General features: G+C 37.8%; 1 protein-coding gene across 1 annotated transcript; it reads left to right on the plus strand.

The window, feature by feature from the left end:
• Nucleotides 1-3,147: 3,147 nt before the first annotated feature.
• On the plus strand, nucleotides 3,148-111,801 carry COL5A2 (collagen type V alpha 2 chain). The gene is made up of 54 exons (XM_086465985.1): nucleotides 3,148-3,247; nucleotides 59,073-59,291; nucleotides 60,824-60,837; nucleotides 62,144-62,176; nucleotides 62,792-62,824; nucleotides 64,472-64,525; nucleotides 68,292-68,402; nucleotides 70,035-70,112; nucleotides 72,118-72,162; nucleotides 72,675-72,728; nucleotides 73,306-73,359; nucleotides 74,849-74,902; nucleotides 77,164-77,217; nucleotides 77,952-78,005; nucleotides 79,033-79,077; nucleotides 80,179-80,232; nucleotides 81,101-81,145; nucleotides 84,254-84,307; nucleotides 85,960-86,058; nucleotides 86,538-86,582; nucleotides 86,689-86,787; nucleotides 87,238-87,291; nucleotides 87,899-88,006; nucleotides 88,496-88,549; nucleotides 89,288-89,386; nucleotides 90,065-90,118; nucleotides 90,587-90,685; nucleotides 90,795-90,848; nucleotides 90,947-91,000; nucleotides 91,543-91,596; nucleotides 92,166-92,219; nucleotides 92,554-92,598; nucleotides 93,050-93,148; nucleotides 94,004-94,111; nucleotides 94,236-94,289; nucleotides 96,074-96,127; nucleotides 96,246-96,299; nucleotides 97,311-97,364; nucleotides 98,190-98,297; nucleotides 98,399-98,452; nucleotides 98,627-98,680; nucleotides 99,750-99,911; nucleotides 100,032-100,139; nucleotides 101,142-101,249; nucleotides 101,438-101,491; nucleotides 101,814-101,921; nucleotides 102,024-102,077; nucleotides 103,394-103,501; nucleotides 104,395-104,448; nucleotides 105,162-105,269; nucleotides 107,248-107,539; nucleotides 108,486-108,673; nucleotides 110,565-110,789; nucleotides 111,655-111,801. The coding sequence occupies exons 1-54, from the start codon at nucleotides 3,148-3,150 to the stop codon at nucleotides 111,799-111,801; spliced, it is 4,482 nt and encodes a 1,493-aa protein (XP_086322111.1).
• Nucleotides 111,802-121,611: the final 9,810 nt, after the last annotated feature.

The raw sequence follows: 121,611 nt of genomic DNA on the forward strand, positions 1-121,611 counted from the left end.
GGAATTATTTATCTGCCCACTCTTAATTGCTTAGTCTGACTCTGTTTACAGTGGTGCTACCCAAAGAACTTCTCTCACTTGTGTCCAATGGGATGCTATCAAATAGCTTAGGCCTAGAAGTTAATTTGTTTAAATGAAAAGTGATAGACTTCATGAGTAGTTACGATGCTTGTAATAAAATTGAAAACCTCTTTAAGTGCATGTCCATAGTGAAAAGCAGTGTTTATAAGGAGGCTTAAGGGGATTGATTTGCTTAGCAGTTTACTTCCTTTTCTATTCTCTGTTTGTATGTTTTGGTTATGTAGCATAATTTTTTGGTGAGACAAAGGCAGAAATAAATTTGAAGGACAACTTTTAGATATTGTTGTAGAAATCTCTCCAAAGGAGAGACTAGGCTTGAAATGGCAGAAGATATCTTTGGAAATCTCTCTGACTCCTCAGAAAAAAGTTCTGCTGGAAATGGTAAAAGAGGTCTTACTGATTTTTTTTTGTTTTGTTTTGTTTTAAATTTTTTGATGAGCTATTGGGGGAAAAAATGTCACCATGATTCAATACTGTTCTTGTTCTGTTGTTTTTCTCAAAGGCTATAAGAGATAATGATGGTAAGACATAATCTTGCTGTGAATACACTAGGAGTTTACCACTTGTTTGAGGAGTTTACAACTTGTAGAAGTAAGCGTGAGGACTTGCCTAATTGTAAGGACGAAGTTAGCAACTATAAAGGCAAGTTTTACCAATGTGTGCCCACTTCTGTGATTGTGTGGTAGTGTTTAAATTCCCTGTGGTTTCATTGTAGCTTTCCCCAGGCTGCATGGAGGAATTTCAGCTGTGAGTTCTCTGAGCAGCTGTCAGCTTTATTATAAGAAATTTCCCATAAATCCCCTCCAGTTAGTAGCATCTAGTTCAGAAACACCTATGTATCTGTCATAATGTTTTTTCATCAGTGAACACAGGAGACTTTTCACAACACTGTCCATATTCTCAGCCTTTCTCCTCTTAAATTTTTAATATTTCTGTACTTAATACTGTGACAGGCTGACAGGCTACCTCCAACTGTGGAAAGCCTTGTGTAGTGTGGTTTTTTTTGAGGTGTTATTTTCCTTTTCTAATGTATGTAGTGATTTTGCATCGTGTAATTTCGTGTGATAATTTACCAATGGCAGTGTGCTGGGTTATGTCTGTAAACTTTCTTGTTTGCTGCTTTCTCATAATTAATGTGCACATACAACAATGCAAATGGCAAAGGTCAGATCTGGTTCTAAACTAGGTATATATTCTAAAGCACCTGATGTTTCAAGTCAGCATCATAGCTTTCCAAGGGAGATTTCCTGGGATTCTGCTGAAGTATGACAGCTCAGACACATGACTTTTGAGACTAGCAAACCAGTGCAAGTACTCACGAACCTGTCAAAACAGAATTTCGCTTCTGACTGGGTAGGTTAACAAATGTTGACTTCTTTTTTTTTTTTTTTTTTCCCCAGTTCTGAGTTTCTCAGCTAATACCAATGATTATGATTGCTTTTCAAAATAAAATTGCAGTGGCTTGCGCAGCTTCAATATTTCCATTCTTTCTCATAGTTAACACTCTTGAGCAGCAGGGACTGTGGGATACTATGCTCCTGCAATGAAACCTTGTACGAGTTCAAGACTGCTTGGTGTAAGAGAGCAGGGAATTTTGATTTTGTTCTCTTTCAGCATATTTTTACATTGATCTCTGGTTTTGCTATTAGAGTAGGTTTGATGTAACATTGCAGTGCTATATCATTTTCTCGGTTACCTTTCTTCTTTTGAGCATGCTGCTGTTTTGAAGAGACAGAAGAAAATTTCACAGGCTTTAGGATTCTGCATCACTGAAGTGCTAAATTGTGCTGTGATGACCAGAGATTTTCCAGTCTTCACAAATCCAGGCCAAGAGGTTTACTTCTCACCGTATCCACTTTGAATGGGATTGTTCTCAAGCTGAAAATAGCTGAAGAAAGAAAACCTTCCAACAGATGAATCTGCATTTCCCTGCAGCAGGTATAGGTGACCCCCATTCTTAGCAAATGAGGGGATTAGTGATGGAGCTTCCTTTCTACAGACCATAAATACTGTAGAAAGAAAAAAACCTGCATCTGACTCCCAGTTCCAAGTGATCCACAAAAGAGAGATTTGCTTAGTGCCCATGCTAGAATGCTAATTAAAGCACATTGTAAAGTGCTAAATGCTAGGCTGGGGCTTTAGGTAGGTTTCCAGTTGTCAAGGAACAGGGGCAGAGAGCCTTGGAAAAAAGCAGGTAATTGGATAGTTTGGATTGTCATTCTGGTGTTAAAGTGTAGAGCACCTTCCAGAGATTTGTAATAGTCTTCCCAACTGGGTAGGACAGTAAATATAGAGCACACTAAGCATTTGAGGAAAGATTATTCAAAAAGAATTAATTTGAGAAAGATTATTCCCCTTTGAGGGGAAAGACAGTTATTTACAGTTTCCTGAAGCAAGCTGCATTGGTAGCTCTGTGGCCCCTCTCAAGAGGCTGGAGTCACGTTTGATAATGCTGCTACAGCAAGGCAGGGGACAGTTATCACAGGAGAGGAGGAAATCCTCCTCTCGGCAAGCTGGAAGGGATCAAGTTCCTAATAAGGGAACCGACTCCAAGTGGGGCTATACCCTCCATTCCCAGGAAGCGTGGGCTGGTGTGTTAAAAGCAGACTTTCTCTTCCTGACAGCTTCTTACAGAACTATGCTTTTGCATGCTTAATAAATGGTCCTGACACAGCACATGCACTGTACAGCAGCAGGAAAATATCTTGCAAGCGTAGTCGTAAAGAGAAAAGTTCAAGGAAGAGTGAAGCTAGCTCTGATTCGGTTATTTACCATCAATCAGACTGTTGCTTGGCGGGGAGTGGATGATTAGGAGCCTGAACGAGCTGAAAAGGGGCAGGAAGAGAAGTGGAGGCAGCATTCTTCCTATTTAAAGCTGCATCCCCTGAAAGGAGTGTTTGCAGACTGTGCTGGAGCTGGTGCTGAAAAAAAGGGCTCGGAGACTTTGTCCTGGAAGTGATGCTGAAAGGCAGAAAGACTCCCCAGCTGGCTTCATGGTGCTAAAATAACCTTATGTTTCTGCCCTTTTTGCTGCCCAGGAGGATACATGCCTAATATCTAGGCATGATGGCTATCTGGTTGCAAATGAGAACTTTTTTCATCCTTGCTGCTTTATTAGGGAGATTTGTAACCTTAAAAGCGCAAGAAGAGGACGAATATGATGGTGGTGAGTTTTTTCTGTCTAAAAAATTATAACAATCCCCCCTCTTTTGTATGCAGCGTGCTTATTGTGTGATGTGAGTAATAAGTGGAATGGAAAAACTCTTGGGTACAAGAGTAACAAGACTTTTGCTTTTATATTCTGAGAAGGGGGCAGCAAGATTTGTGCTTTGGTCTGATGACTGGGAGGCAGAGGGAGGCTTTGGCAGGGAGCTGTGGGCCAGCTGGGCAAAGGAGCGAGCTGGGGCTGGGGTGGGCTGCGGGGCTGGGGAGCTGCCGGGCGAGCTGAGCTGCGAGAGGGAACCACAGAAGCCTTGCAGGGCGGAGTCGTTTGGCTGAACAACATCTGCTTTCTCACACTCTTTGTTTTAGAGAAATACAGAAACGTGGATTTTGCCTTTTCCTTCTTTTCTTTCTTCCTCCCACCCTGCTTTTCTTTTCCTCTTTATTTCGTCCCCTCTCCGCCTCCTTCGCTCCCAGCTCTTGCCAAGGGGCTGCCGGAGCCAAATAATGCCCAACAAAGGCGCTAGTACGTTACCCTACAATACATCTTGCAATTATTTTATTGCATATTTTCAAGAGTTTAATTTTTCTTTTAACTGGACTTCTCTGGTAATATGCTGCATTGCACAAGTGACGAGGAGTCAAAGCGGGATGAATAATTCTGAAACTTTTGTTCTGCAAAGCAAAATGAGACTGTCCTGACTGTGCACAGCTGTGTAAGGAGTCCCGTAGAGGGGGCACTTTATATAATCTCAGCAGCACAATTCGTATACTCACCATAAAGGGAGGCACATGCTATGCATTTTTCAATTGTGTATAATACCAAAGAAAACACATGTGAAAAGATTGACTTCATTTTTTGGTGTCCACTTAGTAAAAATGATAGCTTTTTTGCTATTAAAAAAAAAGGGTAATTTTTATGTGAGATTTCTGTGGGGTTATTACATGTCATTTACTAGTTTGTTGCTGTTATGGGATGAGCCAGTACTGCAGCAACACCTTCTGGGATGTACTTCCCATATGCTGATGGCTGAGAAAACCAAGAGCTATGTGGTAAGTCAGAGAGCAAAATACATTGTAATAAATTAATGACATCTGTTTGCACTTACTTCAGTTATTCATCTTCCTGTTTCAGAATGTAATAGCTTTTGCCTTTCAAGCTACTTCTCCAATGTTTGTTATATTAAAAATAAAAACATGCCGCCACCCACCCCCCCACCCCCACCCCACCCCCACCTCACCCCCACCCCACCCCCACCCCACCCCCAGCTATTTGAGTGTGTTGTGAGTGATGGTGCACAGTGAGGAAGGGTGGTGCGTCTTGCACCTTTGTCTAGTTTAATTGCATAAACAAGAGGGTTTCATTTTTATTTTAGTTCCTGACTAAAGCCCAAAAATGCTGCAGAATGGGGAGATTTTTACCAGTAGTTTGTCTTGGATTTAGTACTTAGTTGTGCAGAGGTCTAAGATCAGTGTATATTCTATTGTACTGCAGGTGATTTTGTCTATACAGCTGCTTCTCTTCTCCACATTCAGTTGCTCAAATGTGTCACCTGAATATAGGTGCTATGGTGAACAAATATTGGAGGTATCCAGGGAAGCAAGGAAGGCACTTCATGAAACTTAGATTAGAAAAAACTATCAGATTTTCAGAAAGTATGTAAAATGGTTTGTTTTACCAGCCATTTTTACTATTCATGAAAATGCCAGTCCCAGAAAAAATGAGAAGGATTAAGTACTGGTTGTCAACCTCAGCCACAGTGGAAGAAAGAAATAGCTTTTGCAGTAGTATATTACAGAATTTATCATGATGAGTGTGAGTGATATTGATAGGTAAGTTGAACATAATGAAGCAGGTAAAATAGTTTAAAAAAATTTAGTAAAAGAACTGGAATAATTCTTTAAACTGAACATGCTTCTTAACAATTTTTTATTTTAGCACTTGCCATGTCTGTGCTTCTAAGAAATGCCAGTCTCTATATTATTTTTTTTTCTTGTGGAACCATTGCAGACTGATCTGTATTGCTCAAGAACACTTGGCTGGTCATGCTATTTAGTACACATGCTTAAAACACACATAAAAACATGAAAAATGGACACTTTCAAACCCAGTGCAGCAGAATTGGTCATTTTGAGACTGTCCCCTTTAAAGAAAAATGTGCCCATTTAAAAGTTATTTAGGAATAAAGTCAGCACTGTAGAATCCTTGAAAGACAGAAATCCTGGTTTTAATTCCTGCATAGAGGCCCAGACTAGTTCAGAAGTGCAGTAGGGCCAAAAAGGGCCCAGAAGGTGACTGAAATTATGTGCTGTTTAAGCGCTGAATACTTGGAAGCCCTGAACCTTTGGTGTAGGGATTTCCACACACTGTATAATTTTTCTTCTTTCCTTAGGACTCAGGAGCAAGGAAGTTACTAACAGAAGCAGTGCATGCTTCTGGGATCCTTTCCCATCCGATTGTGAGCATAAACATGATTGCTTTCTTCTAAAAAGTTATTTAAGAAAACTAGAAACACACCTTCAGTGGTAAATCTCTCAAGAAACTTGAATCGGAGCTGAAATTGTGGGAGTGACCTCCTTCAAGAGGATTTGTCTGTGCAGATTCCATGTAGGCATTCCAGTGAGGGTCTATTGCCACTATCTCTATTTCTTGCTGCAATCCTGTACTTGCCTTTAGGTGCTCATGAGTTTCTGCAACACACCCTTGTCTGTGAATTTTGTGGTGATATATCCTTCCCTGTCCCAGTCTTGTGGTGTCAGCCCTACTTCGGCTGAGATCAATGTGAGCCCTGATATTGATTTAAAAGTATCTAATTTGCCTTGTTCCACAGTGTGAGCAAGCAAAAACGAGCAATGGTTGTGCAGTTTGAATCCACAATTCTCTTTGCCTTCTTTGAATTCTTGACGTCTTTCACTATGTCTGGAAACCATGCAAAGGAGATAGGAGAATGGACTGGCCCTAATGGAGACAGAAACAGCTGAGCTGGGTGAACGGGGGCTATTAAATATGTCCATTATCTCCTCACTGACATGAGAGACATTATCTTTAGCGACAAAGAAGGTTACTGCGTTGCACAGTCTCCTCGCTGGGACAGGTGCTGGGAATGTGGTGGCAAGGGAAGGTCTGCTGTAGCTATGAAGAGGTAAGAGAATTATTGAGCATTTCTGCCAGGTGCTTCTTTGGTTTTTATGAGTCTTTTATCTTTGTAAATAGCCCTCAAAGCTCCTAAGGAGAATAATAGGAAAGGGAGGGGGGGAATGGTAAAGCCCCCCCCTGAATTGCTGGTTCTCACAATTTTAGCGAGGATCTTGCAATACTTGATTCTTTTTTTTCCCCCAAAGTACCAGATCCCAAGATCATTCCCTTATATGTGTACCTCTACTTTGTAAATGAGAAAGTGCTCACGTGTGTGTTGTACACGTAGGTATTTATGTTTGTGGGTCTAATCATAGCAAATAACTTGAAAATAGAAGTGATTATAGCTCTAAACAAGCAGAAAATTAGAATCCATTATTTATATATAAAAAAAAAAAAAAAGTCACAGGTCTTTTGGGACTGACTAATGACTTCTAAATATTTGTGGTTGGCTCCCCTGCCTGAAGAAGTGTGGGAAGGAAACTCTACACAGAAATTTCCACAAGAGTCCTCAAGAAGATTCCTCCTGCTTAGACTGAGTAAACTTTTGCTCAAAATTAGGGAATACATAAAACTGAGAGTCATGTTAAGTTATCCACATTAGCTTGCGGTTTTTTTTTTTTTTTTTAGAAAATACTTTGTGGTTGAAGAATAATTGTGTGCTGTGATTGTTAGTGCAGGCATTTTTTTGCCACAATGTTTACAAATATAGATTATTGCCATAGAAACCAAATGGTCATTTCATGCTCTCATTCACATTTTGGCATGCTCACCCTTAATTTCTTGGCGAAATCCTTTCATCTTTTCAATTTGTTTCAATATGATAACATGCTATCAGGTTGATTTGTTCATGTAAAACATTGCAGGATTGGTCCTGTTTTAACGATGATGTACATTAACATAAAAATAAGCCTTTTTCAATTTGTTCACTATTTAGAAGTTTTCAGAAAAAATAAATGCCCACAAAACCCCTCAATTTGTTATAAATGTACCTAGGAAAGAGCTGCTTAGGAACTGCGCTTGGTGTTTAAGTAGTATTTACTATTTCTAACTGGGTTAACTGGAAGTTATATGATTTTTCTGTGGTTAGAATTAGAAGTGGTCAACTCACCACATTACTTGGTTTTTGGTGTTTTGTGGGAAAAGAAATGCAGGGATTCTTGTGTGTGCTTGTAGGGAAGCAGAAACTGAAGTCAGACCTTCATGCAACACTATGATCCTTTTTAAAAAAAAATGAGCAGATGTTTATGACCTGTGTGCAAGTATTTTTCCATATACAGAGAAAGGCAATGGACCCAATGCCAAAAAAACCCCCCGTAATAGTAAAAAAGTCGAAACTCCAACAGGAGGCATGCGATCTATCCTTAGACGTACACTGATTGTTTCACCCATGTTTGTCTTTGTGACCCTGAACATTTTTGTGTGTGAGGTCCTGATGATACAATTTTTTTCCCTCAAAAATTATTCTTCAAAAGAGTGAGTCAAAATGCCAATCCAAAGGGTTCTCAGTTGGGTCAGTTAAAAGAGATTGAGCTTGCTCTTTGACTTATTTTATAGACAAAAGAATCTATTCTTAATCTAATGCACAGGGCAAACCCAAGTATCCTTTAGTGTAAAAAGAATAAATTAATCAGATTAACATGGAATTTTAGTTTTTGACAAAGGCTTCTTGGAGTCTGAACTTTCAGAGCACAAGGAAAGATTCTTGCACTCGCCGCCTGAAATCTCAAACTGCAACAGGCCCACCTTGTTAAACTGCCCTTCGAAAGCCCTGGTGAGACTGTCACGTGCAGAAAGTCAGGTATAATTTGAACTGGAATGTCTGATGCATTAATTCAAAGCATAATGAGAAGGAATTAGGAAAATGTGTTTCTTTCAGTAGTATAAAGTAAGTATTCTTTAGTTATTTAAGAAGTTGAGTACTTTCAAGCTTGAGAAAAATGGCTTGTAAGTCATGTAACACTGAGGATGAGAGGCACCTCAGAGGTGACATGATGTGCTGTTTACATCTTTAATGTAATAAACACATTATGTGTGTACAAATTCTACCTTTTTGCAACAGGTTTTTTGTCACAGATTTATGGTTTTCCTGACTTAAATTTTGAGAAATTGGAAGAGTTAGTGCTGGTGCTGAACTTCCAGAAAAGAAAAAACAGTGATACTGTCTATAGCAAGTGACACAACGATTTGTTTATATAAATTCTTGTTTTATAGGTTGATTTATGCTTATGAAAACAATTGCATTCAGGAAGCTTTGGATGCTGATAAGCCCTCGGTGCTGTGGTAATTAAAATATCCAAACCATTACTTACAATTATCTTTTCTGAGTAAGCAACGTACATTTTTCATAGCCTGCTGTGCTGTCTTTTATTCTTGTAGTGAGAAACAATTCCATTATTCCACTATCCCACCCGCATTTGCTGTGGAAAGGTCATGTGTTATATAAGCAAGAAGACTAAGAATGATTGTCAGAGGGCCAGCGGTGGGATGCTCTCTGTACAGGGAACCTCTATTCTTGCAGACCCTTGGGATTCTGTTTTTATTAGCTGCTGAAGATAGGTCTTGTCTTTGGAGAGCTGGTCTAAGGTTGTTCCATGGCCATGCTACTGCCAGCTGAAACTTGATTGGAGTTTTGGAGAATTTGTATTTTTCTGCAGCTTTGTGTAAATAGTACAGTTGGGAGAGTGATATAATAAGGTTGTTTTTATACTGAAAAATTTCTACAGTGTTTTGTGTCTTCACTAGTTTTCATTTATAGCCTTTGGACTATGTAACAGTAGCATGGGAGGACTAGAGAATTAATTTGAATCTCTGTGCCCCTGTTCTTTGGATAATGTGGCTGAATAGAAACACAAGCAGCGACTCTGATACTGCTGGCAGGAATTCAGAGTTTTGGACATGAACTCATTTAGAGTAGGAACAGCAGAGTAAACTGTCTCACTGAGGGCTGTTCCCTGCTGTGCAGTAGATGGCTGGCTGAGAAGGTCCGTATGATATAGTCTCCAAATACTCTTCAGTCATGAAGTGCTTGCCAGCATCCTTCAGAAGTGAAGGTTTAAATGACAGCGTAGTGCAGGAAGAGATTAAGGGAGATATCATCATGAGTCTGTCCTTGGACAGTTGCTCCAAGATTAATACTGCATCTCAAAATTGTCATGAAAATACAGGCTAAAATCCAGGAAGAAACTGTTCCTCATTTCAGAAGAACTGTCATCTGTCCCTGGATAGCTGTATTACTACAGGTAACCTCAGAGGTTATGCTGAGGATTTCGTTTAAAGCAGTCCTCTATCCTCCAAGAAATCATAGAAGACTTTGACATTTAATCACTTTCTAGTCTGAAGTCTCATGTCTCCTGTCCCGTTAAATATCCCAGTAGGTCAAGAAAAAATACTGAAGGACAAAATTAAAGTAGAAGCAGCGAACAGAAGCTGTGCTTGCTTGATTGCCTGTTTTCCACTCAGCTTTTTGCAAATATTTTCCTTACAGGGTTCTACAAAATCTTTTGGTCTAATGAAAATGTGATGTAATGCCATAGTGATTACTGTCCTGGGATAATTTTTTTTGTCTCATTTTCCGTCTATCTTAAAGTGGGATTTTTCCCTCAGCTGCAGTGCCTTAAGTTTTCCAAGTACTGAACCTCATATGTTCAGTGGTTGGATAACAGCATTTCATGTCACGATGTTGAGATAAATAATTGAAATCTTACTGGCAGAGTAACTCCTTTAGACTAGGATATATGATGAGGTTTATTAGGCATAATGACAATTTAGCTATATTTAAGCCATCAGTGCTATGTTAGAAATATCAAGTTACCCTGAATTATGAACATTCAGTTGACCCAAATTATGAATTATAATTATAATTAACAAGTAATATAATCAATAAACATGTATACTTTTTTTTTTTTTTAATAAGGTGTGATCTATCTTTGGCTTTCTCACATTAATGATGAGCCTCCTGGCAGGAAAGACACTATTGAGTATCTGATCCTCTCACTCCTTCTCTAAGACTCCTGGAGGTTTCCTGAAATTTGTCTTCCCATCAGAAAATGAGAATATAGTTTAATGTCACTTATCTTCACATGTGTCCCAGTCCTAATGGTAGTGATGTTTTGCACAAGAAGTTAAGGTCAAGAACGGAGACCATTATCTGTGGTAGCTGTGACCAGGCCCATAGAAACTTGCCAACTAAATCAACTAAAATAGAGATTAACCACTGAGGGTGCTGGCTAGCGAAGTATGTTGTGGTTCTGGGGCTGACCTGGCTGAACATGGCCTAACAGTATGGCTATTGATACTAACCTGGCTGAAGGTGTCTTTAGCTGTCAGGTATTATTTCTACAAGGAAAACTTATTTATTACCATTCTGGAAAATTCATGATTTATTCATCAGTAAGTTTGAAGATCTATTAGACTTCAGGTCTTTGGTGATATGAACAGATTTTCAAAAATATTTTAGGGGTCAGACTTGCAGATGGTACTGTAGCATCTCTGTGTCCCCTAAGGGAGAACTTTAGAGTCATTCATTGTGTGTACTGTTGAAATATAATTTATGTGGCTGTTGGTACAGGCAAAAGACATTGCAGAGGTCCATCACCAGTAATTTTAAAAGACTATTGCTTGATGGCTTTATGTTTTGTTGATGTAAAAGCATTTGACTGCTAGTAAAGTATCTGGTTCACTGTCTTATGAAATCTTAAAGGTAGTGTTGTCTTGAATGTTGCTGTTGTGAGTGGTGGAAAAATTAAATAAATCTATGTGATTAAAAGTAATGTATCTTTATTGCAGATGAAATCTCATGTTTTCAGACAGCCTTCTGTAATCTAGATCAGGAAAGAAACAGGATGTTAATAAAATTTACATATAACAATGAGGAATGAAATACTTGCCATCAGTGCAAAAATATGGGCAAGAAATACAAAGAAGCGAATTACCTTAGGAAAGTGTAGGCTGGAGTGATGATGATAACAGAGTTTGTGTTGTGCTCTGTGATCGGAGGGGACTAAGACTAAGGATGCTATTTGTCGCATAGTAGGACTTGACAATGAAAAATGTAGTTCTCATGATCCATTTGGCAGAAAAGCATGAGGAAAAGGACGAGAGGCTTTTGTTCATCCTTTAGTAATCAAGTCCAATGTTGGCTTAAGTGATAATTTTTGGAAAAAAAAAACATGGCAAAATGTAAATTTAGGGGACCCAGACTTGAACAGGACATATATTCTGAGGACTGAATCTCTTTTATTCAAGTTTTTCGCTGTGTGCACACCTGACAGACTGAATAATCCACAGTGTGTCCAAAGCTCTGAGAAAGGAAGATGAAGGGAAGCAATAGAGGCAGGAACTTCTGGAGAGGTATTGGGTGTGAGCTGGGGCTCATACCTTTTGAGGAGCCCTTGCCTCTGTGTGACTGAGGCATTATTGCCCTACCATGACTTCAGGCTGTGGAAAAGGGGTGGAAATAGTTTGCATTTTCCACTCCTTCAGAGGCACAGACAGAAAGTAATTTCTCTTTTCCTCTGTATTAATTTTCCATTAAAGGAGAGGCTTCTTTTATTAAAAAAACCCAAACCAAACACATCCTAATGCGTGCTTTGAAAACGCTGTTGTTTCTAAAATAAAAGGTAATCAGCTTCTTAGCTTCATAGTGCAGTTAAAGGACCTCCAGTGTTGAAGGTGTATTTTCTTTAATTTATGCAGAACATGGAAGAGCTTTTCACATGCTATGTATCAGCCCTGACAGTGTTTCTTTAGGCCTGTGAGGCATTAAAACAATGTTTTTGACAAAGGGCTTACAAGACAGAATTGTTGCATTGTGCATAATTTGTATGTTACAACACACAGCATCTGATTTGTTAGCCGTCCTATATTTCGTAAAACTGAACCTTTAGAAACCACTTGACTTGTCTGATTAATGAAGGAGACTGCATATGGCAACAACTTCTGAAGACATGGTTAAGAATTTGTAGACCTAATATTCAGATCATAACACTTTGATGTCATCATTACAGGCAGATCATACAAAAGATGTCCCATTTTACATCTGAAATTTCATTTTGTATATTAAAGGCTTTTTTTTTTTCCTCAGGAAATCTTAGTGGAAAAAATAATATATTTCAATTTCAAATTTCATGCACTAGAAAAATAAGACAATTTTGAATGTAATGTATTGCTCCATATTTATTTTAAATATCTGTAATTCAGAACTCTCAAATCAGGAATGTTTTGGGCTGTAAACCTACCAGTATACATGCTTAAATTTTTAAAAGAAATCCATGTGTGTTTGTAACTTACTGCATGTTAAATTTTAAAGTAGTGAAATGTATAGTGTGTTAGATGCACTGCATTTTATGTGTGTGTGTGTATATATATATATACATATATATAAAAAATGTGTGATGTCTTAAGACATCAGATATTCCCACTGTATGGGAACTACCTTGCAAGGCAGATGCCTCTTGCTGGTGAAAGTAATGGAGGATGATTTACAGATGTTTAAATGCTTGCTTTGGCAAGTGCCAGAAAACACTGGCGCATGCATTGGCAACAAAAGGAGGGAAGAACCTGATGTAAGAGACATCAAGCCTGGTGACAAGGAAAGCAGAACATGGAAAACGGAGCCATATGGGGAAAGAAGAGCCAACACGACAGTATGGCTGCTGTGTCAGCGCTGAACATCGGAATTATGCTAATGACTGGCAGAGTGCCAGAAGCCCACTTCAAAAATTAGGACTGAGGTTACACAAATTGTCCTTTACTTGGATTTTTTTTGGGGTTTTTTTTGGTTTGTTTTTTTTTTTTTCTGGTTGAAATGTTTGCTGTAGTGACAGAAAATTTTATCTAAACCTGGATACTGAGATTCAGTAGCTTGGGCATACTTTGATTTTATATTGTTACTGTAACGTGTAGGACCTTCCTATGAATTTGTGTAGTGCTGAGCACAAATCATCCTTGATCTTAAATGAAGCCTTAGGGTACTTCTGTAATATGCATCCTGAGTCATCGTGCTAATAATATATTTCTTGAATTGCTGGGATTTTCGTGTTGAATAGCTGACACTTTTCGGAAGTAGAATCTGGCTCCTCAGCAAAGAAATCTCTAGACAGTGAATCACATAAACTACTGCTTTCTGTAAGGTTTCAGTAAACACGCCTCTTTGTGGAGTTGGCCATCCTTTTACTGTACAGACCAAAGCTTTTCAGCTTTACCACATTGTATCAACATGTTCACGCTTCTTGGGGCTTTTTTTTTATTTTTTTGTGGGGCCGGTGCGATGATGGGGGTGAGGAGAGTTAAATCTTGATCTCTTCAGGCTGTGCATGTTTGCCCTTATAAAGAATGCTGGGGCCAATCAGTGTGAATTGCACTGCTCTAATTTTTATTAGTGATATCTTTCTAATGTTTTTAAAATCGAGGATACAGAGCGTTTAGTTCCTTGGGGTTTTTTGGTTTGTGTTTTTTGTTTTTTTTTTTTCCCTTCTTTTTCCAGTTGTTTTCTGTTGTTTGAGCCTTCCCTGGTTTCCTAGGAAACCTCTGCAGGACGGAATTTGTCTATTTTACAGGCACTGTGAAAGATAGGCAGTTTGTTTTGTTTGTGTTTGAATGTAGTGAACACAGAAAGTAAATATTTGGTGATTTAAATCTCCCATTCAGGGGAGTACTTTAGAACCTAACTTGAAGCACATGAATAGTCTTATTTCTTGTAATGAGATGACTTCTACCTAGTTTGTTTGCCTGTAAATGAATAAAAACTTTAGTTATTTCAGTTTTTAATTTAAAAGAGGGCAACAAACATCAGGATCTATTCATCTGAAGAAAGAATTAATTAGGAAAAATGATGTTGCAGTGAGTTGGTTGTAATAAAAGTTATCTTAGAAATCTTTTCTCAATTATGCTGAAAAATATTAAACACACATAGAAATTATATTCATAAAAGCAGTGTTTTTAAAATCCATTATCACTGGAGTATTAGTGCAACACAAACTTTTTGTAATCATGCCCTAGATTAAGCCATGCTGAGTTTTGCTATCGTTTTGCACAAATTCACGTGATTTTGACTGAAGATTGCTTCCAGTTGTGAATAAACGTCAGCACACAAATACGACCCAGGTCTGGTTTCAGGGGAAACTAAAGAAATCTCAATTGCTTTGGTTTGAGTTTGCTCTGTGCTCAGATCTGACACAGAAAAGGTCCTTGCATCATCTCAGTACAGAAGAACAAATAAGGCTTTCAGGATTCTAAAGATGATCCATGTGCTTAGTGTGACAGACTAACTCCTGGTAAATTTGATGTGAAGCTACAAAATGTTTGGTAAAGACTTAATTCTGTCCCAGAATTAAGCATGCCTAATCTGGATAGCGACTTGATGTTTGGTGTGTGTAACATCCTAATCTGTATCTCTGCCTGGAAGAAAGCTTCAGGAGCCTTAGGCTGGAGCGATGGTAGTAGGAGGGAATGTGACTGTGCCTGGAAAGGGGAGGCTCCGGTGGTCCTGTTTTCTAATAGGACACAGCTGTGGCTTAGTCCAAGTCCTATAAATGTCAGTGAGTGTTGACTCAATGTCATGAGAGGAAGGTTTCTGGTGCCATAGTTCCCTGCCTTTCTCTTACTGGGACAAGAATCACAACTAACCACTTTGGCTTGCATGAAATTCCAAAATGCCACATGAGAGAGCAGGATCCTTCTGCCTTCTTCATGTCTGCATCAAAAGTCCTTGCTTTCAAAGCCCCAATTACTTCATTGATAGCACTTGGCAAGTAGACTTCTCTTAAGAAAAGGAGTAAGACATTCTGCTTGTGCTGCCTTTTTTTTTTTTTTTTTTTTTTAAAGCGACTTATCCCATAGCTTAAATGTTTAAACTTCTGAAAAAATGAGTCTGAAATTATAGCTAAAATGCATCGCTGCTTTTGAGATAAAGCTGGTCTGTGGGCTGAAAGAGGACAAGCTGAAGTGAAAGCATGTGCTGTTGGATAGTATTTTTATCCAGACTTACTAGCCACTGATGCTCAGATTAGTTGGGACAGTCTTAGGATCCAGGAGTGCATAACTTCATCAAATAATTACTTAAGGGCTTTGTTCTTGGAGAGAGCTGTGAGACACTGTGCAGCAGTTATTGTAATGAATTGCAGTATAAGTATAGGCTGTCTTGAGCCCATGTGTAAAGGCCGTTCTCCAGTTTGTCCTTTCAGTAAAAAAGTATGGTTTTAACAGATCCCTATTATCTCTCAGTATAATCGTACAAAACTGAATCAGGTTAGGATTAATGGAGTGGTTCGTCTTCACACTTTATGTTGTTTACTTTGAAGCCATAGGTTTGGGGCTGGTTTAGCAAAAGAGTTCACTTTTACTAAAACTAGTTTCCAGTGATTGTTTGTTAGAACTACTAGCTTATGCTTCTGGTCACAAAAACAAAGCAATCAGAACGATTTTTTTTTTTCCTCCGAATTGGATTTTATTGCTTTAAGATGGCTAAAGTAGCTCTCCATATTGTTCTTGTGTGTGTGCATGCACACTTTCTTTTTTTTCTTTTTCTGAATCTTCTCCCTTGTGGAGGCTGAAAGACTGAAATTCTTCCATGAAGTCTGCAAGACTTAGAATTCTAAGTCATTTGTTTATACAATGTAATGCAGTTCACAATGAAACGTAGATACCAGGACTCTGATGCCCCTGCTTTTGCAGATAGCATTGACTTACAGCTGTTTATTAAAATGGCAGAGTGAGCTCTAGGACATTTTGTCATAGTCAGGAAAGACAAATAGCTAACTATTACAAGTTAGTGTATGAACGAACTGTGAAGTTTGAGGCTAGATCTTGCTTATGCCTTGTTCTCTTAATACTTGTCTCTGTAGGTAGAAGGTGAGTTTTCTTCCAGAGGTGGTGGTGGTGTAGGTTTTGTTGTGATTTTAGAGGTTGGGTTTTTTTTTTTGCAGTGGTGGTTTTTTTCTTTCCTTCCCTCTGGAGTTATCTAGTATAATTAAGATGAGGATTTGTCAAATTATTTCAGAGCTAGTGCAGGAGAAGGTTCTTGTGCCCCTTCGTGTGTCCCATAAAAGCCATGCTTCTAGTACTGCTAGCCTTGCTCAGAGAAGACAACAAATGGTATCACACAACTCTGGTTAAGACAAATTTAATAAAATAAATTGTATATGGTTTTGGCTGATGATAGCCTCTGTCACACTGAAAAACTTAGCTACTATCTTCATTTTGATTAGGAATAGCGAAGTCAATTTTTTGGGAATACAGATATTAAAAAGAAAAAGCAAGTGCTCTGTAATCTGTAGGTCATTACGGATGCTGTACAATTGTAGCAATTATATTAATGTTTTTTGTGCAATGTAGCACAATCACTTCAGGCATTTGAAATGTTTCTTTCAAGTCTTAATGAACTAAACATATCCCCTGTTCCTAAGGGTAATGTAGACGTGTGCCATTCTTCATGTATAGCTCTGCTATATACATTTTTGTAGTCCGGTAGTAGATTTGGGACTGGGAGACATTGCAGATCTAGCCATTACCCCTACCGATAGATGTACCTTTCCTCAAAAAGCCTTTTTCCTCTGTTCTAGCTTATGCTAGTGTTCTTGAGTTTTTTCTTTTCCTTTTTCTTTCCATCTTGTGGGTAACATGTGGGAGCCTGCTATCAGACAGCTCTGTTTTTGGAACTGGAGTTGTCTTCACGCAAAGTGCCTGAAGGGCAATGTTTTTCTTTCAGTCCAACTAAATGTATAATGAGTTTTCCAGCACCTGTGCTAATACACTCACTGCTGTATTATGAAAAGTCTGACATGGTTGCAAAATTCGGGTTTCTGTAGCCTGTGAAATTTCTGGTGTGCCATATGTGATTAAAGCTGAAGTTGTATGTTGCATCAGCACTTTAGATGGTGCATACTCAGAGAATTTTTCTGCAGAAAGAAATGTGACTAGTGTGTATGCTAGTGTGTACTGTTTGGTCTGGGCGTGAATATCAGTTATCTAGTAAAAAGGAAAGATTTGCTGAAGCTTTGAACAGGCTGATATATATGTTACTCAGGCTGTGTAAGAATATTAAGAAGAAAAGAACAGAGAGTAGAAAAGAACTTAAACATATTACAACTGCCTTTGATCCAAACTGACTTTGTGTTTTTGATATAAGGAGTATTCTCTCCGAGTTGTCATGTGTTTGAATTATCTATTTTTATAGCATGTGAATAGTCCAACAATTACCTGGAATTGATCAGTTGTTGGTTGTGTAGGAAAGTTTTTCATTCAGTTTAAGGTGTTACCTGTGTTCATAAGAAATTAATATTAAAAAAGCTAATATCAGGACTTTTAGGTACTTGAGGTTTCAAAGGTTCCTCTGATTCAAAGGGAATGTTTCTAAAGCAAGTTCTGGAGCCTCTGTGAAGCACAGTCTAGCTCCTGTGCAGTGCACCTCTGTGTCAGTGTTACAAGCTCTTCTGTTCTGTTCAACTTGGCACCAAAATTTCAAGGCAGCCATAATGCTTTTGTTCTTCAAGCACTGACAGAGATTTAAAACAGGAAATAGAAAGTTGAAGAGAAAATTTTTTCAAGATTTAGTGAAGTGCCCCACTAATTATATTTTAATATTCCTGTATTATGTGGATTTTGAAATGGATTTTATTTCTCAATTATTTTGAAAGTATCATATTGCTACATCGTAGTAAAATGGCATCCCCTTCCAAAATATTCTACATACTAATGCATTATGCTTAAATTCTTTGTGTGTTAGGGTTGTTACACTGCTCATGGGTAGCATATGGAAACACAGAGTGATGAGACATCTATTTCCAGCTGTCTGCTGATTCTGAATATTCCCTTCAGATACTGATGGGGAGCTGTCAGTATGGAGGGCCCTCCCTACAGATTCATTCACACAGTGACCACCTTCTGGATAAGAGTATCTCACAGTGCACTCTAGACACTTGTTTTACATCATGAATGTTTAATTGTGTAGTTCAGTTGCAGGAGGATGTCTTGCAAAGGACTGTTACACATTTTCATATGCTGTCCTGTTTGGAAGAAGATACTTCTGTTACCAGAGAGATGATTTACATGGATGCTATTCTGTTCTTTCCTTGTTTATTACCAGATGTGCATCTGGGATTTAATTTATTGCCCTTGTGATATTCTGAAGAGTAATTATGTTCTGAATGAAGCAATCGCTGGCTTTGTACCTTACCAGTTGGTTCTTCTGCCTCTGTACCTGATTACTGGGCTCCTCAGGGTGTATTCTTTTTGGAGAGAGCTTGCCAGTAATGAATGAGGCATGTTTTCCATATAGACCTCAAACTGTACAAAATTACGTTGGAAATCAAAATACCTTTCACCTGAAGAGTTTGTGCCTGGAGTAGGTGCTGAGACCCAGGAGCAGCTACTGATCCAAGGGTGACATCCAGGCTGCTACTGTGTGTAACAAGTCTGCTCAGTTCTTTTAGGCTAGTACCTTTATATGCTAAGACAGCCTTTGTTGTTTCTGAAGTCAGCACAGAACCAGTGAAATAAAGGCAAACCACCGTTTATTTACTTCAGCTTTCATGAAGGAGGCCTGTCCCAGGCTCTAGGCAGCCTGCCATCAATTATCCACACAATTCATAACAATAAAGGCAAAAATGCAGCGAACCATACCCATGTTTGCCAAGTGCCTTAGCGTAGAGGAAATGAAATCATCCAGCCCCTCGCATTCCCTTAGGCCCTGCAACTCAGCCGCTATCAAACATTTGAATTGAAGAAACAAGCTATGTCTCTGTTGGAGTTAAAAATGTATATGTTAATATATTCCAACAGATCATGAATTTTCCTAGCTTAGAAAGCCAGCTGTGCCAAGCTCCTCTTCTGTAGACTATAATTTCCTTTCTGAAGAGAGAAGAAGCATCTGGACCTACTCAGTCCACAGTGCAGTATTCCTCGTCCACGTCAGCAAACTGGAGCTCCAGTGTGACTGGCCTGGCTCAGCTGTGGACTGTCTGGAATCTTCTTATTAAACAAGCACAGAGTTTTGGATCTGGACCAAACCCCTAGAAATGAACATGCTGGGACATTTGAAAAGTCCTGTTTCTAAACCAGAACTCAGTTGCAAAAGGTCATCAAGGCACGCTGCAGACGTTTCACTGTGTGCTCTGAGTCTTGGACCTCAAGTGCAAAACCTTCTCCCAGCATAGCTAGGATTAAAAACCCAATTAATGGGATGGTCTACTTTAATTCATCTACGCAATGGACAAGGGAATAGGCTATGTTTAATGCTTTGAGATCAGAATCGAACCGATAGTTTAGAATTATCTCCATTTATTTAGAAAAAATTGTTTAAAACTTACGTTCTCAGCTACTATCTCTTGACAGGAATTTTCCAGCAATTAAACTTCTGTCAAAGGCCGCATTTGAACTGTGATAATATGAAGTTATTATGTATTTGGATTGAATTGTGAATTATTAATCTTGGGGAGAGGATGGTGTGATATGTAATTTCAGTCCTGGTTCTGTTTCCCTGGTTCTTTCTAGATTGCTATTCTTCTGACTTTGCTAAGAGAAAATACAGTAACATTATTCTTGGCACCAGATTAATCCAGGGAGTGTTGGCTACTGACATGCTAGGGTGGGTGAAGATGTAAAAATGGGACTCCCAGTACACGTTAATCAGGGAGACTGGAATAAGATGCTGCCAGTGGAGAGTTGTCTCCTGAACTTGTTGCCTTAAAAAAACCCTACAATGAAATCCCTGCACTAAAAACCCAACATCCCCACCCCTCCACCCCCCAAAAAAAAACAGTCTGAGTTTTCTGATTTTTCAGATGCTGTGCTTGAAGTCAACTCCAGCCAGCACTTTTCTGAAAGGTGTAGTTGAGCAGTAGTGAAACTCGTCACATCTGTAGGGGATTCTTTGGGGTTATTTTTCAATACCGAGTAATTTTGCAGTATATTTTTCCTTTGATTGAGATGTCATACTTGGGTAACTAATGCATGAAAAAACGTACTGTCAAGTCAGATCGTTTGACTTATTGTCATGACATTTCTGTTTGAAAGAGGCAGGTCTTGGAACAGGTCTTCATCTGGTGTAAATTACAGTGCTTCCATTACTTCAGTGGAATAACTTACGCAAGCTGAAGGTCTGTAACATTATCCAGAGACCAGGTGTGCCACGTGTTTTGTTTTCCCTAGTTTTCCAACATAATGTATGTATTAATGATTGGAGAGTTTCTGGTGTGGTGCTGATCTGTTCGTTGTGGTGTGTGTAGATAATGCTAGTCATAGTTAGCAATCGTGCAAAGAAAATATTATCCTTGATAATGCTTACCTTGCATAAAAAGTACATCTGTAAATTTGGAAATATTCCCTAACCTCTAGGCTATCATTTGGGGGTGGGAGAACCTCCCATAATGCTCACACTTTTAAACTGGAAAAGCAACAAATAAAAGTGTAGCAATTCTTTGTTTGCTACTTTTTGGGCCCTCATCCAACACAGCCCTGAAATGCCTGAATTAAGGCTTGGACTAGGGCCTCATTCAGTTGTTGGGATGTTGTTACTGAGCACTTTCACGGTTCTTTACGTCCTAATTGGAGAACATGAAAGAGACCTTTTCTTCTCTCCTGGGTGAGAAGCTGGGCCCAGTTTTGACCTTGTATGAGTGGTCAGTTGATGCTGCTTCAGATATAATTTAATGTTACGCATGAAAACGGATGGATTTAGAGCCCTGTGAAGCTTGCATCAGAGATGGAGACTATGGTCAATGAATCAGGCAGGTTTCAGTGTGTTAATTCCCAATCTGTACTTAGTAATCTGATTACTTAGTATTTTTGCGGACAGCACTGTCAACTTTTTGAGAGAGGACCAGATCTTTTTTTGCCTGAGTCCTCAGGAGCTGATTAAGTCCTTACTGGGTCTCCAAGTGTTGCTATAAAATAGGTTCTGATGATACTAGTAAAATAACTAATAACACTACCTAAAAGTAGCCATGGGAGGCTGATTTGTCTCCTTCTGACTGAAATGTTTTATTTAAATAAAGCATTGGCATGTCATCAGGCTTATGGTCCATTAAAATGAATAAAATTAAGCAAATTATTTACCTCCATGAATAACTATGCTGTTTTTTCCCATATTTTATGTCAGGCAGAAAAGCAGCTGATAAGATTAACATCCAGATAAGCTAATTATGTTTATTCTAACTTCTTGACATCATGTCATCTCCTGGAAGTACAGAAATTCTCTGATTGCTATGTGGCACTTCCTAATACAGTGGAGTGGGGCAAACTATAAGGCACATGTAAAAGAATCTGTGTATGCATGTGTGGGACAAAAGTAAAAATGCTTAGTATGTTGATGAATGAATATCAGGGTGTATCACTTAAAAAGTAAAACAGGACATTGTGAATGTTGGCATAGTGAGATGTTATTTCTTTTCTTTCCCAACTTTTATGGGAAATAAATTTATGCTTTGAAAATTCTTTCTCTTGTAGTCAAATTGCTGTATTTCCAAACGGGAGTCAGAAAATAGTATAAAATGAATTTAACCTTTTTTTTTGGAAAAAAAAAAAAAAAAAGAAAAAGGAAAGTATACCTTTCTTCCAGCCTTGCTCTAAATCAGCATGCATTTCCATTAAAGCTTAGGGGATTTTTGTTTTGTTTTTAAGTTCTCAAATTTCGTTGCTATTTAGTGTTCTCTAGTATTGGCTCAAAGCTTAGTAATGTGGTTGAATATTAAGTTATTGTGTAATATTATGTATTAGTTAACAATACACTTTCTGTTCCAGAACAAAAATAACAAAGGAAATGTATATAAACAAAGTGAAGTAATGGATTATTGTAATGAGATGACATAGAATTTTTTTTTTTCCTCTAAATAATTCTCTTCAGGTTTGGTTTGTTGTTGTCTGTCTGTCCATGTCCCCCTCGGTTTGATAAGCATAATTGAAAAAGGCTGGAGCAGTTTGGGAAAAGGGAAATATGAAGTACGACACTGACACCAGCTTTCTAAAATTCTATTCTGACAAGGATTTTCTTTAGTTGCATTAGATCTGGAGACAAGTGCAATCAAAATATTTTGTAGCCGGTATAGAGGGGCAGGAAACAGTGTTAATCTTTGTGGTCTGTGGTGTTTATTTTTATAGCTATCAATTAAAGCAGTCTTATATGGTTGGTATGTTAAACCTGAGGTGACATCTATTTGGTAATACTTAATAGCTTAGCATCACATCTGTTTCCATAATTGCTTTTCATATATTATCCTGCTGCTTTTTCTTTTCCAGTGAACCAGATATCACACTATCAGTTACCTGAGGAGATGGGACTGTTGCACTGTGTTAATGAGTATCTCTATTGTGGGTATAATGGTAGCAAGTCACTTTAAAAAAAGAAAAAAAGCTTTCACTTTCTTTATATTTATAAATGAATTCGAAGTTTCATTTATTTGCTTTTTTAGTCTTATAGCTAATTAGGACATTATTTGACTCCAGTGCTGGAAGTGTGAGAACTTTGAGTTCTGAATCTGTATGTAAGGAGTGTAGCTCTTCATTTAGAAATGTTTCTGAATTTAGGTATGTGTGTCACTATGGTGTAAGGAAAAAGATCTCGGGTTCTGGCTTGTATTGCTGAAGAGTCAAGATAACTGCTTATTTAAAAAAAAAGAAAATGGTGCTTTCCCGCTGTAAGTCAACTTTGGTTGTGATCAAGGCAATGTAAGTAACTGTAGCAGTTGATTCCCTTTTCGTGATTATGTTGACAAAGCTTTAATCTTTTTATAGTCCATTTCAATTATTTTGTAATTTTTCTTTTTTTAGTAAAAGTGACATGAAGCCAGGTTTCTGTGAGATACAAACTGGAACTAAAATGGGTGATTATAAAATGACCAGATGGCATAAACCTAAAAAGTGAACTTGGTCTTCTGGTAATATTATTTGCAGTGCCCTTGCTTTTCTTTGTATGTCTTCAATGGAGCAGGGGAGACTTTTCTGAGGCATATAATAATAGGCTCTATCCAACTTGCTATCTCAGATGAACTAATCTTACTTCAAAATCAGAAAATAAGGCCAGTTCCCTCAGATGTTTTTAAGACATTGCCAGAGAGGCAGATGAAATACAGTGTCCCCCTTGGGAAATTCTGGGAACAAATGTCTTTTCATGGAACAGAACTGCATGGCTTCTCACAATATATGATTAGACAAGAAATGTTGATGTAATCATAGAATATCTTCAGTTAGAAGGGACTTATAAGGATCATTGAGTCCGGCTCACATGTTAACATAGAATTATAGGATCGTTTATGTTGGAAAAGACCTTTAAGATCATCAAGTCTGACTGTTAACCTGGCACTGCCAAGTCCACCACTAAACCATGTCCCTAAGTGCCTTATCTACACATCTTTTAAATACCTCCAGGGATGGTGACTCTGGGAAGGACTCAGCACTTGGCCTTGTTGAACCTCGTACATTTGGCCTCAGCCCACTGATCCAGCCTGTCCAGGTCTCTCTGCAGAGCCTTCCTACCCTCAAGCAGATCAACACTCTCACCCAATTTAGTGTCATCTGCAAACTTACTGAGGGAGTGCTTGATCCCCTCATCCGGATCAGTGAAAAAGGTTGAACAGAATTGGCCCTAATACTGAGCCCAGAGGAACACCACTAGCCGCCAACTGAGTTGAACTCCATTTGCCACCACTAACATGTTAATGTTAACACTAAAATCAGTATTGCTATCTAGAAATGAGTAATTTGAGCAGAGTAATAGATTTCAGTTTGATACTGAAAATGCTTTCCCATTTTATAAAAGCTGTAATTTTATGAAAATTAGGTGTTAAATAGAATCTAGCTTTAAAAAAAAAAAAGGTGGTGATTTTATCTTTCCAACTGAGTGCAGACTAAGGTCGAATTTCTGAAAAGTGACCTCTAGTTGGCCAGCTAAAAAAAAAAAAAAAGAAAGGAATGTACTTGATGAGTAGCTGTCCTCAAAGTATCTCAAGATGAATAGACCTACTATTTCAGAGAGGTAAAGATTTCAGTGTTCTAAATTGGGAGACTTTTAGGCCTGAATTTGAAAGGAGCAATTTATTTGCCCTTTTTACTTCAGGTTGAGTGGTAGTTGTACATCATTTCATTAGAAAACAAAAATAAAAGAAATCTTTCCAGCTGAACAACCAAAAACAAGGGACAACTTTCAAATATTACACATTCCTCAACTGTAAAATAGGAACAAAGTAATATTATATAACCTGAGATTTTTTTAAACTTCAGAGCACTCAATATCCTTTAATGGAATTAATTATATTTTTAAAATATTTAATGTAATTTAAATGCCATCTTAAAATATTGCTGTTTTATGGTCCAATGGAAAAAGATCTCTTTAAATTATGAATTTCACAAATAATTTTCTTGCAGAGTATTAATCATAACTCTAAAACATAGCATGCTCAAACTATATTTGCACATTGAAAATACTATAGAATATATACATAATATATGTATAATATAGAATTTATGTAATGAAAAGTTAAGCATCCTAACCCTTTTAGGAAGAGATTGTACATCAAACTTAGCAGAGTCTGTGTTCTCTGAATTCATTCAATGAACAGGAAAATAAATCAATAGGGAAAAAAAAAAAGTTTCAAAAGGGGTATTTGAGTGTTATTAGTATTAGTAGTTGGTAGGCATGGTATATGTGAATTGCGTTCCTGATTCCATTATGTGTGTTGCTACATCAGAGGCTCTAAGTACTTCAGAATTAGCTAACAAACCCTGTTCTTTATCCTGAAGGCACTACATGTCAGTAAAATATTTCCAAATTCATTAAAATTGGCAGCAAATGGTTTATGTTAATTATGCAAACTAAATACCTGGTAAATGATTTTTGTGTTCCTAATACAACAAAAGACAAAGCATGGCTTAAGGCTCTAAATAATTTTACAACTAGAAGATTCCCTAATAATTCAGTTTGAATTCAGACAGTCAGGTTTTTGCAAAGCCAGACATGTGCAAGCTGAAACTGCAGTTGAGCCAAACCAGAAGACAAGTTATTCCACAAATATTAAAAAAACTCCCAGCCCTGTGCGTAGGTTACTCAAAAGTAGCATGAAGTTTGCAATTTGGTGCCAGCTGTGATCCTGAATACAACAGCGTGACTGAACCTGCTAGTGAAACCATGTGACAGCATGTTGGATGCAGACAGGCATTTGCGCTCATTAGAAAAGACATTTTCTGTAAGTCCAGACAGAACCCTAAATATTGTAAATAAATTGAGGGTCAATAAATACAGCTACAAGTGAATTCCTGCTTTTCTCACCTCAGTCAAAGTGGTTATGCTAACAGTGTATTTTTATCTATTTATAGTGTTTTTATCTCACTTCAATTATTTTGACTTTCATAACTGTTCAGTAGATTTATAATAAATGGCAAGTAAGTTTAATTCTCACAAGCTTGCTATTTTGTTGATGCAGAAAACAAATATGAGCTGGCAAGCTGGGGCAATTAAATAACATGAGTATGTAAAATTAAATGGGGCCATTACCCACTTTAGATATGCCTGGACTGTGGACACTGAGATAAATTGCTGTGTGGACTCAGTCACAGGAGCACTGAATCGGTTTTCCCCATCAGTACAACCTACTTATTTTTGTTCCATCTAGCAAAATATTCAAGTGTATGGTTTACTTCAGGGTCATGCTGTCATGCTATGCTGGATCTGGGATGTAATGGTTGCCTAAATGTAGGCATCTAGGGCCATTTGAGAAGCTGTAATATGTCCTGCTTTGTCTTCAACTCCTAATCCGGAAGAGCATGGGTCCTCCTGTGTGTCCTGTGTTGTATCTGCTAGCCTTACTTAGAGGTCTTGCACACTTTGGCATCTAAAATATCACTAGATGACCTATATTTAACCAATGGAATTAAGCCAAATATATTGATGAATGTGTGCCTGCGCTAAGTTTTTCTTCTGCACTGTCTATATATGTTTTTGAGGCTGCCTTGCACTTGAAGTAATATTCAGACTTTGGTTTTGTCATGTGCAACCCTGTGATTGTTTTTTTGAAGGGTAATTCACAGATTCATTTAAATTACTAATGCAATTTAGTGCAATACTTTGAATCTTATAAAATGCCAAGAAATTCCTTGACTGACTGAAGCATGTATATTACCTGAAATTTTAATTTGACTGTAAACAATCTAATTAGAAAATTAGACGACTGATAACAATGGTGAACTACAGAATAAAAACAACAAGCATATTAATACCTGGATATGCTAAATCTGTATTGAAAGAACCAATAGGAAGTTGTATAACATGTCGTAAGTGCAGCCCAAAGCAAGGCACCACGGTTTCTGAGAGTGAAGACTTTGAAGGAAGTCAAAGATGTATTAGTCGAAGGACCAAGTAAGAGGAGTCCTGCTTACAAGGTAGATGTCTAGAGCAGGAGAACAAGAAGGCAGAGCAGGGGTAGGAATGAGGGCTAAGGAACCTAGAGTTCAGCTGTATCAGGATGTGTATTAAGCAGAAAGTAAAACCAATAACCTTCCCTTATGTAAATAGCTTGTCTGGCTGAATATGAGCCAGCAGTATGCCGATGTGGCCAAGGTGGCCAACAGCATCCTGCCCTGTATCAGAAATAGTGTGACCAGCAGGAGCAGGGGGGTGATCATGCCCCTATACTCGGCACTGGTGAGGCTGCACCTTGAATAGTGTGTGCAGTTTTGGGCCCCTCACTACAAGAAGGACATTGAGGTGCTGGAGCATGTCCAGAGAAGGGCAACAAAGCTGGTGAAGGGCCTGGAGAACAGGTCTTATGAAGAGTGGCTGAGGGAACTGGGGTTGTTTAGAGAAGAGGAGGCTGAGGGGAGACCTTGCTGCCCTCTACAATGACCTGAAAGGAGGTTGTAGTGAGGTGGGGGTTAGTCTGTTCTCCCAGCTAACTAGTGATAGGACAAGAGGAAATGGCCTTAATTTTAGACTGAATATTAGGAAAAATTTATTCACCAAAAGGGTTGTTAAGCACTGGGACAAGCTGCCCAGGGACATGGTGGAATCACTATCCCTGGAGTATTTAAAACACTTGTACATGTGGCATCTGGGGACATGGTTTAGTGGTGGACTTGGCAATGCTAGGCTAATGGTTGGACTTGATGATCTTAAAGGTCTTTTCCAACCTAAATGATTCTATGGTTCTATGACAGGATTTCAGTTTGAGGAAAATTGACTGCAAGTAGTGCAGACCTGCCAGAACCTAACAGTAAACATGTGACCAGAGGCAGGCCAGGACTCATCATGGAGCTTTTTCTGTTCTCATGACCTGGAAAGGATTTTACGGCAAAATGCCTGAGCTCACTTTTATTTAAAATTGAGTTGTTTCCTACAAGGTGGGGAAGGTAAACTAAGTTCAAACTGCTTGATAACGCAAAAAAGGAGTGTCCGCTTTAATGTTTTTGAATCAATAAGTATGATGAATGCTTGCTACTCCTGACATTGAGTAAATGGGAATTAGCCATGGAATGCTTTTATGTTGTTTTGTGTGAATATGTAAATAGGATTTGGAAAACGTTTATGTGCTTCTGATACGTATAATGCTGATGTTAGGCTTTTCTTGGAAAATGGGGAAATGCATATGCAATTAATTAAAGTGTGGTTACTAATAAAGCATTTTGAAATGGAAAACGAGAACTAAACAAAAAGGAGGAACAATCTGATGCTGGTAATAGTAGATGTGGTTAATGTCATGAAACTGAAATACAGTTAATGCTGTGTTGCTTGTGAAGATGTAATTTAATTTTATGAAAAGTTAGATGTTACAAATATAAAACATGACTGTATAGGACACTTGTTGCCAAAGATGTCTGCTATTAAGCCCATATTTTATATGTAGAAAACTGTAACCTCTCAGAAACAACAGATTAAATGCAGCCAAAATGTGGGAGGATGTTTTCTGTTTATGTGCAGGGGAGATGAGCAGACTGGTTTATAAACACATGTGTGTGGTTACTGCATTGACCGCTCACTTCTCTGTGTGAAATCTGCATTTGAGCATACAGCCGAGACCTTCCCTTGGCTCCATGGTTTATACGTATTTGGTCCTGTTTGAATGACTAAGTCTGCAGGCCTAAAGGCGATGTGTGTGCAGCTTTACAGAGGAAAAATATACAAGCCCATATGAAAAATTGTTCTGCAAGGCCTTGTTTACACGCATGGACTTGATTAGCTGGGATTTCCCAGTATGCTGAAAATGGCATAGTACTCAAATCTGTGAGGATTTAGCTGTACCAGTTATGTTTGAAGTAAGAAGCTATAATAGCTTGTGATGCCTCCACTTGCTATTTACTGTTTTTTTTTTTTAAGGATTTAGAGGCACATTTAAGATTTACTTGGTACTCTGTGCGAAATGCTTACAGTAAGGCCATGGCAGCTGTCATTTCTGTAGAGATTGTGAAACCCTGTCACTGAAGTAGTGTTATCCTGTACTCACTAGACTCACAAATGAAATGACATTGCAGCAGTTTCATCACACCTTTCAGCAAGTGAAACTCAATGGGAGCTGGCTGGAGTCTTTATCTGACTTTTCCTCCCCTGTGAGATATGGAGGGGGCCTGGATCTACTGAGACAGGTTGTCCAGCCACATCACGCCTTTTTCAGATATAAGTCTCGTACCCTGGGTGTTTCAGACCTTGCTGGGAGATGTGATCCAGCCACTGCATCTTAAAAAGCTGCAGGACTTAAAACAAAGCAAGGAAGGTTCAAGGTAAGTAGAGCAAAAAAGCCTGTCACAGGGAAGGTTCATGTGAAGGTAAGGAGGAGGAATTCAGAGTTTTAAAACTTTTACCCCATGCTTCATTCTTCTGTTCCATATGGCTACCACTGTGATGGCAGCAGGTCAGTGTATTTGGTCTTCCTTATGGCTTGTTAACATATGCAATCAGCTAATGGCAATGTTAGTGCACAAGTTCTGGGTACTGGGTGTCTTTTACTACAGTAATAAGGTATGGAATATATTGGTTACAGTTTGCCTTCTGCATTTTTTTCTTGCACAAAAAGTGTCAATGAGTTGGGCTGTGGTGGTGGGAACATAAGAAAGGTCCCTCTTACAGAAATTCAAGACAATAAACCAAAGCAGAGTCTTCTCGAGTGTTAGGAAATGAGGAAATAGAGTTAAGGACACACTTCTAGCAAGTGATAACATATAGTTCAGGAATGCCTTGATAGAATATTTCAATTTGAACAGAGTTTTCTGTAAATTCACCTTCAAGTTTTAAAATTGAGATGAGCTTTTTCTAGACTTCAGGTTTGGGTGGAACCCCTTTGGGCTTATGTAAAAGGCAAATGGATGCTTGTCTATGAACAATTACACTCTTATTTTTCCTTAATTTATATTTTTAGATTTGTATTCTTTGATTCATATTTGGCATAAAATGAAGTTTTACGACAGGAAATTCTGAGGCTATTTTTACAGATGTCCTTTGTCTAGTTTTAGCTGCTTAAAACTGCAATAATGATTAGCAGGTGTATTGATAATTAAATAATTAAGCACTAATTAAGTAATAAACACCAAAGGTGCTTTTGGGTTATTATCAGCCACCAAAATGAGAGTTTGTGTGTTCTAAATGAATCTATGAACTGTTTCGGTAATATGAGATGAAATCAATTTGGAAACTGATGTGCCAAAGTGAATAAAAAGATAGCTTTGTCCTCACTGCCGAAATGTATTTTCATCACGAGATAATTAATGTGCATTTACTCCTACCAATGTAGAAAACCAGACTGGATTTTACTGTAAAGTAACTGTGTGAAACAGTATTGCTACAGTGATGGTTGATCTTGTCTCCATTAGAGCTTTTAAAGTGCATTTTCTACTACTAGTTTTCCCACTGTAAAAAACCAAACCCACTAAAAATAGCTGTCCTGCTCCTAATCAAAGAAACAAAATTTGTATTTATATAGATATATGGAGGGGTTTTTTAAGTAAGATTTCTCTCTTAATTTATATTTATTCTGTTCCAACCAACCACAATTATATTAGGTAAGGAGCTTGAATAGGGTAGGACTAGTTTGACATCTGGTAGCCTAGATAGAGAGGGAGACAGTGGCAGGGCTTGAGGTGATTCTTTCTGTTCTGAAAGGACAGTACAGAATTTTGGGGATGGTGAAGGAATATTTTAGGGAATGAATGAGACTGAAATTCAAGAGACAGAAGAACGGGCTGACATTTGGTAAGAAAGGGTATGCAGTCCTGAGTACATACTTCTAAAGGAATTACTGGAACAGAAATATATCAGTATTTCCAGTCCAAAACTGTATGAAATCATGAGTTATGTTAAAAAAAAAAAAAAAAAAAAGAAGAAAAGCTTAGTTTTTAGTAGTTTTTAGCTGTCTTCTGCATTTGTTTAGGTTTCTAGGCCCCCCCCCCCCCCCCTTCTTTTTTTAAAGTTAGTTTCTATTTTAAAGCTTTTTTTCCACTTGCTTGGGGCTAGAATTATCTCCTTCTCATGACAGTTTAAGTCCTCATAAATTATACGACACAGAATCTATGGTTTTAAGAAAAATGTATTCGTCTTCAGACTCATCATGAAATCATGGGAATAGGTAGGATAACGCATCCCCTGTACATTACTCCTTTGTACTGACAGATGTGATATGTTTGATCATATGTAAGGTCGAAAGAGGTAGAATTATACTTCATATTAATATTCCATTTACTGACGGAATAGTAATTGTGCTTAATAATCTTTGGAAGGAGTTTTATTATTATGGTTATGATAAATGTGTTCTGCTCATGAACAGCAGGAGAAATAGATGATTTCCTCAGCCACTGTGAAAACCATGAATGTTAGACTAGTCAATGTATAGTAATTTATTAATTCTATATAAATTAAACTTCTGAATGAAGGTTTTAAAACTTTTGCCTTTTATTTGTAGTGTAAACACTATTTGATGTTTTGAGCTACACAGGATACATATTTACTAAAAATAGGAAGGATTTAGAACATGTAATGTGTGTATTTGATATACCTGGAAAGGTCCAACCAGACTTACACCATGTTGCACTTAGTTTTATACATGTTCTGTATTCCTTTTTGTACCATTGCTTTCTGAAATTCCCAAATCTGGTCAGTTATGCTGTTTCTGTAAGGAAAAAATTATATTGACCTGACTTCAGAGAAAAATGGCAGCTAAGAAATAAGATTCAAGAGTTTGAAAATAACCTGTCTGAAACACTCTCTGAAAAAGATACTGGGTACTGCACTGTGCCTTAGTTTTATTTTGTGTGTGTCTGTGAGAATGAGAGAGATGGTCTAATTGATATTTGTCTAAAGAAATTCTAGGAAACTGTTCTCAAGTCTGTGGCTTCTATTTCAGGAGTAAGCTTGTCTGCTGTTCCTAACTATGCTCATAGAGCAGATAAAAGACCTATCCTACAAGCTCTTTCTTGCTTGTGCGCCCAGACCACATTAGCTAAAAAAAATTTGGTCGCGTTTTCCATTTTGGTGACCTGATTTCTGAGAGCTGCCATCAGGGCTTGGAACACTGGTTGTCGGTACGGAGATGAGGAATATGAGATAACCTTTCCTTCTGTGTAATAATGCAGATAGGAAGGGGTAGAACAGTAAGCATTAGAATGATGATTTCTGATAGTATTTTATAAAATACGCCATTATTATATATGAACTGAGTCCATAAGTGAATAGAGGATTAATACTGATTTGCCCCAAGGGGCTTAGAAGTTTTCAGCTGGTGGGCTGAACATTGTGGCTGGTGGTGTCGGGCTTCTTGGATGCTGTTCTGGTTCGCTAGTGTGAAATAATGTGTCTTCAGAAGAAAAACTTTGTAGCGGTCTCTAAAACAGTGGAAAGACACATAGATATTTGAACTGTGTGAATCCATCTCCTTTTATTGTTGCTACCAATTTATTGATTTGTGCTTTAATGCAAGCTAGGTGCAAATTGTAAGTTGTTTGTTCCTAGCTCCAAATAGAATATATTTTATTGTAATAAGCTGAAAGAAGAAGAGAGATCTTTGTGCTATGTGCTATTTCATCTCCAGTGGAAAGCATTACTTGTATAGAAAAACGTTCTTCAGAAAGACCTAGTCCATTTGCAAGGGAACTTTTTTGGGAATTTTGCCACCCATGGCCCACTGACTTAAGTAAGCTCTATGACTAGTAATGTATATGATTCTGTGTCAGTAAGTGCCACACGTGTCAACAAATTTTTAGCATTTTACATATGGTCTATAGTGATTAGTGACACTGGAAACCTCATTGTGTGAAGATCATTTTTAAAAATTGAAAACCTGAAGTAGTTGAATTTCATGGGCAGCAAACTGGGCTTTACTGAAAAGAAAATGCTCCACATGTTCCTGTTCCTCATTTTCCAAATGTGCTGTGTGGTGAGCATGCAGGCACCATATTTAGGAAACACTGGTATATGTTTGATTAAAGGCTCTTCTGAGCTCCCTGCTGCAGAACCAGTTGGTGGGCTGTTTATACTCCAGCATTGGTTTCTACATATATCTGGCATTCCTGTGCATTTTCCTATGATGCTCATTTAATTTGCTTTATAAATTAGCTGTCATATATGCTAATAATGCCCTATGTGCCTATGAAAATGGTGTCCTCTCACCATCTGATTGGTAGTGCCTGCTGGCCATACACTCCACTTTGGTGATATATTTGAGATTAAAAAAGAACAGTGCCAAGCAAGCAGCTGAAGTATTACTGAGCTGAATGATACGTCCCTGCTGGATTATGCTTTTCTCTTGTGATGAATAGCACCATTTCAGGTGCCATAGCCTAGATCAGACCTTTTACTTTATTTTGAATAAATCGAGATAATAACATGAAAGAAAAAGAAAGAAAAAGCAGTGATTTGTTGAGTGTAAATGGGAAAGAAAATAAACTCTGGCCAAGGACTGAACATGAACCTCATCAAACTTTGTGCTAACCTGGGCCTTCAGAATGATTTTTATTCCACATTTTTTGGATTTAATCTGCCTTGGGATTTGGGAGATATTTTTAAAGGAATGAAATGGTTTTCTAAACTCTGGAAGACTGAAGCTATTTCCGTGTGAAATAGCCTTCTTGGCTATGTCTCAGGTTCCCATATGTATTAAAATACTGGAAAATGTGCTTTTGTACTTTTGTACTATGATGGGATGTAATAAATTATAAAGACACATGAAATGTAAATTTTACTTTTGTTTTAGTCCACGCTTCTGTTGGTAATTATCACTGTCAGGAATTTTGCCTTATCAATCCCTCCTTATATTTATATGGTTCTCTGGGTACAAAATACACGGGAGCTGCAGGGCAGCAGGAGTGCAGTGACTGCAAGAAAGGAAAAAGAGAGATTTGCTAAGAGAGGCTGATCCCTGGGAGAATGGTTTTTCAGCATTTTTTAATATGTGGGACCTTAAAAATGTTGGGAGTACAGAGTACTGTAGAGCAATATAAATGTACTAACAGCATACTTGCTTTTCCTCTGTCTTTCTTTAAACTGAGGGGCTGATGTACATCCTAACTACATCCCAGTTCCGTGTTGGGAGCAAAAGGCCAATTTCCACAATCCTGCCTCAGGGCTCAGGTCTGGAAGATCATTACACCAGGTCACCAGGGCACACTGCTGCATCTGAATTTTATGCACATCATACATAGCTATAGTTATCTTCATGGCTCTCCCCCTGATATTTTTTTTTTTTTAAACCCAGAGACCAAAAACACTTTACTGGACTGTGCTAGGGATGATGTTTAGACAGAATTGCCAGCATCTCTGCCAAATAAACTGGGAGAAAGTCTATAACCTATTCATCGTTAAAAGAGATTAATATGCTGAGAAAGACAAATATTGGAGGAGACTGGCTGAAACTGTACCGAACTAACAAAGCCTAAGTTTAGGCAGGGTGCTTAGTTTTCTATGAGGAATACATTTTTTTCAGGTACTTCTTGCATCCTTACAAGCTGTTCATTGCTGAGCTCTTACATAGGTGCCTGGTTAACTGCAGATAGCTCAAGGGAACACTGTATTTTTAGCATTAGATCCTTATATCTCTTGCCTCATTTAGAAAGTAGAACCAAATATTTGCCCATGTTTCAGATGGATGGATACCTTCTGGCATGAAGGTAATAGTTCAAGATATGTCTGGTTCTTATAAGCTGAAGCTACCTGGCTGAGAAAATTGATACTGAGTCACAGTAGAAACGGAGTCTTTTATAGGATAATATTTACCAATACTAGTCATACAGAGATATTCTGTGATTAATGTGCAATTTAGCAGTGTTACCATGAGCGGCTGTACATTACTTCTGTGCTCTGTACATTAACATTGATTACACGAAATCCACTGGAAATTTATTTAAGTAACGATGTAAATAATTTGGGTTTAAATATCTTCATATTGATATGTGATTTATTGTACATATTTAATATGCACTGTAATCGATATTCAGTTCATTTATTTGCTTATAACTTGCAGTGCTCTACACATGATTTTGTGAATTCAAGTTTAGTAGACACATTTATAATGGCTGTAAAGGTTACAAGGGAAAGCGGATTGGAAAGAGATTTGCATGATTAAATTAAGAAATGTGTTTGAACTGAGTACTGCTAGAAATTGATGGCCATGATAGCAACACCATCCAAACACAGAAAAAACCCCAGTCTTTTCCAAGAATCACCCCAACGTGCCTATTTGTTTCTTTCTTGAAGTTTCTGGTCTGCTATACATTGTGTCCCAGATTTTTTTCCTTGTACAGCAGTCTCGAATATGTTTTATCCTTTTGACATACAAACAGCTGGTTTCACACAGCTAAATGTATTGCTTCTGTCTTTGGTGCCTCTTTGTATTGCTACATTTTGATAAATAAAAAATAGATACAACAGGAAAATAATGAACAAAAATATTGTATACTTCTAATATGAACATTTTGATGCCTACTCTCAAATGAGTTTGACATTTTTAATACGTGAACCTACTATCTTAAGCTGGTACTGGCCTGCTATTTTGTTATGATGTCCATTTTTTTTAACTGGTAAGAACATACACTAACTGTCTGTTAAGTATAGTATGTTAAGCCTGGTGCATTTCCAGGCTGGACTATTTGAAAGACAGAAAGAAATTCCATCCATATAAATCCATCAGAAATTTGGAATGAATGAAATTCCAGACCGATTGTGTCTGTTTTCCATTTATTATATATGCTGCACAACACAGAGCAGGATATTATAAAATAATGTAATGCATAAGTCATAAAGTAAAATTCTGTGGGGGATTTTAATTAATGGAAAGAAAAAGAGAAATTAGTATTTCAGACTGTGACTCGCATTCATTTAAGTCACGGACTCTTGAACATGTGAAGAAACTGAATCCTCACCTGAGGGCAATCAGAACAGCAATGTTCATCATAATGTGGTGGTAAAGTGCTATTCCAAGTAAGTTCCTAGAAGAGATTTTGTAGCTTTTTATACCCTGTCCATGTTTGTATCTGTTGGTAAACAGTTAAATAATGTACTATGTCAGTAATTTAGATTTATTGGTGTTTGTCTTGCCAACAAAAGTTATTACTTCAAGTTGTTAAAAAATTCTGATTTAGGCTCAGATCCATGTTTTCAGAATTTCTTTGTAAACATGAGGTGCTACTTGATTTAGTTTAACATAGGAAGAGAAGAAGATATTTCATGTTACTTTATGCTGTTTACCGTTAAAGATAGTCTAAAGTACTAAAATGACTTAAAAAGCAGTTGAGACAAAACTTCCTAACGGATAATAGATCTTGAGCAATGTGTTTAAGTGCAAGTGTGTATCTCATTTCATCTGTTTCAGGTTTCAAAACCTTTCAGCAATGGAAAGGAGTGCTATGGGGTCGAGGCTCCAGTTCCCTGAAGCAGAGTTGTCACCATCCCCTGCGGCTGACCTGAGTCCTAGGGATGAAGTGACAGAATCTGTAGCCTGGCTGTGATTAGCAGCTAGTGCCAGGAGAGAGTAAATAGCGGCAGGATGTATTTCTACTCACCATATGAGAGATGACACTTAAAAGGCAGTGCTATAGTAAGCTGTAAATAGAAGAGGCTGAAAGACTAATTTCTGCAGCATCATTTTGATTTTTGCTATGCATCCAAGAGCTTTGAAGTTGTTCTGGCAAGTGGTGATTTGGTTTGTTGTTGTTGGATATCTCAGCATGGATTCATTATGCTTTCCAACAGACATGAAGGTTGCAGTTAAATTGAAATAAACCATTTAAGCATATGCTATGTGCTGTAGTCACTGGAAATTAGAGGAATGTGTGTAAATTTTAAGCACTTGCCACCTGTTTGCAGTACAAAAAAAGCTGATAGATGCTGCTTCCTTTCTGACCCTAACTCTTGCATTACTTCTGAGGGAGCGTTCCTCTAACACAGAAGTAGCTTATGTCTCAGGGTATGTGTTTTTTCAAAGTGATATTTCAAGCTCCTTCTTGCAAAAAACCCATAAGTGTCACTTGCTACAGTCAACTTCTTAAATTTTACTCCAAATATTGTGGTAATGGGGGGAGAGTTTTGCTAGATGTATTTATTACATTTAGTGATGAGGTAACTGAAACAATCTAAACCAGTTGGCAGAGCAAGGAAAATGGAGGCTAAACATGGTGTTAGTAGTTTGGTTTCTTAGCCATCAGCTCCTGGCCATATGCCATTACAAGGAATTATCTTTTTTTTTTTTTTTTTTTAAAGAGAAGATCCAAGACTAAGCATTAGTAATGGTCTGCAGCGGTGTACTTTTATGTGTATCGATATGAACAGCTGATGTAGAAATAGAAAAAGGATCACGTGCTAGAACTTTGGGTTGCAAAACTTAGATCAATAGTTTTCTTAGGTAGAGGGCTTCAATATTTATTAAACCGTAACTCCTCTGGGTGTATTGCAGTGTTCACCATGAGAAGCTGCAGTATGAGTGGGTGGATCTGGCAGGAAACTACCACTTACAGCCTAGAAAAATGAGCTCCTGTGTTATAAAAATAGATACAATACATGGCACAGAAGCTCTTTTGTCTCTTGAGGCTGGCAGGCTTTCTGTAAGGATGGAAATTAATGTGAAAGTGCTTATTGGAGGTATTGATCAGAGATTTACTAGTCATTCACTAAAGAAAATTAAACAATAGCTTTAGAGTGGCTTTTGAACCAGTGGGGATTTGGGACCCAAAAAATACATCTGCAGTAGTTGAATAGAAGTCTAATCATGCTGTAAATTGAGCTAATCTTACCTTAAGCAAACACAATTATGCTAAACAAAGCTTAGTTACTTCTCAGAAACACGTTGTTAGAAGATGCAATTTTAGTTTTAAAGCTTTCAGAATAGAAATTCATGAAGAGAATCATTGAAGAATAATTAAGCCAGATTTTAGGGTTTGGTTTGGAAATTGACTCATCTGTTGTTTCAGAATGGGCAGCAGTACAGCAATTGAGTTCAAATCGTGGCTTTGTTTTGTATTGGAAAAATCATTATCTGTGTCTCATTCTTGTCAAGTTTCTTTCGGACTGCTTTGTGAGATTGAAGTTTCTGATGGGCCTTAGTAACCACAGGACAATGTTTTGGTTTCTGGATTTTTTAAAAATAGATATCTTTATACCTCTGTGTTTCGTAGTTTCATTAACTCATGTTTTTGAGATGGAGATATCCTGCAAAGAATATGGTGACATATAGTCTAATAAATGTAACTTTTCTTGAAAATAACCAGTTTGTGTATCATGAAGCTTTTTACATACCAGTGTGGCAATAAGCATCTGTAGTACAAAAAACCCCATGTAATCAGTCTAATTTAGTCTAATTATATGCTAGTTAATTCATAAAGCTTAGTGAGCTGACTCTTCAAACTGCTCCATTGGTGCAAACATCCAAGCAGTTCCCAGAGCGACCTCTGGCTTCAGCAGCTTCTGGCAGCTCGCTGCAGTGCAGGGCTCAGCCTCCCGCTGGCTCTGCAGGCCTTGGTGTAGGATCCGTGCTTGAACTGCCCCCAGGCTGAAGAGCTTAGCCTGTGAGCACAGTGTTTGAAGATGTCCATGGAGAAACACCATCTGCTTGAGCAGGCAGAACATTCTTCTACGGTTCTTAAAATTACCTCCTCTGCTGCTTTCTATCAACTCATCAGGAGATGAGAATTTATCATTTCGGACTGCTTTGCTAGCCACTGTGAATTAGGTTTGAGTTAGGTATCCTGTGGTGTCCTATGTGCTAAGAAATTCATAGAAATCACAAGTTACGAAAATACATAGGAGTATCATTGGTGGCTTTTTTTCAACATCTTGTAACATCCCCAGACCTTACCTTGATTTCAAACTGTGGAGGATGTGTTCTCACAGTCTATTGTGATTTAGTGAAATTTTACTTCTCTTTGTTATTATCTGAGGTGGAATCTGTGGTGCTGAGTCAAAATAATTTCCCCCTTTCTGGAGACTGGATGGTTCCCACATGTTGAAAGAAACATCATAACGTAGATGTGTTAAGGCTGAATCTCATGCTATTTGAATGACTGCTTAATGTAAAAGACTGTGCTATATATATTGACCTCAGGATGAAGCAGGGATTTCAAAAGGCAAACATTAAATAAACCTTGCTTGGTTCTACATATGGTAATAAATATATGGGGCATACACACTGAATGCAAAAAACTGGCAGTCCTATATATATACACAATATTTGCCCCTTTTAAACCTAAATGGTCTGTCTTGAAGAGGGAATTTTACCACTATGAAGAAGTTTGTTTAATGTTCATCTGCAAGCTGTGGATTTCACCCCAGAATTTTTCTCTGGTATTTAAAGAATAGTTCTGACAAAGTATTTAAGTGAACTACTTATTCCATAGCATCAATACAGTTCCCTATAAAATTATATAGTTTGGAATAAAAATAAATAAATCATGTTGTCCAAATGTAAATATGGAGAAAGAGATATATATAAAAATAATAATTTCTGTAGTACCTTGTTAAGTTTGTGAGAGACCATTATTTGGAGGTGCAAACTGTTAAACCATCTGTTCTCTGGCCCTCTATATATCACATTTCATTCACTCTCACCACTTTACCCTTGACATCAGTGTTCTGTGTTTGACCAAACTGTTTTTTGACTACATCATTATTAAGAAACTTAGTGTGCCTCATTCTTCTAGTTTCTCAAGAATTGTTAAGGTAACTTTAAGTTTTTTGATGGTTCCTCATCTATCTAGTTGGAAAATGCAGTCTCTCAGATATAAGGGAGGTTCTTGTGGAGATTTGCTTCTCACCTGTTCTTCTTGAGAATGTCAGTGGGGTCTAGTATGTCTTCTGGGGTCTAATGTCTTGTCTGTTTGCATATTGTTGGAAGTCTTGGAACCTCAGCATCTGCTTAGTATTTACGGAGATGTATATTGAGATGTATTGTCTCTGTTATCCACTGTTTCATTCCTAACATGAGTTAAACTTTATTATTCTTTCATTCCTCAATGAAGCATTAAAGGTCAACAGTGATTTCTGTAACGTAGAGTTTGAAAATTGTTTTATTATATCAATATTCTTATGTATTAGAAATCTTGTCCTAGTGTTTGGGTTTGGTTTTTTTTTTTTTTTTTGAAGGCTGACTATAATGTGGTTATTGCATAATACTGACCAGGGATCTGGAGCTGACCTCGTTATGCCTTAGGAGGTTGTAATGCTTCATACAGAGGATGGGAGGATTCCAATTAATTTCAGTGAGGCTTAGTGGATGTCCTTCAGTGATATTTAGCCAGATCTGGGAAAAGGGCTGTATATGTAATGGTGGTGGCACTGGGTTGAGGTTTTTGTTGTGCATTTAGTTTGTGGGTTTTGTTTTTTTTTTTCCTCTTTCTCTCATGTACACAAATCAGCTCTATTACAAATAACTTTCTTTGCCTGCCTACGTAAGAGTCCTGGAACTGCTGCTAAATCAAGTATGATGAGGCACGATTGTGCAGGTCTTCACAAGAGATCTGCCTCCAGTGATCTTCCTATGCTCCTGCCCTCTATCATTTTTGTAACTTGTTTCTTCACTCTAATTGCATGTAATGAAAATAACTTCCAATGGGACAAACAAGTCCCCGGGCAGATTTGTAGAAGAGTTCCACATCTCAAGTAAATTATATTAAATTGTAGATGAAATACACAGAAGTATCTACTTAAGTTTAATAAGCAAACAGACTAAGAAATTATAGAAGATTGAAATTAATTTTGAGACAAATAATTTAGTATGTTCAGAATCCAATCAGTACACTTAGTTTTAATTACATATCTAACAGTGTTTCTTGAAAAATGAGCAATGCATGGCCTACTAACGTAATTAAGAAAAGATTAAGTTAACATCATTAACTGAAATATTGTTTGAATCAGATCTTGAAATGTAATTACAAAATGCTTTATAGTCATTGTGGAGAACATGGTTTCTAAGGATATTTCTAATAGCATACAGAGCTGATATATACCAAACTAAAGCTTTTAATCCATGTGGCAGATTGTAGAATAAAATCAATAAATGCCAGTGTCTAAAAATGATTTTACAGTGCAGTAATTTTAGTTTGATCATTTGCAACTATCTCCATGAAATAACGTTTTTTTTTATATTTAGAGGTTGTGGTTGCGTATTTTCCTGATGAACAAATAGAAGCTAATGACTGGAGGTATTTCTGGGTTTTGTATTCAAAATTTAAGAATATTAAGATTTTTAACTGGTTTCAATGGCCAGATAGCAGCTATGCAAGATTATTTTTTAGAATTGACTTTTCTTATTTATTTATTTTTAACTACTTTATTAATGCCATAACTGTATCTCACTTGGCATTCACCTTTCTGGTTTGTTGGAGAGATTCTGTAAAGTACAAGAAGCGATCTCTGAGCTATGTGCTTTTCTAAGTTGTATTTGAATTATAGACTAAATTGAGTAATTATGCTGCTCTGCTTAATATCAAGAGTGTAAGGGGCTCTAAAACAACAAGGCGGTTTCTATTCTTCACATGTTGATATCCAAGGAACGTCTTAAAGTGAGGTTTGCTTCTGAACACAAATTATATGTAACTTTGTTTGTTACAATGGTGCAGCCAAACATGAGGAACCATGCTATGTGGGTCAGAAATGAAACTATATAATTTATACTGGTCTTCTAATACATTGAAAGGATATTGTGCATCTGCGAACCTTGTTGATATGGGTCTATTCAATCACTGTCTGCTGAACTATGACTACATAATTTTAAAAAATGAAGGTGTACTTTGTAGTGCCCGAGGGATAGTTTCTGTTTTGGCATAATATATTTTTAGCACTGTCAGACTTACTCCTGCTGTTGAAGAAAGACACATTTTCACCTCGTATATTTGCTCATGGTAGAAGAAAAGTAAATTAGAAAAACTGCAAAGTATGCTCCATAGTAGTTTTAAATTACTGGATTTCTAAATTAATGAGTATTGTAATAAAATAAAATCATGATGATTTCTATGTAGCACAGCAGTTTATTGCTATGCACAGTGGGCTGCATCTCATCCTGGAAGTAAACTTCCATTTGCCCTACAGTTATATCAACATGGAAGATCCACCCTGTGCCCCAAAGTAAACACAAATTTGTATCAGTTTCTTGTGTTCACGCTTACTAGAACTGAATTGTTCAGGAGGCTACACCCCTGCCAAAATGCCACAGAGCTCAATGCTCAGCTTGATTACTCATTCACTCAAAAACAAAACAACAGTCTTCAAGTTTCTAAAAATTACCTGTTTGGGGGATTTCCCAAATACTTCATTGATCTAATTTTTTTATATATATATATATATATATATATATATATATATATATATATATAAATATGTATGTTATTTTTATATCTATATTTTATACAGATATAAAAATGCTATTACCTAGCTTTAGGGGTGGATGTAACCTTTGTTGCACTTTGTAGATTCTCATGTTTTATATATGAGAGTAACTGCAGTAGCTCACAGTATCTAAATCAAATTCAGTCTGTCACATCGATAGTGTTTAATTTATTATTCATTTTCAGTGCCTTCCACAACAGTAAAAAACCAAAACAGCCCACCAACCACAAATAAACCCTGTCAAAAAGTTTCCTGTCAAGCAGTGAGCAAATTCCTTATCAAGAAAGAATCATGGTCCAAATAAAGGAGGAAATTCAAATACCCCAAAGTTTCAAGCAGAAGAAGAACAGAGAGCTAGTCAAGGTAAAGTGAATTGTGTAAGCGTACAAAGGAGACCTTGATCCAAATTTAAGTTAAAAAATTTTTAACTTAATTTTTAACAAGTTAAAAAATGTTTTTGTGGCTGTTAAATTAGAAGGGTCTAAACTGTAATGTTAAATTCTGTGTTGGTTTATGAACTGAGTGGTAAGAGAAGCGTTGTTATATTTGCTTGCTACATAGGTCTTTAAAAAATCGTTCATTTTCAATCGATACAGTTAGTGTACAAGCATTAAATTATCCTAGATCATCGTCAGTTCTAGATCAAAGCAGTTAAATGCTTTTGAGAAGAACAAAGCTGAACTAATGTTTTCTGAATGTTCTTTGTTGATGTTTTATCATAGAATCACAGAATGGTTTAGGTTGCAAGGTACCTTAAAGATCATGTAGTTCCAGCCCTCCTTGCCATGGGCAGGGTCACCTTCCACCAGACCAGGTTGCTCCAAGCCCCATCCAGCCTGGCCTTGAACACTGCCAGGGAGGGGGCAGCCACAGCTTCTCTGGGCAACCTGTGCCAGTGTCTCACCACCTTCACAGTGAAGAATTTCTTTCTAAGATCTCATATAAATCTCCCCTCTTTCAGTTTGAAACTGTTACCCCTCATCCTGTCACTACGCTCTTTGGTAAAGAGTCCCTCCCCACCTTTCCTGCAGGCCCCCTTTAAGCACTGGAAGGCCGCTCTAAGGTCTCCCTGGAGCCTTTTCTTCTCCAGGCTGAACAACCCCAACTCTCGCAGCCTGTCCTCACAGGGGAGGTGCTCCAGCCCCCTGATTGTCTTCGTGGCTCTCCTCTGGACCCGCTCCAATAGGTCCATGTCTTTCTTGTGCTGGGGGCCCCAGATCCGAACACAGCACTACAGGTGGGGTAGAAGGGGAGAATGACCTCCCTCGACCTGCTGGCCATGCTACTTCTGATGCAGCCCAGGATGTAGTCGGCTTTCTGGGCTGCGAGTGCACAAAATGGTTGTTACGCTGGTGGTTATGTTTTTTGTTAATTGTTCCAGCAGTAATGAAATCTGTCAGCTGATCATTAGACAAAGATTATTTTTTTTTTTAGGACCTGACCTTTTCCATCGATCACAAATAGCTATTTTATCTGTGTTACTTTCAGTTTCTAACAGGTCTTATCCTTGGTTTACAATGTTCATAGAAATAGGTGTTGTATATGCATATTTGTACACATATGACATAGTATTTGTACATATATGACAGAGACATCATATGCTATGGTCCTGCATCAGTGAAGTCACTGCAGTTGTGCCATGAACAGCCACAGAAGCAGACTGAGATATGACCTTGTGTAGTGATGCGTTTCTGGTAGAAACCAGTGAACTGCTAGGATACTATCACTTTCTCTGTCAGTCTGCCCCTACAAACACCTCCCTCTCTCTTTTCCAATGTTAGCTCAAGAATTACTTTTTCCCCAATTTTCCCAGGTTACTCTTGGGATTGCATCTTGTTAGTTGACGTAGAAATGTTGCCTGTGACCTTGAAAGCTGCTGGAAATAGTGAGGCCTTTTATGGAAATGCTGACACAACTTTATCTATAGCATAGCAGCGTAAACCATCTGTTTCCAATAAGGTAGTTATTATCTTTTCTTGTCAAACTTGTCACTACAAAAATATTTTGCTCTCTCCTTCGATGTTTCTAAGATACAGCAGTGCAGTTACAGACATAAGAATGAACTTTATGAAGGATAGTTTTCTGTTTCAAAACCATGCAGTCTATATAACAATTTATGCATATTTTATTGCCAGAGGCAAAAAGTTATGCTCCTTTTTATGTTCTCCTGGTTCATCAGATTTGGTAGTTCTTCAGGGATACAACACAGAGTACTACACTTCGACATGCATCTCATTCCGCAGCTCTTAAAATTGTGACATATCCACTTGTTGAAAAAATGGTGCAGCAGCTGGCTGTGCTGAAGGGCAATTGTGAACAGCAGGAGAGACTGTCAGTGATGATGTTGACTCATTAACTTCAGTGCAACTCTACCCATTCACACAAACGGAGGGTGAGGTTCTGTATCTTTAGTCTGAAAATTTGTCTGTTTTTCTTATTTGCTCATTTAATGCAATTCTCTATGTTGTCTTTGTCACATGTAATAGTCAGATTCATGACAACAGGTAGAAGTTAGGAGACTCTAAGCTTTGAAGGATTTTGCTTTAAACTTTGAGTAAGAGCCTGCTGTATGAAAGTAGAGAAGAATTAATTCATACAATGTTGCCAAGTCAGTGCTGAAGGTGTGCAAAAAGTCTTGTGAGTGGTCTAGGAGTATAAAATAAAATTGCTTATTACTTGTATCTCATTACTGAAAGTCTGAACTCTCACATGAATTTTTGAAAAGAGCCAGGTAGCAAAGCAGTCTACCAAGGAGATGTTGCATTGGTGTGTTAGCAGTTCACTTTTAGATCACCCTTTTCTTTAAGGCAGAAGTTATGTTATACTTGAATACAGTTAGAAAGCTCCTCTTGAGTACTGGCTGTATACTTTGGAAGGTCTGGGCACAGTACATATGCATGGCAATTGTGCCTGGCATGAACTACAGATTTTGGTCTTACTGCATGTATAATACAGTCTGGCTTGTTGTTTGTATCTTGCCTCTGTGTATGTGCATATCAATCATGTAGCTCATGCATTATAGGTCCACTATTGGACACTCATCCCTGAGGGTGCTCTGCACTGGTGTGCCTCTTTAATAACTGAAATAGTCACTCCTAGTTCCTGTAGTGCATTTTGTTTTAGAAAAAATATTTCATTTTAATAACCCATTAATGAATTAGATTCCAGGTATAAGCCTACTAACCTGGTAGGATTTGTGATACTTTTAAAATAATATAGTGATGACATATTTGGTCTTATTTGCACAAAAGATTGCTGGGAGTAGCTGCACGAGGCTATATTAGCACAGACCACTGGTGAAAGAGGAGTTAGTGAGGAAGGACACTGGCAGTATTACATTTCTTCACTAATGTGAATAAATTTAGTAATAGGTCACTGTGTTCTGAAAATTATCACAAACCTTTGGTGCACTTTGTTGGATAGATGCCAGCTATTTCTAATTCTGGGAACTTTCTTAGAACAGAGTGATAGCTATCTATGTAAAAAACAGGTGCTGATCAAGGGACTAAAAGTCAAAATCTTTAGCTGGTGTGAAACGGAGCAGATCCAGTCTACTGACAGCTACTTATTGTTCAGAGCTGTGACTCTTTGAATTAGCTGAGAATGCAACACTATATTTCCAGCCTTTTTTTTCAAGTGTAAGAAATGTGAATACCTTTGGTGATGCTCTTGATGACTGTAATATTCTGAAGGAGCTAAAAGACTAGGGTGCATTCAAAAGCTATGTCAAGTTTGAAGTCTAACATCCCTAATAGATTAAGTGAATTTCAGTAGATGGGTAGAACTAAACATTTTAATTTGCACGTAGATGTTCTGGCCTTCCTTTACAGAAGAATGTGAGTAGTGACTCAGGCAATAAAGCCACCTCTTAAAGGACTTGAACATAAATATCTTATAGTCTTTGAAGAACCAAGATAATGATCTCACGCCTGTTCTATTTTGATCATAACGGGCATTGGACTTCACTGTTGCTACCAAGAGCATGTTCCAGCATATTTAGTGCTTTGCTGAACTGTACTCCTGTTTCTAAACTGATGGTAAAAAATGGCAAATAGTTGTCTGTTCCTGAATTGTTGAGTGGCAATTATTTTTCTTCTAATAGGATGAAGTGTTGAAGATTGCTTCTTGCTATGGAGTTACTGATGCTTACAAAATTTTATTGAGCAGGTCTTGAATGGGAAATTGTAATGTTAACGTATCTTCTTGATGTATATGAGGTGGTGAAGTAAAGGAAAGATATGTTTTTGTCTTAGGGAAAGCATTTCAGAGAAGGGGCTTTGTGTTTGGAGGAAGAAGATGAAGTGGAAGTCTTTTGTGGTTCAGAAAATGAAATTACGTAGGAACATAAAAAGATAGGAAATGAAGGTGCTCTTTGAGGAAAAGACCTTGAAAAGTTCATATGAGCTTGTGATAAACAAGAGTTTATCTGAACCAAGTGAAACATTATGGGAGCTTCTCTGGGGAGTCACCTCAAAAATATTGAATAGAGCTGGCAAATGGACTTGTATCATGTTTGTATGCCAAGTTGCTTCTTCAGTCACAGATTATTGTTTAAGTGCAAAACTTGTGATAATTCCTTATTCAAATAGAGCCTACAGGCCCCTAAAGAGGACCTTTGGGTCATTCATGAAAAGTCCTAAACCATAAGGTTGAAAGAAGTGATTGGGCTGTTCTTATTTGTTGCTTGTATTGCAGTCTAAAATACTGTGTGAAAGATGTGATTGGTGATGCGTTTCATGTACCACAAATAGTCACTTCTAATGATCTACTGCATTAGAGAGAAAAAAAACTATACTGAAAGGAAGTGACGCAATGCATCATGAAATTTCAGTGCCTCTAAATGTAACACAGTAATGCTTTGCATGGGATTAATGCCCGGTGGCGTTAATGAGTGTCTTTTCAGTGATGCCAGTGGCTCTGTCCCTAAAGTCTTATCATTTAATAGCACTGAAGACTAAGTAATAATAAAAAAGACAGTCTCTTTTATTTTTTTATTTATTTTTTTTTTCTTCTGATGGGTATGTACTACTATCATGTACTTTTGGAGACAGGTAAACTAGGACACATATTTTTCTGTTAAACTGAGTTGAAGGTGATGTGCAGGATTCCTGGCTTCCAGCTGGTGATTTCCATTTCAAAGAACAATCAGGTTTGGTCACATAAGAGCCCAGTTGTAAGTCAGGCTTCTTTCCCTATGTTGTTTATACAGATTTCTAAGTGCAATGAAATGGGACGTAGTCACTCTAGAGTGCTGACATACCGGGAACTGTTCCCTAAAATTTATCTTGAGTCTAATATCTAAGTTCCATCCCTTAAGCATGGATGCTTCTCTCAACCCCACACAGATTTTCATTCTTTTACAAAAGGGAAAATAAGCCATGTTTCTGTATATCATACGTTTGTGTGTGCTTGATTGCAGCTTCTAACTCTACTGTGAGAGTTAACTGGTGCAAAAAGATGTCAGTATTTGTAGAGCTCTGCTTTGGAAAAAAATGTTCTTCTAACTTGAATGCTGCCTTCTTGGGCTTTTAAAGGCTCATATCAAAGAAACAATAGTAGGATAAAATTAAACAGATTTGAAAAATGATAAAGTAGTTTTGAAAGGATGAACTAAGGGAAATAGAAAGTAGATTAAGTTCAAAGCAAACAGTAGCTGGAGGTGATGACAGCTGGTTTGTTTTAACTACGCATCCCTACTTGAATTTTAATTCATTCAAAACCTTTTTAGTATGGACTATTTGCCTGACAAAAGTTCATAATGCTTCATCCCTGAAGTATGGAAGGATAGCCAATGAATAAGTGCAGGAGAGCCTGCAGGAAAGCCTTTCATTTCCTCTGTCCCAGAAACTATAATCCTGCAGGAGAGCAAAGTAATGGCTGGTATGTGTCTTTTTAAAGAACATTTATCAGTTATGCATTTAAATGATGGGGTGGATAGGATTTTTTCTTTGCTGACCCTTCTTTTTAACATTCAGTGGGGGTTTTTATGCTAATTTTTAATATGTATGGACCAAGAATTGGGACAATATTAAAGCCAAGTTAAAAATTAAATTGAAATAAAAATATTTAACTTCATTCAAATGCATAATGCAGTAACAGAGCCTGCAGATAGGCAGAGATACCTCTAATTCTTCTTTCATGCTGGATTTTTCTTACAATGCCTTATTAACATTAACGCCTTACTAACATTAACAACGTTAATGTTACCATTTCTCACTGTTGCATAAAGGCAACATAAGAAACTGGGTTTTGTTTAACCTTCCACCTTAAATTTAATGAAGTTATGCAACACACTGAAAATGGAGTACGGATATTCTTCCCCTGACCTAGCTCTATTCTTCTAGTAGGAATTAAATTAAAGTATGTTGGTCTGCAAATGTGAGAGTTTGCTTGAAGACACCCTGGAAGTTGCAATATGTAACCACCAGCCTGTGCTAGAGAGACAGCTGCTTATAAATAGCTGAGTTTTCCCTAGCCAGCCTGGATGAATTGAGGCAACCTTGAAGAGGTCTCATGACTCAGTAATGATGAAAAAGATAGAATTGGGTCAGGTCAATGAAAACAATTTTCCTTAGCTTGACTTGGATGTTTTTTACAAGGCTTTTTTGGTATAAAGTTCTTTCTAGCAAACCCCGATGTTTTCTTCACTGAAATAGGTAATTTTAAACATCCTGAAAATGAAAGGAAAGGTTTTCAAGTGGATGAATCTAATAAAAGCACCTTCCATGGTATTTCAGTAATTCAATGCTTTCCACCACCACCAACCAAAATTGTAGAAAAATTCCTGACCGGTGCTAATCGTCTTGCTTTTATATTCACTCTCAAGGATTTTCTCATCCCTAATCTTTGTAAAATGGACTGAGCTCTGCTTGCTTGTTATGTGCTGACATTGTTACTTTTACGCACTGAAAGAAAGAAACTGCTTATTGCTCTTATATCTGTAAGTAATAAATAAGTTTAACTTGTGTAGAAGTTAAACTTTCTCTTCTGTCGTTGACTTTAGATTACACTTAAAACTAGGCTTCTCCTTTATAGCCTTCATCCCTGATGCTATGCAGAAAGCAACTAGGGTGCCCTGAGGGCTGCCAAAGCCTGTTCCATGTCATCTTGAAACCAGAAGTTGCTGACTGAGCTGTCTGAAGTGTGGTAAAGGTAATGGTGGTAGAAAAGAAACAGAGGCTTTGTTCCTGGAATTTTTGCAGACTTTCTTGCTTACCATTCTTCTTTTTTAGTTTCTCAGAGGCCTAGAGTTTCAGCAAATGAATAGCTTTGCTGCACAAACAGCATATTATGAATATAGCTTTCCAACAATACCTTCCTACTCCACCCAAACGCTGAGTAGTTTTCACTTCAGTTTGAAATGTTGAGCCTATTGGAATGCAAGGATTTTTAATTATGGAATTGAATTTTCTTACTAATTACAAATCTTTATTTTTAGTTGAAAAAGAGGGTGATTTTAGCCAGCAAGGATGCATTTAGGGGATTATATGAGTGCACTTTGCAAACCGCAGTGTAGAAAAGCTTTGTGGAAAAGGAGATGTGTAATGATAGGTTTCTATTGAACTTTGATGTGTATAGCTTCAAAGAATGAGGATGTTTGGGCAGCAGCAAGTGTGTTTCTCTTAGATGTAATAAGAAAAACCATCCTTATGCATTTTGTCTGACTTCAAAGGAGCTAAATCCTACAAAACAAGCAAGGCAAACCAGTTGTTTTGCAGTGCATGGTTATTTTATCAGTTAAACTTTGAGTATTATAGAGTGTGTGAAACTAGAGCAGTAGAACTTAAGAGTTTGGACAGATGGATGCAGAGAAGATCAGACTGCAGTTAGGGGCTATTTAATGAATTTTCTCTTTGGCATTGAATTGGTTAAATCTGATTGCCTTCTGCAATGAGATAATTGGCTTGGTGCACAAAGGAAGAGCAACTTGCTGTTTACCCTTAGTTTCGCAAGCCTTTTGGTGCCATCTCCCATAGCATCATCCACAGGCAAATTGGGGAATGAATGAACGGGTGGACTACAAGGCGAATGAAAACCTGGTGGGACTATTGAGTTCAAAGGTAATGTTTGGCAGTTCAAAGTCCAGCTGGTGGCTAGATAATGGTGGCATTCCTCAAGGGTCAGTGCTGGGACCATCAAGAAATGTTTATTTCAGAACCTGGCTGACACAGTGCAATCTTACCCTGCATGGCTTGTTGCTTGGGCTGTCAGTTTCAGGCTGACTGGACAACCAAGATGGCTTCTTGTGAATCGCCGATGGATTTACTACAGGAATCCAGATGTACTGTGCGTGGAATCCGTGTCTCTTTGAACTGGCACAGGAAGCAGCTGACAGAATTTTCTTCACAGCCAAAATGCATTATTTTTTACTGATGCACAGCAGTCCAAGACTGGATTTTGGAAAGACCAAAATTAAACATTCATGGATTCCAGAACAGTGAGCCAAAGTAGACAGCAGAAGACTATTACGTTTTCATTGTAATCTTGCCATTTTAGTCTTAGGTTTAAATACGTTAGGCACAGTTCCTTACGTCCTGATAAGATTTGCTTTAATCTGCAGTAGCAGCAAGTTGGGCAGAATTCCCAAAATTGGGGCGTGTTTGCTTCCAGAATGAAGCCTCTTACATTTTAGGAAACGTGTTAATTGCAGTTTTATTTCTGTTTTAACTTGAAAGACAATGCCTGTATTGCCGAACTTGTGAGTGTTCAGCAGTGCTGAGCCCTGGCCCTATTCTGTTTCCACTGACTGAAATGCTTTTCCTGCATGTTCTCTTTGTAAGCTCCCCACCAAAAGAATCTGCTATTTCTTTCGGACCAGGCTGTCTTCATGCAAGCGAAAGTGATTCCGCTTAAAAATGTCATCCCAGAGTCATGAATGTGCTCCAACACTTCACTTAGAAAAAGAAATGATCTCTGTTACCTCGAGCATCTTTTGAAAAAATAATTGGCCATGATAAGCACTCTTTTTAGGCTTTTTCTGCCCTGAGTCATGAAGAAAACTGTGGTAGGGGTGGCTGTATCTGAACTGACTTTACTCTGACTACCTTGCATGACAAAGTCCAGGCAGGCATTTGTGACTGTGTGGGCTCCAGCAGAGACGAGGCAACCTGCTACAGACTTCAGCTTCAGTTGATTGCTTCACTTCCTGAAATTTGCAACACTTTTCTCAGGCATGCCCTGAATGCCTCCCCATTGCAATCTTTGTGCAGCCTTAGAAATTTGGAAGTAATTTTATTTCCCACCGTATATTTGAGGCTTCATTGCTGTCATCTGAGAGTTTTTGTATAAGCACTGCTGGCAGATCAAGCTCTTCAAACTCCCTCCTTCAACCTATTCTCCTACAGGCACCAAGCAACATGTCCAGCCATCCTACTTGTGAACCAAAGTAAAAACAGAGAAAAGCAAAGTAAAAACATGTTTATGTCTAACCTTATTCATGGGTTAATTTAGTGAGTTAGGTTAACTAAATGTTTTTGAAGTACGCAGATCCAAGACTGTGGAGTAACCAACAGAAAAGGACCAGCCTGACCGATCTTTCAGCAGAGTGTCACTGATGCACAGTTCCCTGCCCTGTTCATAGCACAAGACAGGATATTTGGAATGGTTGAGTCTTGTTCAGTAGCTCTGGAGCAGTGAGGTTAATATGCAGTTATAACATCATCGGATGCTCTTAGGTAATTGAACATTATAATAAACATTGGATAGTTCTGTGGGACCAGCAAGAGAAACGCTTTTTACTGGAATGGATCCCAGTACATTCTGCCTTTGTACCTGGAGTGTATTGAATCTTGTAACAAAAACATTTTTTCTTGATTGTTCTGTGTTGGAAATCAACTTTATCCATAAAAAGGCAAGTAAAATTCCTATTCACACTAATGGAGACATAAATGCATGAACTTGTGAGCTGAGTAAATGCAGCGTATCAAACCAAATGTAGGGCAGTATTGTTTCCATCCAGTTAAGGAAGCAGTGGAGAAGCAGTTGTATACTTTGGGTGTTAATTTAAAATTCATTCAGTGGAGTCTAGTACTACCCTAAGCATAGTTTTTCTTTTTAGTTTTCCCTATTCGACCAAATCTGGAACCACAATGCTGAGTAGAAAACAGAATTGTTTATTTTCCGGAACAAACAAAACCTAGTTGCCAGATCACACTTGGAGAGCCCTTTACCTGGGAGCTTACCTCTTCTCCTGAGTCAGGGTGTATTGTTCTGCTGTTGATTTCTGCCTCTGGACTGTTGTGAGGAGTTTGGAGGCTGGATTTTCTTGGTTGATGAATCTCAGAGGGTGAAATCCCTCCCCTTAGTGCCAGCCAGAAGCAGCTGGCCAGCTGCAAAGCGTATATCTTTAGTAAGGCTTTGGTTAACTGCTGCAGCAATTTCAACAGTTAATTAAGTCTCTGCTTGGGAGCTGACTTGTACCTTGATACTTAGCAGTATGTATTCATACTTAACGTTGTGGTCTCTGCAGGAAAAACAGTTGAGTCTGTAATTTTCCAGTCCTAAAATACGTGTCTTAAAATTATCTACATCATTTAGAAGAACAGCCTGGGACTTTTCTACTTCTAAAACAAGGCACATAGGGTTGCAGCTCCTTGTCTAGAGGGTGGCCCCCCTCAGTCACATTGAAAACTTATTTGGAATTAAGATGATTCAACATCTTTTAATCTGTTGAATGTTTTAAAAAACACTTATTTATTGTTAACATTGCAAATTAGCCTTTAGACTTTTTTTAAGCAGGAACTCTGCAGGGTGGGTTAAAAAACCCCACCTCTTTTCCTAAGAAACAGTTCTGATGAAACCTGGTTTCCTACAAGTTTGTGTTTTAAACTGTATGCCTGTGTGTATTCCCAAAAGTGTAATGAAAGGGATTTGGTTTTAGCCACTTATTTTACAAGGGAGCCTTGGTGGGGCACCAACTTAGAACTCCCTTCTCTTCCTAACTGTGTACGCTCACAAAATTTGTAGGGGTGCAATTATCTTAGTGACGTGGTCTCCAACAAGGTCTCTGTCAAACCTGGCTGAAATCAGCCACTGGAGTCAAATGGGCTTGGGGACTCAGATGTTGCAGCACAGCCAGTAGGATTACATAAAAGTAATTTCCTATATGAAACCATAGGCAAAATGCAAAATCAGATATACATCCGAACCTTCAGCTGGTGTAAAACAACACAGGGACACAGACTTTGAGAACGTCATTTTATTTTAGACCAATGAGTGTCTGTGCTAGTTGTTCTTTCAGACAGTCCTGTAACAAATAAATCCTCTGCGTGATACTCTTGATGAGTCTGTGCATGTCATTTATTGCTTATTCTCTTGGCTATGCAGGCAGACTTAAACTGAATTTGAAGCCACCAAGAGAACATTCATCTTCTGTAACCCTTAGTCAATTAACACTATGTTACAGACCTTGTTAGTGGTTGGTGTTTCCAAGAGAATGCTGAGTTGTTTGGATTTAGGTGCATTCTTGTACTGTAGCTGTTATCTAAAGTTCTCTGAGATGTATTATGTATCCTGAATGGAAATGTCTTAATGCAAATTTGATTTAATTTTGACAATCAAATATTTTGTATTAAGTGAATTGTGAATCAGTTCAGTCTTTTATTGGTCGGGATTCCAGGTTTATCCTCATGTATGTAGCTGTAAAGTACTTATGTAAACTGTGTGTGTTAATCATTGTTAATAAGAATTATTTCTGTGCAACAAATGCAGAATAGGTTTTGTATTCATCAGCACTCCTGAAAAGTATCTGATTTTCAAAATAATTGGTGTTTCCATTATAATTTGCATGGCACGGTAATTTGGATGATACTTTATTTATCACCACTCAAAAAAAAGTTATGAAAAGATAAACCAAACAGGCAGTCTCATTCTTATTGGAGTAAATGAGAGGTTTTTCCATTGATTTAATGGGAACTAGATCAAGGCCTACATTATTGTTGCAACAGGCTGACAATCAGAGATTATTAACACCAAGCTCCTCTTGTCCCTCTCTTGGCAGTCTGTACACATGCACAACAGTACATCTGCAAAATGGTTGTTAGCACGTATCATCTTTCACTTTGATTTACTTCTGCACCTCTGCTTTGTGAGTCAGCAGGATTAAATTTTTTAATTCATAACTTGAAACTCAGCTTTTCATATTTGAGATTTTTTTTAAACTTAAAAACCCCTGTATCTATGTAATCTTATATTTCCTTACATTTTTCACAAACATCAGGAGGACAAAGAGAGGATGAGAAGCTACTGGCACAAGCTGTTTTGTTTCCAACCCTTTTTCATTAAACAACCATACCTCTTCTGTTCTAGCCTTTTCATGACAAGCAATGTAAAAACATTGTGGTTTGATTACAGTGTGCATTAAGAAGTCCCTCTTGTCAGAAGAAATCATAAAATTAGCAGATTATGCTTTCAATACCAGTCATCATCTTTTCTGCCTTTGTTAGACTATGCTTTCTATTGCTGTAGGTCTATCAGCCTTTAATTATCACCTTGGCAGGGCTAGTAAAAATGCGATGAAATGGAGCTGCTTTACTGTCAAATCCTTTTCTTTCCCCTACCGTTTCATCTATGAAGCAAAGTTGTTAATGTCTGCAGAAAACCTATATGTGTGCAAGTTTTGCTTAAGCCATTTTTTTTCCTCAAGTAGGGCACTGAGAGATGTATTCCGTCGTATACCTGCCATCTCTTCAGCTGAGGTAATGGTGGTTAACTGCTTCCGTATTAGGTTGTCTATAAGCAGAGATGGGGAACAGGAGAGTATAGTTTGGTACTTTGGGGACGTTTCTGCAAGGAAAAATTAGACCTTAGGATGACAGCTTCAGAAAGCCTCCCTGTTTGTATGTGTGGAGTAGCCTTTCTTCCCCTTCTCACATTTTTCTTTTAGAATATTTTTGCTCAAGATGTTGTGTTGTGTATCTGTCCCCTGTCCCATCCCTCTTAATTTTCTCTTTTTGTTGTGTCATTTTCCTTCTTTCTTTCTTTTTGTTCTACCTGGTTCCATGCCCAGGCCTTATTTTCCTTGTTCACACGCAAGATATGAACCAGAAGTCAATGAAAGCAATGAGAGTACAATAATGAGGAGTCACTGGGAATAGCAAAGCAGCAGTGAATTTCCAGGTGTGGCTTTCGAAATTGTGTACATCTGGTAGTGCAAGATTGAAGTGGTTTCATATGCTGTCTTTTAAAACACTTTTCCTATTGGTGGCTTGCTGAGGAGTGGAATGAATCTTGAGAGAAATTTACTTGAAAGGAAAACAAGCTCAGCATAAAATGCCCAAAGCAGGGTGTGCCTTGCATGCCTTTACTGTGCACAAACTTCTTTGATACTTGCTCATGGTGACTGATGGGCTTTGACAGCCATCTAGTGGCTGGGATGGCATTCTCCCCAGTAATTGGTACAATTTCAGTTGTCATAAAACTGGGCCTGAGAATGTGTCAGTGCATGATGTGTTTTTTCACTTCCAAACTGTTGATGCATAGTCTCAGAGTACGATGATTTTATATTATTATATTAGCTTTGACTGTTTGACTTCTGATTGAATAGTTCTTTAAAACAAAACTGATACTCCAACAGATCAATATATAGCAGAAAAATAATTGCATTGTCTTTACTCTGCTTTTCATTGAAATCTTCTTTCGTGACGGTCATTTTTGAAGCTCAGGAGTGAATGAGGCCTTAAATATATCATAGTTTATTTCTTCTACCTTGCCTTTTATATTTGCAGACTGCTTTGAAACTAATTTTCACTAATTTCAATGGATTCACAACCCTGTAGATTCGCTAGTCAGGTCCAATACCAATTAGAGTTGTACTTTTTGTTGGTAGAAAAAGAACTGGTTAATGGGCTAGCAGATCCTTTTGCCACATTAAGAACTTCCAAAGCTGCTTCTCAAACTATTCAGCACCTTGTGTTACAACTGCAGAGGGAGAAAGAACATGCGACTTAAAGAATTTGTGAATTGGTCTTTTAATTAAAAAAACTTGCACACTTCAAAAACAGGGAGGAAATGGTGGACAATTTCCTTTGCTGCCTTTCCCAGTCTGGGTGTAGATGGATAACGTGCCTCTGCAGTTCAGACCTGAGAGTAAAATGTCAAAAAGTGCTCGTTGGCTTTGAAATAGCTGCTCTTTTCAGGTTACTCTCTCAGTCACAGCAGAAAAGAAAACTGGAACCACCAAATGTAATCAAAGGATTTAAAAATAAAAATGTGTTTTCTGGCAGTGTTGTGGGTGGGATTTTTGTTTGGGTTGGGGGGGGGGGTGGGTGGGGTGTGTTTATTATCAGCATATCTGCAATCTTTTAGGAAAACAGACTTCTTAGTATGCTTTCAGAAGTTGGTATGTGCTTTTTTCCTCTGCCTGTGTCCACCTCTTTCTGAGCTGCTGAGCAGGATCCAGGCAGAAGCTAGTCACCATCTGGCTCAGTGCTGATTTGCCAAAGCAGTTGCTATGTGGTTTATTTGAAGTTATGACAGAATGCTGACTTTGGGCTCGGTAACTTAGAAATTTCATTTATGCAAACTGCTGCTCTTCTGAATAGCATGATGAGTTCTGCAGGCAATACATTAAGGAAGACACAGACCATATGCCAGACATCTGGGGGGAAAAGGCTAAATATTTCAGCGCATTATGTCATGCACACAAGGGAGAAGCAAGAAGAGTGCTTTCCAAAATACAATCTGCAGTTTGGAAAATGATTCTCACAGTGTCACAAATGGACTGTACAGCACACTTGGTTGATGTCTTTACTTCACATTGAAAACATTTCCTCCTGAGCTTCTGCAGCACCCCTTTGAGTCATTTTGTAAGTTGGTGTAATAAACCGATTGAAGAAAGGACCTGACCTGGTATAAATTTGGATTTCAGTTTCTGTTAGAAAGTTGCGGTAGTGTGATGGCAGGCAACGGTTAATGACACATCTGCTCCATTTCTCTGAGCTTTGACATTGATGGAGTACTTGGACTTGAGTTAAGGCATGAAGCTGAAATTCGAAATCTGTTCGCACTTATTGCTTTGTGATTTTCTGTTTACATCTGGTTTAAATTAGGACAGAAATGCATAGAACAGTGAAACTGTCCTTGTGCTTAGAGCTGTTAATTTTTATGCTAATAACAAGTTTTCTTAAAAAATAATGGTCTATGACTAGTGGGATGTATCCTGTACAAATATATCCATCTCTGTAATTGCCCGTATTCCCAGTCTTGTATAAGTTAGGAATTAGGGCTGTTTGGGATTTTTCAGATAATGGTTTTAACTGGATTGTCCAGTTTCAAAGACATTTTTGATAGGAAGGTTTCTGTGGTCAGAGGGACCTCCCACCCAGGTAAGATTAATCATTTCCACAGCATCCCAGGGGTTAGGAGAATAATTTTGGACCGTGTTTGACAGCTGTGCTGCATGTGACTCAGAGGGAGTCTTGGCACTGGTGTTCTTGGCTTGCAGGTTTGTGACCTGTTGTCTAGGGGGAGCTTGGAGACAGTTCATTGCTTTTGCAGGCCCTTGTGTTCCTTTAGAGTATGAAATGATTTTTTAATTCTTTATCAGACATATTTTATTTTTAGGGAGGGATACTGAGATATACTTACCCCATGATTAAGAAAATCTGAGATATACTTACCCAATGAAATAAGAAAATAATCCAGATATTTGGAGTATTTGCCTACAGAGCAGGAAGAAAACAAAGGCGTAGACTTAAGTATGGGTAGAACATACAGGTGGTTATGTCCCCTTAAATGCTGTTAGTAGTCAAATGGGGAAATTTTTGACATTTCTAAGTTATAAATTCAACCCAGAGAAGTTGTTCTGCCTTGGTGATAGTAAAGTAGATTGTTAGAGGAGGGAGCAAAAGCTATACTGAATGGATTTTCTACATAATTACTAAGAAATTAATTCTAAATGGGAATTCAGGGAAAAGAAAGAAAAGGAGTATTAAGACAAGAAAGATAGTAAACCTTCTGTAAATGGAGTGGATTAGGTTAAAAATGACATATGCAGCTTCAATAAAATAGAATGACCTCCATATAAATGTATGATTATGTAGAGAGATAGGACATATGCATATAGTCAGTCAATGTTGTTCCTATATAAACGGTTAATCTTTCATATATAGCTAAAGTACTTAAGAGGTATTTTGTATGTAGTTAAAATATATTCATAGTGATAACTTGTGCACATGCTGGGATAATCATGTAGGGCCATGATCAGTTGGATTATAAAAACTGAGCAAGATAAGTAGTTTGAGGAGTCTCTCTTCATTCAGCTGGAGACACTGCTGCAAGTAGCTTTGCAACGGAGACTGCTGTTGCCACTAGACACGGACTGACTGTCCTGTTTGGAAGATTTGATTTTCCATGTTGGTATTACCTTACACCAAGACCCCAATAAGTGAGTTTTGTTCTTTTCAACAAACACTGCCATGTCTGTTCAATACTGACATAAGTCTGGCTGAGTAAGCTACCTGCAGCAGGCAGTGTATGCCATTTCCTACAAAAGTCTTGCAGGTTCTTCTCCTCAGTCAGACGTCTCTAATGCCCTGTGCACAGCAGTTACAAAGAGCAGGAACATGGCAGGAATTCCTCAATGCAGAGTTAGTACAGTACCCCACTGAGCAGAGTGACATCCAGAGGCTCCTGAGGTAATGTTCATTTCTTACTGTGGTAAGAATGGGTTTGTGCACTCCATGATGACTCTCTACTTTGCTTCTTTCTGATCAAGAAAGAAGGTGGTAAAATAAGAAAGACGTTTAAGATGACTAATATTTAAAAGTCTTTAATATCAGCTTCAGTTATGCTGGTGGATGGTTTTCTTTGTGTATGTGATGCTCCTACTCTCCAGATGTGCTTTTTCTGTGTCCAGACCTACTCCCCCTTTGATCTGACAGTTGGAAAATGCGTTGTATATTCTCTGTGCTATCCCAGGAGAAGATGTTGAAGAAATAGCCTGCACCCAGAATGGACAGATGTACCTGAATAGGGATATTTGGAAGCCCTCACCATGCCAAATTTGTGTCTGTGACAACGGAGCTATTCTTTGTGATGAAATCCAGTGTCAAGATGTTCTGGAGTGTGAGAACCCACAGGTGCCCCCAGGAGAGTGCTGTCCTGTGTGTCCCCATACAACGCGTGATTTTGACACCACCGTTGGTAAGATTGTTTTCCAGTTTGCTTTTTTGAAAGGAGGGATGGTCCAAAGAACTAGGAACCACATGATATTGAAATTTCTAATAGTATTTCCATGATGAAAGTTTAAATCTGCAAATAGTAGATACTTGGCACTTATCTTCCGTCTTGGGTTGCACCTGAGCTGGCCTGGAAACAGTTTTCTTCTTACTATGAATCTGATATAAGCCCAAATGGCTATATAACTAAAAGGTTGATCTGAATTCCATCTTGGTATTTTAAGGAGGTTGAATTCTGTCTGCTTTTTGTGGTTCGTTTGGAACTGAGGGATAAATATATTAAGATAAGTATATATAATAAACACATTAAGATAAATATATCTTTATTAGATAAATATATATAAAATAAAATAACTACATGCTTTAATAAAATGCTCCATTTGATGCCCCTCCAATAAACGAATAAACGTAAATGTTATATGTAAACAGTAAAATGTAAACAGTGTAAAGTGTTTCCCCAAAGAGGAAACATGGACACATAATCCTGTTGTGAGACATAAGAAAAAAAATAGCACAAAGTATTATTAACTCCCTGTTTGCATACTCTCTGTTATATACCTTAAAGATTATGTCTTTTCCAGTCAATTTCTTCTTCTGGAGAGATATAGATGAAACAATCCCCGCTCAATTTTTCTAAAAGAAAATCTCTTAACTTGAAATTAATGCTCATTAATACTATGTGTTTAATTATTTCAACTACACTGTCTATGTAATAATCAAAGCAGTTTCTTCAGGAGATATAATTACTTTTGATTAGCTTAATATAGAACAAAGTAGTGATAAAGTGCGTATAGTAGAGACTTGTGTAATTAAGCAATGGAGCAAGATGTGGCAAGCATTATTAAATAGATGGTGCATCCTGCTGTGTTTTGGGAGGCATTAGGCCAATGCTAACAAGGTACACCCAGCGAATATAAAAGCAGTATGGATATATTCCAGAATTTCTTATTGTTATTCAAGGCATTTATAAAATATTCCTCTGAGGGATTTCTGTGGATATGAGTGTGGCTATATGGCTATGAATACAGGCGCATGATGTTGCAGGTGCTTTTCAAACAAAAAAAGGTTAGAAATCCCTCAATCAGCTCTATTTTTGGAATAGTACCATGTAATACGTTGTGAATCCATCAACATTGCTTGTACTGAAGCCAGTAATAAAGCTTCCTTTGGTTTCACTGTCAATCACTAGGCCAGCTTCTGACAATTCCTCACAAGATATTGTGCTTTCCTAAAGTGCTTTTTCTTATTCTGTGCCATGATGAAAAAGGCTGAGAATCAGGGAACATCATTGCAAACCGTTCCGATTCCTTACACCTGAACAAGGGAGTATGCCTGTCTCTGGGAACTTCCCCAGCTCCCTGTAGGCGATAGACCATCTTCTGTGCATCCAGAATCAGGGATGGCTCTAGCTGCAGCGCCTTTACTCAACTCTTGCTCTGTGTCTTAGAGTAAAACCACTAATATCCTCTTTTTTCTTCTTTTGTCTTTTTTTAACAGGTAGAGGAAGAAAGGTAAGATTTCCTTTACAATTTTTTTTTTTTTAAAATTTATTACAACTGTTAAAAGAATCTCTTGCATCTCCTTGGAACACTTCAGAGAAATTAAATATAAGCTCAGTTAGAAACACTTAGTTCTTTCCTCTTGGTCTTCCTCAGTGGCTAGAGAGATTGCAGTTCACATGGAAAAAATGCTGGGATGCTGGCAAAAATCCTGGTCTTAGTATAGAGAATCCCCTGGCTGAAAATCCCTGCTGTCTACATCAAAGGAATTCCAGTTTGAGTAGTTTGTTTGGTTTATCTCTAGCAGTGCCACAAAATGAGGGAAGGGTCCACTAGGTCATTAGAAGCCAAACTATTAAATCTTACAGGTTGGTTTTTTCTGAGACTGTGCTGCCCAGTGTGCAGTACTACGTACTGGGACGATGCATTCTTGCACAGAGCCACAGTTCTGTGGGCAGTATCTCTCGTAGTATGCAATTAAACAAAGAGAAGATCTATTCTTACAAAAGAAATTAAAATACATTCTGATAAATGACTTCTAAAATAGTAAGCAGCTACAAGAAACAATTGAAATAATTTTTAGTTGTTCAACTATATACGTTCACTAAAACCGAGTAGCTCTATGCAGAGGTGGTTTGTGGAATTAAATGGGCTGTAACCAGCTTATTATTACTTGATTAACAAGGCAGGAAATTTTTTAACTTTACAAAATCCTCTATTTTTACCTGATACAACAGTTACCACCAATAGGTCTAAACCCAGTTATTTTATATAACTTAATCATTATCAATGCATTCAGCTCAAAGAAAAGTCAATTGACGAATGCTGCGTCTGTTGCTCTGAAGCTATGCAATATCATTTTGTATTCTGTCCCTACACTGCAGATAGACGTGCAGGGGTTTTATGTCCATAGATTTAATGATAGCCCTTTTTATTTAATACTTTGAAGAAGTGGAATTTGAATCCTGCACGGGGCTCTGCATTTCATGTGAATCAAATCATCCCATAACAGATTTACAACATGTTTTCTAGTACTTAAATATCATGGCAATTTTTTAGTTTGACTCTTCTTTCAGCCAGTATGTTATGTAGTTAGAGGAAGCCTGTTAATTTATGGCCTTCATTTAATCATTGTCCATGGTCATTAAAAATAGTATGGATTAGTTATAGCAGGTACTTTAATTTAGTCTCAGTTGTATCCTTAGAGAAGTCTTAGCATCTGTCACAGTCACAGGGATGGTGTTTGTGAAACTGGTACCATTAACTGTACTTTCACTTGTTTTCCACTATCTGGTGTTTTTGTATCTTTTTCCTACAGGGACAAAAAGGAGAACCTGGAATAGTGCCACCTGTAAGTCCATTTTTTTCTTCATTCATCAGCACATGCCAGAAGTGTACATTTTAGTACGTTGAAGCAGATTTTCAGTAATCAAGGACATACAACAAAAATGTACAGCCTAGGAATAAAAGGAATGGAATTAATTATGCTGTTTCACATATATAACATTAGAAATTCCTGTCAGTTCCATTTTGGAGAAGAATCTTATTGAGTTACATCTGTCATCATCTTTATTTTTTTACTTAGAATTTTGTGGAGGGATAATGGTAAATTAGTGTTTGGAAAGTGTAGAGACAGTTGAGAAAACTGGTGAAATAAATTGTCACTTTCATTCTTTATCCCTTTCTAGCATGAAGACAAACAAATCTAAAAAATCATTAAATTGAGGCTAAATCATTGTAATTCACTTATTTATTTCATCCTTTGTAGAATAACAATGCTACTTATAAAAAGACTGCAAACTGGAAGAGATAACCAGTGGAATTTCCTGCCCCGCCCAAGCCTTATGACTTGCCTGCTACTTTAATTTTCTCTCTTGCTATTTACTTTTCAATAATTAATTTTCTGTAGTGTAGTTTTGACAAGTATAGCCATAATGCGAGTTACTTTAATTTATATTGCCTTTAGGTTTCAGGAATACGAGGCCGCCCAGGACCAGCTGTGAGTATTTTTTCATCTTCTGTTTCTCAGAGGATAGCATTATCCACTTTCTGCCATTTCTGTTTTGTATTGTGAGGATGATGTGAAGGAGGACCCTTCTGTGCTTGTAGTGTGTATTGCCTGCAAAGCCACTGGATTTGAGAAGGCAACACGATTGTGGAATTTTTTAATAGTCTCAGGTCAGCCCATGCCCCAAGTGAATGGATATGTGCTTGTAGTACATCATAGAATCACAGAATGGTTTGGGTTGGAAAGAACCTTAAAGACCGCATAGTTCCAGCCCCCCCTGCCATGGGCAGGGACACCTTCCACCAGACCAGGTTGCTCCAAGCCCCATCCAACCTGGCCTTGAACACTGCCAGGGAGGGGGCAGCCACAGCTTCTCTGGGCAACTTGTGCCAGTGCCTCACCACCCTCACAGTGAAGAATTTCTTCCTTATATCTCATCTACATCTCCCCTCCTTCAGTTTGAAACCATTACCCCTCATCCTATCATCACACTCCCTGATCAAGAGTCCCTCCCCACCTTTCATGTAGGCTCCCTTTAAGTACTGGAAGGGCCCTAGAAGGTCTCCCTGGAGCCTTCTCTTCTCTCAGCCTGTCCTCACAGGGCAGGTGCTCCAGTCCCCTGATCATCTTCATGGCCCTCCTCTGGACCTGCTGGAGCAGGTCTATGTCTTTCTTGTGCTGGGGGCCCCAGAGCTGGACACAGCACTGCAGGTGGGGTCACATCAGAGCAGAGTAGAGGGGGAGAATCGCCTCCCTCGACCTGCTGGCCACGCTTCTTCTGACGCAGCCCAGGATGCGATTTGCTTTCTGGGATGCAAGAGCACATTGCTGGCTCATATTCAGTCTTCCACCCACCCGCACCCCCAAGCTTTTCTCCTCAGGGCTGTTCTCAATCCACTCAGCCCCCAGCCTGTATTTGTGCTTGGGATTGCCCCGACCCAGGTGCAGGACCTTTCACTTGGCTTTGTTGAACCTCATGAGGTTTGCAGAGGCCCACCTCTCAAACCTGTCAGGGTCCCTCTGGATGGTGCCCCTTCTCTTCAGCATGTCAATTGCACCACACAGCTTGGTGTCATCAGCAAACTTGCTGAGGGTGCACTCGATCCCACTGTCCATGTCACTGACAAAGATGTTAAACAGTACCGATCCCAAATGTCTATCTAAATGGTTTTGTCTAAACTGCACCGGTCCCTACATGCATGTTGAGGACCTCTGTGTGTGGTTGATGCTGAGGAATGCTTTTCTAGCAGGGATCTAGCAGTAGAAGGAGATGCACTATGCTCTCTGGCTACGGCTATGCAGAGAGCAGTTCTGGACTAGCAGAAATGGTGTCTCAAACCTCTACATCTCCACATTAAGAGGCTCCAGCATTCAGGAAACCTCTGCTAATTTAACCTATGGAGCACAAGAGTTAAAACCATTTTGTAGATCTCTGCATCCTGGTTCTCTTCAGGCAATGTACAATTGAGAAGAAACAGTGAATCCTTGGTGTTTGTAGTTGTTTTCTTTATGATGATATGAAAAAAAAAACCAAACCACAGATTAATTTTCAAATAAGCATTGCATTTTATATTTTCAGAGCTTTATTAATCATTAACTAGTTCAAAAGCTACTTAAGATTTCTAATCTTTCTTTTAGGGACCTCCAGGCTCACAAGGACCACGAGGAGAACGAGGACCAAAGGGAAGACCTGTAAGTTATTAAATACCTCAGAAATCAAGTACTGGACTAACCTCAGAAGGTTAGATGGCTTTAAAATGTCTCCATGTCTTCTAATTACCAGACATTTTCTCGTATGTCCCAAGAATCAGGTAACAAAAACCTGTTTATATCCTAGCATTCCCTGGGTAGATTGAAACCTGAATTTTGAGATAATTGTCAGAGGCTTAGCAGTATTGCCACTAAAAGCTATACTTTCTCAACAGCCTTTCCCAAAGTAGTGTCTGAGAGTAAAGAAAAAGAAGAAAAGTGGAAGACCACATTCGACACTGTTTAAGAACTCTATGACTTTTTACTGGTTGCTACTGTGCGTCAGAACCAGGATGAGCTGTGTGGCTCAGAGTATTTCAGAAAAGGCAAAGCTCAGGAAGTTAGGAGGAGTTAATATGTGACTACATATGTTGGTATGCTGGTGAATAATATAATCAAGATTGCTCAGTAGAAATAAAGACTTCATAAGGGAATTTCAGTGTCTGCATGTGGAGAACCACAGAAAGGCCAAAAGGGTGTGCTGAAAATGCCAAAGACGACATGTTCCTGTTGAAAAAGCTAGATCAAAGAGCAGAAGCTACTAAAAGCGGATTTTAAAGAGTTGTATCATTGTAATTTCTATGTGGATATTTTCCTATCCCTCAGGAGACAGCAAATCAATACCAAATTTAGGCATAGGTCTTAAACTGACTCCTTTGTGCTGTTCCTCCAGTGTGCTCCTGTGATCCGTAGATGGTAATGACACTTCTAAAGCAGTGGAGTAAGTGTGTAGCATCTTTGAGATGGATGCCAAGCCACTACTGCTCTCTAGATCACCATAATCACCAACTCGTCTGGTGAACAAGTATCAAGATGCACAAAAGAATTGTGGGAGTAATTGTGATATCTTGTGCTGCACAGAGGAATCTTGACTGTGTTTATAGAGACATCTGAAGTGCTTTCCTAATATGCGGTATTATCAATGAAGTGCTAAATAATTTGTGATTCTGCGCCATGCGTCCCTTGTATGTCTTTACAGAGTGGTGGCTAGAAACAGCTAAAATACCAAAAGGCTGTGAATAGTTTTGAGTTCTTTTGACACATGTTATTACACTGCTATCAAAGAATATCAAGGGATTAGGAACCAGTCAGGTCCTTTGAAAAGTTTACATCAAAGGTTCTGGTGACCTGCGTGTATGTCAGACTGTAGGGCTGAGACCAAAGAGCACTACTTTTAAACACAGAGTGGCTGCTAGTGCAGGATTTTTTATTTATACTAGCAGAAAAAAAAAAAAAGTTAGCTCACACCTGCAGTTTATATTATGAAATCCTCTCTGCACATTGTTTGCAGTTTTGTTTAATACACTTCACGGAGCAGGTAAGCTTGTACAGACATCCTTTATAAAATTAATCTGGGTACATTACTGACTGGTGATATTACAAAACCACTAAGCACATTTCCAAGCCCTTTGTTTGTTTCTTTGGATTTTTTTTTTTTGTTTGCTTGCTTTTTTGTTTCTTTGTTTTTGTTCTTTAAATGGGCTTTTACTGACTAGTGAGCAGAAGGAGCTTAACCTTGCTATGGATCTCTGCCTTTTGTAAAAGCAGGACCCTTGGATGTAAAATGAATTCAGGAGTATTCGCATATTTTTTACTTCAAATTCTTTGTTAGCGTAACAATGTCAGGGAAACGGCTGGAATAGCGTGTTTGCGTTTGCAAAGTGCATCTAGGGAGGGGGAGTTTTGGAGCATGATGAAATTTTAGGTGTTTACAAATGATCTTTTGAAGAATGAAAATAAGCTTGAGTGTCCTTAGAACCATTGATTTGTTTTGTTTCAGTTTGGATTTACACTCGATCATAATTGCAGTAGCAGTTAAAAGAGATAGCAGTTGTAGAGTGTTCTACCATGACCTGCACTTCCTTCCATCCATTGCAGGCAAAACCTGTGTATTTAAACGGTGCCATCTCGTGGCCTATGTTAGAATTTGAATTTTTTTTTTTTTTTTGGTTTAAACTTCACTGACCTTGAGCTAGTGAAAGAAAATGAAAGGGCTTTTATTTACTATACGTATAAGTAGATAAATAATATAAAATAAATAAAAGTATAAGCAAGATTTTATTTAAAAATACAAACAATGGTTATATTGCTGGTTAGTTGCCACCTGCAAATACAAACATGCTTTTCAGGGACTTTTTGGGTTTTGAGGTGGGGGGTTGCAGTGTTGCTCTTGAAACAGGTTGATTTTGGTGACTAAAAAACAGGTCTTTTTCTAAAAAGAAATGGAAATAAGACCCTTTTCTGTGTCAGATTTTGTTAAGGTGTCTTGGTTTGGATATTGAAAATCATAAGATGTTGTATAGAAAGTTGGTTAATTCTTTATAGGCAACTTTTTTTTTCTCTAATGCTTAGCTTACTTTTTGTTTTGAGAACAAATGAAAGATAACTCATTCTTTTCCTCCTTTGGACACTATACACATTTGGGTTTGGCAACATGTATATCTGTTTATAATAGAAATATTAATAACATTTTCTGCTAGAATGTTCTGCTTCTATCCAACATCCATAAATCTTCTCATGTTTCAGAATACCATCTATTCACAGCTCATTCTGCGAGTAGGGGGGTGTGTGTGTACATGTATGTCTGATAAGAGAAAGATTTTCCCTGGATTGCTAGGCTTATAGGAATTTCAGACCATAAAGACAGCTCAAGAATTAAGAGAATTAGCTCATTCACTGGGAGTTTGCAGGAATCCTATTGTCAATGCTATCCCAATGTAGCCCTTTCCCAAGGGAATGCTTTTTGTTTAACATGAACCATACTAGTTCAGACATAAATTCCACTGAAATGTGTCGCAGACTGCAAGGAAACGCAGGCCTCATCTCATGGAAATGCAAGCAATGTGTCTGATTATAATTGTATTTGTAAAGATGACTCACCGAGCCAGGCTTCCAAAGTTTTTTGTTTAAGGATCTTTAAAATAGAAGAGCTCATTATACAGTATAAAATTTTTCCTTGCTGTAGTCAAGTGTTGTATTCTAATGAAGGAAACAGTAGCGACAAGCACTTTAAAGTCTGTATTTATGATTGAAGTATATCTTTATTGGCCCTGTTGCTATTGATTCTGTTCTGCTAATGTTTTATTAGCTGCTTCCATATTTAATTTTAGTTCTAACACAAGATAGGATGAATGCAGTTTAGGAATCAAAAGTGGGTGATCAGAATGGGAGCAATGGGATGGCCTCCTAGCCTGTTGTGCAAACACTAGCTAGAGATAACATCAACACCAAGGGAGTTACTCTGCATTTTTGACAGTGTAACTGTGTTGAGAATTCAGCAATAGTATGAGCTGTCTAAACCATTCATGATGTCAGAAGGTTGTAAAACTCCAGCCTTACATTGGAGTTCTCTGAGCATATGTACATAGGTACACTAATCTGAGCTATATGTATTTTAGAAATAAATTTGTGATATTCTGTGCAAAGCCAAATAGTTTTTCAGGAGTAGTATACTCTAGTATGGAGTGATAGGAAGCCTGAGTTTCTAAAAGAGCCTGTGAGAGAAATTACTGCAGTTTACTTGTGTGTTGGATTTGTGACTAATTTTCGCCAGTGCTTCTGACCTGAAGACAGGAACAGGTCTTCAGGGATGTTGTTTGTTTGATGACCTTTGTGTAGAAATACAGATTTCTCACAAACAAGGCAGTTGTTTGCTGGTTACAATGATTTTAACTTTGCACACTGTTGACATTTATAATTTTCTTTCTAGGGTCCTCGTGGTCCTCAAGGGATTGATGGTGAACCTGGTATCCCTGGCCAGCCTGGTGACCCTGGTCCTCCGGGGCATCCTACCCACCCAGGACCAGATGGACTAAGCAGGGTAAGTTTTACACTTGCTTTAGCAGAAAGCGGAGTTGGGCCAGGTCCACATGATACAAAGAGTAACTTCTCTTTGCTTCAGTGAACGTGGAACAATGTGCCCACAGTTCCTGTCTCCCAGTCCTGAGGGACAGCAGCTAGAGGCAGTGCAAGTTCTGCCAAAAATTGGGACAAGTTGAACGTGAGAAACATTGGAAAGGACACAACTTTCACAGTGGGTTTTAGCATCTAGAAGAGCCAAGGTGACCAAATCTAAAACTCTCAGTAGGGTTCCGTTACTTCCACCTGATTTAAACCCAAAGATTCTGGGCAATAGTAAACTTGTGTACTGAATGAGGAATGCAGAAAAGAAAAAGTAAAATGAATTATAAAGAACAGAATAACTAATGAGAGGCATTAAAATGTGATTAAGTATACTTTTTGCTGGAATCGTTCAGGCTGACACTGAGAAGATTAAGTAAGGAATTGTTTGTGAAAAGCGGTGCGAACCAGCTGTAGATACAGACAAAGTGTTCTGCAAGACTTCCCTCCTCACCCCCTAACCACAATTATATGAATCACTAATTATGATTGATAATGAAATACATATTTGAGTTTCTCAAGTATATTCAGCTACGTATTCATTGCTATTTGGAAGATACCTATTTTGATTTCTTGCTCCATTGTTCCTGCAACGTTATTGAAAACAATAGCTTTATACTGACAATAAGCTGAGGTATTTGTGTTAGGCCAACAGCTTGCAAGTTCGGGCAGCATTTCTTAACCACCTTTCCAAATAGTCCTGAATCCAGCAGATTCAGCCCAAGTAAATATCTTCAGCACAGAGGAGTCCCTTAGAATCACAGAAGAACCAGGATGGGTGTTAGATCACCATCCTTCATAGATTTCCACAGAAAACACAAAAGAATCTGGAACACTTTTGGTTTGTATTTCTGTTGCTGAAGTTAGGCAATCTCCAGCCTTGTGGAAAATGTGTTTAGGGATCAGTCTGATGTAGAACAAACCGTAAATCTTAGAAGACTTGAATGCGCATTTGTGTTATTGCTTCTTCTCGGCCACTGTAAGCTCTGGCCTGCTATGAACGAGGATCTAGCTCTGAATGAAGTAAAACTGTTGATTTCTGCTATGTGCTTGCAGAAGAAGGAGGGCACTGAAGGTTCCCCCTGCTAACTCATTTGTCTGTTGATTGACATGAACAGCAGTGGCCTTCAGCTTTACTGAATAAGGGCAACACGCTTAAAAATTCTAATTTGAAATAATAAAATCAGCTACATTTCCATTTACCTTAAGATATTTCTGAACTTGAAGCACAGAAAACAAAAGAAAGCCTTAGAATACATGAAGGAATATTGCAGGTTAAGTTAAGATGTGATTTAAATTTGAAGATGGTGAAAGAAATCCAATTAATTTCACAGGAGGCTTTCCTCTTTTTAGGTATTTTTCTCATAGTGTGGGTTAGAATCAGAATAGTAAGCAGACAGTATGGTGCATTCAACTCGTCTATGAAGCCTTAAGAATTTCATTCTTAGTGCTGCAAAACAAATTTAAACAATGAAGATTCAGTTGAAAGGATATTTGCTTTATGAACCATCAAAATGACTGATAGCTATAATCACCCATCTTATTTTTTCAGCCATTTGCAGCTCAGATGGCAGGACTGGATGAAAAATCTGGACTTGGTAGTCAGATGGGACTGATGCCTGGTGCAGTGGTAAGACCAGATTAGCCCTATACTGTAGAACAGGGTGGAGGTGGAGTGCATATGTAAAAACCCAAAGGGGAATTCATCCTCTTCAACTTCCTATGCCTCTAGAACCTGAATGTACAGTATGTTCTAGCACAGTTTTGCACAGTACCTGGAAAAAAAGAGAAAAAATATACTTCTGTTAAAGTGAAAGCTTTTTTTTTTTTCCTCACCTCTAGCCTTCTTGTTGTCTTCCTCCCTTTCTTCTGAAATATAGAAGCTACTAACAGTAAGGTACAGGGGAAAAGAAAGCTCCTGATTTTCTCTTATCTTGTATCACTGCAGAGTAATTGGAAAGCAGTATAACGCAAAGCAGAATAAACAAATACGTAACTTTGAAGACTTCTTTTCATATTGTGGCATCAAAAATAGTTATTTTTGGTAGTAATTTTAAAAACTATTTCTGAAGCCAGCTGTAACTGAAAGCTGTGCTTCATTATTTTAAGACAGACATTCTGTTTCTTCAACAGGTCCAGTTTTATCATCGGCATCTCTCACTGTTTAGATAATGCTCTTTACTTTTAGGGCACTGGGGACTTAATGGTAACACTAAAATTGTTTACTATCTGTGAGAGCTATTTCACCACCCTAAGCTGTCTCTGCTAGAACCTTTCAGGTTGTTTTTGAATATTATCTCTTTTCACTACATGTGTTTATCACAACGTGATACCTTGCAGATCCCGTTACCCTCTTTGCTATTATTTTTAACATTCATTCTTAAGGAAACCATCCTGCAGTGATTGTACTGTCCATGAGTTTACCTGCCTTAATCTCATCCCTCCAACTCCTCGCTAGCAACCTTCAAACTCAGTTTCAGTACAATTTGAAAGGTTCTAAAGATAATCTGATGTTTTGCCTTAGGAATAACTTTTGTGGTGATTTCTTCAGACAGCTTTCCTTTTTCATGAATCTCTCTTTTCGGTGAATTTGCTGTATGCACACACAATGATTCACTCCACAAGCTTGTCGTACTTACTTTGTTGCCCTCCATTGTTTTGCTTAATCCTGTCACTGGAGACATTGTATCTCTTGTACTGCCTCTTCTTTTGTCATTCTGAAATATGATATGTTTTAATATGAATTTATCTAGGTCTCTAAGGCCTTACACAAAGTCTACTAAAGTCAGTTGGCACTCACCAGATGTTTTTGGATTGTTTTTTGCTGTTTTTAATGTTGTTTAGAATTTTAAAATGGCCTATTACTAACTCCTCTACATTTGCTTTGTAAAAATTAATAAAAAATAATGAATTGTGAGTAAAAGATAAATATTAAGGCTCTGTCAAAATGCAAGTTACTGTCTGCTATAGATATTTTTGTATTGCTAGAAGCAACAGAATTACTTTCAGACAATATTATGTTTACTTCATGTTATAAGTCACGATTGAGCATGAGATTTTTTCTAAAAAACCCATAAAACTTTTAAAGGGGAAATCTGAATTTTCTGTAACAAACCACAACTATTTGGAAGCTGTTTTGGTGGTTTGTATGATTCATGAAAATACATCCTTCCATTGCATCTTGTTGCTGCTTGTGGCTGAGTACAGCAGCATTAATTTATTTTGTCATCAATCCCATTATGAGATTAATCTGAGTAATGTGATTCCCTTAAAGGGAAGACTATTCCCCCCCCAAATCTGTGCTGTTACTACGTTTTTTTTTTTCAGCGGAGCTACGCAGGCAACCCGGTTATTCTGACTGATTCCAGAGGCTATGACGTTCCAGAAAGCAAGAAAACCCACATTTTTAGCTGCTAATGAATTTACATTCCTGTGGCTTTTTGAGTTTGAAGATTTCCATTCTATGTGCTTTTGTATGTCATTACATCATTCTCCTAAGTAAAAGCCTTTCTGAGGGTTTGACCATAGAAATGTTATCTTGGAGGTCACTATCAGGCCATTTTGCTATCTTTGTAGGGTGAATGTTATTTGAGGAAGGGTATTTTCCGATGTGTAACAAGTTATGTTTTCTATAGGGTCCAGTGGGTCCAAGAGGTCCTCAAGGTCTCCAAGGAAAACAAGTAGGTACTTCACCTCTGGGGATTTAAGATAATTGGCCAGCGGTGAAGGCAAGACACGTAGTTACTGGTGTGTGTGTATCTCTAAGGCAATGTCCATCTTCAGTGACGCATGGATGAATGTGTCTTCGTCTAGAGGTGAATCTAAACATGCTGCTCTCAAGAGCTCTGCTCCAGGTGTGCTCTATGCACAGAAATTAACTCAAAAAGAACCATTTATTAGTCCTTTAAAAAGATTTTAACCCAACACACACTTTTTTAATGAGGATGACTGTTTGGGTTTCAGTATTGGCATGGTATTAAGTTTCCAGTGGGATTTGTGTATGGCACAGGATTTATCTAAAGCTTGAGGGACTTTAGTATCCAACTTTCATTCGTTTGCAATGTGAGCTGGTTCTGAATTAGAATCCAGACTGTCCCATGGGCTGTGATTTTCCTGATGATGGATTTTGATTTAGATCCTTATATTTTTACTTTTTGGAATTTGTAACTGTATTGATCTTGGTTACTTTTAGGGTGGTGCTGGCCCCACAGGCCCACCTGGTGAACCTGGGGATCCAGGACCTATGGTAAGACCAATAAATACAAACATTTCTACAATAAAATTGCAAACAATACATTATACCTCCTTACTTCAGAACAGATTTTTTTTTTTTTTTGGTGTGGCTGTTATTTTCAAGGCTGTTGAGTAACTTCTGTCAAGAGATGCAGTGTTCAAAGCATGTTGTCCTGAATCTGTGAATTTGAATTGTTTTGAACATGCATAATAATGATTATAGTATAAACATCATTATTACTTTTCCAGCAGAGACCTGAGGATGGTTAAGCACTGTTAAAACCATACCTGGTAGTGTAACTTACACAAAGGATGATGAGAATGTTTATTTTCTGAGGTGATAAAATGTTTCACAAATAAAAGCCAGAGCCAGAGATTTGGAACAACAGCAACTAAAGAATTCATCCTGTATTTTTGTATAACATAATGCAGATTTCTTAGAGGCAGGATGGTTAGAAAGAGCACTACAAAATTAAGCAAGTGTGCTTAGTCATGAAATCATCATTTTTCTACATCTGTTTTTATAAAACCAGACTTTGAAATGAAGCAATGGCTAAATTGACTTCTCTACAAATATATTTTTTTCTTAGGGTCCAGTTGGTTCTCGTGGGCCAGAGGGACCTCCAGGCAAACCTGGTGAAGATGTAAGTTTGTTATTCTTTGTATTTTGTTTTATTTTTAATAAAACAAATATTGGCATCTTTGAGACGGTGACTAACCAGCAGATGTGCCTGTTGTAACTGCTTTTGTCTATTTACTTTTCTTTGTAATCATACTCCTCATTAAGTGCAGTGTCTTAACTGTAAATCTTACCAACCCTTTTCAAAACCCTCCTATCTTTTCCTTACATATCACCATCATACCTAAGGTTTAAGCATTGGCTCTTTATTATTTCTTGCCTCAGCCAGTTCTTCAACTGATATGTCTGTCTTGAAATCAATCATTATAATTTCTCACAGTTAGGAGGGGGCAATTGGAGGCAGTTCCTCTCTGGGATTGCATGTTGAGTTAGAAGAACTGTAATGCTAACATTCACATGGATCTGGACAATAAAATTTTAGTATTTAAAATGTCTTTAACTTTTTAATAATTTATTATATTCATAACTGATTTTATGACTCTATCCATGTAGGTACACATATATGTAAGATGTAGTCTATATTTTGCATAAATATATATGTACTGCACAACAATAGCTTAAGTGTTTACCAGTAGATGTGTATTATTTGTTTGCAAAGCACACTAAATCCATCTGAATTGTAATTTGTAACTTGGAAATGAGTTGAAAACTGCACATGCCGGATGTTTTAGTGTAGAAGTTACCCTAGCTTGTGTAATGGCTGCTTTCCCATTAAACTGTGCAAAAGGTTATAAGAATCTTCGGAAACAGTTGACTCTCGGTGCAGTGGAGCCAAATCTTGATATCACTCTAAGAACTTCCTCCATTTCCGATGTATGCATGGGTTTCTTTAATTACATTTGTGAAGCACTTTACCTTCTCTCTGTCCAGAAACTCTTTTTCTGAAACCTTTCATATTTCTGCAGTCCAGAGTCCTGGATGTATTTGATCTGACTGATGCATATAAAGGAATGTTTGGTTGTGGGTCTATAGGACTCTAAATAATCACTGAAATGTGCTTATTTGGTTCTACCATATTTTCTTTTCTATTACGTCACACAGAAAATAGTCACTGACCTGGAATGAAATTATACACATCTTAAAACATTGGAACAGAAGGAGAAGAAACAAGCTACAATGCAGGCAGTTTTACATTGCTGTTCCTGTGGAAAATTAAAGTAACTTAACTCTCTGCATGAGGATGACAAAAGGTTGCCTCATTAATTCATGGGAAAACTGCATTGCTGCACCATCTTGTGATGCAGAGATGCATTTTGAACTCAGTCTTCATTCCTGCAATGCTTTGTTAAAAACCTTTTTTAAGTTAATATGTCTAATGCACATTGCTAGTCATTTATACAGTTGATTTAGATCAGTGAAGTTGTTACAGTAAAGAGGAGATATGTAACACTGATGTGAAAGTCCTCATTTGTTTGAATGGAAGAATGATAAGAGAAGTTAATTTTCACATTTTCTGTTTTCATGTGTTCCTTTTTTTTTTTTTTTTTCCTTAGGGTGAACCTGGTAGACCAGGACAATCTGGTGAACCTGGATTTCCAGGATCTCCAGTAAGAGCATGATTATTTATGTTTTAGCAAAATAACCATACTTATGTCATGACTATCTCTTTTAAATAATGAGTGCAAAGCCCTTTCATTCCATTTCTGAAGTACTTGTGTAAACTTACAGTAATGATCCAGGTCAGTGTGATAGCTCAGCACCAAGCAGGTGATTCAAAGGTCCTTGAGCTAATCCTGAGAGTCATTTTACAGGTGCATGTTTCAACTGTTTCATAGATTAAATATGCATAAACCATATGATAGTATGTACACGTTGTACTCTATTTCCCAGTATTTCAAATGATCATTCACAATCACATGCAGTAAGTGCTCAGAGACGCTAAAATGATGCCAGCTTGGAGTGGCACTGTTTACCTTTATAAAAGCCAATCTGAGGGCAGGGAAAGAGGGGATTTTATCATAGATGTATATAAATTATTTTTATATATATTTTCAATAAGCAAATGTGATTAAAAGATTTCCAAATAATATGTACTTGTACAGCAGAGGATACTTGTCATTGTTCACTCTAGAAATAAAATGGGTATATCATTTTGGCCAATATTAAGAGTTCTACCTTCATTAGTCAAGTTTCTGTACCTGGAGGGGTGCTGCACTGTGCCTGAAAAGGGGACAGATGAATCCCAGAACTGAAGCCTCCTTTTCAAGCATCCAGTTCTTGCCTCACAATTTTGTTAGCAACTGGAGATATGATCTCTTGGAGAGAGAAATTATTTTTTAACAAGGCAGTGTTGTTTCCTAAGCTTTCCTCCTAAGTTTTGTGGACCAAAGACAATGTTTTGTAAGAGGCTAGAGGCAAAGGTAGACTGTGGAGTGTTGTTCTGTTCAGATCCACCTGTTTTGCTCAATGAAATCATCTTTTAGAAGACTTTCTAAGGAAGGAAAGTAGTGCTACAACTGCAAACACGCAAACACACACACACACAAATCTTATTAAGAGTTTGCTACAATTGCATAGCACTATAGAAAACCTTGAATACCCTGATTGTTTATCAGAGAAGAGTGCCATGTCTTGATCAATGACAAGGCCCATAGGCTGCTATGGAGATACCTGATGGCTGTTCCCCTTTGTACATGATTTGACTCCTTGCCATGTGTCGTGTCACATGTGCACGCTTTATCATTCACACAGTTTCAGTTTTACATGCAAGACCTTGTATGACAACAGAGATCATCCTTCACTGAGAAAGTCATTGAGTATAAATAATTTGAAGCAATCTAATCTATTCATTTCACAAACTTCATACCTTTACAAAGTAATTTTCCCTTTAGGAGTCTGCAAACTCTGGAGTAATTTCCCACTGCACTTTATGATCAAACATTATCCATATAATTGACTATGGGAAGGCAAAGACATTTCTTATGGTCCTTGTTACTAATAAGGAAACAACTTGTCTGTATGTGAAGTTCTCTAATGCTGAGATCTCAGATGTTCTTTTTGTCTTCTCTGAAAATCAGTGTTGCTTCATGATGCTTCATTTTCTATAGTATAGCTTTGTGTTTTTTTCCTATGCTGAAATGCATGAACTATAATCTATTTCAGAACTTTGGTTCAGAGGTACCATAAAGGAAGAAATTATGTGTTTAAACAGTTTGCTGAATTGTTATCTGAGAGTATGAAGGTATTAATGTGATTTCTATTACAAATTCACGTGACCAATATTCTAACATGAGGCACCTAGCACCCTTCCATTACCTAGTTCTTCCTGAAACAGAAGAAACTTGGTAGGAAACTAAGTGCAAGGCAACTTTTGGTTTAATTGCTAAATGTTTTTTAATAGCAGTTGTTCATCATGCTACTCGACTGACATATTCTGAAAGAACATACAGAGTTTGCAGTTTGGTCTCGGTTTCTATTTTATTTTAAATGATAGCTCAGATTTTTTTCTCTGTTTAATTAAGGTTTCTCCATATTAAGCCTCAAAACTTGATCTACCACTGGTTTTATTTCCTTACTTCTGTTGAAATTTGAGGTTTGATCATACACTGATGTAAATGATAAAGCTTTTAATATCAGTGAAAGTGTGCGTAATGATGCGACAGGCTAAGTCCATAGCATGTTAGGCTGTATCATCTGTGACCTGCTGAAATGCTGTGCCTTGGTATATTATGTCCCCAAGGTGAAGGAGTGTTAGGAGTATTAGTGTTAATACTGCTACCTTCTTCCCTGTTAGCAGCATTATTGCTAGGTTTATCTGCAGAAATAAGGAAATTTTTTTAATTTTTTTTTTTTTCTTTTTCCTACTTAGGGGCCTCGAGGCTTTCCTGGTGCTCCTGGTCTCCCAGGCCTCAAGGGTCACAGGGTAAGAAACAAGATTTTCCTTCTCCGTATAGATAATGTTTCCAGGCAGTTTCAATATAAAGATACTCAAGTTCTTTTGTATTAGTGGTGAATTTGACTACATTTTTAGTCCTGCCAATTGCTGCAGAGCACGGGCATTTGAGAGAAGGAAGGCCTTGCAGAAAATCAGTGCTATTCCCCTTTAAGCTGATCCCTCTGTTATATTCACTAGTGCTTTCTTCACTATTTTCAAATGATCTGGGAATTTGGAAGGAGCTTGTGTAAGCCCTGCCAAGCTTCAGGAGGCACAAACCTGACAGTTCTCTCACTTTGTTGGCAAGTCTTGCATTAGGGTGGGGAACTTGAGGGGTGGATATGTTTGCAACATGGAGTGATTACAAATTAGCAAGTTTTCTGGCCAGAATTTTACTTTGGGGAGGAATAAGTAGGTTTCCTATGGCTCAGAGCCTCCTTCCTGTTGTTTTAGGATTTTTTTAGAATGTTCTTGTTTTAAAAAGGAAACCAAATCCAAGGAAATGTACCTTGTACAAATGGTTTCCATTTAGGAAATCTTTAAAAACTTTATTCCATCTCTTTGTTTTCTTTTTCTTCTTTATTTTTTTCCTGTCTTGCTCTTGCCACCTCACATCCATTCTTAACACTTTAGTATCAAGTTATTTTAATAATAATAGTAGGAATGCTCTGAGTGTGTACATATAAAAATACAATTTCTCCATGTTTTTGTAACTCTTACAGGGATTGAAAGGACTTGATGGTCCCAAAGGTGAAATTGGAGCAGCTGGAGCAAAGGTATTTTCATGGCCCAAGGAACTAAATGCTTAAGCATTTTTTCTGTAATGCCAAAATAATGAAAAACAGTAGATCTTTTGAAAGCAGCTTTGTACCCTCTCCTGTTAGTGCTACTTGTATGGAGTGGAGAAGCTATGTGGAATTGTCCATTTTTACTGTGTGTTTAACCCATATAAACTGCTATACAATGACATGTCTGGGCTTTAATCAGGAAGAGAGCTCAGTAATGCGAGTCACAATCTCATCTGGGGCTCAGTTTTAGGCCTGTAAAGTATCACTGGGTGAACTGACTGTGGTCTGTTTGTGACACCTATGTAATACTGAAGACAGCAAAGTCTGTAACAAAGAACCCATGCACATCTTGCAATTTTCCACTTGGTCGGTTTGTGGTTCTTGTTGGCTTTATGTGACCAAGCTGAGAGAGGAAAAGCAGCACCCCTACAACGTCAGCTCAAAGCAATGGTAACACAGGATAGCCATCTGGAGACAATCCTTTCAAGATGGATTAAAAGTTATTTTAAAAGAGCATAGAATGCTTTTTTCCAGGCTTTTTGACATTGATCAGTGCTGATGCTGAAACGTTATTGGCCTGTTGTAGGCAGTAATCACAAGGGGGCCAGAACTATTCTTTTAAATTAAAAATGTAGTAAATGAAGTAAATCTCCCAAAATCTAAATTTAAATGTGAAATTAGTAGTTAAGGAGAATTTGTGTAAGAAAAGATTCCTTTACTAAAGTTGCCTACTACTTTCTGTGGAGGCAACAACAGCAGAAGACTTGGTAGAAACAGTGCAGTGGGTGGTGTGGGCTGTTAGCCGGAACAGGTAGGAGTTAAGTCTGCTTCACTGAGAATATGTAAATATGGCATTTCCCTTCAGCACGGGGAACAGTGCCCTTGATGCATACAGGTCATTGTGCAAATCTGCCTCTTAGACCTAACATAAGCACAGAGGACAGGGATGAAACATGTAACTTCATATTCCTCTAACCCGTTTCCTCTAATTGTGTCATTTCATTTCCATATCTAGGGAGAATCCGGACCAACAGGTGCCATGGGTGCAACGGGTCCTCTAGTGAGTGTCATGTGCATCGGGCATTACAGAAGTGGCTTTAAGATTGTAAAAGCTGTTGCCAACAGGAATGTTAAGGTTTTGATATCTGTACTTGAAGTCATGAAGCTGAACTTTCTCTTAATTAAGGGTTTGTTTAAGTGTCGGGTGATAAAATTTTTTTTCCATGTGGATTCTTCATATGGAGTGATTTCAATATGAGAAAAACTGGATTAGGTTGCTCTGAGATAGAAATGGAGTACTTTAGGACAGAAAATGCACTAGCTAAGGAAATCATGGACAGAGGACTTTGGAGGTTATGGTGAGGATAAGCGTGCATGACATGGAAATGAAACCAAGAAACTTTTTCTCAGAGTAGTTTTCATTCAGATGTGGTTTTGGACAACTGTATACTTGTGAGCAGTGTAACATGCCAAAAATTGACTCTCAGCAGTGCTTCTGGAAGTAAAGTACCTTTCTAATATCAGATAATGACATCTCTCTCTGTGAAGCACTGTCTTGTGTCATGCAGAATGTAATGTCCCTGAAGTGGAACCTAGTTTGTGAATGAGCTGTAGTAAAGGAGATTGCATTATTGACCTTGATGAGTATATACAGATTTTATTCTAATGTGTTTAAAATTGAAATGCTGTCGGAATAGGAAAAGAGAAATTGCAGTCTATTAAATTTCCACTGAGCAAGCCTGTGAGGCTACAAGGACTTATGTAAGCTGCTACTTCTTTCCTGCTATGGGACAAGATAAGCTACACCTTCAGGAGGTAAAAAAAAAATAGCTTGATCCTGTAGCTGTTGTTCACGTCACCTGTCCTTATCATGCTTGTAGTCTCAGTGAATGTATTCATGCTTTTGTTAAAAGCAAGTAAAGAAGACTCAGCAGAAAATCGCTGAAGAGCAGCACAGTGCAAAACTTATTTGAAGCAAAGGAAAAGTTGAGAATGTTTAAAAATGAAAAGTAAAAAACAAAGAAAAAGAAGAAAAAGGAAAAAAAAAAAGAGGGGGTAACGTGTGTTCTCTCCACTGGGGGGAAAAGTCAAGTGAACTATGTAACCATTTTAGTTATTCTGATGAGCTCCTAAACAATGCACTTTTTGTTCTTTCTTCAAGGGACCTAGAGGAATGCCAGGAGAAAGAGGTCGAATTGGGCCACAGGGTGCCCCTGTAAGCAGTATCTTCCTTCTCTGTTCTTGTAATTCTTCCCTTGTTTTACTTAAATTTAAATCCCTGAGCCTGAAAGTGTTTATTCATGTGACTGCTAGTAGGCTCCATGGTGAATTCTGCTGTAGCTTAAGAAAGTTAGGGCCTGAGCAGAGTTTTGTGGTGTGAGAGACACCTTAACTGTAAATTTCAAAAGTCACAAAGAGTTTTAGATGGATAATGCTAGCTGTATGGTAATTTCTCATATCAGAGCTGCCCATGAGGCCAAATACCCTCAGAACACTGTTTTCTGTGATACAAACATTTCTTCTTTGTTTCTGTGAAATTTCTCTTGAGAGGCTATTTTCACCAAAAATTACTGAACTAGAAATAATATGTATTGATTTTGTCTGGAAAAAAGTTTTAAAATAAAAATTTAGACTTTTAATTTAAATTAAGTCTTGTAATTTAATTCCAGGTAATAAAGCTGTCTCCTTAAAAATTATTTTGCTTTTCAGCAAAAAGAGGCATTAGCCTTGACATGAGATCATATTTGAGTAGAAATTTCTCTTGCTTTATTTCCAATGTCAAGTGTTGTTTTTTCTGGCATTTCTTGCCATTACTTTTAAGTGCTTCATTTATGTTACATGCTCCATACAATTACACTGTCAAAATATCGGCCTCTTCGAAAACAGAGAAATCCTTTTACTTGGAGGGGAGCTTAATTTCTTCGGGAAGTTTTCCATACCAGTGTTTGGAGGGCTCTGCAATCCGGCATTTCTTTGATCGCTTTAGTCTGTATGGCTGTTATCACAAGTGCTAACACTAAATTATAAGAAAAAACTAGTTAGAGTTCTTATAAATATTCTGTCTTGTCCATTTTTATATCTAGGGTGGACGTGGCCAGCATGGTATGCCTGGGAAGCCAGGACCAATGGTAATTTTCTTTCTTAATCACCGATTTTTTTCACAGTGTTATTTGCCACTTGCCTTTTGACATTACCAAAAGAAGCACAAAAAACTGTTGGCAGTTGCTGGTAACAGTAAGTGCACCTGGAGTTATCTGTGAGTAATTCCTAGTTCTACTCATTGTAGCTTTAATGCTGTCCTCTGAGTAATCATACTCTGTAGTTTACTTCATCTGAAGGTTTTAATTTGCAGAGGAGTAGGCTATTGCATCTTCCCTGGAGGGGTGATGCTTTGCCACTTTTAGGTCCCTGTTGTAGGGAGGTAAGTGTCTTAAAGCCACGCACTGTAGTACAAACTAGTTCATAATTGTGTGTTTTCTTCCTTCGTATATGAAGTTGCCAAATGGGGCACCTGTTCCTGGCAAGAAGAAATGCCACTTACTGATAGCAGAACTTGCTACCTGCAGTCGATCCATTACAAAATGTGTAAAAGATAGCCTTTTGTTTAGTGACAGTCACACATTGAACTGAAGAACAGGAAGCATATGAGTGAATCTCTGCCAAACTGAGAAAGCCTGGTATTCATGACTGTAGTAGTTCTCATACGATTGCAACAGGGCTGTTTAAACTGTAGATGTTGGTGTATCAAAGGGCAATGGTTTCAATCCTACAATCTAACCTCAGAGCGCATTTGCAAAATGCATTTGAGTCACTTTACATGAGCAAATGTGTTAGGAAGCCAGTGGGATTATTGACATACATACAGTTAGTTATTTGTTGCTTTTGCAAATGAAAGCTTATGATGATTTTTGTACTATTTGTGCAAGGCTAGCTTCTGCCTTAAAAATGTGCTTTTTAAAAAATATTTTTTTGCTTTTTTTGGAAGCGTTAATTCTGGGGTGTGGTGGACAATTTCTGCCTGTTGATGCAGCCAGTGTGAACCTTTACCACTTTATGATATTCAACTTAAAAAAAGACAACCCACAACAAAAAAACAAAACCCACCACACCGGAAAAAAAAAACCCTTCAAAGCCCAAACCACACCTGTCTACAATTAAAATTTGATTCTTTGCTCTTTGTTTAATAGTGATATGTCTTGAGAAACATTCATTTACCTGTGTCATGTTAATGAACAGACTGTTTTATTACAAAGTTCATTAAGAAATAATTAACTATAACAGAGGCTCAAAAAATTAATATAAGTGTCTAAAAGCTCCAATCCTCAATTATTTAGTGTATCATAAAAGAAAGGTAACTTCTTAAAAGAAACTTTGAAACATTTTTCAATATTGAAAACAAATTATAAAGTTTAAAAAATGCTGGGTCCTGAGCTATGAAATTCTACACGGAGCTTGAAATTTTTACTTGGCATAATATATGAGCTCAGCTACACTGGATGTGATTATTGGTTGGCTAACATTCTTGGTAAAATCCCGTGCAGTGTCACAAGGGAGGTACTGGTATTTAATGCATATGTTTCTCATCGGAGGAAGTGTTAATCAAGTGCATTGTTATTTGGGTCAGTGCAGTGTGTACAATACTTCTGGAATTCTTCCTGCAACAAGAGAGAGATTTGGCAGACATGTATTTGTGACCCAATAAACTGGGACACAGATTTTAAAAAATATTCTTAGTGAGCTGTTAACATCAGTTCTGTAGAAATCCAGTGCAAGGTCATGGCAGAAATGTTGTCTGTAATTAATGCTTGGTGGGACAGATTGTTCCTATTAAGTTTGTCAGCAGAGCTTTATTACATAGAACGTTTTTTCACAGTATGCATCGTATTTTGCAAAAAGAGAGAAAAATCAAGAAAAGTTAAAGAGGAATCATCTGGAGCAGTGTTGTAGTGAATATTTACAACCACTGTGTGCCGCCATCCAGTAGAAAGCTCTTCTGTTGAATGTCTTGTCCATCTCAAGAAGCGTTAGGAAAATGGGAACAATTTACAAATCTACTCTAAACCCCTTAATTGGAAGTCTTTCTGTTTAGCGAAACAAGATTTGTGTCGTACCATATAGGTTTATTCAAGTGCATACACTTGAAGTTTGCTTTCTAGTGAGTTTGGACAGTCTACCATGTAATGCAGCCCCACCTGTTTGCAACCTTGCCCAAACTTCATGTCCTCGCAGCCATGTGAGGTGTGCCTACACTCTGCAATGCAGTGCACCAAGAACTTGGCTCTAGAACTAGAAATAGTGTAGCCACATCAATACTACAGTCTGCCCAAGCTGTCAGCCCTTCTTCGATACACATCGACTATCTCAAGTTTTAATGCTGTTTGGGAAGAGCTATACTAGTTTGGGGAGCTTGAAGTTGTATATCTGCACAGCATCATATTTCGTGGTGTGGTATAATCCAGCTTTTCTCCACTTATGTTTCCAGAAATCCCTGCCTATCTCTGAACAAAGATCCAAGCAGTAAACGGTCTCTGCTGTACGTCTTTGTCTATACAGCCTTGAAAATTTGATACAAAATCTGTGTTTTGAAGCTTGCGAATGAATTTGGCTGTGAATTTGGGAACCTGAATTGGGCAGGAGACTAGGAAGCAGGGCATGTAGTTTCATAGCCTTTAATTGTATTTTCACTTGTCATGTTACTTACCTTGAAAATCTTGTCTAGCAACCCAACTGTTTCAATGTAGATGTGGCTTGTATTTATTTTTTCCTTAGATCACTATTTTAAGTTTAAAAGAATTGGAACTCTCCTTTGATGCATTCTGTAGAACAAATTGTGACCACTTAACAAAATATCTGATCTTTTCATTACCATACCACAGTAGCATAGATATAAAAAGTGAGAAGAATATGATATTTTGTTAAAAACTAAAATCAAAAAATAATTGCTATAATAATTGTCAACTGTGTATGTTGCAATTTGTGCATTAATAGCTGAATCAAGAGCTGTAACTTTTCTGAAGTCAGTAAATACATTATTAAAATACTACACCTCAATTCCATAAAATGTATGTGTATCACTTAGAAAAATGGTATTTATAGTTATTTTGGGTTTGTTATGGACAAATGTTTTATGAAAAAAAAATACATTTAATGGCAGAACCATATTTACCCAGTGATTAGATACTAATCTGTGTGATCTAAACTGCAGAATTACAGCTTTGTATGTCCATCTTTTATAGGGCCCACTTGGCATAACTGGTTCTCCAGGTTTTCCAGGTGCTCCTGGTGTAAAGGTAAAAACTAAAAATATCTTTTTAATATGTCTAACAGCACAGAATTAAAAAAAAATGGGTACTAGACTACAGAGTGTTCAGACTGACATGTATACAGGTCCCTACAAGTTGCTGTGAAATCAATCTTAATCAAGACCTTGAGACAGAAGAAAGAAATCAGAAGCCAAATGAAGCAGTTGCAATTCACCACAATTAGGATGCTTTCTTTGCTTTCACTTTTGCTTGAGCTAAGGGGTGATTATAGGTGACTGTCATGCTGTGCCTCAGGAATCCTGTCCGGCATATTCAAGGAATAACAAGATGCATTATTACAAGTTAAGTTGCAAGGACTAGTTGAAGACAGCATGGGAGCAGTACCTTCTAGTGTTGAAACTTCCAGTTTCAGCCAAGAACACTTTTTGAAATGACCTAGAGTGGCAAGGCAAATGCCTGAACCCAAACAGAGATGTAGCACAGTTCATCACAATAGAGCAAATGATGATTACCACCTTTGTGGCTGTGTGTGACTGGGCTGAAATGGAAAACTTACATTGACTGCAGCGCTGTCTTTGTGGGACTTTTCTTTCTTGTTTTTCAAGAAAGTCCTCATTTTTTATTTCCTACCCTTGAGAATATGACTGCAAAGATAGAAAAGACAGATCATACAACTTCCTTATACTTCTTATACTTGCCTTCCACACAGTAGCTCCTCTTTGTTCCTTTACACTCCTAAAACATGATCAGAAAAAATTATACAACAAGAAACTCTCAATTAGTCAGGTAGCCAAGTTCAGCAGATGTTTTGTGTTGTTATGAAGCTGGCAACATTCATGAAGCAGATTTTCTGTCTTAGTAAGTCTTAATAAGAGCATTAACATAATGTATATGGTTAAATAATAGACCTTTTAGTGCATATCATAAAATGTTTTTGTATGGCTAAGCACTGCTTAATACCTAAATAATTGTTTGGAGAAGCTGTCATGTGATCAATCAATGAAAGCTCTTGGAGGAGCTACATTAAAGTTTGATCATCAGATGATGTAAAATTGAAATAGCTGCTTTGAACTCATAAAAGCTAAGCAGACTATACAATGAAGATGTGGACTTAAGTCATGACGGCGTGATATTAACGGCCATCAGTTCCAAAAGGCAAATTTCATATATAAAGATAAAATTCAAAGGAGATGCCAGGAGGAATTTTTTTATTGGAGCATCTGGTCCAATCTTACAGGGATTTTATATTTAATATGGTGCTGCAACAGTGAGTTTGTACTGTGCAAAAACCCCCTCAAATGTCTTATAATTTCTAAATCTTAAGCTTTAGCTGTTAATGAAGCTAAAAAAAAAAGTTGTCAACTTGCAGATACATACTGCGTTTTTAGAGAGATATCTGTCTAAAATATTTGATCTGATTTGGGCCACTGGATATAGTGCTGCTTCTCTGTAGTAAGTTTCCTTGTATACGTTGAGGAAAAATTCTGTTTGTACTTTTACATTGCCATAGAAGTAGTAGAAGCAGAATTAGGTAAGCAAAAATATGTTTTAAGTATAATAAACTATGTCAAATCCTGAATTGTTTTTCTCTTATTAACTTAGTATCCTCCTAAGTTACTTTGCAGTGCTACTTTTTAGAGCAAAATAATCTTCAATTGTTTTATCATGTGAAATCTTAGGGTGAAGCAGGTCCAACGGGTCCTCGTGGTCCTGAAGGTCCTCAAGGACAGAGAGGTGAAACAGGTCCACAAGGCCCAACTGGATCACAAGGTCTTCCTGTAAGTACATTAAATTGAGTTCCTCAGTGCTCAGCTCATGCATGTTGCCTGTTTATAGGGAATTTTAATACCCCACTTGACAGTTTTGTTCAAATTACTTTTTTCTCAGGAAAGGAAAGGTCTCATTAGTTTGTTTTCTTATTTTTTTGGAAAATAACTTTTCATTATTTAATTAAAACAGCTTGGAAAAATGAAGGTTACACAGCTTGATACCATCTCAATCCTAGAAGTATTGTAAAGCTTAAGCTTAAACATAAGATCTTAAAGATTAAAAATCATGTTAACTTGCATGCTTTTTTACCCATATTTGCATTTGCACAGGTAGATCATATGTTGCTGTATTTTTTAATAGCCTTTATTGTCTGGTCTTGTAAAGTGGATAAAATAACTATCATATTTTGCTTCTCATACTGAAATTAAAATTAATGTTATTTCATAAATTTTAAAATGAATTTTAATGATTAGTATGTTATCTTTAGGGTACTGAAGGTTCAGATGGTTCCCCAGGTGCTAAGGGCCCTACTGTAAGTAATCGTATCATCTGTTGAAGAAATTATGTAAGTGAATTTCTTTTATTTTCTTGGGTTTATTATGTTTCCTTACTGTGCTTGCTGTTCTTTCTGTTTGTAGGGATCTCCAGGCACTGGAGGCCCCCCTGGTTTATCAGGTCCACCTGGTTCCCCAGGACCACAAGGCAGTACTGGCCCACCCGGTATTCGAGGCCAGCCGGTAATGATGTGTCTGTCTTTGTGGAAATCGTAATGTCTTGCAAATGTGTCACACTGTGAAACTAAAACAGTGATTAGCAGTGGGCTCCTTTAAATAAATTAATAGCATGGGAGTGAGTATGCTGAGACTCGGATCTTCTTAATCTTCTGTGTGTCAAAAATACTGGTTTTGCTTTCTTAAAGGTCTAAGAAAGAAGAGTGTCTATATAAACTTGGACAACAGTGACAGTTATCTCCTGAAATTTGCTTGTTTAGGTTTTTGTCTTGATAACATCATAATAAACAAGCATGCTAAGGGGAAAGACAAACCATTATAAACATCCTATTATATTGCCTACAACTAGTCACTAAACTAGGAGATGTTCTTCTGTTTCATAGCATGATACAAAATGTTCAAATGATTTATGCAGAGTTTTAATCTTATGGATGTTATTCATGTGTTTGTTTTCAGGGAGACCCTGGTGTCCCAGGTTTCAAGGGAGAAGCAGGACCCAAAGGTGAACCTGTAAGTCTCCATATGCTTTGTGAGATGAAAAGGAATCACAAGGGCTGTATGAGTATTTTGAATAGATTCTTAAAATTTTCAAGACACTTCTGATACTCATAATCACTAGAGTAGTTATTGTGGAAGATAAACCATAGTGAACCGGGCTAGACCAGTCTTTAGTTTTTCTTTCTCACTATTTAAATGATTGTGTAATAACTGACAAACACATACACATGAAGTAATGGTTTCCCTACCACTGACTGTCTTCTCCTTTGAGAATTTCTATGAGAGTTTCACTGAATTTTGAATCCTTTGCAGCTTGTCCTATTAATAATCAATATGAATGATTGTGTGTAGGTGATAAGAAGCACTGTACGGCCAAACTGCAGAATTACAGTCTATTCATAGTGCAATTCTTACTGAAATAGTAGCTTATAAACATTGTGAAAGACAAAGGGTGATGCTGAAAAGCTGCTGATTTTAACTGATTCAAAACTCAACTAGGTTTTTTTTCTCCTTTATTTGGAAAAATGTTTATGATGTTTAGAAGACAGTCTGTTTCAATATACCCAAGAAGTAGTAAGCTTAACAGTGATTTTTTTAAAAAACATTTTACTTTCACCAGGGCCCACAAGGTCCCCAGGGTCCCATTGGCCCTGTAGGTGAAGAAGGGAAAAGAGGTCCTCGAGGTGATCCGGGGTCAGTAGGTCCACCAGGTCCTGTTGGAGAGAGGGTAAGCAATCCAAAGGAATAACATGTCTCGAAAGATGCACTGCTAAGCTGAAAAACCTCTTGACCTAATCATGAATTTTCTTACAGCTTCCTTGTGGGTGTAGTCAAACTTTATTTTCCTGACAGTAGTTAATACTGTGCATTATTTTTGACACTGGATATTTTCATTTGTGGATTCAGTGCACAGGATACTATGGTAGGAGAAATGATGGAGTTATGATGAGCTAAACTGCAGGTTTTTAGCTTAACCCTATACAAATGGCCATTTTGCTTTCAAATGAGGCCATTCACATAAAAGGAGCGCTTCAGCGTGCATGAGTGAAACTGGTATTTTTACCATTCCAAGTGGTAAAAAAAGCAAGTGTACAGTATTGAAGTAAGAAAGCTGTAAGGAAATAAACTGAACCCCCAAACCATAAATCAAGTACTTTATTTGCAATAAGTTGTGTAAAAGTTAAGGTAATCGTCTTGTATCTATGGCTTTTCCCAGGGTGCTCCTGGTAACCGTGGTTTTCCAGGTTCTGATGGGTTGCCTGGACCAAAGGTAAATGAAATTAAAGCGTCCATCTTTTATTGGGTCATTTGTTAAATTTTTGTACATACAGATATATAGAAAGAAAGTGTTCCATAAAAAAAAATCTGCTTCTGGACAAATAGATAGATTTTCAAAATCACTGGAAGCAGGATCAAAAGGAATTAACAAATGCCAGAAAGCGGTCTGAATGTTTTGAGACTAAAATTTTTTTGGGAAAACTGACTTTCAATTCCTGTGATATTCAGCTTTGCTTGCTTGTCCCTGACTTAATGCTCTCTCATGCTAAAATGTGAATAGATAAGAGTTGTTGACCTGTTCTACTAATATATTGCTTTATGATTGCTATCTAGTAGGTAACTATTTGAAAAATTGCCTTTTCTTTGTGTGTGGTATAGTTTTTCTAGACTTGTTGCTTGAACTGATGAGCTTATCTGTCTTTGGCTTTCCTAACTGCTATAACATTTCCAGGGAAGTGACTCACATGTGTATTTGTCTAGTGTTTCTGTAAATCCCTAACTTTTTGGTAAAAATACAGAGATTCTAAAATTCTTATATAAATTTTATTTACTGAACAGGCAACTTTTAAGTACTAATTTGGGAAAAACATAATAATAATAAAAAAAGTATTAATTATTTGGAACTCTGTTTGCGAAAATAGGTTCTTAATAGAAGATACATGTTTTATTTAACCTTCTCTTACTGTTGCCGTTCTACCTGTTAACTAGTATCCCATTGGTATCTTTCTAGGGTGCTCAAGGAGAGCGTGGTCCAGCAGGTTCTTCTGGTCCTAAAGGAGGTCAGGGAGATCCTGGGCGTCCTGGTGAATCTGGCCTCCCAGGTGCAAGGGTAAGGAACTAATAGCAGTACACTATAAACCATGATGGTTTTGATTTTCAAAAGGCAGCAACGACCTTTTCAGAATTAAGAAGCTGTCTGTCATACAAGGACAGACTTGCTTCAGTGCGGCTACTTGAAGGGTAAAGGCCAAAATACCTGCCTCTCTTCCTGCTGATGTTTGGAAGCATAGGTTCCTTTTGTCTTTGAAACAGGAGAAATAGCCCTGACTGAGACTGGCTAATGCAAGTGAAGGAAGCGTGCTTGTAAGACACATAGTTGCCACAGATAACATGAATTGAAGGCCAGACCTTCATTAAATTGGTGATTGATTACTTACATAGTTGAGTGGTGCATGTCATCTAGAGATTTTTTTCAGGAAAAATATTTGGGGAGAATTTAGAATATCACAAAAGGAGAGAAAGGAAGCAGCAAGTACAAGATGTGATATAGATCACTGGGCGATGCTGGCAGAAATAAAGGTGAGCCTGTGAGAAGCTCAAGAGGTGTAAAGGCAGTAAAAGGAAGAATAGAAAAAGGGAAGACCAAAGACAGTGGGGGATGAAGCTGTAAAGTGAGGATGATACAGAGAAGATATTCTTGTGTAAAAAAACATCTTAGTGTTTGTAACATGTTAGTAACTGAGCATACATTTTGGATTTATTTACATTTCTCTATTCCCGCTTTTAGGGTTTGACAGGAAATCCAGGTGTTCAAGGCCCTGAAGGAAAACTTGGCCCCTTGGTAAGCGATACAAAAATTAGTCCTTTCGGCAAGGGAACAGTAATTCAAAGGTCCCAACTCACTGAAATTACTTTTATTAACTTGAATTTTCTTGATTTCTGAAGGTTCATCTTCTCTCTTCAGTGTTCACTGTAGATTCCCAGCTCCAAAATAGTGCCGATAAGATTCCTTTAGTTTTGTCTGTGTAGCAGTATGTGTTGTTTAGCAGCTACTGCAATTTTTTAAAAATCATTTTGAACTAAGTATCTTTTCTAAATGTCTCTTTAGGGAAACAATAAAGTATTTGTACATAGTGGCTCAATGATGATAATTGTGTAGTATTTGGTTAAATCCAGCAGTATGGCTAAAAGCTAGGTCTGCTTTAAAGACATCTTGACTGATAACCATGGCACCTAACCAGATTAATGTTATTTTTTCATATATACAAATACTTTCCAATTTAATATGGAAAATGTTTTTTCTCTGTAGGGCGCTCCTGGAGAGGATGGACGTCCAGGTCCAGCAGGTTCAGTAGGAATCAGAGGTCAGCCAGGCAGCATGGGCCTTCCTGGGCCAAAGGGTAGTAGTGTGAGTATGGCACTTGGTACCCAAGGTCTGTTTAAATTTAAACATTTGCATGTATTTTAATGGATTAAAACAGTATCTAAAAATAGTAGTTTTTATTTCTGCAAATTAGGGTGATCCTGGAAAACCTGGAGAAGCAGGCAATGCAGGCGTCCCAGGACAGAGAGTGAGTGTGACTGTTGCTTGCAGTGATTACAGAAAATGTTGCTTTTCTGTTATCTATGTTCATTACACAAGACTTCTTCCTGTCTCCTTTTAATTTAGGGAGCCCCTGGTAAAGATGGTGAAGTTGGCCCTTCCGGTCCTGTCGGCCCACCAGTAAGTCGACTTTTACCACTCTGCCTGCATGCCCATTGCTCTATCCATTCATTACTCTTTCTGTTTTTATCTATCTTCATGCCAGTTGCTGATTCCAATCAAAGAATCCCAAGAACATTTAAAGAAAAAATTTTCATAGAAAAATGGGAAGCTTTGAATTGAAAAAATATATATTAGTAGTCTAATTCCTTTTACTGACCATTACAAAAAAATAGTGTAAGGAGCAAAATTTTCTCATAGTTCATTTTCCTAGCTTTCTTGGTTTCAGTGGAACTGAGTGGACTTGATGATCTTAAAGATCTTTCGCAAACTAAATGATTCTATGATTGTTTTCCTGTCAGCACAGAATTTTGGGGAGGGGATCTTAAAGAAATAAGATATGTCTTATTACATCTTTTATATAGGGTATATCTTGGCCTGGGGTAAGTAAAAATGTATAATAAATAAATACGTAATTAAAAATATAGGTATTCAGAGTGAAGAAAAATTGTGGAGCCTGTCTATATTCCTCTACCGTAGAGTTACTACTTTCTTTTGTCTAGGGTCTGGCAGGAGAAAGAGGAGAACAAGGCCCTCCAGGTCCTACAGGGTTTCAGGTATGTGTATTAACTTTTTTAAGGAAAAAAATAAACAGCAGTGTCTTTATCAACTTTATCAATTGGAGAAATTCAATCAAGTGATGTTTAACAAAACATAACTTCAGAACTAAGGCAATGATCCTCAGAATAATTAGTGATACTTGGCTTTCAAATCAGCTATGCACTAAACTGAACTGGCAACTGCTTACATACCAGCTCTGTATCCCTTGAGAAAACCTTTGTTGGTTTTCAGTTTTGATCTGGAGATTTTCCAAAGATCTTCCAAATATGAAGCAACAGAATTGTTTTGATATCAGAGTATTAATTAAGTCAATCTCTGTTTATAGAGAACTTTATTTTTAAAGCTGATATGCATATGTCCTGCAAATGTTAAAGAAGGGCTGCTATCTCATTTAGAGGGGGGAAAACACTTTGGTGAAGTATTTATGTAACTATTTTGCTTGGGGGTCTCTGAGGGCATACTCTTCTACTGAATATAATACTACATTCATATTCTTGGTGTCTTAATTCTGGATCTACATAACTTTCTATCGTGTTAGAGACGATTGTATTTACTTTTTTTACAGGGCTTGCCAGGGCCACCAGGTCCTCCAGGTGAGGGAGGAAAACCAGGTGATCAGGTAATTTCTGTGTAATTTAACACTAATTCACTTCATGAAAGTAGCTTTATCTATTCTTCTCTTTGTAATTTAATTTTCCACTCTGTTTCAAAATATGTACTGATGTAGTCTGCAAGCTGAGAACTGCTTTTGGATAAAATAATTACTAGAATCTGACCATCATCTTGGACTGAGTTGGACTATCTCCTCTTGGCATGGACAGATAATATTCAGAACTAGCCATCTACATTTGTAGTACTTTGGAAATGAAAATTTTTATCTTTAATTTCCATAACTATGGAAATTAATTATGAATAATGCTTTCATTCTGATGGTGAGTTCTGTTCTGCTCTAGGGTGTTCCTGGAGATCCTGGAGCTGTTGGTCCATTGGGCCCTAGGGTAAGTATTTTCTTTCAGAGTTTAAACATTTGTAATAGTTCTCTCAGGTTGAGAGTTCATATAGAATATGGACTTTAACAGCTGAAGTGAATATTTGACTTTTTTTCCCACCAATAAAATGGTTGTAAACATAGATACGTTTTAAGATGGGTTTTGTAAAACCTACCACCTTTAATGGCTTCATAGCTCATGAAGTGGTGTTGATTACTAGCTGCTAAGTGATTTGTTTTACAGCTGTGAAATGACAGTTTTTAGTTTGCTGACCAACATGCTATTTCCCCTACCTTTAACAATAAATATATAAAGCTGGGGTTTTTTTGATCAGTTCTACTAGAATTTGTTCACAGATTCTTTGTTCAAATAGCAGTGCTGCACTTAGGATGTATTTTGGACTTTGTCTACCAAAACTGTACCCTGACTTCTAAATGAGTAATAATTTTCCATTTTGTAGGGAGAACGTGGCAATCCAGGGGAAAGGGGAGAACCAGGTGCATCAGGACTTCAGGGTGAAAAGGGTATGGCTGGAGGTCATGGTCCTGATGGTCCAAAGGTAAGCTGGACTGAGATGTGTGTTGCTGCAGTGATGTAATGTATAATTCTGCTCACCTGCATGAACATGAGAGAGCTTTTTTTGTTGTAAAAGGGATATCTTTTCATGAAGGGTATCTTGTTTATATGACGGTTCTAAGAGGAGATACAAGTTATTCTACTATAACAATATCAATAACTTGCAAGATACTAGTGTTGAGAAATCACATTTTGTATTAATTTACATAGGTCTGAAGTTTAAAATGGTTTCTGTTTCTCAGTAAAATACAGTAAAGCCATTTCTGCACTGCAGAAAAACCTCTGGCAATGGCTTCATTTTAAAAACCATATCAGTTTACATGAAGAGCCTGGGCAGGGTTGAGTGTTTAAAAGAACATACTGAAAACTGCATGCCTTTCTTTCACCTGCAATTGATATAATTGGGCCTAGGAAGGTCACCCGGGTAGGAAGTGCCTTTACAGGACCTGTAATGGACATGAGCTGTGAGAAGCAAAGCATAAATAAAGTGTCTCTGCCCCTGGCAACTTCTACCTGTAGCTAGTTGGTGTAATAGACACATGTGGCATCAAGGACAAGTTAGTAAGATGCTCAAGCTTCTTTTTTTTTCCTGCTTTCATCCCCAATACGCACTGAGTAAATACCAATTTATTTGGAAGGACTATGGTGTTACAACCGAACTTCCTGAGTAACACAATGGGAAAAGTATTTAGACATGAATAAAGTCCAAATTTAAGAGAAAATTGTTACTTAAAACTGTACCCCAGAGACTTCAAGACAGGCACAGAATGTTCTGCAGCCTAGAGACAAAGCTACTTCTCAGATGAATAGACAACAACTTGTTCTTTATTTGCTTCAGGGAAACCCAGGCCCTAGTGGGACGCCTGGTGATCCGGGCCCACCAGGTCTTCAAGGTATGCCTGGAGAAAGAGGGATTGCTGGAACACCTGGCCCCAAGGGTGATAGAGTAAGTCTGGTTAATTCTGTTGTGCTGAGTAGAATCACCTGTCCCTTAACACTGTGGTTGTTCCAGGGTATAAACTACTCAGTATTTGGTGTCATAACTGAGACTTTCTGGGTATTTTCCACAGGGCGGCATAGGTGAGAAAGGTGCTGAAGGTACAGCTGGTAATGATGGGGCAAGAGTAAGTAAATCTATTGCTCTTTTTAGACCTACTCTCCACACACCAGATTGTTTAATGTGCTAAAGGTACTCAGCTCATACAGTTAAACACTACTCAACTTGGTGATATCATGGGTTGACAGTCATTCTCATTCCCCCACCTTCCAAATTTGGTCTCCAAGTTTTTCAAGACTGCTGTTCACAATGTTTTAGGAAATCTATGTTCCAAGCCCATGTTTCATGTAATCAAGAATGAGAGTTAAGATGTCAATAGAAAGAATTCCCAGAAGTAGTCTGTTCATTTGGGATTCAGCTAAACTGACTAGAGTAAAAATATGAAAAAAGAAACAGGCAGAAATCAATAGCCAAAAAGCAAACCCACCCATTCTGACTCTTGGACTAAAGCAGATACCTCATTGTTTAGACTAAATTGCCCGTGGTCTGTCCTGAGTTTCACCGGTGAAAATTCCTGTAAATGTACAGAGCCCCATACGTGCAGCAAGTTGCGGACACTTGTGGAAACATCTGAACCTTCTGTGCATAAATAACATGGCTGGTCTGCTCGCATGCAACGAATCCAATATGTTCAAGATGTGTTGCATGCACACTTCTGCATAGATGAACTGTCCAAAATGTGCTGGGTTTGCTGTATATGCATTGACTATATTTTCTTTCTGGAAGCTGTTGGAGTTAGTTTTTAGATAAATTGCATCTGTCTGAGATTCTTGGGTTTTGCAAACCAGTTTGAGTACTAACTGCTAGGCATTTGGAAATCTGAAATGCATAGGAAAGATGAGGATTCTGACTGGACTGAATTTCTAGTTAAAGTAGAGAAGTCTTTTTGAGAAACCCTAGCATCCAGAAGCTCTCACATTTGGTAGCTGTGAGCTGGAATTTCTTTGTCAGTCAGATAGTATCCAAAGATACAGAACAGTTCTTAGTCATTGTAAGACAACACAGCTTACAGTAACAAATGAATAGGTAAAGCAATGGTGATCTAAAGGCACATCCCCTTCTAAAGAAATGTATCTGCAGATATCTCTGCTACCGATCACTAGAGCATTGATGGTGACGTGGTATCCTTTGTTAATGCTGTCTTTTTTGTATTTCTTTTCAATTTGAACCAATTTGCAGTGCAGGCTGTTGGGGGAGGAGGAATTTTGTTCAAGATAAACTTGGTGCAAATTTGTGGTACTCTCTTTCTATTGAAAGAGAATTGTAATTGGGCTATCTGAATATTCAAGAACGAAATATGAATAGTGCTGCAGGATCATCACGTGCAGTTGGTGGGTTTGGATGGAGAGATTGGAACGTATTTGCCTAACTGCATGATGAAGAGGAAAAGGACACTTTTGTGGAGTTTTCAAGACATAAATTAATCTTCAAAAGTAATGATGGATACATTAAAATTAATTTAAGGAATCAAATACCAGCATAAAACAATTAGAGAGCTTCTGTGCAAGTGGGGAAAAAAGATCATCATTTCTTCTGGAGAGAGTGAGATAAACCCAGGGCTTTTTTTGTCATTGGCCTTATTCATAAATGTGGCATAAAGCAGAAGATGGAGGTAGTGAAAAAAGAGAGAATGAATGAATGCAGGGCTTTTGAGATGTGGGATTTTGGTCAATTGGAGAGGAAATGCAAGTAAATTTTAGGTAAAAAAGACCCAAGAAGATTTCAGAGATAAAGGAAAAGAATTTAAAGGAATGAAAAAGCGTATGGAAATAGTAACATATGAGGAGTTTTAAGGTAACAGTTTTGAACCATGACTTTTCTAACTTCCTTTTATCTTGATTTGTTCAAAAGGGTCTCCCTGGTCCAATAGGCCCAATGGGTCCAGCAGGTCCCACTGGTGAAAAGGTAAACAGATTTTTATGCTATTCTCTACTGAAGTTCCTTAATATTGCCAAAATTTATTGGCAGTTCTGCTACTTGTCTAATAAGTTACTTGGGAAATAATCTCTAATTTTATTTTAAGGGTGAACCAGGTCCTCGAGGTCTAGTTGGTCCTCCTGGCTCCCGTGGAAACCCTGTGAGTAAACATGTTTGGTTTTTGCCTGGTGTAAGTTAACAATATCTAACACCGATCCAAACTCCAGGTTTTGTCTCTCATTTTGTTTCTTTGTAGCCAAAACCTGTAGTTCTGTCTTGATGCTGTGCACTTGCAAAGCTATTGGCAGATTTTGTTCCTCAGTCCTATACTTATTTTAGGGGAATCTTTACATAGAGTTACCCTCAATTAGCTCACTCCAGAAAGTATGCCACCACTTTTGATTGTTTAAAAGCATGCCTATACCAAATACTACTGTACACGTACAAATATTTAGATGGCAAAGCACAGAAGTATATCTTAGTTCTCATCTAATTACACTAATTCTTGTCATCTTCAGTCTATTTGTGATTTTAAGGATTTTAAGCGTTGACTTTGATTAGGGAGTTAGAGGCTCAGCCCTTCTAGATCCATCATACTGCTTGGAATTTATTATGGCTCTGTCATAAATCAGACCAGCCTTATTTCCAGTGTAAATAGGAGTAGCTTCCACCCCTCTGGGAGTGCTGGAGCTTGGCAGCCTTCAGCTCCTTCTTTTCCAAACAAATGTTGTGTGGGAAGCTCAGTTGAAGCAGCTCATAGCCCATTCTGACTTTGTAGAATACATCTTCAAACTATTCTTTTTTTTCCCCATTCTATCTGATTGGAATGGTGGGCTGCATAAAGTGTGTGCACTTCACCTGATCCTGCTATCACTGGGAGTGGTTGTGAGCAGAATTTCTCCTATTGTGCTTTTAGAGCTTGCACATGCCTTCCATCTCTAAATTCTGAAAGTTTACATATAGTCTTGAACACATGGCAGGTCTTAACATCATAGTTAACATTGTTTATTTTGTGATTAAAAGATCATTTGATTATGATTAATAGAGGTAAAGTATAATCTAAGTTATGATAGTAAATAGTTCACATCCTTTTTTGTGTATTTAACTGCAAATTATACTGTATGTAGAAAGACTTCTATGTTGAATACAGTTTTCTAAATTTTTTGACCAGGGTTCCCGAGGAGAAAATGGCCCAACTGGCGCTGTTGGTTTTGCTGGTCCTCCGGTATGTGTTTTGTAACATTAATGAGTTTCCTTTGGTCATTCTTTGAGGTCGTTTACTTCATCATGAATAATACAGCAGTGTTCTGGAACGTGACTTGCGTTTTTGTTACAAAAAGAGCCGTTTCTTTTCCCATCAGTATATCAAGTAAAGAAAAGGGCCAATAAATACCCTAGGCACTTGAAAAGTCATTTTGTTGGCATGATTATGTAATTGCTCACCAGATTTCATATTTTTATGAATATGTTATGTTGCTCCTTTGAGATTAAAATGAGGCAAGTTATAAAGTGCTACTGAAGGTAGCAAAGATTTGCTCTATGAGTAGTGACAGCTGGAATGAATTGATGAACCAAATGGAAGGTTTGTGAGTTCTCTGGTGAATACCCCAAACTTTCCCACAGGCTAAATGTTGTGTTTCAGACCTTTCACAGAGAGTCAGGCATCTGTTACCCTTGCTGGGGAAAAAAAAAAAAAAAGACAAGAAAAGATGTTTGTTGAGTCCCTTTTGCTTTTAGATATGTAATAGCTGCTGAGGAAAATAGAAAATCTAAAGGAAAGAAAAATGTATGTTAGATAAGAAAATTTTTTAAATTGAAATTCTGACTTCACAGACTTCGGAAAATCCCATCTGTGATCTTCTATAAAAGCTGTGCTGAACTATTAGATTTCTCCTGAGCTGAACCATTGAACAAATGCACTGTTTTCTGGGCTGATTTGTTCACTTGTTATTTTTTGTCTTCTAGAAATTCCCTAAAAAATTACTTCATTAGGCTGGAAAGATTTGGTATTCTCTGATCTGATGTCTTTTCTAAATATTATTTCTTACAGGGCCCTGATGGTCAGCCAGGTGTGAAAGGTGAACCCGGAGAACCTGGACAGAAAGGAGATGCTGGATCTCCAGGACCACAGGGCCTTGCTGGGTCTCCTGGTCCACCAGTAAGTATAAATAACATTGTCAGAGAAACAGTGACATAGGCTGATCTTGCTTATTAAAAATGTCTTGGGTGTTCACACCTTTCTTTCTCCTTTCCTCTTAGGGCCCTCCAGGTGTTCCTGGTCTGAAAGGTGGTAGAGGAACTCAGGGTCCACCTGTAAGTAGATTTTATTTTTTGTGACCTGACTGACGATAAGCTAATCCTGAAATTTTATGTGATGTGTGTATCATCTCATCTCGGCTTGTTTTTAACAGTCTGTAATTATAACATTTGCTCACTAATTCAGCTGAGAACATTTGAGGTAAACAGTGCATTAAAATGTTTTTTTAGGGTGCTACTGGATTCCCAGGATCTGCTGGAAGAGTTGGGCCTCCAGGACCTACTGTAAGTCAGTTGTCATATTCCTAATACATGTGTTTTATAAATTGGTTGTGGAAACCTGAAGAAAGCAGGAAAGGTGAGGCAGTGTTCATGGCCTAATTCTATGGAATAGAACAGCTCGTCAGCACTGACTTCTGTGACTGCATGCTTACATTTGATGTTATCAAATAAAATGTGTTAATCTTGGGCTTGATCTAGTGTCAGTGTGTCCAAATTAGTGCAAGACTTCACTGAGTTAAGCAGGCTTTGAGCTGTTCAGGCTGCTGTAATGACTTAATTGCTTACAGGAGCAAACCAGCAACCTATATCTTCATGTACTTTTTACTTTTTTGTCTCTTCAGTGGTGACTGAAGTTAGGAGAGTTTTTGGAAAAGGAAGAGGCCTCTGCCTGGTTATCTCATTGGTGGAGTTACTCATAAGATCCATTAAAATAAATTAAAAAACCAAACCAAAACAAAACCACAGAATCTCTCATGTCTAAACATTTTCAGAAACACTACAAAAAAAAAAAAATTAGCTGTGGATCAACAAATAAGGATTCAACTCCACACAGAGAACTCTGACTCTCTTTATATGCCCTTTAATGTTTTGATGAGAAAAATAACTTATAGTCATCGTGACTTTATCAAAAGGTGACAATTATGGAAAACATAATATAAACGTGAAGCCTTTTAAAAGTGTTTAAGAAATGAACAAAGGTCCATTAAAACATTAATTTGTACCATGTGAATGGAAGGTTTGATTATGGACGTGAGCTTGATGATATTGGAAAGAATGGGCAATGGGGCGTTTTCTAGCAGTAGTTGGGCAGGTGAGGTAAAAAAAAGAAGAAACAAAAAAAGAGAGTGTCTTTTAAAGGAGGGAGTTTGGAATGCAAATTGTGGGGGAGAGAAGGTAGAGCTTGGACATAATTTGATGAGATGTTTGTTTCATATAATAGCTCTTAGCTCATTCACACTTTGGGCCTTCCTTAGAGTATGCATATTTATAGTTTATCAAAACACAGTCCTTAGAATTTAATTGTCCTGATCAGAAAAGGGTCCAATGTAATGAGGTGTTTCAATCTTCTTAGGGAGCTCCAGGGCCTGCTGGGCCTATTGGCGAGCCAGGAAAAGAAGGTCCCCCAGGTCTTCGTGGTGATCCCGGTTCTCATGGCCGTGTGGGAGATCGAGGGCCAGCTGGGCCTCCTGGTGGTCCTGGAGACAAGGGTGATGCAGGTGAAGACGGGCAGCCGGTACGTCTTGGTTTATGTTATTAATTCTCCCTAGACCAACTCTGGTCTTGGTCTCATTGCTGCTTATACTTATTGCTACTGAAATGGTAGTAATTTTGTTTTATCCTTTGTGGATTTCAGGGCCCAGATGGCCCCCCAGGTCCAGCAGGAACTACTGGTCAAAGAGGTATTGTTGGTATGCCAGGACAGCGAGGGGAAAGAGGCATGCCAGGGCTGCCAGGTCCTGCAGTAAGTAATGATCCTGTCAGTATACCGCCAGGCTTGGGCATTCTCATTGTCTTTCTGGGGTTGAGAGCATAGTGCCCCATAGCACAAGGGAGAAGGTTGGAAACTCCAATTGCAGGAGCGAATATAGAGAGAATTGTAAATAACTTACTCTCATGCAAATGCGTGAGGTGGGAGATCTTGTTTCTGCCATAGTGGAAGATCTGAACCTGAATTGAGAGTAAGCAGGTAAATAGCATTAATTAAGACTTCTGGCTAAAATATTCCTATTTGACTTAAAACTAGATCCTTGAAAAAAACAACCCCAGACTCTTCATTTAGGTGTCCAAGTTTACTTGAATGTGAGTAAATACTCTGTAACTGCTATTTCATAAATTGTGAACTACAATCTTCAAAATTGCCATTTGTGCTCTCTTTGCTTTCATGTAGGATTTATAGATATTTATTGGAAAGCCCAATGATCCAGGAGATCAAGTCATTAAACAGAGTATTAATGAAAGGGATGGTATGGAGGATCTGCCGTTACCACTGGATCCATAAAGTCAATTTATAGTTAAAGTTGGCCAGAAATTATTCCAGGCTAACAAGATTTGTTGGTGTTGAAACAGGAAAAAAACCTCAACATGTTACTTATTTCAAATTGCATTACATTTTTCCAGAGTCAAATAGACCTTTCCTATTGCAGGTAATGCCATTAGACATATTGATATACGGGAGTGTATGCTTAGAGTCACTACTAGATAGACTAACTTGAAAGCAGCAGCTTCTAGTCATAAAAAGTCTGTTCAGAAGCAACTACCACAAACTGCTTAAAAATACACACTATATTAAATATATATTCAAAATCTATCAGAACACTGTCCCTAATTATCAGTTTTTGGAAGTTACAAATGTTGATGATACTTCAGATTGGATTAATGAGTAGTGTTTTGCAGATGGCAGGTTTTTTGTGCTTTCTTTGTTTTCTGATTAAAATTTTGATATGATATTTCTCATCTTTTTTAGGGTACACCAGGAAAACAAGGTCCCACAGGGCCACCTGGTGATAAAGGTCCCCCAGGACCTATTGGCCAGTCAGGGGCCTCTGGACCTGTAGGTGAAGCTGGTCCAGAAGTAAGTATTAGAGCCTTCTAACATTAAAACAAAAAACAAACAAACAAAAAAAACCAAAAAACCCCCCAAAAAAGTGGTTAGTCTCCTCGACTTGAACTTAGAGGTGGAGAACAACTTTCTAATTCTTCTTATAGAAATGCAAGATTACAGAGCTAATCAACAGCCCTATTCTTATTCCATAACTCTAGGGACCTGCTGGTAATGACGGTACACCTGGACGAGATGGAGCTGTTGGAGAACGTGTAAGAATGTATTGTTTTCTTAAGTCACTTCTGCAAATCTCCATTTTATCATTGACTTACTGTAGATTTTCTCTTCATTCAGTTAACTTGAATGGAGAACTTGTTCTGAGAGCATATCACACCTTTGAATAAGTAATACCTCTCAAAGTTGAGGAAACATGCTAAAAAATGCCTGCCTCCACAAACTCAGACTTGTGTTCTTGTAGAAGGAATATCTTTGTAATTGTAATTGCTAGAAAATAGAACAGCAATGCTACAGTCCTGTTGCTTTGGTCTAGTCCAATCCTCTTTAGATAAATGTTGTTGAAATTATGTTTTGCAGGGTGATCGTGGTGAACCTGGCCCTGCAGGCTTACCAGGTTCCCCAGGGGGTCCAGGAACTCCGGGCCCTGTTGGCCCACCAGGAGATGCGGGTCAAAGAGGTGAAACTGTAAGTGAGACTTTTTTTTTTCTAATAATTTTCTTATCAAAAAACTTTTGTGTATGCTTTGGTGCACTGCTTCACATATCTTCTGTATTGCAATCTTTGTAGGGTTCTCGAGGTCCGATGGGTCCCCCAGGCCGTGCAGGAAAAAGAGGTTTGCCTGTAAGTTCTCCATAGTCACCGTTGTTTTATCTGAGATACATTTTACAGGAAAGTACATGAGAAACTGAGCCCAAATTAGAATGCTGAACAGGCTTCAACTCTTAGTATTCTGACTGCAACTGGATGCAGGCAGTCTTCTGAGCTGCAAAGCTGTACAAATCTGTCTGAATACACTACTATTTCTACACTTTCTTCAAAAATCCTTTGCAGAAGAATAACAAATGCTTTGGAAGCCTCTCTATTTGGAGTGTGTTGCTGTTCGGATGATGGTAGGACCTGAGTTGGCAAATAGCTAGAGTCTGTGTTTGACAATTCCAATAAGGGGTAAAGAAATGAATGCTGAACAAAAATGCAGATTTTTAGATAAAAATGGCAGAAATAGAACAAAATCACCTGTTCCCATGAAATTGCCTTAATTCAACTCATGAGATTCTAACTTCAGTCCAAACTGAAAAACAAACAAACCCCATTTTTTTTCTATTACATAAATCTTTTATAGTTCAAACTTGGAACAAAAAATTAATTGCAAACTTGGGAAATTGAAAAGAATGTTGTCCTGTCCCTAAGCAGATGTCATATGAGAGATGGGAAAAGTTTATTGAGTAGTTAGTGATAATGATGCCATTGATAAACTATTTCGAATCTAGCACTGAGAAGTTTAACATGCATTTCGGGCTGAGAAATATAAAGTTGAAAGCAGAAGCCATTTTTTTTTTCCCCAATTATTCTTGGATTAGTATGAAAAGTTTGAAACTATTAAAAATACCAAGAATGAAATTATGATGGTAATAGAAGCAAGCTATTTGTACTGGGGAGTGTGAACATTGTGGTCTGTAACTTCAGCTGTAATTTAATCATAGTGAAGGTGAAATCTGCTGTGAGAAATAAAGATGCAACGTAGAGGATTTCATATTGAAAATACATTTTATCATTATGAGCCTGTGAGAGATCCACAATATTTCAATCTCATCTACGAAAATCATTTGCCATATCCAGTAAGGCAAAGAAATTTCTCAGTCTTAAAATTTTGTTATGTATTTAGTATCATTATTACAGTTGATTTTTTTTTTGTTATTATTATGTAGCTAAATAGACTAAATTTACCACAACTATAATTAAACACAACACAGTTTTCTGTAACTATTTCCTTATTCTTTGGTAAACACTTAAGATTCTTGGAGCTGCCCCAGCATCACCTTCTTCCTAGCTTTGAGTGGAGGTCTGAATACAGTGTCTAAAAGCAAATGAGGGTTTTTTGAGGTTGTGGTGCTTTTTTCCCAGTTCAGAATTTTATATTTAATCACTGATATTTACAGGGTCCCCAAGGACCTCGTGGTGACAAAGGTGACAATGGAGATCGAGGCGACAGGGGCCAGAAGGGACACAGGGGTTTCACTGGGCTTCAAGGTCTTCCTGGTCCTCCTGTAAGTTGTTCTTTTTTTACTATAATTTTATTTTCATGATAGTTAAATAATGTATCAGGAACATACTTATTTAAAAAGGGAAAAAAAGCAAACATGAGTTATTTTTTCCCTGCAGGGTGTTTGTGAGTGGCCTGGCTGTCTGTACTTGATAATATTTTTAATGCAATTTTACAATACGATTTCATGGTGAGGTAAACCTGTGCTTTGCAAGATATGCATTCTCCTACACTTGTTCCATTTGTGCCAGTCCTGCAGTGACTGATCCCTGGCAGTCAGTGATCAGTCAGCACAAGATGATAACAGAAGTTGATACCTTTCAGATAAGCAGGTTAGAGTGTGAAGTGCTTTTTTGACAGTATTTGAACACTTTACAGTCAAGGTATCAAATGCAAAATCCCATGAAGACTGTGACAGTATCTTTTGCTAATACTTGCAAGAACTTCATGATTTCAGTGGCAATTGAATGGAAATGCCATGGTAAACTTAATTTTTTTCATTTGTTCACTGATACTGCACAAGAGCTGGAAGTTTTGACATGCAGGAAAAGAGTCAACTCTCAAAGCATCTTTCCACTTAGTAATGGCCTATGAGTTACTCTTTTATAAGCTAATCTGATTCTAAATGTCATGAAAGCAAAGCTTTCCTGTAGAAACAACTTTATATATAGGCAGGCACCAGCAAATTCTATTAATCTAGATTGTGATTACAGTTGTTACTCTTTGTGACAAAAGAGAGCAACAGAATGAAAATGAATCGTAAGAGGGAAAGGTGCTACGCGTTGTTCATGTATATTATAATCCTATTCCAACATTGTGTATATCACACACTAATTCTTTAAAACTAAAGGACTATGCTTTAAATGTCATAATGATATGATAATTTCTTCTGTTTAGGGTCCTATTGGTGAGCAGGGCAGTCCTGGCATTCCAGGCCCATTTGGTCCTCGGGTGAGTATAATGTTTCAGGTTTAAGGTTTTCTTGCTTGTTTTTTTTTCCTCAATCAGATTTCTGTTTCCGCTTCACTTCTATTTCACTGGCTTTTACTGACTTCAGTATCATGTGGTGTTTACCCTTCTACCTTTTGCTGAGACATTACCTTGTTTAATATAGTAAAGCTTTGACATAAGTGTAGTTTATACCTAGATTAAAAAGATCAGTTCAAAGTAACTACAGGGCTACAGCCTCTTTTTACAGGCACTTTTGCTGCAGCTGATGCAAAGCCATATATGTGGCAGCTCTGCTAATTGCAACTCTGCCTTTTATACCCCCATGTATGTCATTCACCCAAAAGTAACAGAGAAATATGACTTCCTTGGATGTTGCGAAGTGACAGCGTATCTCTGAGTCTGTATACATGTCGGCGTACAGCAGCTACTCCAGTCTGTGTAGCACCTCGAATTGAACCCCCACTTAAATGGTTAAGGAAAAAATATGCAGCTGATTCAAAGATATATTAGCTGGGGTGACTGGCTTCAGAACAGCAGCATTGAAACTGCCTTCTCACTTTTAGAGAAGAAGAAAAAAGTGATTTTTAGAAGTTTTGAAATAGACATAAGTAATTAGATTGCTTCCTGAAAACATATTCCTTGTAAAGGGCTGTTTTGTATAACTTTGTTATTAAATGCTAAAATACATTCCTTCTTTTTCTTATATTTTCTAGGGTCCTCCAGGTCCAGTTGGTCCTTCCGGCAAAGATGGAAGTCCTGGTCCACTTGGGCCAATTGGGCCTCCCGGTGTTCGAGGGAGTGTAGGAGAAGCTGGGCCTGAGGTAAATTGATGGGAATATGGAGGGAAAAGGTTGCCTTCAAATAATGAGATTTTTTTACAGTCCATTGTGTCACTTTCTCAAACATTTGTGAGCTCAAGACAAATGGTAAGATTTGATACAGTTTCTCCGACTAATAGCCAGGGTAACTGTGTTGAAAGGGCTCATTTTTTAATCATTTTCATCTTCTGGACCTGTGATGATCCCAGTCTCATCCACCCATGCTCTCCTTAGGCCAGCCTGGGGCTACTTCTGCAGTTAGTTCACTGAATCTGCACTTCAACGTGTCTGTTTGGCAAGTTGGATCCTAAAACCTCAGGCCTAAGCATAGGTCAGTTGCTGTATCTGGAACCAGGGGTAGTTCAAAGTCAGTAGTCCCTCAAAAGTGGCACTGAATTAGAACAGCCATGTGACTCGTTGCCAGCAGTATACTCCATCATGCCTTGCATTAAGGAAATCCTTCTGTCCAAACGAAAAGCCAAAACTCTTAACACTGCACTCAGCTGACCTTCAGCCTGATCTGAGGTTTACAGACATCAACCGTGAGCTGATACGCAACTAATGAAAAATAGTTTGACCATTTTGGAAAAAGTTGTAAATCTTTGTTAAACGCCCAGCATCTTCCACATTTACCGGTTTGCAATACCCTAAGTCATAATAAGTAATGCTATCCCAAGGAAGGTAAGTTAGAGAATTAAAAGACTGGTATTGCTTATTTTGGGATAGGCGTGGAAAAGGTGGAATAAAATAACGAGCAAGACAGACAAGGCAGTTTCTGCTGGTTTTCTGTCATGTTTTCTGTGTTTATCATGTGCTAATATTCAAACTATTTCATTTGAATTTCTGCTAATTATTGCTATCTCCACTTTTGCCGAGGCACCATGGCTTGGATGAATAGTCTACAGTAAAGCATAAGAATATAGTGTGTATCCAGATCCTTCATCACTGCAAAAAGACAGTACAAGAAATATCACATACCAGTAACTTTAGTTTTCCTTTCATGGTGGCTTGCTGCAACTATGAATTGGAACTGCAAAGCAAGAAATAAAAGTTAAAATTTCATTTGTGAGATGCAGCACTTGTTAGTTTGGGTGTGTGCTCTGTAGTAAACATTTGAAGCACTAGTTGTGAATTCTGAGGTAATTACTCTCAATGGAAATGCCACGTTTTGATATAGCATCTGATGCACCAGAGCATCAAACTTATGATGAAGGTATGTTACAGCCTTTTTGCTGCCAAAGAAGAGCTGGTAGAGCCTGCAGGTGGAGGTATGTTTATTAACAGATACATTATGTCTCAAGACTCAGTTACCTCCCCAAGAGTCGCAATTCAGGTTGACAGAAGGACCTCACGACCCATCATTCATGAAAATATACTTAGTCAGGAAAACACACTTAATCACGTAAACATCTGCTCTGCCCAGTAAGGATGATGCAGATTCTGTCTTGCATACTTGTGGCTAGAAAGCTCAGCACTGTGCAAGATAGATGTAGAGATATTTCTAGCGCCAGATTTTTCTGTCCAGTCTTTACTAATGGAAAGTGTGCCTGAGGCAACTCAGGGGAAGCAGGAATTTTAGATTTATCTGAAAATCACTTACAGCTGTTAGGAATTTTAAGAAATAAAGTTATTACAGAGGGATTTGAACAAGGAGGGACAGATGGCTTGAAAAAAATGGAATGAGGATGCCATTCCTTGATGACTTTTTCCAGCTGTTAAGTCTGAAATCAGGAGTAAGAAAAAGTTGAGCAAGGTATTAAGACAGGCAGAGAGGGCATGAAGCAGAAAGAATAACTCACATGCGGGTCTTATCTCTTACCCCTCTTACTGGAAATGTGAATTGTTTATCTGTATCTGAATATTCCCTGTGCATTAGGGTGGCTGGCCCTGAAGTTTTACATTTTTAGTGGCTGGCTTCGCTATCATTTTGTATTATATTTACCCTGCAGTGCCTCTGTTGCCCTTTTGTTTTTAACCTTAGGGTCCACCAGGTGATCCTGGCCCTCCTGGCCCTCCAGGACCTCCAGGCCATCTCACTGCTGCCATTGGTGACATTATGGGACACTATGATGATGCTATGGCAGATCCGCTACCAGAGTTTACTGAAGATGAAGCAGCCCCAGATGACCATAATAAAACAGACCCAGGAGTTCATGCCACACTGAAGTCACTAAGCAGCCAGATTGAGACTATGCGCAGCCCAGATGGTTCAAGGAAACACCCAGCACGGACTTGTGATGACCTGAAGCTGTGCCACCCATCCAAGAAGAGCGGTGCGTATAAACACCATCTGTGTCATATGCAGCTCTCTTGTTTCTAGTATATACTGGGTCACTGGAAATAAAAAAAAGTAATACAGATTTTGATGGCCTAAATTGATATTCATACTAGGAGCTTGAAAACTTCTCACAAAAAGATATTTCTGCTTGCCAATGAAATATATATTCAGATGCATCCCATATTTATTTATTCAGTATTTATGCAGACGTATTTTAAAATCTGAGATATTTTAGACTTCCATGGAATACTACTTCTGAGACTGTTATCACCATGGAGTACCGCTTACATGATGATAGAAACAGATTGGTATGCCAGTTGTGAATATTTGCTTAATTGCTGTTAGATCAAAATGTTATCTGTGGGCTGGTGACCTGTGAGTGCTTTCCATCCAGAATTCTCTGCTGCTGCTCCACATTGGCAATTTGTAGGTCATAATGCGCTAGTCTGCCATTTAGGAGATTCCCTAATTTGTATAGATTAGTCAGAGGATAAGTCAGAACAGACTTGAAGGTAGAGTTAATTTGTGGCAGGCCTTACCAGATTTTGCCCCGTTTCCTGAAACTTTGCTTCCAACATCAATATTAGGCAGGGCTGCCACCAGTTTCTCATATGTAGAGAAAATGGTCTTCTGGCCACTGTGTGTTCTTTATGCACTTGGGGTGTTCAGCAGCTTTGCAATGGATTTAAAGAACCTTAACCTTAAACAGCTTTCAAGTCAAGTCTGAATTCCCCAATTTTGAAGTATTTGAAATAGTGACCAGCTTTTGTCTTGAAACAACATTATAGTGTGTACCTGAAACACACATCAAAACACACATCAGATTGATACAGGAAACATATGCCTGTTTTGTACTGTTGTGACATACTTTTGCTTACATGTCCCCAGGTATTTAAAGAATCTTTATAATATAACAGAATATCAATACATGTTCTTTGTAGGTGAATATTGGATTGATCCTAACCAAGGATGTGTTGAAGATGCTATAAAAGTGTACTGCAACATGGAAACTGGAGAGACCTGTATTTCTGCACACCCATCTACTATACCACGTAAAACATGGTGGGCCAGCAAGTCGTCTGAATTGAAGCCCATTTGGTATGGCCTTGATATGAACAGGGGATCACAGGTAACAAAATATATTTAATGTCAAGAATTGACTTCCATGAAACTTGTTTCCTTCTGATTTAGAACTTCATCTGCTATTCTGAGTGGATTCTGCTATAGTCAGAATATTATAACTATTTATTGACTGGCTTATATTCAATTGGTTGTTATTACCATACAGCAAATACAGGAAAGAGCTGGGAGAAACAATGCAAGTGCCTCTAAGGCAGGATTGGGCTATAAGTAGACCACTGCTGGAAGAGATTTACTTCTCTCTTTTACAAAATGTCAACTTCTCTAGCAATCTGTCTTAGTAACTTACTATCCTTGTCCTTAGAAAATTGTACTTTTACCCTAATATATGATTTAAATGACTGCTATTTTAAATTAATTCTACTCTTTCTTTCAGAAAGCTCTTTACTGCTAAAAATTACAAAACTTATGTTATAAATTTGTTTTTAAAGAAAATGTGATTGTTATCGTATGTGTCAGGATGCTCCATGCTGAATGCATCAGTCTCCAGGCAGACAAAAATTCCACTCAGCTTTCTGTTGGGTTTTCCTTCTGTAGTAACTTCTAAGAATAGGCCTAATGGTCCTGCCAAATAACAGAAGTTTATGCTATGCAAAGTATATAATTAATTCACTACTTTTTGCCATTTCTATTCCTAGTTTGTCAAATCAAAAGCACAGAAAATATTTTCAATTTTTATTTCATAGGGAGCAATTAAATATCTTTAAAATAAGTATTTGGTGTGTAAAAGATAATGCTATTATCAACTGGATTCCTGATAACAGTTCAGAACTTCAAGAATTGAGAACAGATGTGATATTGATTACTTTTTTGAGATGTTTTCAATTATTATTAAAATCAGGAGAACTTGCTGTGACCCAAGATGTCACATTGACATTTAGCTGACTGCAGAACTACACATAGGGTTTTTGTAAGTCAGATGCTCTTTGGAGGAAGAAATTATCTTGATGAATACTATAAAATAATATTTCTTTTTTTGAAACACTGTCAGATTTGATAACTAATAGTATAATCTGTATTATAGTCATATGCACTCCTGACACATTCTAAATAATAAATATGTCCAAGATTGCTAAACAGAGATAACACATTCTGTAAAAAAAATCACAGCATCAATGTATAAGATTTCTCTTTTCTTCACCAGTTTCAGTGGAATGTATACATTTTTAGTCATTCTTGACTTTTATTTTTTATGTTGCAGTGATTCATAAAGCATGAATAAAATGAAACCTGCACAAATAGGGAAAAAAATCTCAGGAATTTTAGAATTTTTGTTATTGGTAGAAAAATTGCTCCTGTTTTTTATAGAAACAGTGGCACTTTGTAAAACATTTGTCAAACTTCTGTGCAAGTTAGTTGATAAAGCCCATATGCAAATGTATAGTTATTTTTGTATAGTCAACTTTGGCTGTCTGTGATGATTCTGAATACAATACAAAGCCTGCAGAAAACAAGTTGCTAAAGCTGCAATATAGCAGGTACACTATAAAAGGGTTTTCTGTGCTTGACATTTCTTATCTACCCTGAGGTTGCTGTAATGCACTATTTCATGTGTAAGGCTTAGCTCCTGCTGAATCCCTTTCTGAAACAAGGCAGAATTAATTCCAAAACTTGGCATGTCTGTCATGTGCCTTTGAGTTGTTCAGGGCAGGGCTTTATGGTCAAAATTCCCCAAAATGATCCGTGTTACAGGATGTCTACATTTCTTCATCCTCAACTGGCAGCAAGTTACAGAAGAAACCGTTCTTAGATTTTAGGTAATAGGGCTCCTGCTAGTCATGTCTGGAAAGGATTGTGATAATGACAGATGATTCTAACATTCATGAACTCTTAATGAATCTTCATGTAATATGTGTCGATCTGTTTCTGTATCTTCACAGTTTGTGTACGGGGATACAGCTGTCACTCAGATGACATTTCTGCGCCTCCTATCAAAGGAAGCTTCCCAGAATATCACTTACGTTTGTAAAAACAGTGTTGGGTACTTGGATGACCAGACGAAGAACCTGAAAAAAGCTGTAATTCTGAAAGGGGCCAATGACCTGGAGCTCAAAGCAGAGGGAAACAGCCGATTCAGATACACTGTTCTTCATGACAGCTGTTCTGTAAGTTTGGGGGTTTTATGGAGAAAAAGGACTTTTGTCCTTTTTCAGTTCTTCCTAGATTTAGAAAAGAATCCATAGAATGAAGTAATTAAAATACTGCCGAATTTCATCAGAAATTGTAGAAGTAATTGATCAAATACGTATTTTACTACAATTCTAGCTTTGCATAAGAGAAGTCTACACTATTTAGAGGATGTTTACAAATTAGTACTTAATAGTGAACATACATAAGATATGTATCTTGCCATTTTGCATTTCCCAGTATTTGGTTACCTCTGTGTGGAATCAGATAACCCTGAGTATTTGTCTGCCAGATAGGTAAGATTATTGCAGCAATACACTGGAGGAAACTTACTGGTACTATGACTGACTATTTCCTCCAAAAATTCTTAGTGGATATAAAACCAGCAAGTAGTAATTTTTTTTCATATTCAATAGCATCCTCAGTCAAGTCCAAGATACTGCCAAAATAATTTTAAAATTAGTTTTGCACTTGAAATAAATTGGAGTATTCTCTGTGTTTTAAAAATAATGTAGCCCAAGATGATATGTGCAGGCGCGGATTAACACGTATAAAAGAATTTCATGACATAAAGAAAAATCAGTTCAGCTCAAGGAGAAAATCCTGCTGTGTCGGTCTGATGGGTCTGTTCATCAATGTAAAAGCAAGATATATACATTTTAAAATAACCAAGGTGCAGTACAGGCGAGGGTGTGTTGCTCAGTGAAGATACAGTGAGATCCTTCTGAACTATCAGACAACTGACTCAGCAGCTGGAATTCAGGCTGTTTCTCACAGGAGCTCTGGCCTAAGGTTTTCTCTTTTTTTTTTTTTTTTTTTTTTTTTTTTTTTGTCCCCTTCCAGAAACGTAATGGGAACATCGGCAAGACTGTTTTTGAGTACAGAACACAGAATGTGGCACGCTTACCTATCATAGATATTGCACCAGTGGACATTGGCAGTACTGACCAGGAATTTGGAATTGAAGTTGGGCCGGTTTGCTTTGTGTAAGAGGAAGGGGGGGAATTAACACACTACCCAGCAACAGCAGCAATTAAACACGTGAACTTAGACTGATTGAAGTTAATCCTGAGACTCTTGAAGTAATGGCTGATGTTGGATCAGCATTGTATATACAGCTCTTTCTAAATGCCCAGCCTCCTTTTGAATATTTATTTTACTTACAAACCTGTTTTAAATGATTGAAACCAACTTTTTAGTACAACAGCACAATTTTAAGAGGATCAATGGTCACCTTTTAAAAGTAATATGAGTCTTTTTCCTTGCTTTTGTTTCAAATTATTTTGAAATTTACAGGTATTCAAATTAGATAGTTTTAATGTGGGACTATATAAAGCTCTAAGAAGTATTTCTTTTGCTTGGATGCATACTGAGTAACAGAAAAGTAGAGCACTTTTGTGAACAGTTGGCTGTATTTCAACCCTCCCTACTCCCCTCTACCCCAGTTTGTCTTCCTGTGGTTGCCAGTATGATAGCCATTCACAGAGATCTGTGTCTTTTGTAGAAGAAAATCTCTTCAGACAAGATCATCTTAATTTGACATTGTCTTTTCTGCACTTTCCTATGTAATAGTCTGCTCGGAAGAGTATTCCATAGCCATGATTAATTTCTGAAGTAAAAATACTGTTGGGGTAAATATGAGGTTTTGGTAGGGATGTCCCATATCTTAAATTTTAAGGCCAGACTTCACTTCTCACAATGTATCTGTGTAATTCCATTAAATTACCCTTAATCTTAAAAATCTTAAACCAAATACTTGTTGATTTTCCAGTGCTTGCCCGTCTAAGAAACCATTACATATCAAATTATACAATGTCTTATATATGGTACCAGTTTATGTATGTTGCAAATCATTCACATGTATACCAGACCAATTGCTAATAAAGAGAAAGAAAGTTTAGAAATTCATTGTTTTTAGCTGACATCCAGACATGCATCACCAGTAATTTGACTAACTGGCCTTGAGTTGTCAAGGCAAGAAAGTTCCATCATTTCTTAGCATGAGCTACCTCACCTCTGGAATGGGATGCATTTAATATTCCTGGTTTTATTTTAGATAATAAAAGGTGCTATGCTTCTGTAGTTATTTCAAGAAAGGAGATAGGCAGGGCAAAACCAACAAAAAAGTGATGGTGCTAAATGACTGTAGAAGGCTGATGAAATAAAGATGCCTACTGTCAATGTCATTTTCAAAGCTTAGCTCTTAGGCTTATGGTATTTGAGAGAACAATGTTACAATGCATTTATTTGTTGGTCATACAGTATGTAGACTATTTTGTGCCAATAACATGCTTTATTTTGTAAAGTATGTGGGTACAAACTTAGTTTTCCTGTTTCTTTATTGCATCTGTGCTCTCCACATTTTCTCTTTGTTCCTTAAAAAAAAAAAATAAACAGTTGGGGCCATCCCTAAAGAAATTCATGCACATAGCTTTATTCTTGTATCTTTGCAAAGCATTTAATTAAATACATGCTTCTCGCTATGCAAGTGGTTTCCTTTCTGTAGAATCCCTTCCAGTGTGTCCCATATCAGTTCATTTCCAGGAAATTAAAAATAGAAATATTTAACTCTTGTTTTGTTGCTATTTAAATAACTCATTTGCAGTGCATTCTTCTGAAGTATTTTACACAGAGGAATTTTGAAGGTATTTTGAATAATGCCCTCTGTGCCAGTTTTTGCAAGATAGGTGTCAATTTATATGAACTAATCAGCTGTCCTATTAAAGTTACCTAACTGGTATAGTTTGAGGCTCCAGAGAAAGATCATTTTTAAGACTCAAATAAAATGCAACTTAGCCAAATTCCCACTGTCAATGTGAGTTATCACTGATAGAAAAACAGCTTCTGAACAAGCCATAAAGTTGCATTGTAGCAAGGCAGGCAAGAATCTATGTTCCTTTCCTCCTTCTGAAAGGGTAGGAGTTTGCAGTTTTCCAGGTTGTCCATCTGCATGTCCATACAGGGTGGGCAGGAACTGGGAACAGGGAAGTTGACAGGCTCATGCTGATGTTACCTGTTTCTTTTTACTACACAAGCAGAAACTCTGCGATTTCTTTTTTACTAGCATGAAATAATTTCAATAAATATGTGACTCAAGACTTAGCTTATCATTTTGGATCCTTAGAAGTTTTAGATAACCTTAATTTCACTGAGTAACCTGAGGTGTAATGGCTTGTTCCAACAAGTTCATGCAAAGGTAGATATCCAGTGGCTGTGATCATACCTCTACAGGACATCCACATGCGGAAAATAAATAATGTTTGGAGTATAGCTGCATGTTTGAAAGTTATTTTTAATCTCTGATTTTCATCAACAGGGTATGATAATCAGTGATTATTATAAATGTTTTGTGAGACTATTGAAGGAGAAGAACGTTTCATTATGAAGGATACATTTTTTTTTTTTTTCCAAGTCTCTCTTTGTATCTCTGTCTCCATATGAAGCATGCAGTATTTCCTCAACCGGGTGCCTTGAGCACTGAAAAAGCGCTTTAATGAGAAAGCGGTCTAAAGTAATATTCTGTAAAAACCATCACTGGAGAGTCACTGAAGCAAAGTCTCACTGGAAGCGTGAACTTTCAGGAAATTTGAGTAGTTAATTGGGGATGTGGTTGGACATGCTTTTTTTTTTTCTTCTCTTGACTACCTGTTTGTAGCATACGTGCTTATCACATTCATTCCCTGTTTAAGCATTCCTCAAATTATTGTAGCATCTTTTTAATCAGAGAAAAAAAGGGGGTGGTGGTGGTGCAGAATTTCACTGTTTTAAACTGCTTTACCTTTTATCCAGGCAATGTGGCGTAGTCTTATGTAAATACATCTTTAATTTCATAAACCTGGAATGGATACTGATAGTTTGCAAAAGGTTTATTAATTTGTAAAGTAGCATTAAGTAAATGTCAGCTTTGACATATAGTGCAGTTCTGTCTTGGTGGCAAATAGCCTCATAAATGGTATAAAACGTAGAGTGGTTACAATAATATCATATCAGAGACTGCATTTAAATTAAATTCAAGTTATAAGAGTTGGTTGTTGCAATTGTTTTCCAATACATTCTTGCTGAGGGAGGAAAAAATGTGAAGGATCTATCAGATATACTCAGTGGGCCTTGGAGGTTATGATAAATGTTCCCAGAAATTAAGAAGTTTGTTTATCTGCAGGCCGAATGAACAAAGAATTGACATTCAAATACTGATGAGCATACTCTTACTTTGCTGTTGACTAGTTTTAGTGATCTTTCACCTTTGTATTAAATATATTATATTTTGTAGAAAGTTTAATAATGCCTTCTCCAAGGCTTTTTCTTCTTCCTACTGGACATTTTCTCTCAATTTATTTTGAGCAGGAAGAGATACAGGGGACAGAACTGATCACAGTGCTATAGTTTATTGAATACATCAGCTAACATGCCCAGTGGTTTAACTGTGCAGTATTAATATTGCTTTATGTAATGTATAATTAAGTAATGTTAATATTGTAAAAAGTAATGTGTTTCCTAGAGGAGCCCAACTCTGAATGCATACATCAAACGTTAGCCTAGCCTCCCTACTGCATTCTGAGCCTTCTTGTAGAGACCTCTTTCTACTGAGCAGCTCTGGATGCTTAAAATGTAAGGCAAACAAGGAATTGGTGGTTTAAGTCCTCCCTGAACAAGAGGATTTTTTCAAATCACAGTTTTGGATTTATGCATCTTAGTTTTAGAGTGACTAGGAAGAAGAGTTTACATTTTAGCTGAATGATTAGCTCTTTTAAAAGGCTGATGGAGCACATTAAGATGCATCTCCTCCCCCCTCCTTCCATACAGACCTTTCTCTTCAATTTTGGTACTCCAGCTCTGTTTATTCTGTTATTTCTGGGTACATGAGAGTGTAAGTTCAAATCTCATGGCCTCTCTCTCCCAAACTCCTTCCTTGCCTATCTGTTAGCTTCCTTGTAGACACCATAAATACTCAGCTCTAAGTTTTTACTACTAAAAAGATTCTGCAGTGTACCAGGAGTACTACATGCAGTAGAAGCAGGCATCAAGCAACACAGAAATGTAAGAAAGAAAATGTCATAGCATTATAGCTAGAAACAACACAACCAAAGTCTACAAAACATAGCAAGCAAAATGAGGAGAAAGATGATGATTGTTTTCTCTGTGAAGGCAAGTAAAGACTCTAAAAAAATAAGTGAGTTAAGAACAAAAACCTTTTTTTTTTTTTTTTTTCTTTTCATTTTACTGTAGAGTAACGGCCCCCAGGTTTCTTGTCTCCTGTAGCTGCCTGAGATTGAGCAAAGTAGTTATTGGGCCAGTAAACACTCAATCTATGAATTTTTTAAATTATTGTTTCAGGAAATGAAGGCTATACTGAAGGTTTAATATTCGCTAGGCAGTTGTTCTCACTGATAGAGGATATTTATAAAAGGACTAGGATTGCAGAAAGACAGAGTAAAACAATTGCAAAAGGAAAAGCCGAACTAAATGGAAATGTAGAAACGATAATGGAAGAAAAGAAGATTCCCTCAAGTAGGCAAATACCATAGAGAAAACAAGGTAAAAAAATGATAATATTAGACAATGATGGTATTATAATTTAAAAATTCATGACAAAAGGTAAAACAAAATCATCAATTCAATAGCTGAAATAGAAATGACAAAGAAACTGTGAGCCCATAAACCCAGTTGGCTAAACTGGATGTTTATGCTAGAAAAAATACATAATTTTGATTTTGGATTATCATGTCCAGTGGATCATTGTTTGCTTGCAAAGAGTTTAAAGATTTTGTTGAAGTGTGTGACTTCAAGCATGTTCTGCAGAGTTCAGAATGTCCATAAGAGAGTCTTCTGGAGCAAAATTGTGAGATGGGTACAGAGTGTTAGATTGTTTCTTAAAAGGTAGAATGTTATTAGCCAGCCTGTTTTACCTGCTGTCATGCTATTCAGAAGTTTAGCTTGTGTTAAAATCAGAGGTAATGATTATTGTGTCAAATAGAGATCGTGAGAATCATTATGAAAAATGATGAATTACAATTGAGAATCACCTATATTAAACCCTGCGCACCCCAAGACAGCATATGTATGGTCACAAGGGGGAAAATAGATACAAAAAGACAAGCTTTCTTGTGAATTTGCTGCTCCTTCCTGTGGGGTGATTATAGCTTTAGGAATAGTAGAAGAAATCTGTTTTTTCCACAAACCAAAGAAGGACAGATGCAATGCTAGAAATGGCCAAGAAGGCCAACAGCATCCTAGCCTGTGTCAGAAATAGTGTGACCAGCAGGAGTAGGGAAGTGCTTGTGCCCCTGAACTCAGCACTGGTGAGACCACACCTTGAGTACTGTGTCCAGTTTTGGGTGCCACAGTGCAAGAAAGACATGGAGGTGCTGGAACTTGTCCAGAGAAGGGCAACAAAGCTGGTGAAGGGCCTGGAGAATAGGTCTTATGAGGAGCGCCTGAGGGAGTTGGGATTATTTAGCCTAGAGAAGAGGAGGCTGAGGAGAGACCTTATTGCTCTCTACAACCACCTAAAAGGAAGTTGGTCTCTTCTCCCAGGTAACTAATGACAAGAGAAGAGGTAATGGCCTCAAGCTGCCCCAAGGGAGATTTAGATTGGATATTAGGAAAAATTTCTTTACCGAACGAGTGGTTAAACATTGGAGCAGGCTGCCCAGGGAGGTAGTGGAGTCACCATCCCTGAAGGTGTTGAAAAGAAATATAGATGTGGTGCTTAGGGACATAGTTTAGTGGTGGACTTGGTAGTGTTAGGCTAATGATTGGACTTGATGATCTTAAAGGTTTTTTCCAACCAAAATGATTCTATGAGAAACCAAACACACTGTAGTAGAGCCGATGGATTGGACAGTGCTCAGGAGGACCTGGGCGGAACAAAGCAAAAATTAAAACTGAAGTGCTCTGAGAAAACCCAGAGAGCTTAATTGCTAATGCAGCTATTGTGCTATCAGCATTATATGTTTTATCATTTGCTGGGAGAAGGTCTGGAAAAGTATTAAGGTACCAGGCACCACTCTAGTTTGTGCAGGATGCTAAAGAGTCAATTTTCCTCCATCCCCCACATTAATTTCTTGCACGTTTTTATTTCCTTGCTGTTAAAATAAGAGGCCATCTTTCCATAAACTATGGGTTAAGATTTTTTTCTAAATAATATTTCCTAATCATTATGATCTGTTGTGTTCTCAAAATCAGAGAATGGTGAACTATCAAATGTTTCTACTGCAAAATTGATTCCTCAATTGAGGTATTACTATCCATCCTCCAGGGAAGACTGCAGCCTTATTTAGGAGGGTTTGTGCAGTCAGAAAACATGCAGGTTCACATCTGACAAAGCATCACAGAACTGCTTTTTGGCCTTAGAGAACAGAGTGAGAAATCTGATACAAAACACAACCAATTTTATCAAAAGAACATTATTACAGTTCTAGAAACTTCAGTGAAATATTTCTACATGTTTGGTAGGGAGCAATCTTGCCTACAACACTGACAGAAGATTGTGACAATTATAGGACCTGTCATTGTAATTTAGGAGCATCTGCCCTCTAGAGAACATGCTGTGTGATTCTATAGGGAAAATCGGAGTAAGGCAAAAGAATTTCCTGCTGTCATATTAATTCAGCCATTGCCTGATAGGAATCTTAATCTCCACTTTGCAAATGCTACCAAACTGAAAGGAGGAATGAGTAGACTTTTTTAGGTACCTTGGAGTTACTACAACAAAGATAGTGAAGCTGAAATGTGAGTTGTGATAGGAATATTCACAAAACCCCACTGAAACTGGAACATCTCTAATTCCTCCAGGAGTGATTTTTTTTTTTTTTAATGACTGCGTTCTTGGTGAGTATGGACATGGATTTGGCAACAAAACTTAAGTTTTGAACTTTAATCCAGAGGTGTCCATGGCTAAGGGTATACTGAAAGTAAGTCATGCAATTTATCCCATGAACCTCCTGTGGCAGAGAGAAATTTTGGATAAGCATAGCTTTGCCAGGTACAACTTATGGCAAAAAAAGAAAAGATGGCAACCAATGGCCTTCTAGGAAAGGGATGTCACAAGCAGGAGTGGCTTGTGATGGGAAAGAAGCAGCATTGGTTACAGTCAATGCTTCCAGAAGACATCCTCTAGGCTGAAGCTATTGCAGAACAAAGAGCAGGTGAGAAGACAAGACCACCAGGATTTTGTTCTGGTGGACTTCATTCATCCTGGAGCATCCATCCCCCTGTGTTGGGTGAACTACATCTCTCCTCCTCCCAGTAAACAGGTAGGCAGAAACACAGATCTCTTCATCTCCCAAAACCTAAAACCTCCTGCGCAATATCTTTGTCTTCTAGTACTTTAAATCTAGGTTTCTACAGATTTTCTTTAAGAGCATGACAAGCTATAATCAAGGGCATCTGATTACAAGCACATGTTGAATTAAAATGCTAAATCACACTAAAAATATTTCATACATTACTGCAACTTAAGATTTGTGCAATGAGTACAATGTTACTCACATTTCCAGAACAGAGATATTTAAAAATTGGAGCCTGCCAGACCTGGCTCCATTCCTCATGAAAAGAAATAGATATGATTTTTCAAAGAACCACTAAGGTTTCAGTCTTGGTTAAAGGGGTATGCTACCTGTAATAAGAAATATGTTCTAATTTGGTGACTACACTGATGCTGGGTTGCTGTTATAAATAGTAATTGTTCCTCCAAAATAACACATTTTCCAGCTTATATAAATAATATGCAGCTGACAAGGAACACTAGAAATTAGATGTCTTTACTAAAGCCATCAGGACAGCCGTAGCATGGCAAGGCATGTGTTAGGAAGACCTTTCCCTTTTATGAATTCAGAATTGTCATAGACAGCTCTTCCTCCAAGTTACTGCCTGCAAATAAAGGCTCAAGACTATTCAGCTGATGTCACAACCAAGTAAGTGTTACAAGTTACACTGCTGCTTATTTAAATTTCTAGCTTCCTTTTTTTAGCAAGGAAAGTTGTTGATAATTAGCCAGTTTCCAGAAAAAATTCCTAGTAGCTATTCAAATCCAGAAACCCCATTAGAAGTGATTGCCCTGGCATGGTCCTAGTTGCAAACTTACCACTGAGGTGAAGAGCTGCAGGCACAGAAACTCATCAAATGGTTTATTTCTTGTCAGTAGCTGTCCCTAGGTTGTTACCTCCAACAGGGAGGACTGCTGAAGCCAAACTGCTTCTGCAGCAATTTCTTACACTGCACCCACCAAGGGTTGTGAAAGGGGGCTTGTGTGTTTTTTGAAGCAGTGCCTGGAGCCACGCAGCTGTTAGATATGATGGCCACAGAGAATGCCTTACCAGTCACCCAAAGGGGTGTAAGGCTGTGTGATTCACAGGTGTTTATAAATTTAAAAATTAAGGCCTAATCAGAAGATTTTCCATTAGAGAATGTTTTACTGGATTGTTGTAATGCTTTGAGTTTTTTAAACATGATTTCCATAAAGAATGTAGAAAGCGGATGTTGAGATAGTCACCATGCTAGAGGCAATAGTCAGGGAGTCCAAGCTCACGAGAAGAAAAACTCTGGTATCCTGTAAAAGAGCTACATCTTTAGGTGATAATCTGTAATTCATTGGAAAGGTGAAGTTCCAATGAAATATTAAAACCTAAATTAGTGATATCATAAAGCCATTGGTATGATCCGGGAAACTCTTTGAGGCAAGGTTTTGGGGGTTTGGTTTGGTTTGTTTCTTTTCCCCCAATAAGCCACAGTAATGTGGTGCTATGAAGTGTATGAATATCAGCTGGTTTAACATATAACTGAATAAGAAGCTGTGGCTCAGAATGAGAAATTTGTCTTATCAATCAGCCTTATTACTGTGTGGGCAACTTCTTTCCTTCTTTTTCATGACTCTCATTCAATTTCATGCCTCTCTTTCAACTACATAGACTATAGTTTGTGATTTTTTTTTTCTTTTCTCCAATACAACTTCAGATTTATATGCTAAAGGAAGGTGCAATTGAATATGTGCCTCAACCTCAGCTTATTTTAGAGCTTGAAAGCAAGTGTTGGTGTTTTCATACAGCTTTGAAAGAGCTATTAGTTACCTGCACGAAATGAGGGGGTTATTCCCAGAAGTGCTGTAGTCTATGAACTTGATGTGCTGCTCTGTAACAGTGAGTAATGGTGCTGCTAGGCTGAAAGTGCCAGGTCAGATTTTTTTTTTTTTTTAATTATATTTCCCATGTAAAATAAAAGCTAGAGCCTTTTGCAGGCTGATACAGTCAATCAGAGTAAAAAATAGGATTAGAATCTATACCATCCAACCACTAGCCTTATTTTCTAAGCTAATTCTTGTTTATTAACTTGATCTTTTACTATTTTTATTTCCTCAAAAACCTTTCTATAAAAGTACAGAAGTATCAGAATCATGGTGTCTTAATAATTGACACACTGAAAAAAAAAAAGGTATTTGGAGCAAGTAAATTATTATATGGTGGTCTTGGCTGTTTCTTTGTGTTTTTCTATAAATAATCACCTTTCATTAGTAGAAATTATTAATCAAAGCCTTGATGACTATATGTTTTCTTTAGGAAAAAAGCTTCCAAAGCTTCAGTTTTAACTAGTACTGAAGATTACAGAGGCTATTGTTTTTCTGCTGTGGGGATTGATAACAGGTTTTTCCAATGTGTTTTTCCACCAGCCAGCATTCCCACCAGCTGCTTTCAGAAAATTTCAACCCCAATCAAAAGACTTTTTTTGTAATTTATTTCCATTATTACCATGTAATTTATGTCTGATTAATATTATTACATACATGTAATTCTCATCTTCCATAAA

The sequence above is a fragment of the Leptosomus discolor genome, chromosome 5 (assembly GCF_034619465.1).
Source record: "Leptosomus discolor isolate bLepDis1 chromosome 5, bLepDis1.hap2, whole genome shotgun sequence".
NCBI classification, from domain to species: domain Eukaryota; kingdom Metazoa; phylum Chordata; class Aves; order Leptosomiformes; family Leptosomidae; genus Leptosomus; species Leptosomus discolor.

What these genes read in the sequence shown, in the direction of transcription:
- COL5A2 (XM_086465985.1), top strand. Translation starts at nt 3,148, where the DNA reads ATGGCTATCTGGTTGCAAATGAGAACTTTTTTCATCCTTGCTGCTTTA. An exon ending in CAGGTGCTAAGGGCCCTACT is followed by an intron (nt 86,583 to 86,688) that starts GTAAGTAATCGT and finishes TTCTGTTTGTAG; the next exon opens with GGATCTCCAGGCACTGGAGG. An exon ending in CCGGTATTCGAGGCCAGCCG is followed by an intron (nt 86,788 to 87,237) that starts GTAATGATGTGT and finishes GTTTGTTTTCAG; the next exon opens with GGAGACCCTGGTGTCCCAGG.